This window comes from Silene latifolia, chromosome 10 (assembly GCF_048544455.1).
Source record: "Silene latifolia isolate original U9 population chromosome 10, ASM4854445v1, whole genome shotgun sequence".
Lineage (NCBI taxonomy): Eukaryota > Viridiplantae > Streptophyta > Magnoliopsida > Caryophyllales > Caryophyllaceae > Silene > Silene latifolia.
In genome coordinates this window covers 10,121,874-10,260,068 of record NC_133535.1, presented here as the reverse complement: position 1 = coordinate 10,260,068, position 138,195 = coordinate 10,121,874, and the positions used below count along the sequence as shown (strand labels likewise).

At 38.7% G+C, this 138,195-nt stretch overlaps 11 protein-coding genes, 1 long non-coding RNA gene, 3 other non-coding genes and 1 pseudogene across 24 annotated transcripts; 7 read left to right on the top strand and 9 right to left on the bottom strand.

The window, feature by feature from the left end:
* Nucleotides 1-48,378: 48,378 nt before the first annotated feature.
* Nucleotides 48,379-52,068, bottom strand: LOC141605053 (nicotinamide/nicotinic acid mononucleotide adenylyltransferase). Of its 2 annotated transcripts, none has more exons than XM_074423680.1 (10): nucleotides 51,892-52,068; nucleotides 50,995-51,076; nucleotides 50,811-50,884; nucleotides 50,618-50,703; nucleotides 50,061-50,144; nucleotides 49,818-49,902; nucleotides 49,636-49,712; nucleotides 49,364-49,465; nucleotides 49,063-49,121; nucleotides 48,379-48,973 (listed from the first exon to the last, which is right to left on the bottom strand). In XM_074423680.1, exons 2-10 carry the CDS (start codon nucleotides 51,069-51,071, stop codon nucleotides 48,871-48,873), a joined length of 747 nt encoding a protein of 248 aa, XP_074279781.1. In that variant the 5' UTR covers nucleotides 51,072-51,076; nucleotides 51,892-52,068; the 3' UTR covers nucleotides 48,379-48,870. The 2 variants fall into 2 exon arrangements, with proteins under 2 accessions (XP_074279781.1, XP_074279782.1); XM_074423681.1 differs by lacking the exon at nucleotides 51,892-52,068 and adding an exon at nucleotides 51,404-51,599 and having other exon boundaries at nucleotides 50,995-51,154.
* Nucleotides 52,069-55,711: 3,643 nt separating this feature from the next.
* TRNAC-GCA (transfer RNA cysteine (anticodon GCA)) lies at nucleotides 55,712-55,783 on the bottom strand. The gene has a single exon. It is a non-coding gene; the product is annotated as a tRNA-Cys (tRNA).
* Nucleotides 55,784-56,968: 1,185 nt separating this feature from the next.
* TRNAC-GCA (transfer RNA cysteine (anticodon GCA)) lies at nucleotides 56,969-57,040 on the bottom strand. The gene has a single exon. It is a non-coding gene; the product is annotated as a tRNA-Cys (tRNA).
* A 2,211-nt stretch (nucleotides 57,041-59,251) lies between these two features.
* TRNAG-UCC (transfer RNA glycine (anticodon UCC)) lies at nucleotides 59,252-59,323 on the bottom strand. Its single transcript has one exon. It is a non-coding gene; the product is annotated as a tRNA-Gly (tRNA).
* A 3,278-nt stretch (nucleotides 59,324-62,601) lies between these two features.
* Nucleotides 62,602-72,529, top strand: LOC141605052 (uncharacterized). The gene is made up of 14 exons (XM_074423679.1): nucleotides 62,602-63,701; nucleotides 64,043-64,129; nucleotides 65,436-65,551; nucleotides 66,065-66,115; nucleotides 66,684-66,855; nucleotides 67,283-67,597; nucleotides 67,689-67,892; nucleotides 68,650-69,129; nucleotides 69,256-69,465; nucleotides 70,030-70,218; nucleotides 70,581-70,744; nucleotides 70,838-70,990; nucleotides 71,087-71,165; nucleotides 71,847-72,529. Exons 1-14 carry the CDS (start codon nucleotides 63,234-63,236, stop codon nucleotides 72,291-72,293), a joined length of 3,135 nt encoding a protein of 1,044 aa, XP_074279780.1. The 5' UTR covers nucleotides 62,602-63,233; the 3' UTR covers nucleotides 72,294-72,529.
* A 1,096-nt stretch (nucleotides 72,530-73,625) lies between these two features.
* On the bottom strand, nucleotides 73,626-77,237 carry LOC141605051 (uncharacterized). Its single transcript, XM_074423678.1, has 9 exons — nucleotides 76,996-77,237; nucleotides 76,808-76,870; nucleotides 76,600-76,705; nucleotides 75,947-75,989; nucleotides 75,753-75,825; nucleotides 75,055-75,142; nucleotides 74,338-74,394; nucleotides 74,156-74,234; nucleotides 73,626-74,061 (listed from the first exon to the last, which is right to left on the bottom strand). The coding sequence occupies exons 1-9, from the start codon at nucleotides 77,064-77,066 to the stop codon at nucleotides 74,048-74,050; spliced, it is 594 nt and encodes a 197-aa protein (XP_074279779.1). The 5' UTR covers nucleotides 77,067-77,237; the 3' UTR covers nucleotides 73,626-74,047.
* Nucleotides 77,238-85,083: 7,846 nt separating this feature from the next.
* LOC141605047 (ABC transporter G family member 23) lies at nucleotides 85,084-87,082 on the top strand. Its single transcript, XM_074423668.1, has one exon. The coding sequence runs from the start codon at nucleotides 85,124-85,126 to the stop codon at nucleotides 87,080-87,082; it is 1,959 nt and encodes a 652-aa protein (XP_074279769.1). The 5' UTR covers nucleotides 85,084-85,123.
* On the bottom strand, nucleotides 86,402-95,021 carry LOC141605048 (uncharacterized). Of its 7 annotated transcripts, none has more exons than XM_074423669.1 (9): nucleotides 94,148-95,021; nucleotides 93,751-94,043; nucleotides 93,616-93,664; nucleotides 91,921-92,121; nucleotides 90,343-90,807; nucleotides 89,879-89,953; nucleotides 88,802-89,784; nucleotides 87,580-88,427; nucleotides 86,402-87,408 (listed from the first exon to the last, which is right to left on the bottom strand). In XM_074423669.1, the coding sequence occupies exons 1-4, from the start codon at nucleotides 94,203-94,205 to the stop codon at nucleotides 92,069-92,071; spliced, it is 453 nt and encodes a 150-aa protein (XP_074279770.1). In that variant the 5' UTR covers nucleotides 94,206-95,021; the 3' UTR covers nucleotides 86,402-87,408; nucleotides 87,580-88,427; nucleotides 88,802-89,784; nucleotides 89,879-89,953; nucleotides 90,343-90,807; nucleotides 91,921-92,068. The 7 variants fall into 7 exon arrangements, with proteins under 7 accessions (XP_074279770.1, XP_074279771.1, XP_074279772.1 ...); XM_074423670.1 differs by having other exon boundaries at nucleotides 90,343-90,700; XM_074423671.1 differs by having other exon boundaries at nucleotides 90,343-90,696.
* Nucleotides 89,995-91,927, top strand: LOC141606924 (putative LRR receptor-like serine/threonine-protein kinase At3g47570). Its single transcript, XM_074426311.1, has 2 exons — nucleotides 89,995-90,088; nucleotides 90,284-91,927. The coding sequence occupies exons 1-2, from the start codon at nucleotides 89,995-89,997 to the stop codon at nucleotides 91,495-91,497; spliced, it is 1,308 nt and encodes a 435-aa protein (XP_074282412.1). The 3' UTR covers nucleotides 91,498-91,927.
* A 93-nt stretch (nucleotides 95,022-95,114) lies between the features above and the next one.
* LOC141605050 (uncharacterized) lies at nucleotides 95,115-96,904 on the bottom strand. Its single transcript, XM_074423677.1, has 3 exons — nucleotides 96,608-96,904; nucleotides 95,904-95,978; nucleotides 95,115-95,510 (listed from the first exon to the last, which is right to left on the bottom strand). Exons 1-3 carry the CDS (start codon nucleotides 96,776-96,778, stop codon nucleotides 95,349-95,351), a joined length of 408 nt encoding a protein of 135 aa, XP_074279778.1. The 5' UTR covers nucleotides 96,779-96,904; the 3' UTR covers nucleotides 95,115-95,348.
* A 5,135-nt stretch (nucleotides 96,905-102,039) lies between these two features.
* LOC141607070 (uncharacterized) lies at nucleotides 102,040-104,382 on the bottom strand. Of its 3 annotated transcripts, XR_012526885.1 has the most exons (4): nucleotides 104,022-104,382; nucleotides 103,538-103,777; nucleotides 103,177-103,257; nucleotides 102,040-102,411 (listed from the first exon to the last, which is right to left on the bottom strand). It is a non-coding gene; the product is annotated as an uncharacterized LOC141607070 (long non-coding RNA). The 3 variants fall into 3 exon arrangements; XR_012526884.1 differs by having other exon boundaries at nucleotides 103,177-103,777; XR_012526883.1 differs by lacking the exon at nucleotides 103,177-103,257.
* A 2,411-nt stretch (nucleotides 104,383-106,793) lies between these two features.
* On the top strand, nucleotides 106,794-106,889 carry LOC141609943 (small nucleolar RNA snoR8a; annotated as a pseudogene).
* Nucleotides 106,890-110,964: 4,075 nt separating this feature from the next.
* Nucleotides 110,965-114,656, top strand: LOC141605046 (F-box/kelch-repeat protein At3g61590-like). Its single transcript, XM_074423667.1, has 2 exons — nucleotides 110,965-111,346; nucleotides 113,159-114,656. The coding sequence occupies exon 2, from the start codon at nucleotides 113,183-113,185 to the stop codon at nucleotides 114,392-114,394; it is 1,212 nt and encodes a 403-aa protein (XP_074279768.1). The 5' UTR covers nucleotides 110,965-111,346; nucleotides 113,159-113,182; the 3' UTR covers nucleotides 114,395-114,656.
* Nucleotides 114,657-117,911: 3,255 nt separating this feature from the next.
* Nucleotides 117,912-122,006, top strand: LOC141607069 (putative phosphatidylinositol 4-phosphate 5-kinase 11). Its single transcript, XM_074426434.1, has 8 exons — nucleotides 117,912-118,265; nucleotides 119,662-119,805; nucleotides 119,887-120,052; nucleotides 120,151-120,264; nucleotides 120,352-120,539; nucleotides 121,040-121,131; nucleotides 121,211-121,385; nucleotides 121,470-122,006. The coding sequence occupies exons 2-8, from the start codon at nucleotides 119,666-119,668 to the stop codon at nucleotides 121,807-121,809; spliced, it is 1,215 nt and encodes a 404-aa protein (XP_074282535.1). The 5' UTR covers nucleotides 117,912-118,265; nucleotides 119,662-119,665; the 3' UTR covers nucleotides 121,810-122,006.
* Nucleotides 122,007-122,155: 149 nt separating this feature from the next.
* On the bottom strand, nucleotides 122,156-123,053 carry LOC141607004 (strigolactone esterase D14-like). The gene is made up of 2 exons (XM_074426382.1): nucleotides 122,665-123,053; nucleotides 122,156-122,588 (listed from the first exon to the last, which is right to left on the bottom strand). The coding sequence occupies exons 1-2, from the start codon at nucleotides 123,051-123,053 to the stop codon at nucleotides 122,156-122,158; spliced, it is 822 nt and encodes a 273-aa protein (XP_074282483.1).
* An 8,013-nt stretch (nucleotides 123,054-131,066) lies between these two features.
* LOC141607003 (uncharacterized) lies at nucleotides 131,067-131,669 on the top strand. Its single transcript, XM_074426381.1, has one exon. The coding sequence runs from the start codon at nucleotides 131,067-131,069 to the stop codon at nucleotides 131,667-131,669; it is 603 nt and encodes a 200-aa protein (XP_074282482.1).
* Nucleotides 131,670-138,195: the final 6,526 nt, after the last annotated feature.

Sequence of the window (138,195 nt, the reverse complement as noted above, 5' to 3'; positions counted from 1 at the left end):
GTTCGGGAGGTCGTACCGGACCCTGTTTCCTTTTCTCCCGGTTTTTCAACCACGCGTCCGAGGTCATTTCAGGAGTTAACCTATTCGATTCAGCCTCAAATAACGAGCATTAAACGAGCATTAATCCATTTTTAACGATTATCCGAGGTTCGACGAATGTTGGTTTATGGCGTACCGGCACCCCCAGATGTCTTCCGTTGCTACTCAAAATTTGCGTGGCCGCTTTATCTGACCCGAGGAACTTCCTATGTGATTTCCGGAGAATTTTTTTCCGGGACCTTGGAATCCCGAAAAACCGTGTATTATACACTTCAATTTGAGCCGTTCGGGAGGTCGTACTGGACCCGTTTTTTTTCTCTCCCGGTTTTTCAATCACGCGTCCGAGGTCATTTCAGGAGTTAACCTATTCGATTCTGGCTCAAATAACGAGCATTAAACGAGCACTAATCCATTTTTCACGATTATCCGAGTTTCGACGAATGCTGGTTTATGGCATACCGGCGCCCCCAATGTCTTCCGTTGCTACTCAAATTTTGCGTGGCCGATTTATCTGACCCGAAGAACTTTCTATGTGATTTACGGAGAATTTTGTTCCGGGACCCTGTAATCCCGAAAAACCGTGTATTATACACTTCAATTTGAGCCGTTCGAAAGGTCGTACCGGACCCGGTTTTTGTTTCTCCCGGTTTTTCAACCACGCGTCCGAGGTCATTTCAGGAGTTAACCTATTCGCTTCAGCCTCAAATAACGAGCATTAAACGAGCATTAATCCATTTTTCACGATTATCCGAGTTTCGACGAATGCTGGTTTATAGCATACCGGCTCCCCCAAATGTCTTCCGTTGCTACTCATATTTTGCGTGGCCGCTTTATCTGACCCGAGGAACTTTCTATGTGATTTCCGGAGAATTTTATTCCGGGACCCCGGAATCCCGAAAAACCGTGTATTATACACTTCAATTTGAGCCGTTCGGGAAGTAAATCGGACAAGGTTTTTTTTCTCCCAGTTTTTCAACCACGCGTCCGAGGTCATTTCAGGAGTTAACCTATTCGATTCAGCCTCAAATAACGAGCATTAATCCATTTTTAACCATTATCCGAGGTGCGACGAATGCTGGTTTATGGCATACCGTCACCCCCAAATGTCTTCCTTTGCAACTCAAATTTTGCGTGGCCGCTTTATCTGACTCGAGGAATTTCCTATGTAATTCCGGAGAATTTTGTTCCGTAACCCTGGAATCCCGAAAAACCGTGTATTATACCTTTTAATTTGAGCCGTTCGGGAGGTCGTACCGGACCCGGTTTCTTTTTCTCCCGGTTTTTCAAACATATGTCCAAGGTCATTTTAGGAGTTAACCTATTCGATCCAGCCTCAAATAACGAGCATTAAACGAGCATTAATACATTTTTCAAGATTATCCGAGTTTCGACGAATGCTGGTTTATGGCATACCGGCACCCCCAAATGTCTTCCGCTGCTACTCAAATTTTGCGTGGCCGCTTTATCTAATCCGAGGAACTTTCTAAGTGAATTCCTGAGAATTTTGTTCCGGGACCCTGGAATCCCGAAAAACCGTGTATTATACACTTCAATTTGAGCCGTTAGGGAGGTCGTACCGGACCCGGTTTCTTTTTCTCCCGGTTTTTCAATCACGCGTCCGAGGTCATTTTTAGGAGTTAACCTATTCGATTCAGCCTTAAATAACAAGCATTAATCCATTTTTCACGATTATCCGAGTTTCGACGAATGCTGGTTTATGGCATACCGGCACCCCCAAATGTCTTCCGTTGATACTCAAATTTTGCGTGGCCGCTTTATCTGACCCGAGAAACTTTCTATGTGATTTCCGGAGAATTTTGTAACGGGACCCTGGAATCCCGAAAAACCGTGTATTATACACTTCAATTTGAGCCGTTCGGGAGGTCGTACCGGACCCAGTTTCTTTTTCTCCTGTTTTATCAACCACGCGTCCGAGGTCATTTCAGGAGATAACCTATTCGATTCAGCCTCAAATAACGAGTATTAAAAGAGCATTAATCCATTTTTCACGATTATCCGAGATTCGACGAATGCTGGTTTATGGCATACCGGCACTCCCAAATGTTTTCCATTATTACTCAAATTTTGCGTGGCTGCTTTATCTGACTCGAGGAACTTTCTATTTGATTTTCGAAGAATTTTGTTCTGGGACCCTGTAATCCCGAAAAACTGTGTATTATACACTTCAATTTAAGCCGTTCGAGAGGTCGTACAGGACCCGGTTTCTTTTTCTCTGGTTTTCAATCACGCGTCCGAGGTCATTTAAGGAGTTAACCTATTCGATTCAGTCTCAAATAACGAGCATTAATCCATTTTTCACGATTATCCGAGGTTCGACGAATGCCGGTTTATGGCATACCGGCACCCCCAAATGTGTTCCGTTGCTACTCAAATTTTGCGTGGCCGCTTTATCTGATACGAGGAACTTTCTATGTGATTTCCGGAGAATTTTGTTCCGGGACCCTGAAATCCCGAAAAACCGTGTATTATACACGTCAATTTGAGCCGTTCGGGAGGTCGTACTGGACTCGGTTTCTTTTTCTCCAGGTTTTTCAATCACGCGTCCGAGGCCATTTCAGGAGTTAACCTATTCGATTCAGCCTCAAATAACGAGCATTAAACGAGCATTAATCCATTTTTCACGATTATCCGAGTTTCGGCAAATTATGGTTTATGGCATACCGGCACCCTCAAATGTCTTCCGTTGCTACTTAAATTTTGCGTGGCCGCTTTATCTGACCCGAGGCACTTTTTATGTGATTTCCGGAGAATTTTGTTCCGGGGCCCTGGAATCCCGAAAAACCGTGTATTATACACTTCAATTTGAGTCGTTCGGGAGGTCGTACCGGAACCGGTTTCTTTTTCTCCCGGTTTTTCAATCACGCGTGCGGTCATTTCAGGAGTTAACCTATTCGAGTCAGCCTCAAATAACGATCATTAATCCATTTTTCACGATTATCCAAGGTTCGACGAATGCTGGTTTATGTCATACCGGCACCCCCAAATGTCTTCCTTTGCTACTCAAATTTTGCGTGGCCGCTTTATGTGACCCGAGGAACTTCCTATGTGATTTCCGGAGAATTTTTTTCCGGGACCCTGGAATCCCAAAAAACCGTGTATTATACACTTCAATTTGAGCCGTTCGGGAGGCCGTACCGGACCCGGTTTCTTTTTCTCCCGGTTTTTCAATCACGCGTCCGAGGTCATTTCAGGAGTTAACCTATTCGATTCAGCCTCAAATAACGAGCATTATACCATTTTTCACGATTATCCGAGGTTTGACGAATACTGGTTTATGGCATACCGGCACCCCCAAATGACTTCCGTTATTACTCAAATTTTTCGTGGCCGCTTTATCTGACTCGAGGACCTTTCTATGTGATTTCCGGAGAATTATGTTCCGGGACCCTGGAATCCCGAAAAACCGTGTATTTTACACTTCAATTTAAGCGTTCGGGAGGTCGTATTGGACCCGGTTTCTTTTTCTCCCGGTTTATTAATCACGCGTCCGAGTTCATTTCAGGAGTTAACCTATTCAATTCAGCCTCAAATAACAAGCATTAAACGAGCATTAATCCTTTTTTCACGATTATCCGAGGTTCGACGAATGCTGGTTAATGGCATACCGGCACCCCCAAATGTCTTACTTTGATACTCAAATTTAGCGTGACCGCTTTATCGACCCGAGGAAGCTGTCATGTGATTTCGGAGGATTTTGTTCCGGATCCCGGAATCCCGAAAAATCGTGTATTATACACTTCAATTTGAGCCGTTCGGGAGGTCGTACTGGACCGGTTTCTTTTTCTCCCTGTTTTTCAATCACGCGTCTGAGGTCATTTCAAGAGTTAACCTATTCGATTGACTTCAAATAACGAGCATTAATCCATTTTTCACGATTATCCTAGGTTCGACGAATGCTGGTTTATGGCATACCGGCACCCCCAAATGTCTTCCATTGCTACTCAAATTTTGCGAGGCCGCTTTATCTGACCCAAGGAACTTTCTATGTGATTTCCGGAGAATTTTGTTCCAGGACCCTGGAATCCCGAAAAACAGCGTATTATACACTTCAATTTGAGCCGTTCGGGAGGTCGTACCGGACCCGGTTTCTTTTTCTCCCGTTTTTTCAACCACGCGTCCGAGGTCATTTCAGGAGTTAACCTATTCGATTCAGCCTCAAATAACGAGTACTAAAAGAGCATTAATCCATTTTTCACGATTATCCGAGATTCGACGAATGCTGGTTTATGGCATACCGGCACCCCCAAATGTCTTCCATTATTACTCAAATTTTGCGTGGCTGCTTTATCTGACTCGAGGAACTTTCTATTTGATTTTCGAAGAATTTTTTTCCGGGACCCTGTAATCCCGAAAAACTGCGTATTATACACTTCAATTTGAGCCGTTCGGGAGGTCTTACCGGACACGGTTTCTTTTTCTCCCGTTTTTTCAACCACGCGTCCGAGGTCATTTCAGGAGTTAACCTATTCGATTCAGCCTCAAATAACGAGTACTAAAAGAGCATTAATCCATTTTTCACGATTATCCGAGATTCGACGAATGCTGGTTTATGGCATACCGACAACCCCAAATGTCTTCCGTTGCTACTCAAAATTTGCGTGGCCGCTTTATCCGACTCGAGTAACTTTCTATGTGATTTCCAGAAAATTTTGTTCCGGGACCCCGGAATCCCGAAAAACCGTGTATTATACACTTCAATTTGAGCCGTTCGGGAGGTCGTACTGGACCTGGTTTCCTTTTCTCCCGGTTTTTCAATCACGTGTCTGAGGTCATTTCAGGAGTTAAGCTATTCGATTCAGCCTCAAATAACGAGCATTAAACGAGCATTAATCCATTTTTCGCGATTATCCGAGGTTCGACGAATGCTGGTTTATGGCATACCGGCATCTCCAAATGTCTTCCGTTGCTACTCAAATTTTGCGTGGCCGCTTTATCTGACCCGAGGAATTTCCTAAGTGATTTCCGGAAAATTTTGTTCCGGGACCCTGGAATCCCGAAAAACCGTGTATTATACACTTCAATTTGAGCCGTTCGGGAGGTCGTACCGGACCCGGTTTCTTTTTCTCCAGGTTTTTCAATCACGCGTCCGAGGCCATTTCAGGAGTTAACCTATTCGATTCAGCCTCAAATAACGAGCATTAAACGAGCATTAATCCATTTTTCACGATTATCCGAGTTTCGGCAAATTATGGTTTATGGCATACCGGCACCCTCAAATGTCTTCCGTTGCTACTTAAATTTTGCGTGGCCGCTTTATCTGACCCGAGGCACTTTTTATGTGATTTCCGGAGAATTTTGTTCCGGGGCCCTGGAATCCCGAAAAACCGTGTATTATACACTTCAATTTGAGTCGTTCGGGAGGTCGTACCGGAACCGGTTTTTTTTTCTCCCGGTTTTTCAATCACGCGTGCGGTCATTTCAGGAGTTAACCTATTCGAGTCAGCCTCAAATAACGATCATTAATCCATTTTTCACGATTATCCAAGGTTCGACGAATGCTGGTTTATGTCATACCGGCACCCCCAAATGTCTTTTTTTGCTACTCAAATTTTGCGTGGCCGCTTTATGTGACCCGAGGAACTTCCTATGTGATTTCCGGAGAATTTTGTTCCGGGACCCTGGAATCCCGAAAAACCGTGTATTTTACACTTCAATTTAAGCGTTCGGGAGGTCGTATTGGACCCGGTTTCTTTTTCTCCCGGTTTATTAATCACGCGTCCGAGTTCATTTCAGGAGTTAACCTATTCAATTCAGCCTCAAATAACGAGCATTAAACGAGCATTAATCCTTTTTTCACGATTATCCGAGGTTCGACGAATCTTTGGTTAATGGCATACCGGCACCCCCAAATGTCTTACTTTGATACTCAAATTTAGCGTGACCGCTTTATATCGACCCGAGGAACTGTCTATGTGATTTCGGAGGATTTTGTTCCGGATCCGGAATCCCGAAAAATCGTGTATTATACACTTCAATTTGAGCCGTTCGGGAGGTCGTACCGGACCCGGTTTCTTTTTCTCCCGGTTTTTCAATCACGCGTCCGAGGTCATTTCAAGAGTTAACCTATTCGATTCAGCCTCAAATAACGAGCATTAATCCATTTTTCACGATTATCCTAGGTTCGACGAATGCTGGTTTATGGCATACCGGCACCCCCAAATGTCTTCCATTGCTACTCAAATTTTGCGAGGCCGCTTTATCTGACCCAAGGAACTTTCTATGTGATTTCCGGAGAATTTTGTTCCAGGACCCTGGAATCCCGAAAAACAGCGTATTATACACTTCAATTTGAGCCGTTCGGGAGGTCGTACCGGACCCGGTTTCTTTTTCTCCCGTTTTTTCAACCACGCGTCCGAGGTCATTTCAGGAGTTAACCTATTCGATTCAGCCTCAAATAACGAGTACTAAAAGAGCATTAATCCATTTTTCACGATTATCCGAGATTCGACGAATGCTGGTTTATGGCATACCGACAACCCCAAATGTCTTCCGTTGCTACTCAAAATTTGCGTGGCCGCTTTATCTGACTCGAGTAACTTTCTATGTGATTTCCAGAAAATTTTGTTCCGGGACCCCGGAATCCCGAAAAACCGTGTATTATACACTTCAATTTGAGCCGTTCGGGAGGTCGTACTGGACCTGGTTTCCTTTTCTCCCGGTTTTTCAATCACGTGTCTGAGGTCATTTCAGGAGTTAAGCTATTCGATTCAGCCTCAAATAACGAGCATTAAACGAGCATTAATCCATTTTTCGCGATTATCCGAGGTTCGACGAATGCTGGTTTATGGCATACCGGCATCTCCAAATGTCTTCCGTTGCTACTCAAATTTTGCGTGGCCGCTTTATCTGACCAGAGGAATTTCCTAAGTGATTTCCGGAAAATTTTGTTCCGGGACCCTGGAATCCCGAAAAACCGTGTATTATACACTTCAATTTGAGCCGTTCGGGAGGTCGTACCGGACCCGGTTTATTTTTCTCCCGATTTTTCAATCACGCGTCCGAGGTCATTTCAGGAGTTAACCTATTCGATTCAGTCTCAAATAACGAGCATTAATCCATTTTTCACGATTATCCGAGGTTCGACGAATGCTGGTTTATGGCATACCAGCACCTCCAAATGTCTTCCGTTGCTACTCAAATTTTGCGTGGCCGCTTTATCTGACCCGAGGAACTTTCTAATTGATTTCCGGAGAATTTTGTTCCGGGACCCTGAAATCCCGAAAAACCGTGTATTATACACGTCAATTTGAGCCGTTCGGGAGGTCGTACTGGACTCGGTTTCTTTTTCTCCAGGTTTTTCAATCACGCGTCCGAGGCCATTTCAGGAGTTAACCTATTCGATTCAGCCTCAAATAACGAGCATTAAACGAGCATTAATCCATTTTTCACGATTATCCGAGTTTCGGCAAATTATGGTTTATGGCATACCGGCACCCTCAAATGTCTTCCGTTGCTACTTAAATTTTGCGTGGCCGCTTTATCTGACCCGAGGCACTTTTTATGTGATTTAGGAGAGAATTTTGTTCCGGGGCCCTGGAATCCCGAAAAACCGTGTATTATACACTTCAATTTGAGTCGTTCGGGAGGTCGTACCGGAACCGGTTTTTTTTTCTCCCGGTTTTTCAATCACGCGTGCGGTCATTTCAGGAGTTAACCTATTCGAGTCAGCCTCAAATAACGATCATTAATCCATTTTTCACGATTATCCAAGGTTCGACGAATGCTGGTTTATGTCATACCGGCACCCCCAAATGTCTTTTTTTGCTACTCAAATTTTGCGTGGCCGCTTTATGTGACCCGAGGAACTTCCTATGTGATTTCCGGAGAATTTTGTTCCGGGACCCTGGAATCCCAAAAAACCGTGTATTATACACTTCAATTTGAGCCGTTCGGGAGGCCGTACCGGACCCGGTTTCTTTTTCTCCCGGTTTTTCAATCACGCGTCCGAGGTCATTTCAGGAGTTAACCTATTCGATTCAGCCTCAAATAACGAGCATTAAACGAGCATTATACCATTTTTCACGATTATCCGAGGTTTGACGAATACTGGTTTATGGCATACCGGCACCCCCAAATGTCTTCCGTTATTACTCAAATTTTTCGTGGCCGCTTTATCTGACTCGAGGACCTTTCTATGTGATTTCCGGAGAATTATGTTCCGGGACCCTGGAATCCCGAAAAACCGTGTATTTTACACTTCAATTTAAGCGTTCGGGAGGTCGTATTGGACCCGGTTTCTTTTTCTCCCGGTTTATTAATCACGCGTCCGAGTTCATTTCAGGAGTTAACCTATTCAATTCAGCCTCAAATAACGAGCATTAAACGAGCATTAATCCTTTTTTCACGATTATCCGAGGTTCGACGAATGCTGGTTAATGGCATACCGGCACCCCCAAATGTCTTACTTTGATACTCAAATTTAGCGTGACCGCTTTATCTGACCCGAGGAACTGTCTATGTGATTTCCGGAGGATTTTGTTCCGGGATCCTGGAATCCCGAAAAATCGTGTATTATACACTTCAATTTGAGCCGTTCGGGAGGTCGTACCGGACCCGGTTTCTTTTTCTCCCGGTTTTTCAATCACGCGTCCGAGGTCATTTCAAGAGTTAACCTATTCGATTCAGCCTCAAATAACGAGCATTAATCCATTTTTCACGATTATCCTAGGTTCGACGAATGCTGGTTTATGGCATACCGGCACCCCCAAATGTCTTCCATTGCTACTCAAATTTTGCGAGGCCGCTTTATCTGACCCAAGGAACTTTCTATGTGATTTCCGGAGAATTTTGTTCCAGGACCCTAGAATCCCGAAAAACAGCGTATTATACACTTCAATTTGAGCCGTTCGGGAGGTCGTACCGGACCCGGTTTCTTTTTCTCCCGTTTTTTCAACCACGCGTCCGAGGTCATTTCAGGAGTTAACCTATTCGATTCAGCCTCAAATAACGAGTACTAAAAGAGCATTAATCCATTTTTCACGATTATCCGAGATTCGACGAATGCTGGTTTATGGCATACCGGCACCCCCAAATGTCTTCCATTATTACTCAAATTTTGCGTGGCTGCTTTATCTGACTCGAGGAACTTTCTATTTGATTTTCGAAGAATTTTTTTCCGGGACCCTGTAATCCCGAAAAACTGCGTATTATACACTTCAATTTGAGCCGTTCGGGAGGTCTTAAGGACATGGTTTCTTTTTCTCCGTTTTTTTTTTTTTTTCAACCACGCGTCCGAGGTCGTTACAGGAGTTAACCTATTCGATTCAGCCTCAAATAACGAGTACTAAAAGAGCATTAATCCATTTTTCACGATTATCCGAGATTCGACGAATGCTGGTTTATGGCATACCGACAACCCCAAATGTCTTCCGTTGCTACTCAAAATTTGCGTGGCCGCTTTATCCGACTCGAGTAACTTTCTATGTGATTTCCAGAAAATTTTGTTCCGGACCGGAATCCCAAAAACCGTGTATTATACACTTCAATTTGAGCCGTTCGGGAGGTCGTACTGGACCTGGTTTCCTTTTCTCCCGGTTTTTCAATCACGTGTCTGAGGTCATTTCAGGAGTTAAGCTATTCGATTCAGCCTCAAATAACGAGCATTAAACGAGCATTAATCCATTTTTCGCGATTATCCGAGGTTCGACGAATGCTGGTTTATGGCATACCGGCATCTCCAAATGTCTTCCGTTGCTACTCAAATTTTGCGTGGCCGCTTTATCTGACCCGAGGAATTTCCTAAGTGATTTCCGGAAAATTTTGTTAGGGACCCCCGGAATCCCGAAAAACCGTGTATTATACACTTCAATTTGAGCCGTTCGGGAGGTAAACAGGACCGGTTTATTTTTCTCCCGATTTTTCAATCACGCGTCCGAGGTCATTTCAGGAGTTAACCTATTCGATTCAGTCTCAAATAACGAGCATTAATCCATTTTTCACGATTATCCGAGGTTCGACGAATGCTGGTTTATGGCATACCAGCACCTCCAAATGTCTTCCGTTGCTACTCAAATTTTGCGTGGCCGCTTTATCTGACCCGAGGAACTTTCTAATTGATTTCCGGAGAATTTTGTTCCGGGACCCTGGAATTCCGAAAAACCGTGTATTATACACTTCAATTTAAGCGTTCGGGAGGTCGTACCGGACCCGGTTTCTTTTTCTCCCGGTTTATTAATCACGCGTCCGAGTTCATTTCAGGAGTTAACCTATTCAATTCAGCCTCAAATAACGAGCATTAAACGAGCATTAATCCATCTTTCACGATTATCCGAGGTTCGACGAATGCCGGTTAATGGCATACCGGCACCCCCAAATGTCTTACTTTGCTACTCAAATTTAGCGTGACCGCTTTATCTGACCCGAGGAACTGTCAATGTGATTTCCGGAAGATTTTGTTAAAGGGACCCGGAATCCCGAAAAATCGTGTATTATACACTTCAATTTGAGCCGTTCGGGAGGTCGTAACGGACTCGGTTTATTTTTTTCCCGGTTTTTCAATCACGCGTCCGAGGTCATTTCAGGAGTTAACCTATTCGATTCAGCCTCAAATAACAAGCATTAATCCATTTTTCACGATTATCCGAGTTTCGTCGAATGCTGGTTTATGGCATACCGGCACCCCCAAATGTCTTCCGTTGATACTCAAATTTGCGTGGCCGCTTTATCTGACCCGATGAACTTTCTATGTGATTTCCGGAGAATTTTGTAACGGGACCCTGGAATCCCGAAAGACCGTGTATTATACACTTCAATTTGAGCCGTTCGGGAGGTCGTACCGGACCCGGTTTCTTTTTCTCCCGGTTTTTCAATCACGCGTCCGAGGTCATTTAAGGAGTTAACCTATTCGATTCAGTCTCAAATAACGAGCATTAATCCATTTTTCACGATTATCCGAGGTTCGACGAATGCTGGTTTATGGCATACCGGCACCCCCAAATGTCTTCCGTTGCTACTCAAATTTTGCGTGGCCGCTTTATCTGACCCGAAGAAATTTCTATGTGATTTCCGGAGAATTTTGTTCCGGGACCCTGGAATCCCGAAAAATCGTGTATTATACACTTCAATTTGAGCCGTTCGGGACGTTTTACCGGACCCGGTTTCTTTTTCTCCCGGTTTCTCAATCACGCGTCCGAGGTCATTTCATGAGTTAACCTATTCGATTCAGCCTCAAATAACGAGCATTAAACGACCATTAATCCATTTTTCACGATTATCCGAGTTTCGACAAATGCTGGTTTATAGCATACCGGCGCCCCTAAATGTCTTTGGTTGCTACTGAAATTTTGCGTGGCCGCTTTATCTGACCCGAGGAACTTTTTATGTGATTTCCGAAGAATTTTGTCCCGGGACCCTGGAATCCCGAAAAACCGTGTATTATACACTTCAATTTGAGCCGTTCGGGAGGTCGTACCGGACCCTGTTTCCTTTTCTCCCGGTTTTTCAACCACGCGTCCGAGGTCATTTCAGGAGTTAACCTATTCGATTCAGCCTCAAATAACGAGTACTAAAAGAGCATTAATCCATTTTTCACGATTATCCGAGATTCGACGAATGCTGGTTTATGGCATACCGACAACCCCACATGTCTTCCGTTGCTACTCAAAATTTGCGTGGCCGCTTTATCTTACTCGAGTAACTTTCTATGTGATTTCCAGAAAATTTTGTTCCGGGACCCCGGAATCCCGAAAAACCGTGTATTATACACTTCAATTTGAGCCGTACGGGAGGTCGTACTGGACCTGGTTTCCTTTTCTCCCGGTTTTCCAATCACGTGTCTGAGGTCATTTCAGGAGTTAAGCTATTCGATTCAGCCTCAAATAACGAGCATTAAACGAGCATTAATCCATTTTTCGCGATTATCCGAGGTTCGACGAATCTTTGGTTTATGGCATACCAAGCATCTCCAAATGTCTTCCGTTGCTACTCAAATTTTGCGTGGCCGCTTTATCTGACCCGAGGAATTTCCTAAGTGATTTCCGGAAAATTTTGTTCCGGGACCCTGGAATCCCGTAAAACCGTGTATTATACACTTCAATTTGAGCCGTTCGGGAGGTCGTACCGGACCCGGTTTATTTTTCTCCCGATTTTTCAATCACGCGTCCGAGGTCATTTCAGGAGTTAACCTATTCGATTGAGTTTCAAATAACGAGCATTAAACCATTTTTCACGATTATCCAAGGTTCGACGAATCTTTGGTTTATGGCATACCAAAGCACCTCCAAATGTCTTCCGTTGCTACTCAAATTTTGCGTGGCCGCTTATATCGACCGAGGAACTTTCTAATTGATTTAGGAGAATTTTGTTAGGGACCCCGAATTCGAAAAACCGTGTATTATACACTTCAATTTAAGCGTTCGGGAGATCGTACCGGACCCGGTTTGTTTTTCTCCCGGTTTATTAATCACGCTTCCGAGTTCATTTCAGGAGTTAACCTATTCAATTCAGCCTCAAATAACGAGCATTAAACGAGCATTAATCCATCTTTCACGATTATCCGAGGTTCGACGAATGCCGGTTAATGGCATACCGGCACCCCCAAATGTCTTACTTTGCTACTCAAATTTAGCGTGACCGCTTTATCTGACCCGAGGAACTGTCAATGTGATTTCCGGAAGATTTTGTTCCGGGACCCTAGAATCCCGAAAAATCGTGTATTATACACTTCAATTTGAGCCGTTCGGGAGGTCGTACCGGACTCGGTTTATTTTTTTCCCGGTTTTTCAATCACGCGTCCGAGGTCATTTCAGGAGTTAACCTATTCGATTCAGCCTCAAATAACAAGCATTAATCCATTTTTCACGATTATCCGAGTTTCGTCGAATGCTGGTTTATGGCATACCGGCACCCCCAAATGTCTTCCGTTGATACTCAAATTTGCGTGGCCGCTTTATCTGACCCGATGAACTTTCTATGTGATTTCCGGAGAATTTTGTAACGGGACCCTGGAATCCCGAAAGACCGTGTATTATACACTTCAATTTGAGCCGTTCGGGAGGTCGACGAGGACCGGTTTCTTTTTCTCCCGGTTTTTCAATCACGCGTACGAGGTCATTTAAGGAGTTAACCTATTCGATTCAGTCTCAAATAACGAGCATTAATCCATTTTTCACGATTGTCCGAGGTTCGACGAATGCTGGTTTATGGCATACCGGCACCCCCAAATGTCTTCCGTTGCTACTCAAATTTTGCGTGGCCGCTTTATCTGACCCGAGGAAATTTCTATGTGATTTCCGGAGAATTTTGTTCCGGGACCCTGGAATCCCGAAAAATCGTGTATTATACACTTCAATTTGAGCCGTTCGGGATGTTTTACTGGACCCGGTTTCTTTTTCTCCCGGTTTCTCAATCACGCGTCCGAGGTCATTTCATGAGTTAACCTATTCGATTCAGCCTCAAATAACGAGCATTAAACGACCATTAATCCATTTTTCACGATTATCCGAGTTTCGACAAATGCTGGTTTATAGTATACCGGCGCCCCTAAATGTCTTTGGTTGCTACTGAAATTTTGCGTGGCCGCTTTATCTGACCCGAGGAACTTTTTATGTGATTTCCGAAGAATTTTGTCCCGGGACCCTGGAATCCCGAAAAACCGTGTATTATACACTTCAATTTGAGCCGTTCGGGAGGTCGTACCGGACCCTGTTTCCTTTTCTCCCGGTTTTTCAACCACGCGTCCGAGGTCATTTCAGGAGTTAACCTATTCGATTCAGCCTCAAATAACGAGTACTAAAAGAGCATTAATCCATTTTTCACGATTATCCGAGATTCGACGAATGCTGGTTTATGGCATACCGACAACCCCACATGTCTTCCGTTGCTACTCAAAATTTGCGTGGCCGCTTTATCTTACTCGAGTAACTTTCTATGTGATTTCCAGAAAATTTTGTTCCGGGACCCCGGAATCCCGAAAAACCGTGTATTATACACTTCATTTTGAGCCGTTCGGGAGGTCGTACTGGACCTGGTTTCCTTTTCTCCCGGTTTTCCAATCACGTGTCTGAGGTCATTTCAGGAGTTAAGCTATTCGATTCAGCCTCAAATAACGAGCATTAAACGAGCATTAATCCATTTTTCGCGATTATCCGAGGTTCGACGAATCTTTGGTTTATGGCATACCCAAGCATCTCCAAATGTCTTCCGTTGCTACTCAAATTTTGCGTGGCCGCTTTATCTGACCCGAGGAATTTCCTAAGTGATTTCCGGAAAATTTTGTTAGGGACCCGGAATCCCGAAAAACCGTGTATTATACACTTCAATTTGAGCCGTTCGGGAGGTCGTACCGGACCCTGTTTCCTTTTCTCCCGGTTTTTCAACCACGCGTCCGAGGTCATTTCAGGAGTTAACCTATTCGATTCAGCCTCAAATAACGAGCATTAAACGAGCATTAATCCATTTTTAACGATTATCCGAGGTTCGACGAATGTTGGTTTATGGCGTACCGGCACCCCCAGATGTCTTCCGTTGCTACTCAAATTTTGCGTGGCCGCTTTATCTGACCCGAGGAACTTCCTATGTGATTTCCGGAGAATTTTGTTAAAGGGACCCGGAATCCCAAAAACCGTGTATTTTACACTTCAATTTAAGCGTTCGGGAGGTCGTATCGGACCCGGTTTCTTTTTCTCCCGGTTTATTAATCACGCGTCCGAGTTCATTTCAGGAGTTAACCTATTCAATTCAGCCTCAAATAACGAGCATTAAACGAGCATTAATCCTTTTTTCACGATTATCCGAGGTTCGACGAATGCTGGTTAATGGCATACCGGCACCCCCAAATGTCTTACTTTGATACTCAAATTTAGCGTGACCGCTTTATCTGACCCGAGGAACTGTCTATGTGATTTCCGGAGGATTTTGTTCCGGGACCCTGGAATCCCGAAAAATCGTGTATTATACACTTCAATTTGAGCCGTTCGGGAGGTCGTACCGGACCCGGTTTTTTTTTCTCCCGGTTTTTCAATCACGCGTCCGAGGTCATTTCAAGAGTTAACCTATTCGATTCAGCCTCAAATAACGAGCATTAATCCATTCTTCACGATTATCCGAGGTTCGACGAATGCTGGTTTATGGCATACCGGCACCCCCAAATGTCTTCCATTGCTACTCAAATTTTGCGAGGCCGCTTTATCTGACCCAAGGAACTTTCTATGTGATTTCCGGGGAATTTTGTTCCAGGACCACGGAATTCGAAAAACGTATTATACACTTCAATTTGAGCCGTTCGGGAGGTCGTCTTAGGACCGGTTTCTTTTTCTCCCGTTTTTTCAACCACGCGTCCGAGGTCATTTCAGGAGTTAACCTATTCGATTCAGCCTCAAATAACGAGTACTAAAAGAGCATTAATCCATTTTTCACGATTATCCGAGATTCGACGAATGCTGGTTTATGGCATACCGGCACCCCCAAATGTCTTCCATTATTACTCAAATTTTGCGTGGCTGCTTTATCTGACTCGAGGAACTTTCTATTTGATTTTCGAAGAATTTTTATCCGGGACCCTGTAATCCCGAAAAACTGCGTATTATACACTTCAATTTGAGCCGTTCGGGAGGTCGTACCGGACACGGTTTCTTTTTCTCCCGTTTTTTCAACCACGCGTCCGAGGTCATTTCAGGAGTTAACCTATTCGATTCAGCCTCAAATAACGAGTACTAAAAGAGCATTAATCCATTTTTCACGATTATCCGAGATTCGACGAATGCTGGTTTATGGCATACCGACAACCCCAAATGTCTTCCGTTGCTACTCAAAATTTGCGTGGCCGCTTATATCGACTCGAGTAACTTTCTATGTGATTTCGAGAAAATTTTGTTCCGGGACCGGAATCCGAAAAAACCGTGTATTATACACTTCAATTTCAGTCGTTCGGGAGGTCGTCTTTGGACCTGGTTTCCTTTTCTCCCGGTTTTTCAATCACGTGTCTGAGGTCATTTCAGGAGTTAAGCTATTCGATTCAGCCTCAAATAACGAGCATTAAACGAGCATTAATCCATTTTTCGCGATTATCCGAGGTTCGACGAATGCTGGTTTATGGCATACCGGCATCTCCAAATGTCTTCCGTTGCTACTCAAATTTTGCGTGGCCGCTATATCTGACCCGAGGAATTTCCTAAGTGATTTCCGGAAAATTTTGTTCCGGGACCCTGGAATCCCGAAAAACCGTGTATTATACACTTCAATTTGAGCCGTTCGGGAGGTCGTACCGGACCCTGTTTCCTTTTCTCCCGGTTTTTCAACCACGCGTCCGAGGTCATTTCAGGAGTTAACCTATTCGATTCAGCCTCAAATAACGAGCATTAAACGAGCATTAATCCATTTTTAACGATTATCCGAGGTTCGACGAATGCTGGTTTATGGCATACCGGCATCTCCAAATGTCTTCCGTTGCTACTCAAATTTTGCGTGGCCGCTATATCTGACCCGAGGAATTTCCTAAGTGATTTCCGGAAAATTTTGTTCCGGGACCCTGGAATCCCGAAAAACCGTGTATTATACACTTCAATTTGAGCCGTTCGGGAGGTCGTACCGGACCCTGTTTCCTTTTCTCCCGGTTTTTCAACCACGCGTCCGAGGTCATTTCAGGAGTTAACCTATTCGATTCAGCCTCAAATAACGAGCATTAAACGAGCATTAATCCATTTTTAACGATTATCCGAGGTTCGACGAATGTTGGTTTATGGCGTACCGGCACCCCCAGATGTCTTCCGTTGCTACTCAAATTTTGCGTGGCCGCTTTATCTGACCCGAGGAACTTCCTATGTGATTTCCGGAGAATTTTTTTCCGGGACCTTGGAATCACGAAAAACCGTGTATTATACACTTCAATTTGAGCCGTTCGGGAGGTCGTACTGGACCCGTTTTTTTTCTCTCCCGGTTTTTCAATCACGCGTCCGAGGTCATTTCAGGAGTTAACCTATTCGATTCTGGCTCAAATAACGAGCATTAAACGAGCACTAATCCATTTTTCACGATTATCCGAGTTTCGACGAATGCTGGGTTATGGCATACCGGCGCCCCCAATGTCTTCCGTTGCTACTCAAATTTGCGTGGCCGATTTATCTGACCCGAAGAACTTTCTATGTGATTTACGGAGAATTTTGTTCCGGGACCCTGTAATCCCGAAAAACCGTGTATTATACACTTCAATTTGAGCCGTTCGAAAGGTCGTACCGGACCCGGTTTTTGTTTCTCCCGGTTTTTCAACCACGCGTCCGAGGTCATTTCAGGAGTTAACCTATTCGCTTCAGCCTCAAATAACGAGCATTAAACGAGCATTAATCCATTTTTCACGATTATCCGAGTTTCGACGAATGCTGGTTTATAGCATACCGGCTCCCCCAAATGTCTTCCGTTGCTACTCATATTTTGCGTGGCCGCTTTATCTGACCCGAGGAACTTTCTATGTGATTTCCGGAGAATTTTATTCCGGGACCCCGGAATCCCGAAAAACCGTGTATTATACACTTCAATTTGAGCCGTTCGGGAAGTCGTACCGGACCAGGTTTTTTTTCTCCCAGTTTTTCAACCACGCGTCCGAGGTCATTTCAGGAGTTAACCTATTCGATTCAGCCTCAAATAACGAGCATTAATCCATTTTTAACGATTATCCGAGGTTCGACGAATGCTGGTTTATGGCATACCGTCACCCCCAAATGTCTTCCTTTGCAACTCAAATTTTGCGTGGCCGCTTTATCTGACCCGAGGAATTTCCTATGTAATTCCGGAGAATTTTGTTCCGGAACCCTGGAATCCCGAAAAACCGTGTATTATACACTTTAATTTGAGCCGTTCGGAAGGTCGTACCGGACCCGGTTTCTTTTTCTCCCGGTTTTTCAAGCACATGTCCAAGGTCATTTCAGGAGTTAACCTATTCGATCCAGCCTCAAATAACGAGCATTAAACGAGCATTAATACATTTTTCAAGATTATCCGAGTTTCGACGAATGCTGGTTTATGGCATACCGGCACCCCCAAATGTCTTCCGTTGCTACTCAAATTTTGCGTGGCCGCTTTATCTAATCCGAGAAACTTTATATGTGAATTCCTGAGAATTTTGTTCCGGGACCCTCGAATCCCGAAAAACCGTGTATTATACACTTCAATTTGAGCCGTTCGGGAGGTCGTACCGGACCCGGTTTCTTTTTCTCCCGGTTTTTCAATCACGCGTCCGAGGTCATTTTTAGGAGTTAACCTATTCGATTCAGCCTCAAATAACAAGCATTAATCCATTTTTCACGATTATCCGAGTTTCGACGAATGCTGGTTTATGGCATACCGGCACCCCCAAATGTCTTCCGTTGATACTCAAATTTTGCGTGGCCGCTTTATCTGACCCGAGAAACTTTCTATGTGATTTCCGGAGAATTTTGTAACGGGACCCTGGAATCCCGAAAAACCGTGTATTATACACTTCAATTTGAGCTGTTCGGAAGGTCGTACTGGACCCGGTTTCTTTTTCTCCTGTTTTATCAACCACGCGTCCGAGGTCATTTCAGGAGATAACCTATTCGATTCAGCCTCAAATAACGAGTATTAAAAGAGCATTAATCCATTTTTCACGATTATCCGAGATTCGACGAATGCTGGTTTATGGCATACCGGCACTCCCAAATGTCTTCCATTATTACTCAAATTTTGCGTGGCTGCTTTATCTGACTCGAGGAACTTTCTATTTGATTTTCGAAGAATTTTGTTCTGGGACCCTGTAATCCCGAAAAACTGTGTATTATACACTTCAATTTCAGCCGTTCGAAAGGTCGTACGGACCGGTTTCTTTTTCTCCGGTTTTCAATCACGCGTCCGAGGTCATTTAAGGAGTTAACCTATTCGATTCAGTCTCAAATAACGAGCATTAATCCATTTTTCACGATTATCCGAGGTTCGACGAATCTTGGTTTATGGCATACCGGCACCCACAATTGTCTTCCGTTGCTACTCAAATTTTGCGTGGCCGCTTATATCGACACGAGGAACTTTCTATGTGATTTCCGGAGAATTTTGTTCCGGGACCCTGAAATCCCGAAAAACCGTGTATTATACACGTCAATTTGAGCCGTTCGGGAGGTCGTACTGGACTCGGTTTCTTTTTCTCCAGGTTTTTCAATCACGCGTCCGAGGCCATTTCAGGAGTTAACCTATTCGATTCAGCCTCAAATAACGAGCATTAAACGAGCATTAATCCATTTTTCACGATTATCCGAGTTTCGGCAAATTATGGTTTATGGCATACCGGCACCCCCAAATGTCTTCCGTTGCTACTTAAATTTTGCGTGGCCGCTTTATCTGACCCGAGGCACTTTTTATGTGATTTCCGGAGAATTTTGTTCCGGGGCCCTGGAATCCCGAAAAACCGTGTATTATACACTTCAATTTGAGTCGTTCGGGAGGTCGTAGCGGAACCGGTTTTTTTTCCCGGTTTTTCAATCACGCGTGCGGTCATTTCAGGAGTTAACCTATTCGAGTCAGCCTCAAATAACGATCATTAATCCATTTTTCACGATTATCCAAGGTTCGACGAATGCTGGTTTATGTCATACCGGCACCCCCAAATGTCTTCCTTTGCTACTCAAATTTTGCGTGGCCGCTTTATGTGACCCGAGGAACTTCCTATGTGATTTCCGGAGAATTTTGTTCCGGGACCCTGGAATCTCAAAAAACCGTGTATTATACACTTCAATTTGAGCCGTTCGGGAGGTCGTACCGGACCCGGTTTCTTTTTCTCCCGGTTTTTCAATCACGCGTCCGAGGTCATTTCAGGAGTTAACCTATTCGATTCAGCCTCAAATAACGAGCATTAAACGAGCATTATACCATTTTTGACGATTATCCGAGGTTTGACGAATACTGGTTTATGGCATACCGGCACCCCAAAATGTCTTCCGCTATTACTCAAATTTTTCGTGGCCGCTTTATCTGACTCGAGGACCTTTCTATGTGATTTCCGGAGAATTATGTTCCGGGACCCTGGAATCCTGAAAAACCGTGTATTTTACACTTCAATTTAAGCGTTCGGGAGGTCGTATCGGACCCGGTTTCTTTTTCTCCCGGTTTATTAATCACGCGTCCGAGTTCATTTCAGGAGTTAACCTATTCAATTCAGCCTCAAATAACGAGCATTAAACGAGCATTAATCCTTTTTTCACGATTATCCGAGGTTCGACGAATGCTGGTTAATGGCATACCGGCACCCCCAAATGTCTTACTTTGATACTCAAATTTAGCGTGACCGCTTTATCTGACCCGAGGAACTGTCTATGTGATTTCCGGAGGATTTTGTTCCGGGACCCTGGAATCCCGAAAAATCGTGTATTATACACTTCAATTTGAGCCGTTCGGGAGGTCGTACCGGACCCGGTTTCTTTTTCTCCCGTTTTTTCAACCACGCGTCCGAGGTCATTTCAAGAGTTAACCTATTCGATTCAGTCTCAAATAACGAGTACTAAAAGAGCATTAATCCATTTTTCACGATTATCCGAGATTCGACGAATGCTGGTTTATGGCATACCGGCACCCCCAAATGTCTTCCATTATTACTCAAATTTTGCGTGGTTGCTTTATCTGACTCGAGGAACTTTCTATTTGATTTTCGAAGAATTTTTTTCCGGGACCCTGTAATCCCGAAAAACTGCGTATTATACACTTCAATTTGAGCCGTTCGGGAGGTCGTACCGGACACGGTTTCTTTTTCTCCCGTTTTTTCAACCACGCGTCCGAGGTCATTTCAGGAGTTAACCTATTCGATTCAGCCTCAAATAACGAGTACTAAAAGAGCATTAATCCATTTTTCACGATTATCCGAGATTCGACGAATGCTGGTTTATGGCATACCGACAACCCCAAATGTCTTCCGTTGCTACTCAAAATTTGCGTAGCCGCTTTATCTGACTCGAGTAACTTTCTATGTGATTTTCAGAAAATTTTGTTCCGGGACCCCGGAATCCCGAAAAACCGTGTATTATACACTTCAATTTGAGCCGTTCGGGAGGTCGTACTGGACCTGGTTTCCTTTTCTCCCGGTTTTTCAATCACGTGTCTGAGGTCATTTCAGGAGTTAAGCTATTCGATTCAGCCTCAAATAACGAGCATTAAACGAGCATTAATCCATTTTTCGCGATTATCCGAGGTTCGACGAATGCTGGTTTATGGCATACCGGCATCTCCAAATGTCTTCCGTTGCTACTCAAATTTTGCGTGGCCGCTTTATCTGACCCGAGGAATTTCCTAAGTGATTTCCGGAAAATTTTGTTCCGGGACCCTCGAATCCCGAAAAACCGTGTATTATACACTTCAATTTGAGCCGTTCGGGAGGTCGTACCGGACCCGGTTTATTTTTCTCCCGATTTTTCAATCACGCGTCCGAGGTCATTTCAGGAGTTAACCTATTCGATTCAGTCTCAAATAACGAGCATTAATCCATTTTTCACGATTATCCGAGGTTCTACGAATGCTGGTTTATGGCATACCAGCACCTCCAAATGTCTTCCGTTGCTACTCAAATTTTGCGTGGCCAATTTATCTGACCCGAGGAACATTCTAATTGATTTCCGGAGAATTTTGTTCCGGGACCCTGGAATTCCGAAAAACCGTGTATTATACACTTCAATTTAAGCGTTCGGGAGGTCGTACCGGACCCGGTTTCTTTTTCTCCCGGTTTATTAATCACGCGTCCGAGTTCATTTCAGGAGTTAACCTATTCAATTCAGCCTCAAATAACGAGCATTAAACGAGCATTAATCCATCTTTCACGATTATCCGAGGTTCGACGAATGCCGGTTTATGGCATACCGGCACCCCCAAATGTCTTCCATTATTACTCAAATTTAGCGTGACCGCTTTATCTGACTCGAGGAACTTTCTATTTGATTTTCGAAGAATTTTGTTCTGGGACCCTGTAATCCCAAAAAACTGTGTATTATACACTTCAATTTAAGCCGTTCGAGAGGTCGCACCGGACCCGGTTTCTTTTTTCTGGTTTTCAATCACGCGTCCGAGGTCATTTAAGGAGTTAACCTATTCGATTCAGTCTCAAATAACGAGCATTAATCCATTTTTCACGATTATCCGAGGTTCGACGAATGCTGGTTTATGGCATACCGACACCCCCAAATGTCTTCCGTTGCTACTCAAATTTTGCGTGGCCGCTTTATCTGACACGAGGTACTTTCTATGTGATTTGCGGAGAATTTTGTTCCGGGATCCTGAAATCCCGAAAAACCGTGTATTGTACACCTCAATTTAAGCGTTCGGGAGGTCGTACCGGACCCGGTTTCTTTTTCTACCGGTTTTTCAATCACGCGTCCGAGGTCATTTCAGGAGTTAACCTATTCGATTCAGCCTCAAATAACAAGCATTAATCCATTTTTCACGATTATCCGAGTTTCGACGAATGCTGGTTTATGGCATACCGGCACCCCCAAATGTCTTCCGTTGATACTCAAATTTTACGTGCCCGCTTTATCTGACACGAGGAACTTTCTATGTGATTTCCGGAGAATTTTTTAACGGGACCCTGGAATCCCAAAAGACCGTGTATTATACACTTCAATTTGAGCCGTTCGGGAGGTCGTACCGGACCCGGTTTCTTTTTCTCCTGTTTTATCAACCACGCGTCCGAGGTTAGGGGTGCTAACGAGCCGAGCCGAGCCCGAGCTTGGCCTTGCTCGGCTTGTGCTCAAGAACTAAAACTCGATCTCGAGCCGATTTCGAGCTTACCCGAGCTTGTAGAAAATGTGCTCGATATCAAGCTTGCGAGCTTTAACGCGAGCTCGAGCCAAACTCGAGCTCAAATCGAGCCTATATATAATGGTTAATTTTTTGATTTTTTTTCTTCCGATATTTTCAATAACAAGGCTCGAAAGTTAAATGTAAAATATTTGACAAATCAGTGAGACATTTGATATACGTGATACAAAGATATAATCATGATAATATATTTTTATAAAATATGAGCAATATCTTATATAATCACACAAGTTCGAGCCGCTCACGAGCTTTTCGAGCCGAGCCATCGTTTGCTCGGCTTGACTCGTTTAGCTCTCGAGCCGAGTCCGAGCTCGAGCCGATCTCGCACGAGCCGAGCTTTGACCGAGCTTTTGCCGAGCCGATCTCGAGTTGCTTGCGAGCTGTCTCGTCTCATTAACACCCCTATCCGAGGTCATTTCAGGAGATAACCTATTCGATTCAGCCTCAAATAACGAGTATTAAAAGAGCATTAATCCATTTTTCACGATTATCCGAGATTCGACGAATGCTGGTTTATGGCATACCGGCACCCCCAAATGTCTTCCGTAATTAATCAAATTTTGCGTGGCTGCTTTATCTGACTCGAGGAACTTTCTATTTGATTTTCGAAGAATTTTGTTCCGGGACCCTGTAATCCCGAAAAACAGTGTATTATACACTTCAATTTAAGCCGTTCGAGAGGTCTTACCGGACCCGGTTTCTTTTTCTCTGGTTTTCAGTCACGCGTCCGAGGTCATTTAAGGAGTTAACCTATTCGATTCAGTCTCAAATAACGAGCATTAATCCATTTTTCACGATTATCCGAGGTTCGACGAATGCTGGTTTATGGCATACCGGCACTCCCAAATGTCTTCCGTTGCTACTCAAATTTTGCGTGGCCGCATTTACTGACACGAGGAACTTTCTATGTGATTTCCGGAGAATTTTGTTCCGGGACCCTGAAATCCCGAAAAACCGTGTATTATACACTTCAATTTGAGCCGTTCGGGAGGTCGTACCGGACTCGGTTTCTTTTTTTCCCGGTTTTTCAATCACGCGTCCGAGGTCATTTCAGGAGTTAACCTATTCGATTCAGCCTCAAATAACAAGCATTAATCCATTTTTCACGATTATCCGAGGTTCGACGAATGCTGGTTTATGGCATACCGGCACCCCCAAATGTCTTTCGTTGCTACTCAAATTTTGCGTGGCCGCTTTATCTGACACGAGGAACTTTATATGTGATTTCCGGAGAATTTTGTTCCGGGACCCTGAAATCCCGAAAAACCGTGTATTATACACGTCAATTTGAGCCGTTCAGGAGGTCGTACTGGACTCGGTTTATTTTTCTCCAGGTTTTTCAATCACGCGTCCGAGGCCATTTCAGGAGTTAACCTATTCGATTCAGCCTCAAATAACGAGCATTAAACGAGCATTAATCCATTTTTCACGATTATCCGAGTTTCGGCGAATTCTAGTTTATGGCATACCGGCACCCCCAAATGTCTTCCAATGCTACTTAAATTTTGCGTGGCCGCTTTATCTGACCCGAGGCACTTTTTATGTGATTTCCGGAGATTTTTGTTCCGGGGCCCTGGAATCCCGAAAAACCGTGTATTATACACTTCAATTTGAGTCGTTCGGGAGGTCGTACCGGACCCGGTTTCTTTTTCTTCCGGTTTTTCAATAACGCGTGCGAGGTCATTTTAGGAGTTAACCTATTCGAGTCAGCCTCAAATAACGATCATTAATCCATTTTTCACGATTATCCAAGGTTCGACGAATGCTGGTTTATGTCATACCGGCACCCCCAAATATCTTCCTTTGCTACTCAAATTTTGCGTGGCCGCTTTATGTGGCCCGAGGAAATTCCTATGTGATTTCACGAGAATTTTGTTCCGGGACTCTGGAATCCCAAAAAACCGTGTATTATACACTTCAATTTGAGCCGTTCGGGAGGTCGTACCAGACCCGGTTTCTTTTTCTCCCGGTTTTTCAATCACGCGTCCGAGGTCATTTCAGGAGTTAACCTATTCGATTCAGCCTCAAATAACGAGCATTAAACGAGCATTATACCATTTTTCACGATTATCCGAGCTTTGACGAATACTGGTTTATGGCATACCGGCACCCCCAAATGTCTTCCGTTATTGCTCAAATTTTTTGTGGCCTCTTTATCTGACTCGAGGACCTTTCTATGTGATTTCCGGAGAATTTTGTTCCGGGACCCTGGAATTCCGAAAAACCGTGTATTATACACTTCAATTTAAGCGTTCGGGAGGTCAAATCGGACCCGGTTTCTTTTTCTCCCGGTTTATTAATCACGCGTCCGAGTTCATTTCAGGAGTTAACCTATTCAATTCAGCCTCAAATAACGAGCATTAAACGAGCATTAATCCTTCTTTCACGATTATCCGAGGTTCGACGAATGCTGGTTAATGGCATACCGGCACCCCCAAATGTCTTACTTTGATACTCAAATTTAGCGTGACCGCTTTATCTGACCCGAGGAACTGTCTATGTGATTTCCGGAGGATTTTGTTCCGGGACTCTGGAATCCCGAAAAATCGTGTATTATACACTTCAATTTGAGCCGTTCGGGAGGTCGTACCGGACCCGGTTTCTTTTTCTCCCGGTTTTTCAATCACGCGTCCGAGGTCATTTCAGGAGTTACCCTATTCGATTCAGCCTCAAATAACGAGCATTAATCCATTTTTCACAATTATCCGAGGTTCGACGAATGCTGGTTTATGGCATACCGGCACCCCCAAATGTCTTCCGTTGCTACTAAAATTTTGCGTGGCCGCTTTATTTGACACGAGGAACTTTCTAAGTGATTTCCGGAGAATTTTGTAACGGGACCCTGGAATCCCGAAAAACCGTGTATTATACACTTCAATTTGAGCCGTTCGGGAGGTCGTACCGGACCCGGTTTCTTTTTCTCCTGTTTTATCAACCACGCGTCCGAGGTCATTTCAGGAGATAACCTATTCGATTCAGCCTCAAATAACGAGTATTAAAAGAGCATTAATCCATTTTTCACGATTATCCGAGATTCGACGAATGCTGGTTTATGGCATACCGGCACCCCCAAATGTCTTCCATTATTACTCAAATTTTGCGTGGCTGCTTTATCTGACTCGAGGAACTTTCTATTTGATTTTCGAAGAATTTTTTTCCGGGACCCTGTAATCCCGAAAAACTGTGTATTATACACTTCAATTTAAGCCGTTCGAGAGGTCGTACCGGACCCGGTTTCTTTTTCTCCTGGGTTTCAACCACGCGTCCGAGGTCATTTAAGGAGTTAACCTATTCGATTCAGTCTCAAATAACGAGCATTAATCCATTTTTCACGATTATCCGAGGTTCAACGAATGCTGGTTTATGGCATACCGGCACTCCCAAATGTCTTCCGTTGCTACTCAAATTTTGCGTGGCCGCATTTACTGACACGAGGAACTTTCTATGTGATTTCCGGAAAATTTTGTTCCGGGACCCTGAAATCCCGAAAAACCGTGTATTATACACGTCAATTTGAGCCGTTCGGGAGGTCGTACTGGACTCGGTTTCTTTTTCTCCAGGCTTTTCAATCACGCGTCCGAGGCCATTTCAGGAGTTAACCTATTCGATTCAGCCTCAAATAACGAGCATTAAACGAGCATTAATCCATTTTTCACGATTATCCGAGTTTCGGCGAATTCTGGTTTATGGCATACCGGCACCCCCAAATGTCTTCCGTTGCTACTTAAATTTTGCGTGGCCGCTTTATCTGACCCGAGGCACTTTTTATGTGATTTCCGAAGAATTTTGTTCCGGGGCCCTGAAATCCCGAAAAACCGTGTATTATACACTTCAATTTGAGTCGTTCGGGAGGTCGTACCGGACCCGGTTTCTTTTTCTCCCGGTTTTTCAATCACGCGTGCGAGGTCATTTCAGGAGTTAACCTATTCGAGTCAGCCTCAAATAACGAGCATTAATCCATTTTTCACGATTATCCAAGGTTCGACGAATGCTGGTTTATGTCATACCGGCACCCCCAAATGTCTTCCTTTGCTACTCAAATTTTGCGTGGCCGCTTTATGTGACCCGAGGAACTTCCTATGTGATTTCCAGAGAATTTTGTTCTGGGACCCTGGAATCCCAAAAAACCGTGTATTATATACACTTCAATTTGAGCCGTTCGGGAGGTCGTACCGGACCCGGTTTCTTTTTCTCCCGGTTTTTCAATCACGCGTCAGAGGTCATTTCAGGAGTTAACCTATTCGATTCAGCCTCAAATAACGAGCATTAATCCATTTTTCACGATTATCCGAGGTTCGACGAATGCTGGTTTATGGCATACTGGCACCCTGAAATGTCTTCCATTGCTACTCAAATTTTGCGAAACCGCTTTATCTGACCCAAGGAACTTTCTATGTAATTTCGGAAGAATTTTGTTCCGGAACCCTGGAATCCCGAAAAACCGTGTATTTATACACTTCAATTTGAGCCGTTCGGGAGGTCGTACCGGACCCGGTTTCTTTTTCTCCCGGATTTTCAATCACGCGTCCGAGGTCATTTCAGGAGTTAACCTATTCGATTCAGCCTCAAATAACGAGCATTAATCCATTTTTCACAATCATCCGAGGTTCGACGAATGCTGGTTTTTGGCATACCGGCACCCCCAAATGTCTTCCGTTGCTACTCAAATTTTGCGTGGCCGCTTTATCTGACACGGGGAACTTTCTATGTGATTTCCGGAGAATTTTGTAACGGGACCCTGGAATCCCGAAAAACCGTGTATTATACACTTCAATTTGAGCCGTTCGGGAGGTCGTACCGGACCCGGTTTCTTTTCCGCCTGGTTTATTAATCACGCGTCCGAGTTCATTTCAGGAGTTAACCTATTCAATTCAGCCTCAAATAACGAGCATTAAACGAGCATTAATCCTTCTTTCAAGATTATCCGAGGTTCGACGAATGCTGGTTAATGGCATACCGGCACCCCCAAATGTCTTACTTTGCTACTCAAATTTAGCGTGACCGCTTTATCTGACCCGATGAACTGTCTATGTGATTTCCGGAGGATTTTGTTCCGGGACCCTGGAATCCCGAAAAATCGTGTATTATACACTTCAATTTGAGCCGTTCGGGAGGTCGTACCGGACCCGGTTTCTTTTTCTCCCGGTTTTTCAATCACGCGTCAGAGGTCATTTCAGGAGTTAACCTATTCGATTCAGCCTCAAATAACGAGCATTAATCCATTTTTCACGATTATCCGAGGTTCGACGAATGCTGGTTTATGGCATACTGGCACCCTGAAATGTCTTCCATTGCTACTCAAATTTTGCGAGGCCGCTTTATCTGACCCAAGGAACTTTCTATGTAATTTCGGAAGAATTTTGTTCCGGAACCCTGGAATCCCGAAAAACCGTGTATTTATACACTTCAATTTGAGCCGTTCGGGAGGTCGTACCGGACCCGGTTTCTTTTTCTCCCGGATTTTCAATCACGCGTCCGAGGTCATTTCAGGAGTTAACCTATTCGATTCAGCCTCAAATAACGAGCATTAATCCATTTTTCACAATCATCCGAGGTTCGACGAATGCTGGTTTATGGCATACCGGCACCCCCAAATGTCTTCCGTTGCTACTCAAATTTTGCGTGGCCGCTTTATCTGACACGGGGAACTTTCTATGTGATTTCCGGAGAATTTTGTAACGGGACCCTGGAATCCCGAAAAACCGTGTATTTATACACTTCAATTTGAGCCGTTCGGGAGGTCGTACCGGACCCGGTTTCTTTTTCTCCCGGATTTTCAATCACGCGTCCGAGGTCATTTCAGGAGTTAACCTATTCGATTCAGCCTCAAATAACGAGCATTAATCCATTTTTCACAATCATCCGAGGTTCGACGAATGCTGGTTTATGGCATACCGGCACCCCAAATGTCTTCCGTTGCTACTCAAATTTTGCGTGGCCGCTTTATCTGACACGGGGAACTTTCTATGTGATTTCCGGAGAATTTTGTAACGGGACCCTGGAATCCCGAAAAACCGTGTATTATACACTTCAATTTGAGCCGTTCGGGAGGTCGTACCGGACCCGGTTTTTTTTCTCTTGTTTTATCAACCACGCGTCCGAGGTCATTTCAGAAGATAACCTATTCGATTCAGCCTCAAATAACGAGTATTAAAAGAGCATTAATCCATTTTTCACGATTATCCGAGATTTGACGAATGCTGGTTTATGGCATACCGGCACCCCCAAATGTCTTCCATTATTACTCAAATTTTGCGTGGCTGCTTTATCTGACTCGAGGAACTTTCTATTTGATTTTCGAAGAATTTTGTTCCAGGACCCTGTAATCCCGAAAAACTGTGTATTATACACTTCAATTAAGCCGTTCGAGAGGTCGTACCGGACCCGGTTTCTTTTTCTCCTTGTTTTCAATCACGCGTCCGAGGTCATTTAAGGAGTTAACCTATTCGATTCAGTCTCAAATAACGAGCATTAATTCATTTTTCACGATTATCCGAGGTTCGACGAATGCTGGTTTATGGCATACCGGCACCCCCAAATGTCTTCCGTTGCTACTCAAATTTTGCGTGGCCGCTTTATCTTACCCGAGGAACTTTCTATGTGATTTCCGGAGAATTTTGTTCCGGGACCCTGGAATCCCGAAAACCGTGTATTATACATTTCAATTTGAGCCGTTCGGGAGGTCGTACCGGACCCGGTTTCTTTTTCTCCCGTTTTTTCAACCACGCGTCCGAGGTCATTTCAGGAATTAACCTATTCGATTCAGCCTCAAATAACGAGTCTTAAAATAGCATTAATCCATTTTTCACGATTATCCGAGATTCGACGAATGCTGGTTTTGGCATACCGGCACCCCCAAATGTCTTCCATTATTACTCAAATTTTGCGTGGCTGCTTTATCTGACTCGAGGAACTTTCTATGTGATTTCCGAAAAATTTTGTTCCGGGACCTTGGAATCCTGAAAAACAGTGTATTATACACTTCAATTTAAGCCGTTCGAGAGGTCGTACCGGACCCGGTTTATTTTTCTCGTGGTTTTCAATCACGCGTCCGAGGTCATTTCTGGAGTTAACCTATTCGATTCAGCCTCAAATAACGAGCATTAAACCAGTTTTCACGATTATCAGAGTTTCGACGAATGCTGGTTTATGGCATACCGGCACCCCAAATGTCTTCCGTTGCTACTCAAATATTGCGTGGCCGCTTTATCTGACCCGAGGAATTTTCTATGTGATTTCCGAAGAATTTTGTTCCGGGACCCTAGAATCCCGAAAACCGTGTATTATACACTTCAATTTGAGTCGTTCAGGAGGTCGTACCGGACCCTCTTTCTTTTTCTCCCGGTTTTTCAATCAATCGTCCGAGGTCATTTTAGGAGTTAACCTATTCAATTCAGCCTCAAATAACGAGCATTAAACGAGCATTAATCCAATTTTCACGATTATCCGAGGTTCCACAAATGCTGGTTTATGGCATACCGACACCCCCAGATGTCTTCCGTTGCTACTCAAATTTTGCGTGGCCGCCTTATCTGACCCGAGAAACTTTCTATGTGAGTTCCAGAGAATTTTGTTCCGGGACTCTGGAATCCCGAAAAACCGTCTTTTATACACTTCAATTTAAGCCGTTCGAGAGGTCGTACCGGACCCGGTTTCTTTTTCTCCTGGTTTTTCAATCACGCGTCTGAGGTCATTTCAGGAGTTAACCTATTCGATTCAGCCTCAAATAACGAGCATTAATCCATTTTTCACGATTATCCAAGGTTCGACGAATGCTGGTTTATGGCATACCGGCACCCTAAAAGTCTTCCGTTGCTACTCAAATTTTGCGTGGCCGCTTTATCTTACCCGAGGAACTTTCAATGTGATTTCCGAAAAAAAAAATTCCGGGACCTCGGAATCCCGAAAAGCCGTGTATTATATACACTTCAATTTGAGCCGTTCGGGAAGTCGTACCGAACCCGGTTTCTTTTTCACCTGGTTTTTCAATCACGCGACCGAGGTCATTTCAGGAGTTAACCTATTCGATCCAGCCTCAAATATTGAGCATTAAACGAGCATTAATCAATTTTTCACGATTATCCGAGGTTCGACAAATGCTGGTTTATGGCATACCGGCACCCCAAAATGTCTTCCTTTGCTACTCAAATTATGCGTGACCGCTTTATCTAACCCGAGGAACTTGATATGTGATTTCGGGAGAATGTTTTTCTGGGACCCTTGAATCCCGAAAACCGTGTATTATACACTTCAATTTGAGCCGTTCGGGAGGTCGTACCGGACCCAGTTTCTTTTTCTCCCGGTTTATCAATCACGCGTCCGAGGTCATTTCAAGAGTTAACCTATTCGATTCAGCCTCAAATAACGAGCATTAATCCATTTTTCTCGATTATCCGAGGTTCGACGAATGCTGGTTTATGGCATACCGGCACCCCCAAATGTCTTCCATTGCTACTCAAATTTTGCGTGGCCGCTTTATCTGACCCGAGGAACTTTCTATGTGATTTCCGGAGGATTCTGTTCCGGGAACTTGGTGTTGGAATATTTGTCATCCGACAATAATGCGATCACAACTGTTGATCATGATGATCACATGTTTAAGTCTCGTTTTAAAGAATACAATTGGGAAGTAATTTTTACTGTCAACATATATCGGTAATGATTGGCTGACTAGAGTTTGACATTACTGTCGTGCGACGGTGGTGATCAGTTGACCCCCTAGGTCATACCTATAGGGCATCACTCTTAATTGATCATTTAATTATTCGTATAATGTTACAAGTTAATTAAATTACTTGAAAATTGACGGACGATTTTGGAAGTAATATTTACGTATTTCATTATACTGTGATTAAATGATATACGGTCTGAGTAATCGAATTGTATCATTACTCGGATGAAGTTATTGTTTAAAGAAACAATTGAAATTGAATGAATTATTATAAATACAATTTATTGTGATTTATAATTGGTAAAATGTTTTGGTACAAGTAATTATGAATTACTAAGTCGATTTTGTATATGACGTATTTTTATTAATACGTTGATTTTTAATATGTTAAAAATACATAACAAATTTATGTAACATATGACATGTGACATATTGACAATTGACAAAAATAAAATGGAATCCATTTTATCTCAATGTGCCGAAATTAGAGGAGGATTAAGTGTAATATTGTGTTTATAATGTGAATGGTAAACATAATGATTACCTACTTATCTAGCCATGCAACCATAATGCTCATTGTAAAGAACAACACAAGCATGCATTGGCTCCCTTAATTCCCCCCTTCCACCCGGTTTTTGAGATGGAAAAACCATTTTGGTTTTTCATCTTATTTACCTAATAATACACCAAAATGTGTGTAGTTTATTATTCATTCTTTACTCATCCAAAATAAGAATTCTAGAGAGATAAAAAGCTCCCTTCTTCTTCCTACCAAAACCGAAAATATTAAGTGTTTTATAATATTTTTGGGTCATTTTTCTACAAGATTAATATTATACTAGTATTTATAATATTGATTTTAATTAAGAGTAAGCTTTGGGTATAAATCCTTGGGAGAGATCCTATACTTGGGTCTTTGTTCATCCAAAAGGAAAGCTCAAGAACAAGAGAGAAAGGTGATCTCTCTTGTGCCCATAAACCGTAAATCCAATGTAAGGATTAACATTTCTTCTTTATATTGTTTAATAGTTTGCATGCATAAGATCATTTGTTAATTTTATGACAAATTAAATTAAAACATATATGAGTATGTAAGTATATAGATCTACTTTTCCTTCAATCGGCATCAAGAGTCATGGTTGTTTGCATGCAAATCGGTTAAAAGTTTTTCCGAGTTATAAGAATAACATATAAAACTTGAATAATTTGTGTTATTATGATATATCACGAAATTAATTTATGCATGTTAAAATTTCTGATCCTAAAATATTTTTAGGATATTTTGGTTAATTTACGGATTTTTATTGTTCATATTATACAATAATGGCATTTAAATATGATTTTATGAGTAAAAATGTCATTTTCGGACTAAAAATAGCTAAACTTCGAATTTTCCAGTGATTTTTGAATATGTTGTCACATATATTATTTTGAGAAAACCTGTAAAGTTTCATAATTTTTGGACTTCTTATGCTCGAAAAATGGATTTTTCATTATTAAATTCGGATTTAGGTGAAAAATAGGTTAATATGAGATAAATTTGGAATCTGGTCATAGAAATTTAGTATGGTGTCACATGCAATGTTACAAGATGTGTGTAAAATAATAGGCTATATTGAAGTCTTTTTGCATGATTTATGGATTTTTGAAGAAAAATGGCATGAATAGTGACTTTATTAGTGAAATATTGATAAAACATACTCTATGACTACGGAAAAACATCAAATGTTGCATTTTATTATCATTTTCAGATCTAAAATTGAAAAGTTGATGAATATAATTTTTCTCATGTTTTTATGATTATTTTGTTAAAAACCATAAAACCGCAACATTGTTTTTCCGGAAAAATGTCGAAATTTTTAACCTAAGTTTTTGAACATTATGAGTGTCATGGTATTTTTACAGAATGTTCATGAGTTTTAATTTCAAATTTTGAATTTATTTGAAATTTTGTGATTTATTTGAAGTTTATAGCTTATTTTGTTATTTTTGGTCCATTAATGAACAATTTTAGTAATATAAGTTAATTATGGTCAAATTATTAGTGAAGACTAAATTTTGAGTCCTAAGTGGTTAGGGTAATTAACTAATGCATAAATATGAATTTAGGTAATTTTTTGTGATTTTAAAATGTTGAATCACGCAAATCCGTAAAAACCGAGTAATATACGATATTGGCTACTTAAAGACGATTTAGCATAAAATTGGGCATGTTCATACATATTATAATGCTGCATTTTCTTTATGATTGTCATAATTTTTATTTTATTTTTATGTAATTTTGAATTATGTAATTTTACTTAGTATGGCCTTAGTTTTAATTGGTATTTCCCGAAATGTATGGGAATATCGATTTGGTTGTAATATATTGTGATCTCGTATCACCGTTTTGTAATTTAATAGATTTAATTTTTAGTTACAAATGTATAATAGGAAATTATGTAATTTGTCATGTAATTTATTTTATCTCGGAGTTCCCAAAGACGGATTTCTTCAAGAATGACGATACATAAAGACGGTGTTACCTCGAGATGCGTGCCACAACCGAAGTTCAAGGGACCAATGGAGTTGGATTCCGAATATGTAATAGTTAAATAGTTTTTCTATTTTAGGAAGGCCATACTAGGATTTATTTTTATGCTTTGCATTTTATTTATATGTCGCATGCATCGCTAAATCGCCACAACTAAAACATGCATTGTCATTTTATCGAGTTTATCGACCGTGTCAATTAGAATTATCGTAGTTCACCGCTTTAGTTCACTTAAAACGTGATAGATAATAAATTGACATGACCTCTCGCTAAAACAATTAATTGAGACATAGCCTTACCAAATAGTAGAAACCATGAAAACCTATTTCGCGAGGGAGTGCACTCGGTCCTACCGGGGTACAAACCTTGTTACGTAGGGGAAGTGGGTGATGAGTGTTAATCCACCGAGTTCATGTTAATGAGGGTTTCATCGGCCATACCGTGCCCAAGTTGATGTGGATTTGGATCATGGACACATTTATTCGAAATTTGGATTGAACTCAACAAAAGTTTTTCGATAAGGGTTTCATCGGCCATACCGTGCCCTTGTCGGATGTGTTTTGGGCTATAGATAATTATTAATGTAATTTTATCGACCAAGAGTTCTAAAAGTAGAATCGATTAAAACGTTAATCCACCGAGTTATATTGATAAGGGTTTCATCGGCCATACCGTGCCTAAGTCGATATGAATTTGGGTCTTGGAATCATTTATCTAGTTGGGTAGAGGTCACTAGAAAAATGCATAAAACTTGTTTAAATTTTAAATTTTAAATTTTTACGAGTATTATTGTTAAAACAACATTTGTTTTACTCCTTTTATTTTATTTTGTAGACCACTTCATTTTCTCGTAACAAATGGCAACACCAACCCCTAATGCCACGCCTCTCGCTAATTCATCTTGGCTCCGATCCTTCATGGATCGATGTAAACTTGAAAAGAATGGGTCAAATTTCTCCGATTGGGATGCCCAACTCAAACTAGCCGCCCAAGGTGACGACAAGCTTCGTTACCTTACCGAGGCCTCTCCACCCGAACCTAATGCTAGGTCGACCGCCGCCACTAAGGAAGCATATGAGGCTTACCATAAGGAGTCCACCGCAATGAAAAATGTCTTGATATTTGCGATGGAGGCGGACCTCCAAAGGAGAGCCTTTAAAATGGGCACCGCTAATGAGATTTACTCCAAGCTTGTGACAATGTTTTCACAAACTCCGTGGATCGTCCAATATGAGGCGGCCGTGGCATTCTTTGATCTTGACTTCAAAGAGGGCCAAAAGGTTAGCCCTCATGTGCTCAAATTTATGGATCTTGTCGAGACCTTGAAAATTCAAAAGGTTGAAATCCCCAAAGAACTCATTGTAGATAGGATTCTACACTCCTTGTCCAAAGTCAAAGCATATGTTCAATTCCGGGTGAATTTTAACATGCAAGACAAGGATGTGTCTCTTGAAGAATTGCACAAGTTACTTGTGCAAGCCGAGAGGGACATGGGGTTAAATGTGAACCCACCAAAGGATGTGCTTAACATAAGCACTAAGAGTAAGGGGAAGTTCAAGAAGAATGGGAGAAAGGGTAAGAAGCAAACTCCCACTTTCACCAAAGCAAGGGCTAATGATGCTAGCACTTCAAGAATCAAGAAGGGTCCTCTTGATAAATGCCATTATTGTAATGGTATGGGACATTGGAAAAGAAATTGTTCCAAATACCTTGGTGATATTAAGGCTGGAAAGATTACTCCATGAGGTAAATGACTATCTTTTCTTTTATGTTTCTAATTCAACTATGGTATTATGATACAAAGTTGTGATAATGTATCTCCCTTTTTATTTTAATTATGTTTTGGATTTTTAGAACCTTTAAGTTTCCGTGTTCGACATAGAAAGGTATTTTGGATAATTGGTTGTATTTTGGATAATGGTGACTTGGTTTGCAACCCAAGTCACCTGTTTTATCATTTTATCCTTTGTTCTAAAAATCCGTATTTAAATGCTTGTTCTTAGAAACATATGATTATTCACTTAAAGTGATCTAATAGACAATTATAATGATGGGATTCATTATATGTCCACATGCTTAAGGCTTGTGTATGATCATTTATAAAGTGATTTTGAGTCTATGAACTCTCTTAAAGGAATGTCAATCACCAAGTACACTTCAAAGTCTAAAACCATTAGTCAACCTATGAGGTAGTTTCCCTTATACTTCAAATCATTATTTGTGTCTCATATACTATCTTTGAATCTCTAGTGTATTTATTCTAAAGATAGAGTGAGAGTAAAATGAGGACACAACCAAGATAAGTTTGCATACTTGTGTAAATGATATCTACTTGTGTAAATGAGATCTACACAAGGAAGAATGATTTGAATGGAGGTATATCTATTTATATAGTATACCCAATAGATGAGATCTATGGTCTCAAGTAAGTTCTATATGACTAAAGAGACCACGTGAAGTAATCGAAAGAAAATATTCTTAAGATAACTACGTGAGGACACCAAAAGAAAGTTTTTGGAAGAAATGACTAATTTAAAGTCTTAATAAGAGTTTTGACTAAGTTTAGACTATTTTGTGATAAATTTTGACCAATAGTTTCAACCTTAAGATTTACTTAAGAGCCTAAATGAATCATAGTAAAGTACTAGTCATAAACAAGTTGCAAGGATTGATATACCGATATCCTCAATAGCTAAGTTAAGCATTAACCACGCAAATGTCATTTCTTAACCTCATTATGAAAATGAAATGGTTAAACCTCCTTCCGAAAGGGTATTTCGAAGGACGTGTTCTAAATATTTTTTTATATTTAATGACATTGCTACACATCATTATGATATGTGTGAGTTAGAGATTAAAATCTCTTTCCATAAGGATAAGATGAGACCACTTCAAAATAGGTATTTTGAAGGGATATGATGGGAACATATATGGTTCTATCTTAATAACTTGGCAATGCAATTTATATTTCAATTCTTAAAAAGTTTCGATTGAGAAATCAATTTCGAAAATTGTGGAATTGAGTGGGAGTGAGGATATTATCATGTGAAGACATGGAATTTAGTGGGAGCAATCATCTTGTAAAAAGTTATAACTCATCACTCATTGAAGAATGACGAGCTAATACCTTTCTTCATAGAGGAAGTTTTGAGTTTTCAATTCTGGATGAAAATGGACTATGATGAATCCAATTACATCAAGGGATGTTGGATTAGTATTGAGACATACACATCGTATCAACATACACATAGGTTATTCATATGAATGAAAATGGAATTACCATTAGCAGTCATGATCGTTCATAGAACCTAAGAACGGTTGATCTCATGATTATAAATTACTAATGTTTCCGCCATTAGAATAATCATGCACATGTCCAAATTATGAATCATATGCATAAGAGCATGATGGATCATTGTTAAGCCATAATAGAAACGTCATGAATTCTCGAGGAGAATCCGATGAGCGATTTCGGTGTTTGACGGAATGCTCTATTGTGTGACAAGAGGTTGCACATATTAATGAAAATCCGAACACATGTAAGGATTTATGAGAATCCTAAGCCTTTCAAGCTAAAAGGAGAAATAGGAAGTTTGGAAAGATACTTAGTTGAATAAAAGGTTGCTCAAAACTAATCTTTCCTAATATGCTAGGACTTGTGAGAAGTCCTAGGCTAATCATCTTGACAAATTGTTGCAAGACTCTACAAAACATATACCTAGTGCATTATGTGTGGATGGAGTACTTGATCAGTACAAGTTATATCATTCACCACAAATCCGTTCGTTATGTGATATTCGATTAGGAAGTTCTTTCAAGATAAAGAACCAAAACCAAGGTCGGGAACCTTGATGTGTACTTGGTAAGGTTCATGCTATGAGAGAGAACATGAATGTAAAGGAAAATGCAAGTATAAGAAGTTTGAACACGTGGACACATGGCATGTTAAACTTCTATTGCAATCAACGAGTGTTTACACACTTGCGATGTGCATCACAAGGTTGTAATATGGTATTGACTACCCAAGTGTGATGTCAACATTTGTCGTTTGAGTTATTATTAACTCATCTATACTTTGTTACATCCAACGGGTTGTAGAGACACTTGAACCCCGTTTAAGTGAACATGGATTAGCATTGTATTTGCCCATAGTTACTTACATGAGGTGACGTCTCGAAGTGACTACAGTGTGATGCGATTGATGGCAAGTTCAAGTGTCATAGAGTCATATGAGAATGACTAGTCGATCACATAGGCAGACTGTTAGGAACATTTTGTCGGGCCTTATGACCGCTTATAGAGTTCTGGCAAATTTATATAGCCTGGTCGTGGCGAGAGCTACTATAGTATTCAAATGAGTCGATTCTTTTGACTAAAGACTATTCGCCTAAGATGGCACAGTTTCAGATTAACTTTGATTTGTGTTACTACGACCTTCGTAAATGGGGTCAAATGGGCATATTTTGGGTTATGATGGCTGTGGCTAGTTGAAGGGAATGAGTGCGATAGGAATTGTCCACCCCTAGTCAGGGTTATAACAATATCTCAGGGCCACTCGAGGAGCAATGAACTGGAAATGCGTGGCCACGCTCGGAATGTATCCATGGTGGATAAATCCGGTCAATCAGTTATTCTCCAGATCGAGGAAACCACTCTCGATATGATCACTTGCAAGTATGACCTGAAAGACACCTTGCATTGAGTGGGAGATAGTAATAGGACAAGAGAATTGGTGACGCACACTTGTCGAGGACAAGTGGGAGATTGTTGGAATATGTGTCCTCCGACAATAATGCGATCACAACTGTTGATCATGATGATCACATGTTTAAGTCTCGTTTTAAAGAATACAATTGGGAAGTATTTTTTCTTGTCAATCGGTCAACATATATCGGTAATGATTGGTGACTAGAGTTTGACATTCTTTGTCGTGCGACGGTGGTGATCAGTTGACCCCCTAGGTCATACCTATAGGGCAACACTCTTAATTGATCATTTAATTAATCGTATAATGTTACGAGTTAATTAAATTACTTGAAAATTGACGGACGATTTTGGAAGTAATATTTACGTATTTCATTATAATGTGATTAAATGAGATACGGTCTGAGTAATCGAATTGTATCATTACTCGGATGAAATTATTGTTTAAAGAAACAATTGAAATTGAATGAATTATTATAAATACAATTTATTGTGATTTATAATTGGTAAAATGTTTTGGTACAAGTAATTATGAATTACTAAGTCGATTTTGTATATGACGTATTTTTATTAATACGTTGATTTTTAATATGTTAAAAATACATAACAAATTTATGTAACATATGACATGTGACATATTGACAATTGACATGCGCCGAAATTAGGGGAGGATTAAGGGTAATATTGTGTTTATAATGTGAATGGTAAACATAATGATTACCTACTTATCTAGCCATGCAACCATAATGCTCATTGTAAAGAACAACACAAGCATGCATTGGCTCCCTTAATTCCCCCCTTCCACCCGGTTTTTGAGATGGAAAAACCATTTTGGTTTTTCATCTTATTTACCTAATAATACACCAAAATGTGTGTAGTGTATTATTCATTCTTTACTCATCCAAAATAAGAATTCTAGAGAGATAAAAAGCTCTCCTCTTCTTCCTACCAAAACCGAAAATATTAAGTGTTTTATAATATTTTTGGGTCATTTTTCTACAAGATTAATATTATACTAGTATTTATAATATTGATTTTAATTAAGAGTAAGCTTTGGGTATAAATCCTTGGGAGAGATCCTATACTTGAGTCTTTGTTCATCCAAAAGGAAAGCTCCACTACTACAGATACAGGCTATAACAACGGTCAAAAACCGTTGTTATATAAAAAAGCGGACGTTGTTAAAGCGTCCGTTGTAGAAGGTTTTAACAACGGTTAGTTTTCTTACGGAAACCGTTGTTAAAACTATTAACAACGGTTTTAAATATAAAAACCCGTTGTGGAAAGTGTGACTCAATTTTGGGGGGAAAGTTATAACAACGGGTTTTAATATACAAAACCGTTGTTATAACTAAAGACAACGGGTTGTTTGTAAATAACCGTTGTTGTTTGTTCTTAAAAAATAAAAAAAAATTAAATTAAATATTACTAGCTATAAATATTAAAGCATCCTTTACCAACATATTAAAGCATCCTTTACTAACATTCATTAATTGAAACAACATGGCAATGAACCCTAATTTTATCAACAACGAAGAATGGCTTACACAAACGATTGAAGATGATGGGAAGGTTCTCGCCGGGCTTCCCGCCGATCAACACCCATTAATCAAAGCATCCCTTGAACATCAACGGAATTATTGGATTAAGAGGCGTGAAGCAGTCCGGCTTGTCAACAAAGCCTCATCATCATCATCATCTTCATACCCTAGTCGACTGTTACTCATGCAACTTGGTGCGAGCCGAGAGATATGTTGAGTTGTACTCTTCCAACCTTATCTCCACATGCAAGTCGTGTCCTTGCATATATTCAATCTGTTATTGCAAAATATGAAGCCAATGACCCGGAAGTTAGCGGTATACCAGAGTGGCGTGATTGGTGGCGGGTTGAGAAGCGCTTTTTACGCTTAACCGGGGTTGTTCCGGCTTATTATACATCTTTTGATTTCGATAATTCTGTAATGTATTTGGTTTAAAATTAAATGAAATGATCATTTTGAAAGTGTTGAGTTATGCTTGTTTGATTTGCTTCCATTTTTTCAACTCCATAGATCTATCAGTCATCATCAAGATCCGATTATGGCACAACTCCCTAACATATATGGCACAACTTCCTAACATATATATTAATTAAAAAATAACTCAACCCACACATTAGTATAAATACATTGCATTATCTCAACTAACATGCATTTCCATTATCTCAATATATTCTCCAAACCCTAATCTGCTAAAACATGCTCGATCCGTCTTGAAGGACGCCAAAGAAGATGGAAATGAAATAATTAGAAACACATACATGGAAATGAAATAATTAGCAAATCTTTGAACGGAACCTAATGGTCGATAAAAACACATACATTGAAATGAAATAATTAGAACAATAAAATAATGACGATGAAACAAACCCGATAATTACGTAACGTACGTAAAGAGACGATGAAATCAACAGTGACGGCGAGAAGATAAAGCGACGATGAGAAAGAGAGAAAGAGACGATGAGAAAGTGTGTGTTTTGTGTTTGTGTTTTGTGTTTGTGTTTGGTCTTCTTTGGGTTTGTGTTTGTGTATTAAGGTTTGTGTTTTGTGGTGCACACAGAGACTTGTGTTTGTGTGGTTTATAGTATGGAAGGTATTGACAACGGTTATTAAACAACAACCGTTGTGAAATATGTTTTGACAACGGTTATAAAAAACACCCGTTGTTAAATAATTTTTAACAACGGGTTTCAAAAATAACCGTTGTGATTACTTTTCACTAACTTTGCGCCAATTTTGCGCCAAATTATTAACAACGGTTGTGCATGGGTGACCCGTTGTTAAAACTAATAACAACGGTTTTTATAACCATACCCGTTGTAATTTAGTTTAGTAAAATTCGCGCCATACATTCTACAACGTCTATTGTGATTTTCGTGAATAATCGTTGTTAAAGGGGCGTTGTAGTTGCCTGGATTTGTAGTAGTGCTCAAGAACAAGAGAGAAAGGTGATCTCTCTTGTGCCCATAAACCGTAAATCCAATGTAAGGATTAACATTTCTTCTTTATATTGTTTAATAGTTTGCATGCATAAGATCATTTGTTAATTTTATGACAAATTAAATTAAAACATATATGAGTACGTAAGTATATAGATCTACTTTTCCTTCACTTGGAATCCCGAAAAACCGTGTATTATACACTTCAATTTGAGCCGTTCGGAAGGTCGTACCGGACAAGGTTTCTTTTTCTCCCGGTTTTTCAATCACGCGTCCGAGGTCATTTCAGGAGTTAACCTATTCGATTCAGCCTCAAATAACGAGCATTAATCCATTTTTCAGGATTATCCGAGGTTCCACGAATGCTGGTTTATGCCATACCGGCACTCCCAAATGTCTTCCGTTGCTACTCAAATTTTGTGTGGCCGCTTTATCTGAGCTGAATAACTTTCTATGTGATTTCCGGAGAATTTTGTTCCGGGACCCTAGAATCCCGAAAACCGTGTATTATACACTTCAATTTGAGTCGTTCGGGAGGTCGTACCGGACCCGGTTTCTTTTACTCCCGGTTTTTCAACCACGCGTCCGAGATCATTTCAGGAGTTAACCTATTCGATTCAGCCTCAAATATTAAGCATTAAAAGAGTATTAATCCATTTTTCACGATTATCCGAGGTTTGACGAATGCTGGTTTATGGCATACCAGCACCTCCAAATGTCTTCCGTTGCTACTCAAATTTTGCGTGGCCGCTTTATCTGACCCGAGGAACTTTCTAATTGATTTCTGGAGAATTTTGTTCCGGGACCCTGGAACCCCATAAAACCGTGTATTATACACTACGATTTGAGCCATTCGGGAGGTCGTACCGGACCCGGTTTATTTTTCTCCCGGTTATTCAATCACGCGTCCGAGGTCATTTCAGGAGTTAACCTATTTGATTCAGCCTCAAGTATTGTGCATTAAACGAGCATTAATCCAATTTTCACGATTATCCGAGGTTCCACGAATACTGGTTTATGGCATACCGGCACCTCCAAATGTCTTTCGTTGCTACTCAAATTTTGCGTGGCCGCTTTATCTGACCCGAGGAACTTTCTATGTGAGTTCCAGAGAATTTTGTTCCGGGACCCTGGAATCCCGAAAAACCTTCTTTTATACACTTCAATTTAAGCCGTACGAGAGGTCGTACCGGACCCGGTTTCTTTTTTCTCCTGCTTTTTCAATCACGCTTCCGAGGTCATTTCAGAAGTTAACCTATTCGATTCAGCCTCAAATAACGAGTATTAATCATTTTTTCACGATTATCCGAGGTTCGACGAATGCTGGTTTATGGCATACCGGCACCCCCAAATGTCTTCCGTTTCTACTCAAATATTGCGTGGCCGCTTTATCTGACCCGAGGAATTTTCTATGTGATTTCCGAAGAATTTTGTTCTGGGACCCTGGAATCCCGAAAAACCGTGTATTATACACTTCAATTTGAGTCGTTCGGGAGGTCGTACCGGACCCTGTTTCTTTTTCTCCCGGTTTTTCAATCAATCGTCCGAGGTCATTTTAGGAGTTAACCTATTCAATTAAGCCTCAAATAACGAGCATTAAACGAGCATTAATCCAATTTTCACGATTATTCGAGGTTCCACGAATGCTGGTTCATGGCATACCGGCACCCCCAAATGTCTTCCGTTGCTACTCAAATTTTGCGTGGCCGCTTTATCTGACCCGAGGATCTTTCTATGTGAGTTCAAGAGAATTTTGTTCCGGGACCCTGGAATCCCGAAAAACCGTCTTTTATACACTTCAATTTATCCGTTCGAGAGGTCGTACCGGACCCGGTTTCTTTTTCTCCTGATTTTTCAATCACTCGTACGATGTCATTTCAGGAGTTAACCTATTCGATTCGGCCTCAAATAACGAGCATTAATCCATTTTTCACGATTATTTGAGGTTCGACGAATGCGGTTTATGGCATACCGGCACCCCCAAATGTCTTCCGTTGCTACTCAAATTTTGCGTGGCCGCTTTATCTTACTCGAGGAACTTTCTATGTGATTTCCGGAGAATTTTGTTTCGGGACCCTGAAATCCCGAAAAACCGTGTATTATACACTTCAATTTGAGCCGTTCGGGAGGTCGTACCGGACCCGGTTTCTTTTTCTCCCGGTTTTTCAATCACGCGTCCGAGGTCATTTCAGGAGTTAACCTATTCAATTCAGCCTCAAATAACGAGCATTAATCCATTTTTTACGATTATCCGAGGTTCGACGAATGCCGGTTAATGGCATACCGGCACCCCCAAATGTCTTACTTTGCTACTTAAATTTTGCGTGGCCGCTTTTATCTGACCCGAGGACCTTTCTATGTGATTTCCGGAGGATTTTGTTCCGGGACCCTGGAATCCCGAAAAACCGTGTATTATACAACACTTCAATTTGAGCCGTTCGGGAGGTCGTACCAGACCCGGTTTCTTTTTATCCCGGTTTTTCAACCACGCGTCCGAGGTCATTTCAAGAGTTAACCTATTCGATTCAGCCTCAAATAACGAGGATTAAACGAGCATTAATCCATTTTTCACGATTATCCGAGGTTCGACGAATGTTGGTTTATGGCATACCGGCACCCCCAATTGTCTTCCGTTGGTACACAAATTTTGCGTGGCCGTTTTATCTGACCCGAAAAACTTTCTATGTGATTTTCGGAGAATTTTGTTCCGGGACCCTGGAATCCCGAAAAACCGTGTATTATATACACTTCAATTTGAGCCGTTCGGGAGGTCGTACCGGACCCGGTTTCTTTTTCTCACGGTTTTTCAATCACGCGTCCGAGGTCATGTCAGGAGTTAACCTATTCGATCCAGCCTCAAATATTAAGCATTAAACGAGCATTAATCAATTTTTCACGATTATCCGAGGTTCGACAAATGCTGGTTTATGGCATAGCGGCACCCCCAAATGTCTTCCGTTGCTACTCAAATTTTGCGTGGCCGCTTTATCTGACCCGAGGAACTTGCTATATGATTTCGGGAGAAATTTTTTCCGGGACCCTGGAATCCCGAAAAACCGTGTATTATACACTTCAATTTGAGCCGTTCGGGAGGTCGTACCGGACCCGGTTTCTTTTTCTCCCGGTTTTTCAATCACGCGTCCGAGGTCATTTCAGGAGTTAACCTATTCGATTCAGCCTTAAATAACGAGCATTAATCCATTTTTCACGATTATCCGAGGTTCGACGAATGCTGGTTTATGGCATACCGACACCCCCAAAAGTCTTCCGTTGCTACTCAAATTTTGCGTGGCCGCTTTATCTGACCCGGGGAACGTTCTATGTGATTTCTGGAGGATTTTGTTCCGGAACTCTGGAATCCCGAAAAACCGTGTATTAAACACTTTAATTTGAGCCGTTCGGGAGGTCGTACCGGACCCAGTTTCTTTTTCTCCCGGTTTTTCAATCACGCGTCCGAGGTTATTTTAGGAGTTAACCTATTCGATTCAGCCTCAAATAACGAGCATTTTACGAGCATTAATCCATTTTTCACGATTATCCGAGGTTCGACGAATGCTGGTTTATGGCATACCGACACCCCCAAAAGTCTTCCGTTGCTACTCAAATTTTGCGTGGCCGCTTTATCTGACCCGGGGAACGTTCTATGTGATTTCTGGAGGATTTTGTTCCGGAACTCGGAATCCCGAAAAACCGTGTATTATACACTTCAATTTGAGCCGTTCGGGAGGTCATACCGGACCCAGTTTCTTTTTCTCCCGGTTTTTCAATCACGCGTCCGAGGTTATTTTAGGAGTTAACCTATTCGATTCAGCCTCAAATAACGAGCATTTTACGAGCATTAATCCATTTTTCACGATTATCCGAGGTTCGACGAATGCTGGTTTATGAATTTCCGGCACCCCCAAATGTCTTCCGTTGCCACTCAAATTTTGCGTGGCCGCTTTATCTGACTTGAGGAACATTTTATGTGATTTCCGGAGAATCTTGTTCTAGGACCCTGGAATCCCGAAAAATCGTGTATTACACTTCAATTTGAGCCGTTCGGGAGATCGTACCGGACCCGGTTTCTTTTTTTTCACGGTTTTTCAATCACGCGTGTGAAGTCATTTCAGGAGTTAACCTATTCGATTCAGCCTCAAATAACGAGCATTAAAAGAGCATTAATCCATTTTCACGATTATCCGAGGTTCGGCGAATGCCGGTTTATGGCATATCGGCACCCCCAAATGTCTTCCGTTGTTACTCAAATTTTGCGTGGCCGCTTTATCTGACTCGAGGAACTTTCTATCTGATTTCCGGAGAATTTTGTTCCAGGACCCTGGAATCCCGAAAAACCGTGTATTATACACTTCAATTTGAGCCGTTCGGGAGGTCGTACCGGACCCGGTTTCTTTTTCTCCCGGTTTTTCGATCACGCGTGTGAGGACATTTCAGGAATTAACCTATTCGATTCAGCCTCAAATAACGAGCATTAAACGAGCATTAATCCATTTTTCACGATTATCCGAAGATCGACGAATGCTGGTTTATGGCATACCGGCACCCCCAAATGTCTTCCGTTGCTACTCAAATTTTGCGTGGCCGCTTTATCTGACCCGAGAAACTTTCTATGTGATTTCGGGAGAAATTTTTTCCGGGACCCTGGAACCCCGAAAAACCGGGTATTATACATTTCAATTTGAGCCGTTCGGGAGGTCGTACCGGACCCGGTTTCTTTTTCTCCCTGTTTCTCAATCACGCGTCCGAGCTCATTTCAGGAGTTAACCTATTCGCTCAGCCTCAAATAACGAGCATTAATCCATTTTTCACGATTATCCGAGGTTCGACGAATGCTGGTTTATGGCATACCGGCACCCCCAAATGTCTTTCGTTGCTACTCAATATTGCGTGGCCATTTTATCTGACTCGAGGAACTTTCTATGTGATTTCCGGAGAATTTTGTTCCGGGACCCTGGAATCCCGAAAAACCGTGTATTATACACTTCAATTTGAGCCGTTCGGAAGGTCGTACCGGACTCGGTTTTTGTTTCTCCCGGTTTTTCAACCACGCGTCCGAGGTCATTTCAGGAGTTAACCTATTCGCTTCAGCCTCAAATAACGAGCATTAAACGAGCATTAATCCATTTTTCACGATTATCCGAGTTTCGACGAATGCTGGTTTATAGCATACCGGCTCCCCCAAATGTCTTCCGTTGCCACTCAAATTTTGCGTGGCTCCTTTATCTGACCCGAAAAACTTTCTATGTGATTTCCGGAGAATTTTGTTCCGGGACCCTGTAATCCCGAAAAACCGTGTATTATACACTTCAATTTGAGCCGTAAGGGAGGTCGTACCAGACACGGTTTCTTTTTCTCCCGGTTTTTCAATCACGCGTCTGAGGTCATTTCTGGAGTTAACCTATTCGATTCAGCCTCAAATAACGAGCATTTATCTATTTTTCACGATTATCCGAGGTTCGACGAATGCTGGTTTATGGCATACCGGCACCTCCAAATGTCTTCCGGTGCTACTCAAATTTTGCGTTGCTGCTTTATCTGACCAGAGGAACTTTCTATGTGATTTCCGGAGAATTATGTTCCGGGATCCTTGAATCCCGAAAAACCGTGTATTATACACTTCAATTTGAGCCGTTCGGGAGGTCGTATCGGACACGGTTTCTTTTTCTTCTGGTTTTTCAATCACGCATATGAGGTCATTTCAGGAGTTAACCTATTCGATTCAGCCTCAAATAACGACCATTAAACGAGCATTAATCCATTTTTCACGATTATCCGAGGTTCGACGAATGCTAGTTTATGGCATACCGGCACCCCCAAATGTCTTCCGTTGCTTCTCAAATTTTGTGTGGCCGCTTTATCTTACCCGAGGAACTTCCTATGTAATTTCCGGAGAATTTTGTTCCGAGACCATGGAATCCCGAAAAACCGTGTATTTTACACTTCAATTTGAGCCGTTCGGTAGGTTGTACCGGACCCGATTTCTTTTTCTCCCGGTTTTCAATCACGCGTCCGAGATCATTTCAGGAGTTAACCTATTCGATTCAGCCTCAAATAACGAGCATTAATCCATTTTTCACGATTATCCGAGTTTCGACGAATGTTGGTTTATGGCATACCGGCACCCCCAAATGTCTTCCGTTGCTACTCAAATTTTGCGTGGCCGTTTTATCTGACCCGAGGAACTTTCTATGTGATTTTCGGAGAATTTTGTTCCGGGACACTGCAATCTCGAAAAACCGTGTATTTATAATAAGGGAAAATGTGAGTTAAATTGATTATAGTAGATTAATTGCTTTGGTATGGGTTTGGTTTATTTTAAACTCATACCTCATACCTTTTTTCTGTGAACCAAACACCCTTAGTAAGTAGGAACTAAGAGAAAAGGAAACGAGTATACAGAATCTTGTTTAACATTCGGGATTTTTTTAGAAACTGTTCAGAAAACCAATAAACAATTGCCGGAGGTTTTAATTCTTAATCTATTTATTGCTTCTGTACATGATTGAAATTGAATTGAATTGAATTAAGACTTACAGTTGCAAGATATATAAATCCTCTTATATTTGAAAAATTAGTAAAACTAGAAACTTATTGTGGTATATAACGGATATCTCAGCTTAAATAGAACTTTCGAAGTACTGGACCGCAGCAAAAGAAAATCAATTTAATTGGATAAACTCGGAAAATGCAGTCTTTGACGTAGGACAGTTAAATTCAAAGAAAACATCATTAAGATACGCATACTTGAGATATTGTAGTAATATCTTGCTTCTTGCACAAAAAATAGCACAATAGTGACAGGACTACAAAACATCATCTAACCGAGAAATGATCTCGCTTATCAGTTCACAATAGGCTGAGAATTTCTACAGCTTTTGATCAGACATCAGCGCATTCAAGACCAGTTGTTTTTGGTAATCGATCAAGTTAGGAGCAAGATCATCTGGGTGGGTCGTCCGCAGTAGAGACATGTGCAAAACTTTCTGCCGGCAACTAAAGAGCTGGAAAATAAATTCTATGGAATGCAGAGCTTTTTGTGAAAGTTGAAAAATAAATACCGGGGAAGTAGGTAACACAAACTTGTAGAGAATTGGCCGGGGTTAGCGTTCTGGTTCATGTGTCTACAGAATGAGTTTCTGAATAAATGCTATAACTTCTTCTGCTGCCTTTAGAGATTTGGCCATATCAGTTTTCTGGTTCAAGTGTATACAAATGGTGTTTTTGAATATATGCTATAACTTCATCTGCTGTTAAATATTTCACGGACAACCCTCTTGAGATACAGCCCCTAAAACCAATACGGCAAACGTAAATGTAACATAGCTACTGAGTAGCTGTGAGTTACAACAAATATTCTTGAATTGGAGATTAGTTTACCTTATTCGGGTTGAGCTGATCTGGTTAGGGATGAATTCATCCACAATCATGATATTATTCTGCAGAAAAATTATAACCTCTCAGAGCATGTTCGCGACATATTAATAGTACGGAGTACACTGATATTGTTTTAAAATGACTCATAATGAAAAAAGGCAGCTAAAAATTGCATTGAATGAGCCATTGGTTTACATAATCAAGAACCAAAGGTTACCTTAGCTTCATAAACGTCCATTTTAACTTCCTAAGCATCTAAACTATTGCATTGAACAGAACAGTGTTGTTAGAGAAACCAGATCACCTTATTTTCACGCATAATAGGATCGTCCGAAACCATTGTTTCCACATCTTGCCCCTCCCTTCGTATACAAACCACACCAAAGTCTCTGAGTATAGCTTGAACCTGGAAATACATAATTTTTTTGAAGTAAAGCATATGCAATGGTAGCAAGGCCACCACGTCTACTGGAGAAGATCGATGTCAGAATACAATGCACTGGTTTAGAGCAAGGTGGCTGGGATGTTAACATCATTTACGAAAACTATCTAGTGAGTAGTGCCGCAGGAATATACCTGCTCAGGGATCCAAAAACTTTTACGAAATGATTCCAATAAATCGGAACCACAGACAAGCATGACCTTAAGGGATCCTGGGAATAAAAGGAGAAGAGTTAACTTTGGCTCATGCAGCAATAAGACCGTCAAGCGCAAATTTTATTTAACTGATTATTAATGGTAAGCAAAATCACAATTACCAGCAGAAACAAGACCATTCTCGCATAAGAAGTTCTTCACTCTACATAAAACAGTCAAGGTCCGTTGGTAGGTACTTTGCTTAGCCTGTAATGGCATCAACACCTAAAGATTAATTGATAATCTCTGGTAAATAAAACTCTACGCCTCTACTTACCCCAAAATTGGTGTAAACGAAAAAGTAGCCACAATGTATGAATAATTATCAAGATTCCAATAAAAACTGCAAATGGCAGTTTGATTACCTCCCATGGATCTACCATCACAAAGTCTGAACTTCTGCAAGCCAGTTGACACATTTGTATACGGTGGTCAGCAGATATAAGGCCCTACAAAAACAAAAGTATTGCTTATAGTCTTACGCCGCTATTAAATAGGTTGAAATGATTTTGGTTTGCTATACCCACCCAATATTGTACGGAGTAACTAATTCAGATTGTCTTAAGCATTCGGGTATAATAGCTCCAAGACTCCAACAAGGTTGGATGTGAACTCTGATTTTATGAGCATTACATGCTAGTAAGCTTAGCGTATTTCTGAAATTTAAATCATAAGGAATTTGATAGAGAAATTTGTGAACATCAAGTTATTTCAAACTTCGATAATGATGCTTGGTCTAGCCATTTCGCATGTAAAACATCGACACTCTTTTTTGAAGAAGATGACCATCATTTGATGGTGAAAGATTTTAAAGACGATAACAATTCTTTCACAAGTCACAATTCCCATAATAAGATTCAGGTTTTTAAATCAAACTCTAACTACAAATGATCCATTGGTCAGGTGAGGAAGGACTATATACCTTCTTTGCATATGCATCATTTACTGGTGACATATACGCTCCAATAACATGGTAGCCTTCTGCAGTCAGCGCATCTCTTGCCAATTCTAGTAGACAATTTCATGCGTCATTAGTTCACGATACAATGAAACATAATTACTCTAACAATTGACTGAGCCGAAGGAAATGTAGGAAGGCAATAAGATGGCATTACCAAACATTCGCAAATGCATAAAAGTAGGCGGATTGAAACTCCCCGTTGCAACTAAAACCACATATTTCTTGCCACTGGGTGAAAAGGGGGACAAACCGAACATAAGTGATCATACCGCATTGTTAAAAATATCATTCTCCACAACATAACGAGGACTATGATTCAACAATCATCGATAACTTACTTGGAAGCACTTGTTGGGAAGACGTCTAAGTTGTTGGAAATAACATTCAACTTATCAATCGGCAATGGTATATCCATAATATCTAAAAATGCAGGGAAGAAGGTATAAACAACACACTCAGGAAAAAATACTACTCCCTCCGTCCCGGTCAATTGTTGTCCTTTGGTTTTGGCACAAAGACCAAGGAAAGAGGAAATGACCAATAACTAAATGACAAGTGGAACAAATTGAATGAGAATGATCAAATTACTCATCAAGTTCATTCTTAAAATAGAAAGGACAACAAATGACTGAGACACCCAAAAATGGAAAAGGACAACAAATGACCGGAACGGAGGGAGTATCAGCTAAACTTGATTATGCATAAACTTTTCTAGTTCTATTGGAACTTGGAAGCTATAAAATTGACAGTAAGAACTTTGATTAAAATACTTCTCGTCAAGAATCTAAAAGGTAAAGAAATGATCGAGACGGAGAGTAAGCTTATGCATTGACCATATGAAAGTGCCAGTACCAGAAAGAAAATTACAACCGGCGATTAAAAATTACAGCTTTAATTCAAGTACTCAGCAATTGGGGAAAACGAAAAACGACAGCGTTTAGCCCTGCTGCTATTCAGTAGTTTGGCGGCATCAGAGAATGAATTTTATCTAAAGGAACAAATAATGGTATCTGATGCGACATTACCATCATTTGAAGAATAAATTCTTGTCTGCTACATTCATCCAAAAATGACTAATCGAATTATGGTATCTGCTACTAGCTAGTCTTTTCGTCTCAATCATTTGTTTACCTTATATATTTGATAAGAAGGTATTTTAATCAAAAGAGTCGAAGGTAAATAAATGATTGGGATGGAGGGAGTATTATGAATTAGTGGAGAGAAGAGATAGATACCAGACACGACGCAGCGGCAGTATGGTGCGCTGTAGACGGTGAATTGTAGATGATCACGTTTGGGCTGGTGGCCAAGTGTTTGCTGACAAAATGTAGACTTCTTCTCCGACAAAAATAACCCGACGAGTATTTCTGGTTTAATTTGAGATATAATGGTTATTGGCTACCGTATAAAAAGAATGACTTTAGTTTTTGATTGAAATGATTTCTTAATTTTACCGTATTTGCAATGCAATATAGTGGATATTGTATGTGAATGCCTGAATGGTAAGTATGTAGGAGAAAATGGCACGGCCTAGGTAAAGGAAGGTGGATTTTATGTTGATGTCGTGCTATTGGAATGAAAATGGTAATTTAGGCACGACCTATAGCGTGTGGTGATGTACTTTGGGGTGTCCTAGTAATTCCTCCACTTCCACCTTATTTCTTTGTATTTTAGGCGTGTTCTGCTGGGCCATACCAATCACGTGTTGTGTTAAAATGGTCGTATTGGATTGTGTGTTAGTCCAACAGCCCGCGTGCCAACTTTCATCTCTATAAGAAAGGATTGTTAATAAATAACGAGCAAATAAAGAACATTTATAGAATTCTTACACTAATTTTGATCATGTGGCATGGCTAATGTCATGAGATCACCACATGATCAGCGACTTCTATCATCGCCCATCGGCTAGCCGATAGGGTCGACTAAGAGCTCACATATGTACAATTTTTCTAATATAAAATAAATTTAGTAACGGAATAGAGACGTTTCTTTCCTCCCCACCTAGAATTGTTGTCGGTTGGACCGCCTCTTATCCCGTACTTATACTTATATGCACACGCACCTGACTAAATTGGGTGTCGGGGGCTTTGTCCCCAGACAGGTAGGCATCTCCCGGACTTGGAGTTCAATTGGAAGATCACCCATCTTGAGCACATGTCCACCACGTCGATGCAACCCATTTCATACTCGAAACGATAAATATATAAAAAAAAGTGTAAATTATCAAAAACTACCTTTTATATACAACTTTTTAAAATTTACTCCCTTTTAAATTTTTTTTTAAAAATTACTACCTTTAAACGCACTTTTTTTAAGAATTGCTACCAAACTTCTATTTTTGTGTTTTTGTGACGAAAATGCCCCTAATCTTTCTAATTGGGCAGAATTGGGTCATTTTGTTTGCTTCATATCTAGAGTTTTACATGGACAAAAATTATGTTCTTTATACGGATAGAATCTTGAAAAAGTCTACTTTCCAATGGCGTTGGAATCAATAAGTTTTACCGTGTGAATTTTGCCCAACAAGCCTTCAAAGATCGATACGATTTTATGATGATTTGCGTCTTTCCACGAGAATTGCGATTCCCGACAAACTACAAATCACCCAGAAGTCTATCTTACCAATTCGGAAACTAGACTCAAAGGGCTACAACCATGTGAAAGGGCGTTTACATTAAATCAAAATAACACCATGGAAATGGCTCCTCAATATCGAGACACTAACGGAAAAACAGGGAATTTCGGTCTTAAAATCGTATCGTCTTTGAAGGCTTGTTGGGCAAAATTCACACGGTAAAACTTATTGATTCCAACGCCATTGGAAAGTAGACTTCTTCAAGATTCTATCCGTATAAAGAACGTAATTTTTGTCTATGTAAAACTCCAGATATGAAGCAAACAAAATGACCCAATTCTGCCCAATTAGAAAGATTAGGGGCATTTTTGTCACAAAAACACAAAAATAGAAGTTTGGTAGCAATTTTTAAAAAAAGTGCATTTAAAGGCAGTAATTTTTAAAAAAAAATTTAAAAGGGAGTAAATTTTAAAAAGTTGTATATAAAAGGTAGTTTTTGATAATTTACACTAAAAAAAAAAAAAAAAACATGACCTAGAAGAACTCAAACCGACCATTCTTGAACAGCCGGTTGGCCGCGTCTATTCGGTTCGTGTTGTGTCAAGCTAATTTAACTCTAAAATTCGACATTCCTAACTTCCAAAGAACACGAAGTAGCAAATCCTTTTTCACAAAATTCTCATTTGCGACAAACGTTTTCGTCACAAGCTACAAGTAAAGGAGCAAGTGGGAGAAGGGTTATGTCTTATAAAAGGTCTCAAGCTTATGACGGTCATCCTGATACTCGTTTGAGACCAGCACATCCTCTTTTAAATTACAACCAATTACCAAAACAATCAAATCATTAATCACTTCACTAAATCTTCTAATAATCACATTTCACCTGCATACAAGTATTAATTACCAAGTTCAGTAATGAAGTCACAATTCCCACTCTAACAATGGCTTCCTCTCTTCAAAAAAGACCACCAAATTTCTATGTCACACCAAAACAAATCTATTTTTAATCTTCTCTCTCATGATAACCTTTGGTTTACGCTACCCTTACCTGGGATTCGCCAAAGTTTCAGTCTTTTGTTGGTAAAAATGGTAAAACTTTGATTGTGTATGCATTGTTAGTGAACCATATTTACAGTTATTGAATAATTGGTTAATTAGTGTTACTATATAAGGTTTTGGTAATTGCTGAGGATTAATGGATTATGATACTTTGTTTAAGGTTAAGGAAATGTGGCCTGCTCTTGAAGCTTCTTCTGCAATCGAGTGATCGGGTATTCGGGTCTTTGGTATGGTCTTTAACACAAATACTCGTGTAAGGCAGTGTTGCATAAGTTTATTGTAAGGGTTTCTCACTGATATGAATGTGTTTGAATTGTTTTGTACTATCTTTGTGTAAAACCGTCTTACTCAGACTACCTGGGTCTTCGATTGGGATTATATTGATTCATTATAATGTTATCTCACCCAATTATGAGCTAAGAAAAAAAAGGAAAAGGTGATTGTAATTGAGAAAATTTAGGAAGTTTGAATAAATTAATGATGAAATAAGAGTTAAACTATGCCTAAATAATTATTAACATGTGTCCATTGAACACATTTTAGAAAAACCCTATTACGAATTTATGATATGGCTTTTTTGAAACAACGCAAATGCCTTAAAGTTTGTGTAAGACGGGTTTTTGGTAACCGCTTTTTCAATTTTGGTTTTGCATTAAATGATTAGGTTATGAGAATATGATTGTGATTTTGTGAATCCAGTTTACACAACATTCGTGTATAACAGTCTTACAAGAGACTAATTGTTGAGACAATTGCTTTGTTATTTTATTTTGCTTGGGTTTGGATGAACGTTTGAGTAAAAAAAAAATTCAGGATTGATGTGATCACCTCATGTATTTGTTCCGGTTTTGACGAGTGCGCCAATTAGAAGTTTAGTATATGTGGGATTGTGGGGTGTTCTGACTTCTGATATAGTCGTCAACTCATCGCCTTCTCTTGTAAGTAGTTTGTTACTTAGATGTTGATATTCGGAGTTAGATAGATGGGCCAATATGGAACCATAGGAGCTGCCAGTTTCAGGTCTTTTTAGCTGCGGAACTAGGTGGTTTATTACTTTAGACTGGTAATGTTTTGGGGGTATCAATCAAATTTTCGAATTCACACTAAGATACCATTCCGGAAGCATCATGGATGAACTTCAAATGAATGAATGAATGGGTTTAGAGATTGCTTTTGGCATCAAATGAAGTAGCAATTTATGGTATGCATTTATGCGAAAAGATCGTGTTAGATATTATGGAGTAGTCTATTGTGTCTGGCAATGGAAACTCGGAACACTACTTGTGGACTTGTGGTACTGAATTGTTTGCTAGTCTAACCCCCCCAAAAAAAAATTGTTTAAATTGTTTGCTAGTCTGGTTGTGAATTTGTGATTCAATATTCTGAGATGACCTGGGTTTTAAAAAAAAAGAGGCTGATAAAGGGCCCAACCGGGATCGAACCGGTGACCTCTTGATCTGCAGTCAAATGCTCTACCACTGAGCTATGGACCCTTGTTTGTGTTATAAATTGATGCGCCAGTTATTTAAAAGGTCGCATAAATGCTGCTTTTTTTAAGGCAAGCGGGATATTTCTCTGCCTTTAATGTGCTCAAGCTTTACTTTTTCCTCAGATCCGTGTTGAATAATGAATACTGGCCATCCAGAGTTAGGCACAAATACCCGACACTTTTTCAGGTACAAGAGGCGAAAGCATGATAATGTTGTAAAAATAACCAAGCTTGATATGTACTTAGTTGTAGACTTGTAGCCAAGTCCGCGCAACATATCTCGTTGGTAATAACTCCTATTTTTACGTGAAAAGATTTTGCAGTAACTTGTTATAAGAAATTGAGTTTGGAAAAAAAAATGGTGTTGGTAGTTTCCTTGGGAAACTCGATCACTACGGTTGACCAATATACTTGACAATTTCTTTAAGAGTTTATGTGTATGTGATTGTGTCATCTGTGTGAATATACTCCCTTAAACTTTGTAAACTTTGTTGGTAAAAATAGGAAAACTGTGATTGTATGCATTGTTAGTGAACCATATTTGCAGTTTTTGAATAATTGGTTGATTAGTGTTACTAGATAGGAGTCAAGAGTATCAAGACAAGGTTTTGGTAATTGCTGAGGATTATGATACTTTGTTTATGGTAAATGAAAGGTGGCCTGTTCATGCTGTTCTTATTCGTCCTGTTCTTGAAGCTTCTTCTGCACATAAATGCGGGTCGTTGGTATGATCTTTAAGACTTTAACACAAATACTTTTGCAAGGCGGTTTTACACAAGTTTATAGTAAAACGATTTCTTTTAATAACCACTTTTACCCATTAATATGAATATGCTTGAACCCGTTTTACACTATCTTTGTGTAAAACCGCTTTATATAAGACTAAATGGGTCTTCAATTTGGTTTATATTGATTCATTATTTTATTTTTTGTATAGTGGCATGTTAATTATATTATGAATTTATGATACGGCTTTTTTTAGGCAATGCAAATTCTCGTGTGAGGTTGCCTTAAAGTTTGTGTAAGACGGGTTTTTGGTAACCGTTTTTTCAGTTTTGGTTTCCTATTAAATGATTATGCTTAGGAGCTTCTGTAATTGCGGTCTTGTGGATCTGTTTTACACAACATTATTGTAAAACAGTTGTGACAAACATTGTTCTTTTTTTTTGTGAAAAAAAATATCTATTAAAGGGCCCAACCGGGATCGAACCGGTGACCTCTTGATCTGCAGTCAAATGCTCTACCACTGAGCTATGGACCCCTGTTTGTTTAAAGTATTGCTGCATCAATTATTCAAAGGGTCTTTTGAATGCTGCTTTTTTTAAGACAGATGGAAAGATTTATCTAAGTCTCTAATGTGACTTAGTTGTAGTCAATATTGTTTCATTCGAGCAGGGATTCTTCAATTTTACGGCTAGGAGGCCACAACATCTTCTCAATATATTGGAACTCGGGTATAGCATTATGTTCAACGACGTTGACATGGTTTGGTTTAAGGTTCCATTTCCGTATTACACAAAGATCAGGAGTCAGGACTATTAGATAGATAGAAGTTATAAAACTAGCTCTATTCTGCCAGATTGACAGCTTACTCTGAGATTCTATTCTCCTTCGGGATTTGATGGCAAAACATGCCATAGACATACCTTTGATTGCAGTAATAAACATGCCATAGTCAGTACATTCGTTTCACTCATGTAGGTGAAACCTCTGAACCATTCCCATGACTTGCCAGCTCCTGGACCAAAGGAGCAGCCTTATGTATGCAGCTGCATGATTTTTATTCGGCCTACCAGTGGTCCAAAATTAGCAATGAGAAAGTGGATCAAAGAACTTGAAGAACAGTCATGGTCTCATGGACCAGGGCCAAGAAAGCCAATGACCAGCCTGCATTGAGCTTTAATAAAGAATGCGGATCAGGTTTCCGCTCTTACCTTTTTTTTAGCAAACCTCCTTCTCAATCCATTAATTTAGAAAATTATTTGCTTATATTCGGTTATTCCAGTTTAATGCATTGTGGCACACATATGTTGAAGGACCAGCTTGTGAATTTCATTGCAGGGCTTTGCTTTGTGACACAGCCTTGCTCGTTTGTTTAGCTAGAAACTTTTCCGTCTTCTCTTGTTTCCTGTTCTTCTTTCATCCTCTTTCTGCTCCCCAAATCCTACGTGTTCACTTTGATGTGCTGATAAATGAGATTATTGCATCTTAGATGACCTGAATCACCTGATTGTTGCATCTTAAACATTCCACTTACTTCAGAAACAAGAACTTTACCACAGGGTTTCAAGAAAGGCCATGACTAGGGATGACAATGGTATGGATTTTGTCTTGGTTTATATCCATATTCGTGAGGTCTAACGCACACAAATCCAGATGCGGACTTCTCAGAAAAGGGTCGTAAATATCATCCAAATCCGCTTACTTGACCATTGATCTGCATCTGACCTAACTGTTCAGGAGCACTTGCAATTGCAGGTAGAGGTGAGCAGACTGAGCAGAATTTTGAAACCGGGTATGGTAGTCTTTGTAGTTTCGCGCTCCTGGTCAGTTGTGAGTTATGACTTAGGCATTGTTTGGATAGAAAAAAAGGAGGGAAAGGAAGGGGAGGGAGAAGGAGGGAAGAGAAAGGAAGGGAAGGGGAGGGGAGGGAGAATGGAGGAGATGATTTTCCCTCCAAATCTTGCCTATGTTGGTGGGGAAATAATTTGCCTTGTAGGAAGGAAATGGAGGGATCCATTTTCTCTCCCTTCCAAATCCCTCTACCTTCATTTTGCTAACCAAACCTTGGATTTCTCATCCTTCCAATTCCCTCCTCTCCCTTTCTTCTCAAATCCCTCAATCCAAACACACCCTTAGGGTGTGTTTGGATTGAGGTATTTGGAGGGAAAGGGAGGGGAGGGAATTGGAAGGATGAGAAATCCATTGTTTGGTTAGCAAAATGAAGGTAGAGGGATTTGGAAGGGAGAGAAAATGGATCCCTCAATTTCCCTCTTACAAGGCAAATTATTTCCCCACCAACATAGGCAAGATTTGGAGGGAAAATCATCTCCTCCATTCTCCCTTCCCTCCCCTTCCCTTCTTTTCTCTTCCCTCCTTCCCCCTCCCCTTCCTTTCCCTCCTTTTTTCCTATCCAAACAAGGCCTTATAGTCGCCTAGATGTTTTGATCGAGGCTTCATAGTTCATAATCAGCTTGATTATCTGCCCTCAACTACTCGGTATGAAATATGAATCACGTAAAACTAAACTGTGTAAACAGTTTTGAGGTGAATTATATACTCGTATATTTTTTTTTTTGTACATTAAATTTTGAGTTGGTTTAATTGCAGAAGTTTTTAGTTGGTTCAGGAGCAAGTGTGTTGATTATCCATTTATTTGACTTAAAAATAAATTGTAAAAATATAGTACTCCATAAAACAGAAGTGTTCTGAGGAAGTTGAAAACTTCTAAAATTCCCAAAAGGAAAAAAAATGCGTCTGCCGGGAGTCGAACCCGGGTCTATTGCTTGGAAGGCAATTATCCTAACCGTTGGACTACAGACGCCTTGATGCTTAAACTTCTTGTGGTGTTCTAAATGAACAAACAACAAACTACGTGGTCAATGGTCATCAAACAAATGAACATGCCTTTCATTTGGATCATTATCTAAAATCTAAGACACTGAGATCATTATCATGCATTAATTGTTTTGAAACATGCCATTACATAAAATGGATTGAAGTTTTTAATCTTGTTTAGTGAAACATGCCATTTTATAAAATGGTTTAGTGAAACATGCCATCATACAAAATGGTTAGTAATTGATTTTTGTAGTACATCATCACGTTTAGGAAGATTCTATTTCTCAACTTAATTTAATGGATATATGAAGCATAAATTAAGTACATAAAGTTTAGTTACGAGTAAAACGGAATAAGACGAGTTTTGCATAAGTTTTTCTATGTGATTATATGCCAGAAATATTATCGTTTTAGATTTTACATTTTAATATCTAATAAAATATTGTTTATTAGGCTTGTCTTTAACAAAAGAATTTATATCTTATCAGACTTGCCTTTACTAAAAAAAACGTAAAGAAGTATTGAGACACCACAAGTTTTTGAACAATACTTTTCGAATCACAAAATTTGTTCTAATTTAAAATTTGCATTTCTCTCACTCCTAATAATAAGAAAAGTTAGTCTTATTTAAGACTATTTTAAACTTACATCGTCGTCAATGTAACTATTATTAAATGATTACATAACATGAAAAAAAAAAGTCTAACATGAAAAAAAAGTCTTGTGCGATGATGGCGAAAAGGAGTATTCTAGCCACATTGTCTATAAATCAATTCCATAAACAATTTTTTTGGTGACTAAGTATCTTTTAAGACAAAATACTTTATTAAATGAATTATAAATAAATAAAGGGTTACCAAAAACAATGCACGAAAAACGGTATTTCAATAACTTAGTAATATACCATCATACTATTTCTCTAAGGCGAAAACCTCATTGTCGATAAATCAATTCTAGTTACATGTTTACATCTTATACAAAATCATTTTACAACCCTAGAACGATTAGATCAACTGGCAATGAGTTATCTAGTTTAACCAAATGTCTTGTGTTTGAACTTTGAGAATACAGTCGTGTTAAAACTCATGAAGGAAAACTTTTATCGCCCCAGTAATTCTACTCAACTCAAATCCAAACTAAAAGGGCAAATGGAAGAGGCAAGTAAAAAAGGGTTGTAAAGGATCACAAATTTATACGGTCACAAGTAAGACGAACTACAGATCAGATAATCTACATCCAAAAAAAAATATACTAAACCATCTTACACGGACAGATTTATCAATAGATTTTTTTTTTTTTTTTTTTTGACAAGAAATCAATAGATTTTTAAAGGCACCTAATCCACCAACATCACTTGCATTTTTTTTATTTTTTTTGGTAAAACGTCACTAACAAATTAACAATTAATTGACTCATTTACTTCATCACCCTTCTCCCGTGTCCTAAAACAGCCAAAAAATCAACACTACTGAGATGCTTAGCTGTGTTTTTGGCAATAATCAAATCACCATCTTACGTCAATTCATCATCTAAATTCTAGTATCATTTTCACTTGATATTAATTTTCCCATTTTTGTGTTAATTAATAATGAATCATATACTTAACCATAACAATAAAATCCAACTAAAAATTGAATAAAAATAAAACCCAATATTTAAATTTTCACAAATTATTGTCTAAGCATTAATAGCTGCTTTAAACTTAAGACGGGTGTAGTATGGTAAAGAGTGGTGGAGCTAGGAATTAAACCCAACGGGGTTGAAAAAGATTCTCGGTGGGGGCGAACCGGTAATGGTTTAAGGGAAACTCGGAAAAAGTTAAAATATTTTGATTAAAAACTTCGAAATTTTCGAACTTCCAGTGTGAACGAGCGCCCCCTAAATCCGCCACTAATGATAAATAAGATAAAAGAAGGATGTTTAACGACTAAAGGTCGTGTCGAAATGTGTCATATATTCTGTAATCTGTATACATGGCTACATGTAGTAGGTGTGAGTATATTTGACCAATTTTTGTTTAAGACGGATATTACTTACTTCCTCCATTCAACTCCACTCTACCTATTTCTGTTTTTTACACTATTCACAAATACATATTCAATCTCGATTTTCTTTCAATACATAATTGAAAATATATTCATGTGGGATCTTGTTTGATTCGTCTTTACGAGTACATTAAAAATATCTAACTTTTATCATTTTTGCAAATACGTAGCTAATGATATTTACCGCATAAAACACGCGTTGGTGAACGTGAAAAAGCAAAGTGGTAGAGTGGAGTTGAATGGAGGAAGTATAAACCATTAAATTTTGAAACTACTATAATAAATAAAGATAAACAAATATAATACGGAAAAAAGAGTTTTATTTTATATTCATAGGTTTATCAAAATTCACCTAATAGTCTCTCTAAAAAACTTCAGCCTCCATCAAATTATACAAGGGGCTCCATCGATTGGTAAGCCTCAAAATTGTTTCAAATTTTAATCAATAGTATGCATACCTATTTTCTATTCAATAAGTGTCTCCCTTTTGGTGAGAATCGTTTTTCCATCCCTTATTTCAGGGGTTTTCCATTTATTCGTGGTTTAGTTTCATCGATAATATAGTCGGGAGTAGTTCGTTGATGGTTTGCAGCGTGTTATTTCAAAGGGTAAAAGTGATTTGTCAACGATCTTTGGAACCAGTCAGAGGTAAATTTTATCTCATAAATCAAACGAAGGATCCCCTCAAAAGCTACATGAAGATAACGATAATAGGACGAAAGTAATTGTGGGATCTTTGTTTTGAGATCCCTAGTTTATAAGAAAATTATTTTTCTTTGGTTTCCATTAGATTTGTTTTCGATTATAGTTATTCTTACTTTCGGGACTCTTTTAATTTCATTCTAAGGGTAGGGTTTTGAGTAGTTTTGATAGTGACTACGGGAGTCTTATCGACTTAACCACGTAGGGAGATGATAAGCTTTTTTGTGACTTATTTCATCATACCTACAATTTGATAGTAGGAGTATGAGATCGTTTGGCTTTATCAATATGCTCTCTCTAAATACAAAAGCTGTATTTATAATTTAGTTAGCTTTAAATGAAAGGTAAAAATATATTCTAATATCCTAAAATATTATCGCAATCTTTATTAATATTTCTAAATATTAAATATAGCATCAAATAATTAAATAACAAAATATAAAATTTTGGTGGCTACAATTAGGAATTAAATTAAATTTTAATAATATTGTTGAATTAAATTTTAATAATATTTGACTGTCTTCCTTAAATCTCTGAAGCATGTCCATATGCACAATTTATCTTGTTTTTATTGTATTAAATCCCCTCAACAGCAACCAAACACCCATCACTCAAAAATTCATTAATTTTTGGTATAAACAGTAAACTGGACGAATCTTTTACTCACTGAAACAATTACTTCACTACCATATACTCTATATACTAATCAAAAGTTTCAATCTTTTTCAACTCTTTTGAAGTTAATTAACCTTGAAAAGTTATTTTCTAATCTGGGTTTTTTATGCATTAATCAAAGTTTTCAGCTTTTTTTGCTATAAACTCAGCTGTTACATCAATCAAAATTCAATATTTTCAATTTAATTGAGCTAAAATTTTAATTATTCATCTGGGTTTTGTGTGATGTACTTAAAGATTCAAGCTTTTCTTCAATCTTGCTAGTTTTTCTGTGCATGAATCAAAGTTTTTAGCTTATTTTTTTGTATAATCAGAGAAATCTTATGAACTATGAGAAGAGTTAAGCTATTAAATCAATCAAATTTTCAATGCAATTTTGCTAAAAAATTGGTTTTTTCAACTGGGTTTTGCATGATTTTGATAAAGATTCAAGCTTTTCTGCAATCTTGTTAGTTTTTGTTGATGTTGTAAATGGGTTCTCTTGATAATGGTGTTGTGCTGAAGAAAGATCAGCAGCTTTTAAGCAACAATTATTCAATTAATAAAAATAATAATAATAGTTTTGGAAGAGTTGCATCATTCACAAAGCAAAATAGTCATAGATCAAGGATTCCAAGATTGTTTCTTCCAAAAAGATTAGGTTATTTACATTGGATTTCCACCATTGTTGTGTTTTCACTACTTTTGGTTGTTTTCCAAGCTTATTTACCTGGTTCAGTTGATGAAAAACCTGGGAATTCAAGCAATTATCTGGGATTAGTTGAAAGTGATCTTATGTACTTGAATAAAGTTATTGAAGAATTGGATTTTGGGGATGATTTGAGGTTTGGACCTACTAAACTTTTGGTGAAGTTCAAGAAAGAGGCCGCAGAGTTGAATCAATCCCTTGTGTCTGAAAGAAGGATTAGATTTGGTTACAGAAAGCCTAAACTTGCTATGGTGAGTGTTATTTATTGTACTCCCTCCGTCCCGATCATTTGTTTACCTTTTTTATTCTTTGTGAATGACATAGACAAATGGAGTATTTTCTTTAGTTTTTCTGTGAATACTGTGATTGTTCAATTATGGGGTTTATATAGGTTTTCGATATGAAGTAATGCGTTTTGATCAAGTTATTGGAGATTAGCTAAGATTAGTAAATTGTGGGTGTGCCATGTGATGTATTTAGTATGATACCGAATCATGCTTTTTGAGTGAACTTCAAGTGAAGTAGTGCTGCTTGTTTTAAGGATATGGTTGGTTTATGTTGAAGTAACAATGTGGTTTGTATGTTGTTTAAGGTTTTTGTGGATCTAGCTGTTGATCAGTATCAGATACTTATGGCGACTTTGGCAACCGCGTTGCATGAGATTGGATACTCAATTGAGGTAATCCACTTACTGCTGTCTAGTTTTCAAATGTGGTTATACATAGCTCTTGATTTAATTTATTGGTCTCGGAAGTGCTTAACCTTGTTGCCCTTGTACCATGACTACGGGGTCCCCGCTCCTTAGTGATCAACGAAAAATATTTTCATTCTTCATTTTGTGTTTGGTACGAGCAAAATTGTGACAGATAAAGTTTTAATAGTTTTAGTCTTTACAGAGTTTTGTGATGAGTATATTCCATGAAAAATAAGATGGTAACACGATTAGAGTGTTTGGTGGGGAATCAATGATGATGAGCTGAGAAAAGATAGTCTTAGGTTGTCAGCGTTTAATTGTGTCATTTAGTCGGCATGAGCAGTTCAAAACAGTAAAACACCATTTTGGTGAACCCTTCTTTGGCTTTTTTCATGGCTAATGTATGTTTGGTGGAGGGGGAATGACATAGTCAAATTTGTTGGTTAACGGGAGCAAAGAAGCTGCTGTGTTGGGAAAAATAGGCATTTGAAAATTTCCTGATATGGCCATTAAAAAAAGGATGGTTCCGTTTCCTTTTCTCTCTGTACACTAGCCAAGACAGACTATTAAGGAAGGTTCTGCAAATTGATGAAAATAGCAATGCATACTTGCTAGATTAATGCTGATGTTGGAAAAGAATTTATGAATAAGTTGTAAGAAAATTCCAGGCAAAAACTGATTGTGTGAGACTAGGGTTTCCTATTTTACAGAAACCAATATGATCGGAATGGAAAAAAATAAGAGAAGTTAAAAGCAGCATGGTATTAAAGTATTTATTGGCAGTTATGTAAAAGATTTTCAGCTTATCCAATATTTTCCTGTAAGTGAGAGCTGCAAAATTGATAAGATTTACCCAATTTGGCTGATAGTTCACCGATGTAGCTTTGACGAGGAAAAAATAAGGCGCCATGGACCAGTTTCACGAGCGCATCAAACATGCTATCGCGAACGATACTGTAATTTAATAACATGCTGTGAACTAAAGTAAGCTCGAAGTAAAAAAAATAATAATAAAAAAAAAAAGCTATAGCAGCAGTGTAAAGGCAGAAATGTTCATAATTTTAAGAGGCATAGTGAGACATCCTTTGGTCAATAGATTAGGTACAGAACACTTGGAAAAAATTGTGTAAGCAAGACTCAAAAGTATAACGAGAAGGAACATTATGAGTCAAAATATCTATGGTCATAAAGTAGTTAACTATGTAACTATTTGTGATGGTGCCTCTATTAATTTGACTGTCTCTCTGTGTGATAACTGTGATTGCATGCTGGATCCTTTGAATGATTCTAGGTTTTCTCGAATGAAGATGGTCCTGCACATGCTGTATGGAAACAAATGGGAATTCCAGTTACCATAATTGAAGGCAATGACCACACTCAGACTCGGATTATTATAGATTGGCTGAAGTGAGTGTCTTTTCTTCTTTGTATTATGAATTCAAGTCTTCTGTGTGAAAATGCCTCCTTTTGGCCGTATCACAATATTTTTTTTGAGCACCTCTTATGCGCCTTAACATAACACTTAAAATATATTTACCTTTTTGTAACATGGTAGTATGATAAAGTAAAGTAGCGTGTTGTTAGGAAAGCTCTATTAGAAGATAAGAGGTCTAAGTCTGGTCTCTTCTCTGATTTATTAAATATGAGATGACCAGATGATATAATCGTAATTGCTGATTGTGTTCCCCTTAGATTACACAAGACGCCGGTTCAATGAGACTAGCCCTCTTTATATTCAGTTTTCATTTTGCCCGTTTGCTCCTACCCAAAACTCTGAACTAGGCATTAACCTATACAAAGTTAATGCATTGGCATTCTCTACTATCAGATTAGCTTTTTAATGAGCTTGTTTACTTGTTTGTCAAACAAGGGGATAACTTGATGTATACGGATACTGACTAGTATTTTTATGGTTTGCAGCTATGATGGTGTACTTCTTAACTCACTAGAGGGGAAGACCGTTCTTTCGTGGTATGACAATTTCTGAGTTACAAATTTCTTCTTTGATTTTTCTGTCGATTCCTTAATAACCTGTCTGATTAAGTCTAATCATGGCATCTGATTACGGTACAGAATGTGACGTCATACTTTTGTTACTGATTAATGCGTTCTTGTTCTTTCTGTGCAAGTTAATGCAATGAAACTCCGATTTTATTTTTACATTCTAAAGCTTGGTTTGATCAGCCGTAGTATTACATGCAAGTGTCTGATATTTCTGTATGTTTATATTTTCATTGCGAAGCCACCTTTACTCAAAGATGATTTAGACAGAGAGGTCTCAGGAATGTTGGGTCTTTGGTACCGATCTAGACAAGAATCACGGTCACACCGTCTGACTTGATTATTATAGATAGAGAGAGAATGTATTTGAAGTACGATCATGATAAATGACTCCAAAACTTCCTGCAATATTTTTAATACAATTGCAGAAAATGCTCATGATCTTTCACTAACAGAATATTACCCTTTATTGCCTTATAATCCTTATTTGGGCTCACATAGTCACATGTATTTCAATGAACGATCATACTTGCTACAGTTTCATGCAGGAACCCTTCAGGTCAATACCACTTATATGGACCATTCACGAGAGGAATCTTGCAACTCGTTTGAGTCAATACACCTTGAACTGGACAATTGAAATGGTTAACGATTGGAAAAGGAGCTTTAGCCGTGCTTCTGTAGTTGTATTTCCAAATCACGCACTCTCGGTATGGACAACACTTTCCTTTTGCATATTTGCCATATTAGGTAGTAGGTACTCATTATCTTGTAACTATATTAGTATTTCCACTCCCTCCAGAAAAATATAAAAAATATTGGTATGGTATTTCCCGTTATATGACTATAAGTTGTGAGCTTATGATATTAGAATTCTTGTTCTACAACTGCTAAAAGGATGACGTGAGTCTGACGTGCGGAAATGTTGAGATTCTTACTAAAGGAGAACTTTTTTCTTATATTTATCGATTTTCTATGTTGGTCTGGAGTCGAGATTTTTATATGCTTTCTTGTATTCTAGTTGAACCTTTCTGACTCGATCATAGTATTGGCTACAGTTTCATGCAGAAACTTTTGGGGTTGAATGATTTGTGAGCCTATTTACGGTGTCTAATGGTCTCGTATTTATTTCACTAGATGATGTATTCAGCATTCGACACGGGAAACTACTTTGTCATTCCCGGAACTCCAGAAGCATTCGAGGCTAATAGCTTAACAGCCTTCAATAAAGAGCAGCTTCAGGCTAAGATGGGTCTGGTTGATGATGATTTCGTTGTTGCCGTTGTGGGTAGTCAGTTCATGTACAAAGGTTTATGGCTCGAGCATGCGCTTGTCTTGAAGGCTTTAAAACCACTTCTCGCAGAAATTTCTTCTGACATTAATTCGAGCTCTGGTCTCAAAATTGTTGTTTTGACTGGTGACTCAACCGGCAACTACTCCAAGGCCATGGAGGTACAGCCATTTTGACCTTGTTTGTCATATTGCGAGTTTTGATTTTCTGTTTTGGTTTTTAAATTTTATTATGTTCAATGTTCATCTTTAGGCTATTTCTGCAAGTTTGGACTATCCAGAGGGCGTCGTAAAGCACGCTGACCGCTATGCAAATGCAGATTATGTACTAAGGAAAGCCAACCTTGTCATCTATGGGTCATTCCTGGAAGAGCAATCATTTCCTGATATTTTGATAAAAGCCATGTCCTATGAGAAGCTCATAATAGCACCTGGTCTTTCCATGATCCGGAAATATGTAAGTAACATGTCTTCAAGCTGTTTGTAAATGAAAAATGCTACTCCGTAATTGTTAGTCCTAATTTAAATAGTAGCCGTTTTCTCTTTGTTGTTCATCTGCTTTGAAGTTTGACTTTTTATTAGTTCTACAGTACATAAGCTCAAGAGTCAAGATTATAAAACATACTCCCTCCTATTCTACATAAACTTCCCTCTTTCCTTTTTCATCTATTCACAATACCTTCCCTATTTCCTTATTTAGTAAAGTTTTATACTTATTTTAATCACCTTACCCCACAACAATACCCCACCTCACCCACAACAATACTTATTTTAATCAACTTACCCCACAACAATACTTATTTTAATCACCCCACCCACAATAATACCCCACAATACCTTCCCTCTCTCCAATTACCAAACCCCACTACAATACCTTACCTTATTTTAATCCCTCTCCTTAATTCTAGTGCCCCCCATGAATAAGGAGGTTTATCTAGAATAGGAGGGAGTAGTATATACCATTACTTTTGTATATAAAACTTACATTGGATATAACATTAATTTCAGTGGTGAAAATGATGGTCGAAGTTAACACATGAAAATATGGAAAAATGTTAATCTTTTTGTGTGCGTGTGTGAAAATATGTAAAAAATGTTAGTCTTTTTGTGCGTGCGCACGCGTGCGCATGTGTGTGTGTGTGTGTGTGTGAAAGGGCGGCATTGTGAAGTATTTTCTAGACGAAATCTCTGAACTCATTTACAATAATGTTTAGGTCGACGACAGGGTGAATGGCTTTCTTTTCCCCAAGGAGAATATGAAGATGTTGAGTGCTATCATATCAGAAGTAGTTTCAAGAGGGAAGTTATCACCTCTAGCTCACAATGTTGCTTCAATAGGGAAACAAACATCTAAAAACTTCATGGTTGGAGAAGCTGTCGAAGGTTATGCCTTTGTACTGGAAAATATGCTGAAGTTACCGTCAGAAGTAGCCGCCCCAAAGCCTGTTGCTGAAATCTCTTCCATATATAAAAATGAATGGCAGTGGAACATCTCAAATATTGTTCCTAAATCAAGTTATAAGAATAGAGATTTGAGTAGTAGCATTTTCTTGGACAAGATGCAAGCAAAATGGAATAATTCAGAACCTTCGGTTTCTACTTCTGCCAAAGAAGATGATTTTGTATACAGCATTTGGGAAGAACAGAAACAAGCTGATATTGCTAGTGAAACTAAGAGAAGAGAAGATCAAGAGGTAAGAGAAGGGGGTTTTATTTAGTAAATATGTTGACCTCACATTTAAGAACGTCCCATATAAGCGTTTGTGTTTCCAAGCCAAGTTACCCTCGTTTTTCTCTAAGACATTCTGGTAATAATGCAGCTGAAGGATAGATCAGACCAACCTCGCGGAACATGGGAGAGTGTATATAAAAGTTCCAAGAGAGCAGATCGGTCAAAAAATGATTTACATGAAAGAGATGATGGGGAACTTGAAAGGACAGGCCAGCCTATGTGCGTATATGAACCTTATTTTGGTGAAGGATCCTGGCCATTTTTGCATCATAAATCACTCTATAGAGGAATCGGCCTTGTAAGTGGCTCATTTTTTTTCTAAAATATTCTGCATCTTGTTCCTTTCCAATTGCAATGGAACCAAAAACAATTTCTGAATTATGATGGGGTAAACCAAAATGACTCGATAAACTAGTCGCACTTCGTTTTATCGTTTAGTAGAGGTCATTTGATGCAATTCTCGACACTCTTTTCATTATTTGTGTTGCATACATTCGAGACCCCTTGCCCCACAATTTGGGGAGCCCTCTAGAGTCTAGACACTGGGCAATGTTGTTGCAGTTGTATTATGTCCTTGTGTTTTTAAAATCTTCAGTTAGGATATCTGATGGAGGAACTCAGAATTAGGCAAGGCAATGGGTCGGCCTTGGATGAAAATGATCCAAAACCAATCAGAATTCTTATCCGATTACCAATCCAAATCCAAATTCAATCCATATTGGCCCTTCTCCCGGATTTGGATAGATGCTATTGTTCCTTGTAAATTACATAGAACTTTTAGCTAGTTAGTGAAGCATAATGTCAGGCTGTTTTTCCAGTTCCCCTTTTTTATTTACTTATAAATCTTCGGTAATAATTGTAGACTACAAGAGGGCGCAGAAGAGGAGTGGACGACATTGATGCATCCTCTCGCCTTCCGCTTCTTTCCAATTCCTACTACCGAGAAGTACTTGGGGAGTTCGGAGCCTTTTTTGCTATAGCTAATCGCATTGATAGAATACATAAAAATGCTTGGATTGGCTTCCAGTCATGGAGAGCAACAGCACGAGAGGTACTCTTCTCCTATTGCCTCTCCTTACCGATAGACCCATCAAATGGGATCATTTGGTTCGGATATGGGTCTAGGTCGGGTCATTTTATGTATAGGTTGCAGTTACAAGTACTCTTAAATGTTGACGATATCCTGTATTTAAAATTTAAAAATGCTTATTGTTTCTTGGAGGAGTTAATTTGTACCAACTTGTGTATGCTGTTACTTGTCCGATGGCAGGGTTATTATCAATTGCTGTATGTTTTTGCATTTGCTGATTAGTCGAAAGTTCAGAAAGTTATTGCTTTTTATACTTGCAAATTCTGAGGACTAATACCGCAAAAACTATTCGCTGACTTTAATATGGTCATTGGTCTCGACAGGGAACTCTTTCCAGGAAAGCGGAAACAGCATTACTGGAAGCTATTGAAACGCGAAAACATGGGGACAGTTTCTACTTTTGGGTTCGGATGGATAATGATCCTCGGAATCCACTAAAGCTAGATTTTTGGTCATTTTGTGATGCTGTAAACGCTGGTAATTGCAGGTATGATTAAACAGAACAGATACAACTATTATTGTTCAGCTTGTGAGCTTTCATGTTTTTTTTTTTGCTGACGAACATGATGTGATATTGAAGATCGGCATTTTCGGATGCTTTCAAGAGGATGTATAGCATCAAACATGATGGGGATTTTCTTCCACCCATGCCTTTGGATGGTGATACGTGGTCGGTAATGCATAGCTGGGCTCTGCCAACTAAGTCATTCCTGGAATTTGTCATGTTCTCAAGGTATTTGACATACCATGGTATTGTGATGCTTTGATGCTGTGATATGCATCTTGCTTTGCTCTTAATATTAGAACTTGATCAGTTCTTTTGTTTCAGAATGTTCGTTGATGCATTGGATAACCAAATGTACGACCAACACCATTCAACGGGGCACTGTTCTTTGAGCTTGTCCAAAGTAAGTCCCTTCCGTCTCAAAATCTTTCCTTCACTTACAAGGTGACTTGGGTAGCATTGCAAACGGGTCATTTTAGTTAGTATGGGGGTTCTTTGGGTGCTCTGTTATCGGATCATTTCAGGTTAGATTCATTTGTAGGTCATTTGTTACGGGTCAGAGTCGTTTCTGGCCATTTAAGTTCAGGTCAAGTCTCTTGAGCCGGTTCAACTTGCCACGTGGCTACCTAGAATTTATTTCCGCTGGTTCCTCTATACGGATTCATACGGGTAGCATTGCAGTTTGCAGACGGTGTATGAATGTCTCCTGCCATCTACCACCTTAGTCACGCAAAATGGTGGCCATTTTTTTTTCCGCTGCTCCATAAATCATTTCATGGTATATCTGGTCTATATTATTCCCCCCTTCACTTTGGACGCGTGTCGTTTCAGCTAGAGACTCCTTCCCACACAACACATAAGACACTTCCTTTTTTTATCGGAACACGTTCACAAAATAGTTGAGTCGTGTCATATGCCGTATCTGAACGATGTAGTGTTTTATGTTATTATCTATCAATGACTTCTTTAGGGCAGACCTAGTTTATGTAAATAGTTGTGATTCTTCGAAATTTTAATACCATGTTCAGATTCCATATTTATATATCAATCGAAACTCAAAAGGCAACCAAAACTCTTGGTGCAGGATAAGCATTGTTACACTCGGGTGCTCGAGCTACTGATAAATGTATGGGCTTATCACAGCGCAAGACACATTGTTTATATCAACCCCGAAACTGGTGTTATGCAAGAACAACACCCCCTTCCAAACAGGAGAGGCCAAATGTGGATAAAATGGTTTAACTACCGCACTCTTAAGAGCATCGACGAGGACTTGGCTGAGGAAGCAGACTCTGAACGAAAGGCAAGGCGTTGGTTATGGCCATCAACCGGAGAGATCTTCTGGCAAGGTGTCTTGGAAAAAGAGAGAGATCAAAAGAGAAAGGAAGATGCCGAGAAAAAGAAAAATAGTAGAGAAAAACTTGCGAGGATAAGAAGGCGAAACTCCCATAACCATAAACCCTTGGGCAAGTATGTGAAACCCCCGCCTGAGGAAATGTTAAATACTACCAGTGCCGTGGTTAGAAGATAGCATTGTTGCCCGGTAGGTTATAGTAATTATTCTTTTTGTATCAATTTTTTTCTTCTATTTATCGTTATTATTGTTAATTTGATTTTAGATGGGTTTCCATTTTTCACCTATAATGCACAAGATTGTAAGGTGGTTTTGTATGTAAATGGAGTAGGAGAGGAAGAAACAGTGCATATAGGATGCCATTGTTAATTAATTGAATATATACAGTCCTGTTCAGGTTTCCTGCATTCTTCTAATCTCTTCCAAGCAAAAATGTATACTAATGTGCAACAGGAGATGATAGTCTGCAACGAACCGAGACATTATTGGTGAAATATGAACTCATGAATGCCAACCAATGCTTGAGTACCCTGTTGCCAGCAACTCTCTATTCTTCATTGCACAATATCCAATCCCAAGTAAAGCCAACATATAGCAGCTACTCAGCTAGTTTTGCTGGAAAGTGGAAAGTCATGAAGTTGTCCTACTAAGAAGTACTCCTTAGGATAAACAAGATGTCTTGCTTGTAACGGGTATATTTCGTCACAAGCTGAAGACGGGGTAAAATGTGACCCATTAAAGACGAAAATGTAACCATTTTAATTAAAAAGTTACCAGAACAATTTCCCAAGCTATAATAATTTGTCATTAAAATGGTCACATTTTGTCGTTAAAATGGCGACATTTAGCCCATTTTCAGCTTGTGACGAAAAGTGTCCCGTCTTCAATGAGAATTGGTGTAGGATAAAATGAAAGCCATTACAGCCTGGTACTTAAGAACACTAATAAAAGGCTCATTAGCGTAAAAATTGCCATTGTTAGACTAGGTAGCACCAAAACGGACACGGACACGGGACACGGACACAACACGGACACGTGACACGGCATCCCTTGAAATTTAGGACACGGGACACGTTATTTAAATTTAATAAAATATATATTTTATAATTATAAACGTTCGATTTTATTTTTATAAAAGTATTTGATATTAAATTTAAATAAGTGAAACTAAAACTTGCCTTGATTATAACTCATTTTCATTTACTATCCAAACGAATATTTTAATCAATCTCTTTCGACAGCTCATTTCACGCTTAAAGAACATCATTCACCCCAAATAATGTCCAAATGTCCTGGACACGCGTCGGACACGGCCGAAATACCATGGACACGCGTCCGACACGTTTCGACGTGTGTCCGAGAAGTGTCGGTGTCCGACACGGTGTCGGACACGGGACGGCTGATTAGGGGAAGTGTCCGTGCTACCTAGTTGTTAGACCCCTTCTCCCAAAGAGCCCTCTAAAAGTTGATAATTTCGTTTGTTAAATACACAAGTTAATGTACATTCGATTTATAAAATGAAACCCGCTTAATAGGTAGGTATAAATATCAAATTGCTGAGTACAATTCCAGATCATTCAAACACAAATGCACCCCTCGCTTTCTGAAAATACATAGTGTAAATGACCCCGCAGTCTTTAAAACAGGAACACTATTTTATCACAACACAATGACGGAGCTGAACTTTAGGAAGTATAAATGTTTAGATGCAAAAGCTGGAAGTCAAACACATCAACCAGAACTCATAGTACACCTAACTAATAAGGAGTATCTGGCTATCTGCTAAGATAGATAGACACTTTAAACGATACCAAGCTTGTTGTAATGCACTGGATGATATTTTTCATATCCTCAAGTCCTCTAGGAAAAACGCCATTTTGTTTCCAACCAAAACCATACTCGTAGATTTGTAATAAAAGATGACTTGAACATTAATATCTCGGGGCTGCATAGAAGCAAAAAAACATATTAGATCCATGAAGAAATCGCTGTGTCGATCGGCCTATAAATAAAACACAAATATGAATTATATATCATACCTCCCCCTATAGTAGCTTCGGGCAATCGCTCAATCGAGTATTTGTGAGAAGTGATGTACATTATAGGCACACCAGGGATCTGCAGTTGGAAAGATGCAGAGTCGATATCATGACTCAATTCAGAAGAGGATACAAATAGGACGTCTCTTACTAAAAATTATGAGCATACAGCAATGACGTACCTTTCTAATCCTCCTTTTTAGATCACGATCACATGTAGCAACAAGGTAACATTTATGCTGTTTGCATCAAAGTAAATCATAGAGTAAGAAAACTGGAAGAACTTGGAAGGTTTGAATAATTGACTATTTACATGAAGTATGGAAGGGAGAGAATTGTGCCCATCTATTTTTGATGGAGTCAAAATCTATTATTGTGTCCGGTTTGGGATACAACAGAATAAATCAAAACTTGAGAGCAATACCAAGGGTAGGATACGTGTATAGTGTAGTGGAGACAGCATGTTAGAAAACCTTTGAAAGGGTAATGATGACCAATGGATGATACATTACATATTTGCATACTCAAGTTTAAATATTTGTTTTAATAAGATGCTTATAAATTCATTAGGAGTTGGTGAATTTATAAGAATCTTATAAACAAATTGGTAGCAAAACCACCCCCGGAAAATTTGGTGGATGATGGAGTATTATGAAGTTGTTGCAGCACGTGTATATGTGCTCTGCAGTATAAGATTGAGATAACAAGGGAATTCTTCAGTTCTTCCCAGATTACAAGTAAAAGTAAAAATAAATTTATGATTTCGTATCAAGTGGGCAGCCTAATAAGAAACAAGCGTTGTTGAAATAAATTTAATTGACGCCGAGGTTAATGTTTCCGCACATTAATACAAATAAAAGACTGGTAGGCTGTAGCTAAGCAATATACAAAGAGTATACCTGTGTAACCCTGTCAACAAGGCAGTCATCAGCATATGTTCCTTTATGAGTACAAGGAAGTCGTTCAAATCGAGGATCCTTCGCAATCCTACAAAGTAGAGGAATAAAGTCTATAGTTTCCTTAATAGACCTCGAAATACCCAAAAGGTGACATGAAAGTAATAACCAAGTGCATTGTAAGATTATCCAAACAATGTGTAGAACATGAGACGGACCAAGACATGAGATGAAATCCTAAACGACAAAAGACTGTCAGTGAGACACGAAACCTGTTACATAAACCATATTTGTATACACAAATTCTAATACGGTACGGTTTCATCACTCATGAAACTACATCATATGATGATTACATGGGATAGTTATTTCTTGAGTTAGAGGGTTCATACTTGAGAAGTACATGGATGATGGATCGAATTTACAGCTAACTGGATCGGTCTTATACACATACTAATATGAGATAGTCTTTCACGACACTAATTGGTTAGTATATTACCACAAATACCTCTCCTCTTCCCATTTTTTATCTGACACTACAACATAGGCAAGACATATTGCTATCTCCCAGAATTTCACGGTAACTGGATTATATCATGTTGTATACTTGTATTTATGATAGATAGAACAGGGGGAGAAACACTTCCAACTATCTTCCATAAAACTAGAGTAATAGACTTTCACTTCATCGGAAATTATACCTTAAGGCTACACGATACTTTATTCCCAGCTTCTCAAGTTCAGCCATCACACAATCCGTAATACAAGGTGTACCTACAAAATAACAAGAAGACGCATAACTCAAACATTAGCTTCCAGTTTGCAGACCAGTCAGAGGGACGAGATATCAGTAAAGCCATGGGGTCTCATTTTCCCAACATCACAATGTACTCACATTTTGCGTATAAGCAGTCCATCATCCCTTTCTCCAAATCCAACTGCACAAAAATTAAACAAATGTAGACATTCAGTCCAGTTAAAAACAAACAGAAATCGAGCTACAAACACAAATTTAAACCATCCATTCTTAACCCGATTTAAGAATCTATACAACAACAACAACAACAACAACATTACCCCAGTGCCTCAATGGCTCCCACAAAATGCGGGGTAAAGGGAGGGGGGGTCGGATGTACGCAGCCTTACCCTTGTGTTAGCAACACAAAGAGGTTGTTTCCGAATGACCCATTGCGTCGAGAACTGCATCGAAGGACCGCTACTTCACAAAAGAAAGAAACGCAGCCACTTTAGTGAGCCATTTTGATTTATTCCATTTAAGAATCTATATACCCAAAAAATTACTCCTTCCATCCTGGTCTTTGACTTTCTTAAACAACGATAAAGGAGCCGAGCATTTGTAGCTATAATTGTACCATATAAGTTAATCAACATGCAAGTTGATAATCAAATTAACCCTTCAAAAGTAAACAAATGACGAAGACACCCAAAATAAAATAGGTAAACAAATGATCTGACAACGGAAGAGAAAACAATGCTACTAATCAACAAATGAAATTGAACAAGCATTAATCAACAAAAGGGACTTACTTTGTTCTGAATGGAGAAATTGATGAAATTGGTATCCACCAAAACACGATACGGAGGTCCCAAAGCAGTATTATACTTGAAAAACAAAGCCGAGGAAACATAAGGCCTAAAAATAAATAAAATCCAGAGAAATTAATCACAAAGATCAAATTTTGATGAATACCACCTTCATAAATTAGCCAATAAAGTAAGAAATTCGGAGACTTACACATTTTTAGAGGAATTTCCCGGCTCCTTTTTCTTATTATGGTTTAATACGTCTTCTTTGAAGCTGAAATTGCAAAAAAAAAAAAAAAAAAAAAAAAAAAGGAAAAAAAAAATCAAATTGGGGAAATTGGTGTTAAAATCAGTGAGGACGAGAGAGACTGAGAAAAAAAAAAGGTGAAGAGATTGTACTTTTTGATGGCTTTAGAAGTGACGAGTTTCTTCATGACTGCGAATTTGGGGGATTTTTTAGCTTTTCCCATTGTTGCGCAATTGATAAACCCTAAACCCTAAATTTGATAGTGTTAGCGGAGGAAGAAACGAAAGAGGAAGATTAAAGCGGCGGTGTTGAGCGTAAATATGAACGTAATGAAGGAGATACCGGGGCTTGTGATAAAATAAAATTTCTATTTTATTTAATTTTTTTTGGGAAATTCTCAACTGAACCCTTCTGCTATGAGCTAATTTCATTTATACGTCTATTTTTCAGGAAAGTCCACTTGTACTCTCCAACTTTCTAGTTATTCTCACATATACCCCTATATACCCCTAAAGTATAATAAATGATGAATATTGAGGATGAAGTGTGATAAAAGGGTAAAAGATGAACGTTGAAGATGAAGTGGAGGCATATAAAAATGAATTTGGAGGAAAAAACGAGGTTTGTTGGAGAGAAAACAAATATTTCAATTAAAGTATCATATTGTTTACATAGCCCTTAACATCGTACGTAAGGGTACTTAATACTTCTTCCCCGCTTCATAATGATAAGCGAGAATTTACTTAACGTCTTAGTTGTTGGTGCTTACTGCTTAGTATTATGATGTTGGAGTGTGGACTTTCCTTAAAAGTAAGGGTACAAGCGAGACTAGTCTATACTTGAGAGGTATAAGTGAGAATAACTAGTAAATTGAAGGGTATAAGTGGGCTTTCCTAAAAAGTAAGGGTACAAGTGAGATTGGACCATAGCAGAGGGGTACAAGTGGAAATTTCCCTTTTTTTTAGGGAAAACGTATGTGCTCCTTAACGCATGTACAACAGAGAGAATTGTCCCTCTCCTTAACACTCTTTCTCATCTAAGAGAAGGTCATCTCTATTTTATAGGACCGTCTTATAGCATAAGACTGACCCAAAAGGAGTATAGCTCAAAATTAAAATTTTATTTTATTTATATTTTAACTTTATTTTGATAACCCGACATCTTATAATGAATACCGGCGCATTTAAATATGCAAGTTTTCAATATAAAATATTAGGTTATCAAAATAAAATATTTTAATATATATTTATAAACTAATTTTATTGGGCTTTTCCTTGTTGGGTTAGTCTTATGTAGAAAATGGTCTTACACAACAATTTATATCTATAACTGGATTATAATTGATGGGGCATATTCTGCACCGCTGACCAAGTCAACATATTGAGCGAGGTCAAGGGTATCCACAGCAAAGTCAACGACTTAAACAGTCTAGCCGATGGAGCCCGTCGGCCTGTCACCTGGGTCCCGGCCAGACAACTGGCCAGCCGGGACACAAATCCGCGTACTCATATCCAAGGCCCTCGGCGAGCCTGCCACAGGTCCATCGGCCGAGGGTACAACGGTCTTTTCACCTGATAGCTACTTGGCCACCTGGCCACTACGTGACAAAAGGTGAATGCCTATAAATACTCCTCAACCTCCATTGAGGAAAGGATCCACAAATTGACCTAATAACCACTATTCATCTGGTAATATCTTCCTTATCTCTCTACAATACACGCTTAGCCAAGTTACAGACAACTTCTCTCTAAGTTTACTAACTTGAGCGTCAGAGTGAGTACGCTCGGCCAAAGCCGAGCCCTCAGTTTGTTCATCGTTTCAGGATACCAAAAGGAGGATTCAAGCAAGGACATCGTTCTACTAGCTACGAGTGGTATCAAATATCTGCTCTGGAATTACACCCGGAACAATTGGCGTCGTCTGTGGGGAAGCAAACTAGAAGCTAGTCACATTCATTCCCAAACAACAAAAACAAAAACACAAGAAAAAACCCACCCCAAAAGCTAAGAAGATGTCAAAACAGCAAATAGTCGTGACCGACGAAACCGAGCTACACCAGGATGATACGTTTCACCATTCTGGAGTATTGCAACCCTCCACCGGCGGAGTAATCCAACCGGAATTCGGAATGCCGATAACACCGGACACACCGCCACCCGTCAACCAGGTCACCATCATGGGACAGGTGGTTGACGTTGCAAAACTGAAGACACTCCTGGACCTAATTGGGAGTGCACCGGCACACACAGGCACGCCGACACGAGCGACGGAAGCCATCCAGGAGACCAGGGCCCAGGGCGTGACTCCAAGAAACTTGAACGAAGCACTGGGAGAAGCAGACCTTATCAAGACGCCGGAGGAGCCCAAGGTGCTCGTGGTAAACATAAGTCCCTCTCGGACTCGGGAGAGGACATCGCCGCCGCAACATCGACGAGGCACACCCCGGGAGAACCAGCGAAGCCCGACTCAGGAGAGTCGGAGAAGAAGCCCGAGTCGGAGAAGGAGTCCTTCCCGCTACGAGGAGAGAAGCCGGACTAGGAATGTGAGGAGTCGGTCGCCGCGTGTCATTCGGCACGTGGTCAAAATTGACCCCTCGGTGACTATGTCCTAGACACCGCCGTGCCACCTAAGTGAAGTTGCCGGCGCTCACGTACAAAGGAGATAGTGACCCAACCGACCACGTCGAGGCCTTTGAGTCTCATATGTCGGTATGGGAGCAGCTGATGAAGTCGGTGCGGGTCTTCCCAACGACTGCATGGGATGGCTCGAGGGGTACAAGGGCCTTCCTGACGGCTCGGTATATTGTTTCGCCGACCTAAAGGACGCCTTCTTAGCCCAGTACTCTTGTAACAAAAGGAGGGCCGTGGAAACATCGGACCTCCTAACTATCAAACAGGAGGAGGGCGAGTCCCTACGAGGCTACGTGAAGAGGTTCGAGGACAGGCAGTGCAGATTCGGGAGATCAACCCCGGGCGGCGGCGTTCGCACTAATGAAGGGCCTCAGGTAAATTTAAAAGACGAGCTTATCAAGCACGGGGGCACAGGCATGGACGCCGCACGGAAGATGGCCGACCAGGCCATCAGGGTGGAAGATTACCACAAGACTGGGTAGGCCCAGCGAGGCCGAGACCCTGAGAGAAGAAAAGCCGCCGGGATGACGGCCGGATGAGAGACGCCGCGACACTAACGTGTCGCGGTCTGATGAGAAACGCCGTGACAATAACAGTCACGGTCGATAGAGATCTGCCGGGACAAGACAAGACAGCGCCGGGGAAGTTCGGGAATGTTTTACCAAAGGCATTACCATGATAAAACCCCTCTGGTCACATCGGCCGCCGAGGTCTTCGCCCTGAGCAGAAACGAGGGCCAGAAGTGGGAGCGGCCTCCCAAGCCAAAAGGAGACGGTGACGCGAACCGATCTGAGTACCACGGTTGCGCCGGCCACCTCACTGACAACTGCCGGCACCTGAAGAACGCCATTGAAGAGCTAATCCGAAAGGGGTGCCTCGACAAGTATGTGGCCAAAGGCCAGAAGACAGACGCCAGCGGCTCTGACAAGAAATCCGTTTTCAAACGGATAGGAGTGATCAATGTGGTCATCGGGGGTAACGAGAACGGTGGGTCTGCTCATGGGCACAAACGGCACCTGAACGAGCTGTATCAGGCCATCAACTTTGTGCCCAACACAGCAACCCCCGCCTCTAGCATTCCCGATATGACTATTGGAGGGAAAGACTACGAGGGAATCATCGCCCCTCACGGACCGACGCCGGTAGTCAACTTGGACATATCCAACCACCTGGTAAAGAGGTGCCTGATTGACACAGGCGCCTACACGAATATCATGTTTAGGGAGTGCTTTAACAGCCTCGGCCTTAGACTCAAGGACTTGAGCCCCTGCACAAATCCACTATACAGCTTCTCCGGGGCAGGCCTGGTACCCCTGGGTTCAATCAGACTCCCGGTGATGTTCGGCGAGGGGAATGCGGCCAAGAATGTCCTAGCCGAGTTCGTCGTCATCAACGGCTCATCCGCCTACAACGCCCTGATAGGCCGAGTCACTCTGAGCGATGCCGACGCGGTGATGTCCATCGGGCCCCGACACTAATGTACGTCTCGGACGGGGGAAGCGCATAAGCTCGTCTCCAAAGACGAGAAGGACGAGGTGGTCAACATCCGGATATCGCGGAGGATGCAACATGCAATCCCTCAAAGTGGCGAAGCGATCGGAGAAGGGGAAAGGCTCATCCTCACAACCAAAGGGCGACCTTATGGATGCAACCGACGGTGACGGGGAAGAGCGCCTCTAATGAGGCATTAGGAAACTAATAGACCTTGTGTGGCGCCGGAGGTGCCCAAAAAAACATTTGTGGGCACCCCGACGCCGTTAATATCGAATGTAAAAACGACCAAGTCTTTCATCAAAATGTTCATTTTTCAGGCTAGGCGCCATCAAAAGGCCGACGCCGTCTCATACTGTCGATTCGACAAGAGCGGCGGTCGTTGAAAGAAGGCCGACGCCGTCTCATCTGTCGATTCGACAAGAGCGGCGATCGTTGAAAGAAAGGCCGACGCCGTCTCATCTGTCGATTCGACAAGAGCGGCGATCGTTGAAAGAAGGCCGACGCCGTCTCATCTGTCGATTCGACAAGAGCGGCGATCGTTGAAAGAAGGCCGACGCCGTCTCATCTGTCGATTCGACAAGAGCGGCGATCGTTGAAAGAAGGCCGACGCCGTCTCATCGTCGATTCGACAAGAGCGGCGATCGTTGAAAGAAGGCCGACGCCGTCTCATCTGTCGATTCGACAAGAGCGGCGATCGTTGAAAGAAGGCCGACGCCGTCTCATCTTGTCGATTCGACAAGAGCGGCGGTCCCCATGAAGAAATGTAGTCTTTGTGGCGATCACCCCAAATAGTAGACGCTTGGCAGATCACTTAAAGTGGTAGACGCCGCGTAACACACTATCCGGACGCTTGACTCACCTTTGTCATAGACAAGAGCGGCGGTCCCCATGAAGAAATGTAGTCTTTGTGGCGATCACCCCAAATAGTAGACGCTTGGCGATCACTTAAAGTGGTAGACGCGCGTAACACACTATCCGGACGCCGACTCTTCTTCGTCGCACCGACAAGAGCGGCCGTCTCCATCGAAAGCGAACACGCGACAAGCGCGGCCAGCGCAGTTGATAAACAAAATCAAAATGCCTTAAAAACGTTAAAAACAGTTGAGTTACACATTCTAAACCGCCTCGGCCAAGCCAAATCGGAAACAAAAAGAGACGCTCAATTAATGACGTAAAAGGGCAACCCAGACAAAAACGAGAAAAGACCTCGGCCAAACCAGAGGCAAAGTGGAAACACTCAATACCATTGAAAAACGCAAAAAAAAAAAAAAAAAAAAAAAAAAAAAAAAAAAATATATGTATAAGGTAAAGACCTCGGCATGCCGAAGGCAAAGGAAGAACTCTTATTAATAATAACAGTTTACAGGCAAAAGAATGGAGATAACATGCCATCCCCATTGGGATAAACCAAAACACAACCTACCAAAGTTGTACAGAATACAAAAGCAAAAATTGCAAGTATCAGTTTTTAGCAACAAAAATGGCAGAGGGAACTGTAAACTTGTTCTCATCAAGCAGCCCACGGTGTTAGTGAGGAGCTGAAGCTATCTGAGACACCGGGTGACCCTGGTGACGACCGCCCACCCCCTATGCCTGTCGCTGCTCATCATTAGCAGCGGTAGCCGCATCCTCTTCAGCGGGCAACCCAGCAGCTTCCCTAGCAAGCAGACACGTGTCAGACATGCAACCACGGAATGTCAATCGTTGCAACAGTTGAATGTCAATCAATGCTACAGTTACCAAGCGTATTCAACACGCCCATTCACATCTCTTCGCCTGTTCATCTTCCACACCAAATTCCTAGGCACCAGCTCTCCGCCGGCCACATGATCGACCAAGCCAGGGAGCACCGGCCGGGGGCAATCAGAAATAACCGGCACTCTCAGTCCTGGTCTCGGCCGGCATCACATTCTTTCCCACATCGGATACCCTTTACGCATCCATGTGGAGGGGGGATATAGTAGGCCTACGAATGATCAAGCCGATGCATCAGAAGAAGCCGACGTAGAAAATTTCTGCATAACACTTGCGCAGAATATACACTCAACATACATCGGAGCCCATGCCACGGCATAGACTACGCTGGGGGCAAATTGATGGGGCATATTCTGCACCGCTGACCAAGTCAACATATTGAGCGAGGTCAAGGGTATCCACAGCAAAGTCAACGACTTAAACAGTCTAGCCGATGGAGCCCGTCGGCCTGTCACCTGGGTCCCGGCCAGACAACTGGCCAGCCGGGACACAAATCCGCGTACTCATATCCAAGGCCCTCGGCGAGCCTGCCACAGGTCCATCGGCCGAGGGTACAACGGTCTTTTCACCTGATAGCTACTTGGCCACCTGGCCACTACGTGACAAAAGGTGAATGCCTATAAATACTCCTCAACCTCCATTGAGGAAAGGATCCACAAATTGACCTAATAACCACTATTCATCTGGTAATATCTTCCTTATCTCTCTACAATACACGCTTAGCCAAGTTACAGACAACTTCTCTCTAAGTTTACTAACTTGAGCGTCGGAGTGAGTACGCTCGGCCAAAGCCGAGCCCTCAGTTTGTTCATCGTTTCAGGATACCAAAAGGAGGATTCAAGCAAGGACATCGTTTTACTAGCTACGAGTGGTATCAAATATCTGCTCTGGAATTACACCCGGAACAATAATGAACTTTTCTTTTTTCACCAATTAATACAAAACATTAATAATAATTAATTTTACAATTGATTTTCAAATTGAGTTAAATATCAGTTATATAATTGTTATTTTCTTTAATATTCTTATTTAAAAAAGCCGCGAGATCTATACTAGTTTGTAGTATTAACAAATTTCTTATAGATATTGTGATAAAAGCTGAATATGGGTAAAAGTGTAAAACTGATGGTTTAAGACAAAAAATTGTTTTCTTCTACTTAGAAAAATCCTTAGAAATACCCGATATCCCATATCTAACAAGTTTGTGATGAACGGTTATAAACAAGACTTGCTAAAAATTTATTCTAACGCTTTTTAAAAGTAACATTCGTATGTCCAATGTCCTAAGAGCATCCGCAAAGGTGAGGTGCCCCATATTTTCTCTCTCATTTTCTTATTCGTCCACCTCATTTTCCACTAACTTTTTCATCTACCCTCCCCATTTTATAACTACATCTTTGCAATAATGAGGTTCCCCAACAACATAAATTTACATACAAAATATGGGAACCTCCCAAAAAAGCACATCAATTTGCCTTACTTTTTCTTTTGGGAACCTTCTCTAAAAATAGAGGAACCCCAACATTTGGGGAGCTTGGTGCAATAATGGGGAGGCTCATTTGAAGAGAGAGAAGGCAAATGGGGAGCTAAAATCCCACCTTTGCGGATGCTCTAATAGAACGTGACCAAACACTTAACATTGGCGCTATATGATGGATGAGTGATCTACTTTTGACCAAACAAAGAAGTTACGAAGTATAATTAAACAATTTATTAGCTTTGTTTCAAACCTAATTTACCTACGTAGATACGTACTTTGCTTAAAAAATTGAAATTTGATAAAATTCTTTTGAGAGAAAGATATCCATTTTATAAATAAAAGGGCCGAGTGCTACGCCATTTAGAATTTTAGATAGATGGAGACGGGTTTTTGTTGTTCCTCGGATATTATTCTTTTGGCTAATCTATGAACGTAAGTAATATTTAATCCGCTTTTACAATAAAATGATATTACCTTTGTCCCGGTCATTTGTTTACCTTTGGTTTTGGCACAAAGACTAAAGAAAGAGCAGGGAGATCAATTATTAGATAACAAGTGGACCAAATGGAGAGTGGTGGATTCAATTGCTCATCAAGACATTTCTAAAATAGAAAAACAAACAATTGATTGAAACACCTAAAATAGAATAGACAAACAAATGACTGGGCGGAGGGATTTTGTAAGTCTTAAACAAGAATTTGGGTTACAAATTTCCTCACATTTTATCTTCACGTAAATCATCACCTATAATTTTGTTTAGACCACCAAACTCTAGAAATTACACATATCAAGCAATCCTTGGTTGTTACAACTCCCACCTCTTTATTTGAACACAACACATTCTTGATTCTACTACAAATATAAACCATTTTGTCCACAAAATGAAACAATTAGCTAGAGTATATTTTCATTCCTAAAAAAATGACTACATGTTTCAAACAACCCATCACGGAGGATGATTCAATTATCCTTTTCTCAACTTCCGATTCGAACGAAGAGTCCGGTTGCTCCTCGTCCTCGTCCTCCTCCTCCTCACGCCGCCACTCTCCAACGCCACCCGAACCCCACCAACACCAACACCCTAACACCACTTACAAGTTAAGTGTAAAAAACCTCTCATACACCCTCCACCAAAATGGGCCATTATTATTCAAAAAGCCCAAACAAAAAATAGAAATCCTTAAATCAATATCTTTTGTAGCCCAAAATTCTCAAATGTTAGCCATTGTAGGCCCAAGTGGGACAGGAAAATCAACATTACTAAGGATTATTTCAGGAAGAGTAAAAGATGAAGAATTTAGCCCAAATTCTATTTTAATTAATAATAGCCCAATAAAAAGCCCAGCCCAATTAAGAACTTTATGTGGGTATGTGGCCCAAGAAGATGATTTACTCCCTTTACTTACCGTTAAAGAGACATTAATGTTTCGCGCCAAATTTAGGTTAAGACATTTAAATGATCAAGAAAGGGAGAACAAAGTAAATGGGTTGTTACATGACCTAGGGCTTGTTCAAGTGGCTAATAGTTATATTGGGGATGACGAAAACCGGGGGATTTCCGGTGGAGAGCGAAAGAGGGTTTCGATTGGCGTTGAATTGATACATGATCCACCTATTTTGCTCCTTGATGAGCCTACCTCAGGGTTAGATAGTTCGAGTGCACTTCAAGTTATCGAGTTGCTTAGTTCAATGACCGCGAAATCTAAGGGAAGGACTATTGTTTTTTCGATACATCAACCGAGTTATAGGATGATTAAGCATATTTCTAATTTTTTGATTTTGTCTCATGGGTTGGTGGTTCATAATGGGAGTATTGAGTTGCTAGAGGAGAGGATTTCTCGAATGGGGTACGAGATTCCGATGCAATTGAATGGGTTAGAGTTTGCTATGGAGATTATAACAAAGCTAGAAGAACAATCATGTACTCTTCATAATCCTCAAGAACAAGATAAGTTAATTACCTCTTCTTGCACAATTATTACACAAAATGATGAATCAATAGGAGGAGCAAATGATGATAAAAGCATCAAAAGGTTTTTTCTATATTGGGTGTTAGAAATAATGATCCTTTGTTCGCGATTTTGGAAGATTATTTATAGGACAAAGCAACTATTTCTTGCAAGAACAATGCAAGCAATAGTTGGTGGGTTGGGATTAGGAAGTGTGTATATGAAGCTAGGAAAGGACGAAAGCGGTGTAGGAGAAAGATTAGGGCTCTTTGCATTCAGTTTAAGCTTCCTACTTTCCTCGACAGTCGAAGCATTACCAATTTACCTCCAAGAAAGGAAGGTAATAATGAAAGAATCCTCAAGAGGGGCATACAAGGTATCTTCCTACATGATAGCAAACACTTTGATATTCCTTCCTTTCTTACTAGTAGTTGCCCTATTATTCTCTGCTCCGGTTTATTGGATTGTAGGGCTAAACCCGTCATTTCAAGCCTTCGCGTTCTTTGTATTCATAGTTTGGCTCATTGTCCTGATGGCTAGCTCACTAGTCCTCTTCCTCAGCGCGATTTCACCTGATTTTATAGCCGGGAACTCGCTCATATGCACCGTGTTAGGAGCATTTTTCTTGTTTTCGGGGTATTTCATACCTAAGGAAAACATCCCTAAGTATTGGGTTTTTATGTACTATGTGTCATTGTATAGGTACCCTTTGGACTCATTGCTAGTGAATGAGTATTGGAGTATGAGGGATGATTGTTTTTCTTGGGTTGATAACAAGTGTTTGATGTATGGGAAGGATGTACTTCAAAGTAGAGGGCTTGAGAAGGATACTAGATGGGCCAATGTTGGGATTATGATTGGGTTTTTCTTATTGTATAGGGTCATTTGTTGGGTCATTTTGGCCCGTCGAGCCGCAAAGACTACTCTATAGTTCAAGAAACCGTCTCCTCGTCTGTATCTATGTTATCATCTTTCAAACTCTGCAAAATCACATTGATGTCCTTCCCGTGCTTGCTAATAGCTTTCAGTGTCAGATACGTGTTTTTGTTCATCGGAGCAACTCGGCTCATCAGCTTCAAAAACATTGCAACAGAAGCCGCCGACTACAGAAAGGGTAATGCAAAATGCGCCTTCCAGCCCTGGTGGCCGAGTGTATCCTCCAAACATTTGCTCCATGATCAAATGATACTACCTTTTCTCAAAATGGTAGACGTAGGTGTAATTCTCCTGCAAGGTTTCAGTTTCCTCTTTCAAATACTGCATCAAATAAAGGCACATTATGCATTAGTTATGTTACCCTGTAATAGTTATGTACCTGCGTGTCCAAGTGTCAGACTCAACTATTTTAAAAAACCTCATCGTATTTTAGTTTTAGACATAAACAAAGTGTTCAAATGTCATACGAGATTACGAGTATACGAGTCATACCAATTACTCGTGTCAAACATAGTACCCAAGATAACACAAAGATTCATATATTCAATAGTCCACATTGGCGGATGGCAGTCCCAGGAATTCTATTCAATGAAGCAAATATAATGCTCCAAGTCTTCAATTAGTTCACCATAACGTTCTCTGGGCCAATGAACACTTCTCACGTTCTATAAAAAAAATCATTCTTTCGGCATACGGTGGACCGTGTATACGAAGTACTTCTAGAGTCCTAGTTCAAAGAAAATGTCATTATATTAATAAAGACACAGGAAATGAAAGAACATTACACGCATAAAAAAAGGGTGGTGCTCATTCATGGACGAGTTTTACTCAATCATGGACATGAATGACTATTATACCCTTGTCATTTTTGTGACATCATTTTCCACTTTGTTCCAATTCCAATAAACTTTCAATTACTCACTCCAAAAACCACCAATCAACCACCACATACAACCACCACCACCCACCCAACGATGTCCAACATGACCATTTAGGGTCCCTCAAAACCGGCCCACCACCCCAACCCCATGAACCTGCATGCCACAAACATCGCCTCCTTCTCGCCGTCCCTGAGTCCCTTCCTCTTCCTGTCGCCTCCCTGAGACTGACCGGAATTAAGGTTGTGAGACGACTGGCCAGAATCAAAGCCTTCGCACGACTGCACCACACCAGAACGTCGGCAACCACACCAACATTATACCCTAAACGCCAGCAATAAAACACATCCCAGCCGTATCTCCGTCTCTCTCCCTCGCCTTCTGACGACGCCGGCCACCACACGCCGCCTTCCGACGTTTGGACTTTGCCCCTTCCCCTACCCAAGCAGCCTTCCTGTGTTCCTAATTTCATCAACACACAAGTTTATAAACCCTAATTCATTAACCTTAATAATTAACTAAATCTCTCTAATTTAATATAATTCATACATAATTAATTAAATCATGACAATTACTTGAGCAACAGTGTTAATATCCATTGAATCATTTGAATCGATTGATGAGTAATGATGATTTTAGGGAGGAGATGAGATAGAGAGAATTTGGTTATTTTTTTTAGAAGGGTATAGTATGGAAAACAAATGACAAAAAGTCCGTGAATGAGTAAAGTGTGTACATGAATGAGCAACTACGTAAAAAAAACACAAAAAAATATAAAAAAAATGAAACAAATCCACCTTAAGACCTTGGACGATCATTCTAATTTCATTGCATACCTGTGTAATAAACCAGCTTTTCTTGTCATCTCTGTCTTTTTGATACAAAAGATTACCGCAACTGTCGACCTTCATAGTGTTAAACACCCAGGCTATGAAACTGACCGAGTCGCATTGTTGGCCATCAAGAGCCAACTGGTACAACATCTTGACATGGTTTTAAGCTCACGGAATGCCTCTATTCACCATTGTGCTTGGGAGGGGGTTACTTGCAGGCGCAAACATAACAGAGTGACTGTATTAGATTTACGTTCGAGAGGTTTAGCAGGAACCATATCTCCTTCCATAGGAAACCTGAGCTTCCTTCAAATCATTAGGCTTGACAATAATAGTCTAAATGGCGAAATTCCAAATCAAGCCGGTCATTTATTCAGGCTTCATGAACTATGGTTAAATAACAACACACTCGGTGGTGAACTCCAGCCAACTTATCTGGTTGTGTTAACCTAAGACTTATTTCCTTAGGCTACAACAAGCTAGTGGGGGGACTCCCGGAAGGTTTACGAGCATTGTTGGAGCTAGAAGAACTTCGTGTGCACAGTAACTATCTTACAGGCCCTTTTTTTGACACCCTACAAAATCTTACCTCCTTAATAGAAATATCTGCTGCGTACAATTTATTCACAGGAACTATCCCAAACGGCATTGGTAGGATGCAGAACCTAAAAATCCTTGGAGTTGGAGAGAATAAACTCTCTGGCACTCTTCCCACATCCCTTTTCAATGTCTCATCCATTGAAATTCTTGATTTTATTCAAAACCAACTACATGGAGAAATTCATGCGAATATCAGTTCCGCCATTCCTCATTTGAATTGGTTGGACCTTGCGGGAAACAACTTTTCAGGATCAATTCCAATCACGATACAAAACCTCACAGCACTTGAGATTCTTGGACTTGGAGGAAACAGTTTTACAGGAAGGGTTCCTCATGATTTTGGAATTTTTCAAAACTTAACCATTTTAAATATTGCGGAGAACCACCTGTCGGGTAATATCAGCTTTATAAGTACACTAGCTAACTGTAGCCAATTAAGAAGCCTAATATTAGGACCAAATAATTTTTTTGGAGCATTACCTGAATCTTTTACCAATCTCTCCACTTCTTTGGCATGGCTCGATATCCACGATACTCTGATAGGTGGAACAATTCCTGCAGGCATTACCAATCTTGTCAACCTTGTCACTTTAGATATGAGTAACTGCAAATTAACGGGCACGATTCCTCATGATTTTGGGGAGCTTCGATTGCTGGAATCAATTCATTTGAATTCTAACAAACTATCAGGTAATATTCCGAATTCTTTAGGATATTTATAACACTTAAGTAGTCTTCACCTACAAGACAACATACTGGAAGGGAGAATACCTCCGCACCTTGGGAATTGCAAAAGCTTGTTGTATCTTAATTTATCATACAATGAACTAAATGAAACTTTAAGCAAGGAGTTATTTGACGGATCTGTGACATTTATTGAACTAGATTTGTCGAATAATCATTTGGAAGGCTCCCTCCCTTCAGAGATTAGTAAACAAACCTACCTAGAAGAGCTTATACTATCAAAGAATAAATTCTCAGGTGTGATTCCAGATGGTCTTGGGGTCTGTTCTGGCCTTCAATACTTGTTCATGGATGGAAATTCCTTCCATGGAAATATTCCTTCATCCTTTGCTTCTTTAGCTAGCCTCCTACAAATCGACCTTTCTCGAAATAATTTTTCAGGCCCAATTCCAGCCGTCTTCTCTAAATTTCCAAAATTATATTACCTTAACTTATCTTACAACGATTTTGAGGGAAGGGTTCCAAGTCTTCCAAAGAATTCAGTATTTGCAAATGCAAGTGCGGTCTTTGTTGTTGGCAATAGCAGGCTTTGTGGAGGAATTAAACAGCTGCATCTACCTAAGTGCAATGAGAACCAAAGCATGAAAAGAATTAAGTTAACAATTCCAATTATCAGTGCACTTGTTGGGGTGGTGGCCATTATGGTAGGGGTCGTAGGGCTGTACCTGACATTTATCAAAAAGAAAGAGAAACCTCTTTTATTAGATTCAATGATGGGGAATGTAACTATGAAAGTGTCTTACGACATGTTACTCAAAGCAACGGCTGGCTTTTCTTTAGAGACCCTGCTTGGGACAGGTTCTTTTGGATCTGTGTTTAAGGGGATTTTGGATGGAAAAACGGTGGCAGTGAAAGTTCTGAACTTGCAACACAGTGGTGCATCTAAGAGCTTCATGGCAGAGTGCAACACGTTGAGGAATGTCCGTCACCGGAATCTGGTAGGCATCATAACAGTTTGCTCGAGTATTGATTTTCAGAGAAATGATTTTAAAGCTCTAATATATGAGTTCATGCCAAACGGGAGTCTAGATCAATGGTTGCATGGAGTGGATGGAAACATGAGCCTTGCGCAAAGGGTGGATGTAGCAATTGATGTGGCTCATGCACTCAATTATCTCCACTATGAGTGTGAGACTCCTATTGTGCACTGCGACTTGAAACCAAGCAATATATTGCTCGACAATGACATGGTTGCTCATGTTGGGGATTTTGGATTAGCAAAATTTCTAACTGAACCTAAACATCCCAACCAAAGCAGCACAAGTGAAATCAGGGGCACTATTGGGTATTCTGCTCCAGGTAATAATTTTAAAGAATATTTATTTGTAACTTGTCTTCTTGACAACAATAAATGATTACCAACATGCAGAAACTCAGTCAGCCTCTAGGCTTGAAGCTAATTAGGGTTCCCAAATATTAATCATCCTAAAGTCAGATCAATGATATACATGCATCGTTAGTAAGTTTGTCTATCTATCGTAATCAGTTGCTGATTTGACATGACATCTAAAGGAAAAAAAATGAGCAAACTTTATAACTAAGCAAATGGTTTTGCGACGAATTCTACTCAAAGTACTTGCTTTCTTTTATCATTTTTATAGCTAAGCCATTTCATTGAATTTACATGTTAGAGTACGGCATAGGAAGTGAAGCATCTAAAGATGGTGATCTTTATAGCTATGGAATATTGGTACTTGAGCTTATGACCGGAACGAGACCCACAGACACAATGTTCAAGGAAGACTACAACCTTCATATGTATGCAGATGAAGCATTACCTGACCAAGTATTGCAAATTGTCGATCCAAAACTTGATGACAGCAATGTCACTGAGGAAGTGGACGAAAGAAGGACAGTCCAAGAAGCACTTCAACGAAAACTGAAATGCATTGTTTCCATGGTTAGTGTTGGAGTTGCATGCTCCAACTACTTGCCACAAAACCGAATGAAGATAACCGATGCCATAAGCAGGCTTCGAGCTGCCAGAGACAACTTTCTCAGTGCTTGAGAGGCGTAATTTTCCAAGAGGTTAGAGACAACAAAGAGAAACAATCAACCCCTTAGTGGCTTTACCTTATGCTCTGAATAATCACTTGTAAGGGTCCAGTAAATACTACTCGTCTACTCCCTCTCTTCAAATCCAAACACCCCATAAATTCAAAATCTTGCTTACAATAAAGGTGAGCTCACGGTATTTGGATTTGAAGGAAGGGAGTGCGTAGACCGTAGCTAAGAAAAGTAATGCTTTGCTACAATGTGGTTTTTGCATTTTTTCACTACACAAATGCAAAGTTTTAAATTAATTTCTAAGGCGTGGGCGTGCAGAGAACACAAGAGGTATGGTAATTAGACTTGGCAAACGGGTCATTGCCTCATTGGAATTGGGTTGACGTCAAATCATTACATAAGCAAGCCATTTTGGGTGCGCGCTATTATCAGTGTCATTACGGTTACAGTCACATCAGGTTCATGGTTTCTGGGCTGGGTTATTCTAGGGCCATTACAGGGTTGCGGTAATCAACTTTTTGCTTCAATTGTTGGACACTTTCGAGCCAGAATGTTTTTAGATTTAAGTCATTCGGGTTCAAACTTCAAACCTATTTTGGGTTACTCTTTTCAGGTGCGGGTACACTTGGCTTTAGTAGGTCAATTCAGACCGGGCCATTTTGCCTCATTGCACTTATCTCTCTTTATATTTCTCTTTTCGGATTATTGCTTGCAAAATACTGAGCTATGCTCTTCCCTCACCATCACTCAATCGACATGTCCCCTCACCCGTCCAGGATAAACAAGTGATGGAATTATATACTCCGTCCATTTCTTTGTGTACTTCCCATATTGTTTGGGCACAACCTTAGTTTGAAGAGGCGCAAGGCGCACCGAGGCTAAGGGGCTGAGGCGACGAGGCGCAAAACGCAAGGCGAAGGCGCTCGCCTTTTAGACGTGATGCGCCTTATTTTTGGAACTTAATATTATTTCCCAAATAAAATATTGGGCAACAATACCCTATTTGGGAGTTTTCAAGTTGACTAACATCTACAGGACACCTAAAACTCACCAAGGCGTTTTGGATAGTGCCTCATCCAAGGCGCGCCTTTTCAAACTAAGGGCACAACTCTTTAAGGAAAATAGTAAACAATTGTCATGATTCTCATGAACCTAGTAAATAGAAAAAGGTGTTGAAAAGTCTAAAATAAGAAAGTGGGAAGAACACCATGAAAATTCCTGCTAAGGAAGGTGGGAAGAACACTATGAATAGGAGGGAGTATAGCTGACTTTAAATTTGGGGTCTGACAGAAATAAGTAGGCACTACACCATTGATGATAAGAATTATGCCGAAGTTAAGGGAATAGATCGCATTTTGGAGCATCACCCAATCTTGCTAACAATATAGTACTCCCTAGCAGATGAATCCCTAGAGCAAACATATCGGAACAAAAAATATGGAGCAGATATCAAGGTTCAAGTTAACCTGGGTACTGAGCATCACCCCTTGCCTTTGAGTAGAAAGAAACAGCATCCTGCAACAAGCCAGTTTAGACTTACTTGTACAAAGTTGAGCGTTTAAATAAACAGGAAATTGAGTGAAAATGGAACAAGAGGAAACCTTTAAGAAGCAATAATCAAGAATCTGATGAGTTAAAGTGGGCAAGAGGTGTAAGCAAATCAAAGTGGCAGAGACAGGAGGAGAAAGAGAGGTTAAGGCAAGGTGAAGATGTAATCCAAACAACTTGAGCCTCCTCTCCCCATAAACAACAATCCTAAAGGTCCGCGAAGAGGTAGTGGGGTTGATGAAGGCATAAGGAGATATATAATGAACAAGGATTCCGTCAGAAACACAAAAGGAAGTAATGATGCAAACATGACTGACATCGAAAAGGAGTAATTGTGATCCAGTTCCTGTGGAAATGAGAAAAAGGAAGATAGTTAGTTACTTAGTTTTAGTTAGGTAGTTAGAAATAAGTAGAGTACGGAGTACTAAAAACAAAATGATGCATGTGTACCTGCAAGGAGGAACGGAGAAGAATAGATGGAGCAGATAACACAACCCTGACACTCCATATTTCGCCCAAGTACTGCGCTCCCATCATTGAAAATACTATTTTCTAGAGTATATGAAATACTGTATTATGAATGGATGAATTAATTAATTTGTGGACAAGCGCTGCCCACCTTTGTCTTCTTACCAACTTTCCGGGCTCTATAACCTCTCTCAGGTCTCACCCCAATCACTCTTTTAATCATATTCCACTTACTTAACTCATAGGCGTCATAGCCCAAATTATGCGGCTTATGCGTAATACATACCGAGAACAATGTTCTCCCTTGTTTGTTTTCCTAACCAATTAGAATTAGTGTGAGCTCAACAGGCCTTTTAAGTCACGGAAGCATGCAGTTTCTCTGTTTCTGGCTTCCTATGCATAAGCCAGTTTAGGCTGATTTAGCTGGTGGATTTGTTTGAATTCAGAATCTTGCTGATACTTAAATTAAACAAACACAGAAACAATTCAGCAAGTTAATACAGTATCGATTATGGTACAAATAAAGGTAAAAAAAAAAGATGGAAGGAGGAGGAAACTGAGCAAGTCAGCGAACATTAAAGCTTGAAACAATGGAGATGGCCTGATTGCTCTGTCATACTTCAGGTAATCATACCATTAACACCTCCTCCGTATGAGCTATGACAACCACAATTCATTCATACATACATAAGCAATAGTAGTTTAGCTCTAATTCATTACAGTGGCTTGCATCAGCATAATAAGGAAAGATGAAAAGAGCAAATTCAATAATACAAGGTTACGTGTTTGGGGTGTTATCCAATGAGGCTTATAACGTGGTTAGGCACATGAATTTATACTAGGAATATCGGAAGTGGTCAAGCTTCATATCTTGCTGGTCACTACACCATAGGAGGCTTTAGCTCAATTAACTCCATCCTACACATTAGGTGGTTGCAAAAAGGTATAACAGGCTTATCAAAGTAGTTGCGCATAAAAAGAAGGAATGCCTCACAAAGTAGGCGCCATCATTTTATAATGTGACACAAATATTTTGAGTTTACATTGAACTCACACAACCGAGTCAATAAGATAGACCACCTTTTTTTATATTCAGTAACATTAATCGCAAATACAGATAGATAGGAGACTCTAAGTCTCTAACATGGAAAAAAGCATGACAGAGTCGGAGTTTACATTGAAATCAATCGAGCAAAACGCAAGAGAAGTTGCCATCAGATCGAGTAAGCTTTTCAGCTCTTGTGACAGCTTCGGCAGGAAGAGGAGCAAAGCTACGCGATGGTCCATAATAATGAGGGAACCAATGCGTTCCTTCCGCTAGTTCATATATTAATCCCTCCCCTAGCTGCAACATCATATTCATATATCACTATTCCAAGCCATTCTTCACACAACACACTAAGCAAAAGATCCATAAATAAAGATAATAGTGCATGCGATATGTTGGAATTTGCAATGTCAATGTAATCGTTGGTTGGCGCAGTGGCAGCATGGGGCTGCGCTTGGTAGGGAGGTCTGCGGATCGATCCCCCACAACTGCGATTGGGAGGGGTTTAAATACCGTAATCCTTGGACACGCCCCGAAATCCGGATTAGTCGGCCAATGTGGTTCGGATTACCGGATGGTTTAGACCAAAAAAAAAATGTAATAAAAAATATACGAATACAGACGCAAAACAGACCGGCACAAACGAAGAGTCGAAGACAGGCACTGAAAACAGCATAATCTTCAGCATACCTTCTTAGAGTCGACTTGAAGCAAATACAGGTCCTGATCAGTGCCAGAGTAAAACCTTTCCAAAGTCGGCCGCACCTGAAAACAACTTTTGTTTATCAAATTTACTTGCTTCGATGTTCTACTGTCAAATATATACAGAAAAATCGAATATAAAGCGCACCAATGCATATTACACGAATTTCTTGTTTTTTCTTGATCAATTCACAGAATCTGGCAACCAAAAAATGTCGAACATGATACACAGTACACACTAATTGAATGTCTGTTAGAATATAAAACCGATCTTGGGACTCCAACCATTAGCTTAAGCTTTTGGTTGTAATGATTTCTTGACAATGTCGTTAGGTATTTGATCAATCACCATTCACCACAGAATACTGATATACTAAGTAATATACAACTACCTCACCATCTCCCCGCCTTACAGTCCTTCCCGCTACAAATTATACATCTCTCCGTCTCAATCATTTATTTACCTTTTATTTTTTCGCGAAAAATAAAACAAATAATTCGAACAAAGGAAACTTCTCATTTTCAATTTTCAATTGGTAAAGTTGAACAGTTGCAACATTAGAAGGTACGTATAAAATAAAATATCCATCTCCGTCTCAATCATTTATTTACCTTTGGAAGCGTATTTTAGTTAAAGTTAAACAAATAATTGAAACGGAGGAAGTACGAGATAGAGGTGATGATTAAAAAACCTGATTAAGATTGCTGAGGTGAAAAAAAGAGCTGGATTTGTCAAGATCAGAGCCAAAAGTGAAACCAGTAGACTGCAATTCACGCCATTCATCGGCAGTGCTGATCCTGTACACAAATTCCTCTGATTTCCATTCCTCCTTGCTTGCTCCTCTTTCTATCTCTCCTTCCATTTGTATTTGTTTCAAGTTTGATTAACAAATCCCAACTCCTACTGTATGAATTATGATAGTGTTGTTTTACTTGGTCATAATATCACCATTGGGCACTGGCATAGGCTCATCTTTTTTTAATTCATTTGGTGTAGACCTGATAAAAGTAACCTGATCTGATTGATCCAGATTGAAAAGGTTGATACCAGACCCGAAATTGGCCCGAACTACATTACTCGAATTTCGAATTGATCCAATCTGACCCGGCCTGAACATGACCCAAGCTTTCTTGACCCGTAACTGACCTGATTCGAAACCACCCAGGACCCAACCTGAAAATGACCCGACAAAACATAACTCTAATTGAACCAAAAAGACTTGATATAGCATTTTCTCTCTTATTCATCGACCCGACCCGAAATAACCTGACTCGTTTGACCCGACCCACAAACCCGAAACCCGAAATGACCCGACCCAAACTGAATTAACCCGAAACCAATAAAAGACCTGAACGAACCCGATCCGAATGGGCCCGACTCGAACCTGACCCGATTAACCCGTTTGCATGGTCTAATTTGGGGTGACTAGTCGAGGAACCCAATCTGATAGAACTTGAAAACTTGGTGAACTTAAATTTGATAATGTATTTCACTTGATTATACAACTTATAAAGTCATAAGTCATAAGTCATAACTCATAATAGCATGATAGACATCGAGAGAGACACGAGCATTTTCTTTATATTCACATGGCTAAAATCATACTCCCTCCAATTCAGTGTTTTCTTCCCTTTGTTTTGGGGCACAAGAATTAAGGAGAGAGTTAAAAAATTAATAAATAAAAATGGTGGGGTTTGTGGATTGGAAAAAGGAATGAATAATTGAGAATTAAATAAAGAATTGTGAGTTATGTGGGGTATGGTGATAGGAGAGAAGAATGAATAAAATAAAAGTAAAAGTTAGGTGGAGTTTAGTGATAGGAGAAATGAATGAATAAAATAAGAATAAAAAATTTCCAAAATAAGAAAGGGGAAGAAAACCTGAATAATCCGTTTAAGGAAATAGGGAAGAAAACAGTGAATAGGAGGGAGTATTACTTAGTTTATTTTCCAATTACACTTTTTACTTATTTTATTACCCTTTGTAGGCTTTTTTTTTGTTTCATTTGTATACCCTTAGCTAAAAACAACTCTAAACCTAATTCTCGATTTCTATCTATAACTAACGATACAGCCTCTCAATTAATCCGATGGTGGTTTATATCACATCAATGAGGCCCGAAGCATATGAAGATGCCTTTATCAATTAATTCCATTTATTTATTTTTGTTTACTTTTAACACGAAAATCAAATACTAGTAGAAGAGTAAGGTAAAGCTACTTGCACACCAGAAAAAATAGCAATTTGTACATCTATAAATATTATTAAAAGGGTAAACCTTAAAAGTCACGTAGACAATGCCACCTCGCATTACTAAATGTCACATTGCATAACCATAATTCCACGTCATTATTTCTTATTTAAAAATAAAAAAAATTTGAACCATTATATGCAAATAGCATAACAAACATTAACTTTGGCTTTTTTAATTTTTAGATAAATTAAACAACCATTAAAAATAAATTCATATTAAATTTAAAATTTTTACGTTTATTGTTAGAATATTTTAAGCAACAAATAAATATCACATAACTATAATTTTACACCATTTATAAAATAATAAATAATTTGTAAATATTAAGAGCAAATAATCACATACTTAACATTAAACATTAATATTTTAATTTTTAAAACTAGAATAGGTTAAACGAAAAATTAAAAATTTACATCACTATAATTTTAAACTGTTTATATGTGCAACTCCCTCTTAAATCTTATTGAAATAAACTTGCTCAATTTTGTTAAATTTGATAAATAAATAAATCTATAAATATAATTTATAAATAAAAGGCGAGGCAAAATATCCACCTTTTTTTGGTTTTGTAAGATAACTCGCTAAACAATTCTCATGTAATGTGAATTTTGGAAAAAAAAAAAAAAAAAAAAAAAACCTTTTACATTTCATTTCTATTTACTCTATATTTATATCTATAATAAATATGCTAATAATGAAAACGAATACTCAAAAGTCATGAAACCTTTCTACATATTTATGTATATATTGACTTTGATAATAATAATTAAAAAAAGTCTAAAAGTCATAAAATGCATCCTCATTTGGCTATATAAATGTTTTATGAAAGGCAACATTTGTGAGTCAAAATTCAAGCCAAATTTGTTTACCCATATTGCCAAAAGAATTGTATTTATGTGTCAATAATCTTTCTTATCATTGTATCAATATCAAGGTAAGTGTATTAAGGTTTTTAAATTAATAATTTATTTATTTATTTTTAAGTTCGATTGGTTTGAAGTGATCTTCATATTTTTAACCTTAATATATATACTCCCTCCTATTTCCTATGTTGTTCCCATTTCCTTTTCCGTCCAATTTCATTGTTGTTCCCTCTTTCCTTTTTTGGACAAGTTTGTGTGGTCAAAAAGCAATTACATGTGGGGTCATGTATATTGTGTGGTCCAAATTCATTCTCTTAATTCTTGGGCAAAAAAGAAAAGGGAACAACATAGGAAATTGGAGGGAGTATGTAATTTTGTTTTTGTTTAGAGACTATCAAGATTTGTGGAGTTGAACTATTCAAAGGTAAATATACTTATATCTTTATAATTCAATGCCTATTTCTTACCTTATTTAAGATAAAACTTAAATTAATAACGATAAGTTTAGTATTACATAAATCAAATTCCACCATTTTATTTGTTATTAATCATTCAGTGGATTTTTTTTGTATGGATAGTTAATTGGAGAAAGAAGACTATATGAAGAAGAGTGGTAAGAGAAAACTTAAATTAATAACGATAAGGTTAATATTACATAAATCAAATTCCACCATTTTATTTGTTATTAATCACTCAGTGAATTTTTTTTTTTTTTTTGATGACGAGGGGGTTGAATCCCCCCGGGCCCATGCATTCCCGCACCACCACATGGACCATATAAGCCACCACTTTCGGGGGCTGCAGTGGCCAAGTGATCATCGCCCCAGCTGGTAGTCGAACCCGGGACCTCTCAACTCCTGCATTTCTGCAAGCTTTAAGGTTTAACCCGGCTACCACTGGACTAACACCACTTGGTTCTCAGTGAATTTTTTTGTATGGATAGTTAATTGGAGAAAGAAGACTATATGAAGACGAGAAATACTATAACTGCTTAAACACATACTCCCCCCATTACACTCAATATTATGTTATAAACTAACTACAAGATTGACAACATGAATGTGAAAGAGTAATTGTTTATAGGTTCATAATATTTTTTAATTATTTCAGAAACTTTCAACTATATGTTTTATTTGGGTATGTGTTATTTTTGTATTCATCATTTTTTCTTTGAAAAATAGCTATCATAGAATGAAATTAGAGTTGCGAGGATCTCAATCTTATTAACAAGTTGGAAAAAAAAAATCTCTTGGGGTATTGATAATAGCTAAATGTAAATTATTGTCTAATACTTATGCGTACATGTCATATTATCTTGTGTGTATGTCTTATAACACAAATGAGATTGCAATGGGATTTGTAGTAGGCTACCATTTAACTCATTTTATCTTTTATGCAAAATTTTAAAATTTAGGATTTTTGATAAATTAATGTAAACGATATATTAAGATTATCATTTATTAAACTTCATATTTATGCTACTATTAAAAAATATGATTTATGAGAATTAAAAGATTGAGAAGATAAAAAGTCCTATAATTCTATATCTTCTTAACTCCTTTACATTTCGAGATTTATTATTCTCAAAAAAAAACACAAAAAAAAAATCAATAATTTAATATTATGGATTAATTTACTCTTTCGTCTTCACTTACTAACTTTATTGGCCTAAACGACAAAGGGGCATTCAAGCTTTCACATGGAAAATTTAGTACATAATCTATACAATCTAATTAAAAGGTAATCTTAAGCATTTATCATGAATTACTAGACTTATTAAAGGTAATTATTTTTTTTAAAACTACATGTTATTAGTATATTAATCAAAATAAACAACTAAAGTACAATATATAGTTTTGTAAATAAACCAAAGTTGCCAAAGAAATAAGACACTAAACGACAAACTTTTATGTATTCCAAGACTATATTTTTTAAATGGATCAACTAATTGCTCAGACAAGTATAAATAAAAAGATAAAAATAACAAAATTAAAACAGATAAACCCGTGAATTTCACGGGTCACAAACCTAGTTATACACTTAAACGGAAACATAAAGATATTTTGGACTGTAGACACCCAAAATCTAAAATGTATAGAATTAATTAGGACAGAGATTAACAATAATTAAACACGAATAAATAAGTCACATTTTTAATCTTTTTAAATCTTTATATAGTATTGATCATTGAACAATCAACAAGCCCCTAGCACATGTAGATAAGCATATATAGACGAGCAAGGATCCTCTCTATTTTCTTCTCTCCATTTCTTGTCCATTTCCTCTCACAATCCTATATTATATTAGTATTCCACATTTATCTCATCATTCACTTGCACCGTTTGATCGTTTTAAAATCTAATCCGGACCATTAAAAGGAAATGGAAGGAAATGGAGAGGAGAAGAAATGGAGAGAATCTAAATTGTATATAGACATCCCATGCTTGCACAAGTAGGATAAGCTTAGAAAACCCATATAATCTATGCTTTTTGTCTCTTTGATATTGAACAACCGGTCTTCCTTATTATGAAAATACGAGGAATAGATTGTGAAGGATAACATGTAACCATTTTATAATAAAAAAACAATCATCTAAATTCTTATTTATCAAATAACTAGTTTAAAACCCGTGCAAAGTTGCACGGGTATATATAGAAGCATTTTCAAATATAATGGTTAAAAAATTATTTTAGTTTAATTATAGCACCTTAAACACAAAGTATATCTTGTACTCCTTCAATTAATAAGCCTAATACAAATAAAAATCAATGTTTATGGTTAAGTTTGTGATTTATGGGTAGATACTCTTATGTTTGAAGACGTGTTATTGAAACATGTAAAATACGGAGTAAAATATTTATAAGGGAAAATATTTATTTGATTTTTAGCTTAAAATCTATTTAAAACTTATAATATGAATTGCAAAATCAATGAACGTGTGATAAAATGTACAATATCTTGGGTGATTAAGAAGCAATTTACGAAACATAGAGAAGATTTCTGAAATAAGTGCCATATTTATTAATGGAAAAAAGTTGTATATCATAAAAAACATTTGGTGTAGGCCGTGTAGCCCTCTAAAGTCTTAATTCTCCTAGTTCTTTCTTCCATTCAGCACACGAAAGTTCAGATATATATGAGTTAAAGCTTCATCTCGTCCATAACTTTGCTAGTTAAAGTCTAACGCCTAATTAAACATCGCCATAAACTACTGATAAAACCCCGTGAACATGAACATCTCTTGGATAAATGTAGAATCACCCAACAAAAGTATAATTACATCATCTTTAGCATCTCCATATCGAGCTACTCGCCTCTTATTTTTCAATCAAGACAATCGTCATGCTGAAACTTGTACCTCCAAATGAATGGGACACCTAGAAACCAACAACATGTAATATAAAATATATTAAGCAAGTTCATGGACTTACAGGAACCAAAGAGATACAAACCGCTCTTTTAAGTCTATATAACTAAACGACAAATAAGAACCATAAAATTCATGATACAATGAACTATATAACCTTCGTTTTGTAGGGGCTAAAAAAATAAGAAGATAAATCATAAAAGACAAATGTCAACGGGCATTCGAACCTACCATGCATGGGTGCTTTATGTTCTCTGTCAACAGAAGACTGAAAAATTGCTATTCATAAATAAAGATAAGTCGAAAAATTATCTGTCTAGACGGAAAAATTGATATTCATAAACGAAGATAAGTCAAGAAACTATAGACAACAAAAGTATTTAGTGGTGGTACCGAGGACACGATACAAATTCAATTCCCAATTCCTTGAATCAATTTCAGAACATTGCCGATAGACTTCAATGATGTAGTAATACATAGCAAAATAAGCAGAAAGATGGGAGAAAACTCATTAGTCGAATAATGGCTTCAAATTTACACTTCCAAATTAAGATTGAGAGCATTAAAAACTATATATAGCAACTATAATATTCTCATATCAAAGACAAATTAGCGTGTTTGATTACTAAAATACGATATTAGTCGCTAAAACCATTTGGGTTATTTTAAGGTTTCATATATTGCAGTGGTGATAACTTCTTACGGTTTGCTCGCTGCTTAGGAATTTAAACGGATAGTAATTGTCTGGCTAAAGATTAACGGTTACAGGCGATACCAGTAAAATTGGGTAGTAGGCTTCTAAGCATTGCCAGAAAGGCAGAAATGCATCCGTAATGCGGCCATCTTCCACCATGTGCTAAAATCAAAAGAAAGTTAATAAAAAAATGGAACACTCTACCATTCAAATAACTGTAACTAATGACATGAGAAAAGACCAAATCACACGACTATTGGATTCATCATTCCTATGGGATAGAACCTAATTAAATTTATACTCCATACACATCTAAATGAATGAAAATATGAGAAAAAATCTTAAGAAATATGACACTCAATCGGTTATTTGTCGGTTAAGCGAAACAAATAAATAAAATACTCCGTAAAACATACCATGATACAATGAAATTGAAACTCACCAGAGTCGTCTTAACTGCTCGATGTTGCATTCTCTTTAGTTTCGTTGAAATCCAAGCAAAAATCAGTAAACACAATAATGAATAAACACATGTATATGTGACTTTTTTTCATTAAATCACCAATTATTCAACAAAATAGGTAGAAATGGAACGCGAAATGGAAAGATATCGGCGTAGTTAGATGCAATTTTAACAGATTTGCTCAACGCCGCCTAGGCGCCTACTCCTTCCGTGATTGTCCTGTGAGTAAATGTCGGAAAAAAAAAAACTATTGAAAACAACAATTCATATTGATAATAATTACAAAGAAACTAACACTTGTTCAATCCTTGTCACTAATTCATCGGTAGAAGAATAAGCTTTAAAAAGAAATCGTCTCATGGATAGAAATAATTGTCAATTCTTCGTAGTGACATTAATTCAAATCAACATAACCAATAAATAACAGTAACACCATGGTTGAGATATCAAAAGAATAACTTACTTGAAGAGATAACAATATATTCATGATTGAATTCCTCTTATTTTCGTTTTTCAGTCAATACTATAGACAAACTCGTTTATTTTGATGAAGACGGTAAGCATAAATAAAATCGAAAGATTAGAAGGTACTGAATAAATGAAAGAGAAAGAAAGGGAAATTAGGTCTAGAAGAATTGAAGAGAAAATGTGAAAGATTGAGGAAGGAGGCAGAGGTTGTAAAATCTTTGTTTACGGAGTAATAAGAATTTTTTAGGTTTTTTTTTAATTAATTAGGGGTAGTGTAGTTAGGCGGGAAAATAATTCACCAATGATTGACACGTGTACAGTAGAATATTTAGTGGTTCCTCTATTATACTTTTATATAGATATTTACATTTTACAATAAACTGGTCATATTTTTTCGTCACAAACTTGTGATCTGTCATAAGTCGGAATTTGTGATTATTGAATTGGGAATGATAACATGTAACTATATGTTTCGTCTATAATGAGATTTTGTGTTTATTTAGAGACAAAGTTGGGTTTGCTGGAAAGTGGGCCAGAGACATAGTATGGTGTTGCTGGAAAGTGGGCCAAAAATGATAGTGGATGGTTACCACTTCTACTTGCAGTCGCCACCTCCACTTAATTGGTCTCAAAGTACAATTAACTCTGTTCTATTTCCGATCTCACTTTCAGAGTTTCTTATATCACAAAATCTCATTGAAGACGGCGATATCTGTCACAAGCTTGTGACGGATATCATTTCCTCTCACAAAATATCCATGAGAGGTGAGTGGGGAAGCACATGGGGTGCCCCACCTTGTCCCCTCTCCCTTTTTGGGAGAGGTCTTCAGCTTGTGACGGGATTAGCCCGTCACAAGCAAGACGCTTTGTTCTTCTATTTAGCATTCTAGGCTTCTAGCCTATTAGCCTATATATATTTGATCACAAATTTTCATTTATAAGGGGCATATTTGTACAAGTTTGTGATGGGTTAAGTATTATTCATGTGGGCAGATAAGACAAAAATAAAGTGTCTAAGAAATACGTAGCAATCTGTTTTGTTTTATCTACCCATATGATTAGTACTTAATCCGTCGTAAACTTATGACAAATATGCCCGTCACATGGAAGACTTGCTTATATTTGATTTCTTTGTTCCAATTTCTTGTCACATGCTCATTATAAATCACCACATGTTACTTTCTTAACATAGGACTATTGTATAAGTTGATTTATTTGGCTTAAAAAATGTGGGTATTATCACCTACTAGTTTTATACCCGTGCAAAAAAATGCACGGGTTATTTTTTGAAAAGCAATCAAAATACATACTTACATGATAAGACGCAAACTAATGTCATTCTAACATCTTTGGACATTTACTTAACTTTATAATATTTCTTATTGGGTATATTCATTTGAAACCAATACCAAAGGAGACCAATGATATAATTTTGAAGAATTAAAAACAATAAATTTTTTAAAAAAATTATGGTTAAATCAATAAAAAGTAATAGCCCTCATATAATATAACTATATAAGCCTATATATATATCACACTTGATATTAGTGATTGTTTCAATATAGAAATGTAAGCAATGAATATGTTCAAATTATTAAAGCTCCGTATTAAATTTATTATAAATTTTTAAATATATTTTTTCGATTTAAAAAAAATGGTGTGAGAAACTCATTTTGATCCTTGTGTTAATCCTAACTTGACTGAGTTGACTCGTGACTCATATGACCTTACGTATATTCCGACCCCTCCTATATAACTGGATATGAGACTATACTTATATGCTCATAGATAACACGTACTCCGTAGTATGTATTATGATAAATTAAACAATGAACTACTGAAGCAAAATACGTAACTTAGATAATGGGTAGATAAAAATCATAGTTTGAGCCCAAATTTGAATAACCAAAATTTATTCCCCTTACCTTTCGCAAACCCTACACCCAACTTATTATTAATAACCCAAGAAACCGAAAGCTTCATACCACCGTCAAATTCAATCCCTCATCCTCACACAGTCACACTTAATTTTATTTGATGAAATTATCACTGTTGATCCATTTCCTTTCTTTCACCCTTTTATCACCATCAGTGACCATCATAAATCCCTATTTATTTATTCATTTTAGTCTTTTTTAACTTAGTCACCATGAAAATGTTACCCCATCATTCTCATTCTACCGTGTTTTAACATTCTCCAGATTTATATTTGAGTACATATTTTTTTTTTCAAAATACCTTCTGTTTTTCAAGTTTTGCACAAATTATAGTTGTGCCAAATCTTTTGTTATAAGGCTTCGTCTATAATTATCAAGAGAATATGATTGATTTAATGTTTATTTTTCTTCTAATTTTTCTGTTTTAAGAATAATTTATTTCTGTTATTTGGATCATTTATTCTTGATAAGATTACTTGTTTAACAATTTTACACTCTTTACTTTTTATTCCGGATATATGGTCATAATATTTGGATTTTTTATTTTTTTATGCCAATAATATTTCATTATTATTATTATTATTATTATTATTAATAAAGAAAAAGTTGGCATGATAAAAAAAATATAATTTACAAAATATAGTTTTTTTACATTCATTCTCGTATATTATTTGATTAATAGAATATTTTTTTTTCTAAAAAAAAGGTTTGATTTTGTGTTTATATTTTAAAGCAAGTATTGCATCTGTTTTATGAGTACTCGTTGTTATAACTTAATTTTCTAAAAAAAAATCAACAGTGATTGTTTATTTATACTTTATTTTGGGGTAAATATAACGATGATTAGAGAAATTTCTCGTTCTGAAATTAGCTATCCTCCCTCTCTTGGCATGAGAGACTCCTTATAGCCATAGAATTTGAGATTTTTTACCCTCAATTAATTTTTTTTATTTGTTTGTGTTAAATTACTTTATTTCTATATTATTTAATATAATTAATGATTTTTACTATTTTAATTTTCTGGGCATTCAATGATTATAATCAAATTTACTGAAATTCTAAATGTTGCAATTTTTTGTAATATGATATATTTTTTATTTTAACTATATAAGTGGGAGAGATTAACAATGAAAGTAGAGAGAAGCCAATTAATTGTGTAAATGGAACGTGGGGTTCTAAGTCAAATAAAAGATTTTTCCCTCCCTAAAAATAAGGAGCCAATCACAATCCTTAAATTGCTTCAGCTTTTATAGATAGGGGATTTAAGTTTTACACTCACATTTCTTAAAACATAGGACTTGATTTATTCCTTACCTAATATTAAAATAAAAATTAAAACCAATATTAAAACGGGTTATTTATATTACACGGAGTATATATGTTGATCGGGAATTCAGGTTACATATTTATCCTACTACATGTGATTATTCGTAGATGAAATCGTATTTCAGGTTCTCAATTAAATTACTCGTATGATAACTCTTTGTAGGAGATGTTTTCGTTCAACTTAATTCTTTCTAGATTTTACAAATTATTTTCAAAAAAAATTGAGATGAACGTTATGAAACGAAAATTAATTTATTATTTGTTAGATTTTAACCTCTTTTTAGATAGAGCATATTCGTGTCCAAGTTGACGTGGTGATTTCGTGTTCCTATCCATTGATCTCATTTAATCAATCTACCTTAGGTAATTAATCACACGATTTATTTTTATGAACATATATCTTCCACGATCATCTTTTGTCAATTACGTGATACACTTTTCTTCCTTGTTCTCTTTATTTGTGGACGAGTTCTTTACGTTTCTATTCTTTTGTGAAAAGTATTTTAATGAAATGTAAAGAATATGTTGAATATATGTTGTTCTATATACTGATTTCATATGGTCAATATATCCATCAAATATATATTTAACGATAATCTTTCATCAATTACGCGATAACTTTTCTTTACTTGATTTTATTTGGCGTGAAAAAAGACATAATAATGGTATAATAATAAAAAAAAATAAAAAAATTACCCATGAGCACTTAGATCAACTGACAATGAGTTTTTCTAGCTTAACCAGAGGTCTTGTGTTCGAGCCCTGTGAACGCAGCAGTGCTAAAACTCATGAGGGAGAGCTTTACCACTCTAATGGTCCTACCCGACTCAAAAGCGGACTAAACTGGATGGTTTACACCAAAAATAATAATAAAAAGGGAAATTCAAACCTATAAACTATTGTTTATAATACCTCCATTTCAATATTCACACTTTTAGAATAAGTCTCTTGTAAAACGGTTTACAATATCACAGATTGTAAAACGGTATACTCCCTTAAAGGCCTCCGTCCTAGTCATTTGTTTGCTTTTGGATTTGGAACAAAGACCAAGGAAAATGGAAGGTGTCGATAATTAGATGACAATGGACCAAATTGAGTGTGAAAGATCCAATTGCCCATCAAATACAAACCTAAAATTGAAGGCAAACAATTGATTGACACACTCCTAGATGGAATTGGCAAATAAATGACCGGGACGGAGGGAGTAACAAACGACTTTGATGCCCTTATTATGGAAAGCGGTGAACTGGTAATTGGTGAAAGTTATTTTAGTGGAAACTCTTTAGGTAAATAATCACTTTGTTTTACAATAATTCTTGTATAAAACAATTTATATAAAAATTGTTCAAATTTTTATTTGTGGATAATTTTATGCCATAAATGAACGTTTTCCCTGTCAAAAATGTAGTATATAACATTATGTAGTGTTCTTGCAAAATCATGCATTCTGTTCTTCACATACAACTCTTATATCTCCAAAACTTTTGCATTAATATTTTCCAAGCTTTTGAAGGCAAACAACATTCAGAATAATAAAATCAAGGCTATGTTAAGTATTGTTCATCTTGTTTTAGCCCTTGGTAATTTTTGTTTTCTTTTTCTTATAATCCATTATCTAAATTCCCCATCCCAATATCCCATAACATTTAAGTTTTCTTATAATTAAATTTGTACCAAACACGCATGCATATGATTTTTAAATAATTTTAATGGTATTCTATAACACCGTAGCGTAAATTTAGAATAGAGTTTAAATATATTTACGGTCACATATTTTTGCATGTAATATATTTGTCGAACATTTGTTCAAAGAATTCATTAAAATGGTCAAACTAGACAAATCAGAATCGAACAAAAATTAATTTGTAAAAATAAATGATATATTTAATTATTTTAATTACAATAATTTTAACAATTTAATAAAATAATAAACAAAACGATATTTTATATTTTCAAGTAATTTGTAAGTTGACATCAAATTGAACCTAAACTGGATGGTTGGATCTAGGGTTGGGCAAAAAATACCGATTATCCAAACCGATTCGATATTCGATTTGAATTTTTGAATATCTGATCCGAAAGTTAAGTTTGGATCGGATATCCGATCCGAAATCTTTGGTTTTGGTTTTGATATGGATATTAGAATTAAAACATTTGGATATCCGATCCGATCAGAAACTATAGTTTTCTAGTATAATTTGGTGAAAATATAATTTTATCTATACAACAACTTAAAAGTTTAAAATATTAGAGAAATATATAAGTACTACTTAAATTGAAGTAAAAATATTAAAGAAAATCATGATGTAAGACGATAAATATGATCATGTTTCAAATTTAATGTTAACGTAAATTCCAAAATATGGATATCCGATGGGTATTCACATCTGATCCGATTATTTTGATATCCGAAACATTTGGTTTGGTCGTTTGGATATGGATATGGATATCTGACTTCAGATCCAACCCGAACTAGCACTTTGGATCGAATATCCAATCCATGCTCTACCTTACCTGGATCCAAATGGTTTCAGATCTAAATTACTTGTCTAAACTATGGACTTGAATTTGACCTGATTTATCAGATCACTGTTAAGAGGTTTTAGTCTAGTGGTTAAGGCCAAGGTATCATGATTCGTGACACTAGATTATGGGTTCGAGTCACCCTCCGTCATATATTATGCTAGGCTTATGTCTTATTTGACACCAAAAAAGTAAGATCGCTTGTTATCAGAATTCGAATATGACCTTGGGATTCCACGATTTTACGTTCCAAAACATTATAATCGATCCCGATTCTATCTAGAATCTTAAATTCATATCCAATTTAGTTTTTTAACAAATTAATCGTAGAATCATAACACGATCGTACGACTCAATGATCTCATCTACAACCCTGATATATTATTTTTTTTTGTTAAAATCTTATAAGAAATTTGCCTTTTTTTTGTGTGTGTGTGTAAATGCTTCTAGTTTTATGATTTTGAACGCGACTTTTAATTAATGTATTTTAACAATAAAATTATGTTTTACAATTAGTTTGTCGAATCTTATGATTCTACGATTCAATTACACGAATCCGATTCTAACAAATCTATCGATCTATAATAGAATAAATCAAAAGTAGATCCTGATTCTAACAACATTGGTCAAATCTAAATTTTATCAACCTAGGGGTTATTTGGACGCCCTCTTAAATCATGGGAAAGAATCGTCAGTAGGTCTCATGAGAGACCGTCTCCCACTAATTTAGTGGGAGACATAATAGGGAAAAAAGAAAGTAAGTGGGTCCCTCACCCCATCATGTGAGAGGTCTCTCAATAACGCTATTGAGAAACCGTCTCTCCGGAGTTTTTGTGAAGAATCGTTTATCAACTCGACAAATTTTTCTTTCAAATTACAATACTCGAAAAGATAATTGTTTTTTAAAAAATCGTCGCTTTCTGAGCTCCTAAACACGAGTTATGCCGCCTTAAATTTTTTCCATTCAAAAATTTGGGTATTTCATTCAAAATGTCAAATCTCAAGGGTAACTCGTAATTTTTCCAAAATATATTTAACTCAACTTAAATTACTCTAGAATACGATGGCTCTAAAATTTATCACCATCCTTACTAAGTAGACAAGTAGTATTTGTGCTTCATATATATAAGACCAATAAATCCGCCTTTCATTACCTTTGTAAAAATTACGCCTGTCGTTTTTCTACCAAAAAAAAAAAACATCAAACACAAACGTAAACAACAAAATTCCATAAAAAACACACCCATTTATTTATGTTAAGCTAACTTTTTAATCTTTATTATATACGCATCTTTATTCTTTTCTCAAGTATATACGAATTACGGAGTATAATTTGAAGGGTGTTTTCTTCATTACAATCTCAATCTCAATTCAATTTATTCTTTTATTTTTGCTGTAAATCTCCTGCATTTGCTGTTATATCTGCAGGTTTTTCTCAAATCTAAGCATCTAGCTATACTTTTTTGGTCATTTATTTTCAAAAGTTGTCAACTTTTGAGAAATTTTGAGAGAGAAGCTGAATTTTCTATCAAAGGTATGATCTTTCATCCATTTTCTGTTTCAATTTTCGATATGGTAACATAATTTATCTGGGATTTGTGTGGCATGCGCCTGTTGTTTTTTTTAATCGTGAAGTAACGGTCATTCAATGCAATTCTTGACGTAATTTTCATATTGGGTCATTCGGAAATAACTTATGTGGGTTGCTGATACATGGGTATGACTGTGTACATTTGACCCCATTAGTCCGCGATTAGTGGGATTCTAAGGCACTTGGGTAATGTTGTCCTTCATTTGTTTACGTTCATTGATACTCGCTCTGTCCCGATTATTTATTTGCCAATTTCATTTTTGGGTGGCTCGTCATTTGCTTACTTTTTATTTTAGGAATGCTTTAGACGGATAATTCATCTACCCTCATTTTGGTCCACGTGTCATCTAATAACACTAACTATAAATGGTCCTCGACTCATCGGCCATTGCCTATAAGCCGAATTCTTTGGTCTTTGTATCAAAAATAAAGGTAAACAAATGACTAAGACGCACGGAGGGAGGACGAAATATTATTTGCGGAGTTGCTCATTTGCCCATGCTGATACCATAATTGACCTCTTAAACAATTGTTGGTGGTTGTTTGTTATTGATATATGGGTACAGCCTGTTAATTATGGGGTCCTGGTGATTTAATTATTTTGATTAATTTGGTGCCATTAGTCTAATTCCATACCTAACATAACTGTTATTGTTATTTTTTATTTATTTTAAAGTTTATGGAGGTGGATCAAAATTCAATGCTTATTACTCCCTTGGTCCTATTCATTTTCTTGTATTTTGTGAGAAACATTTTAATCGAAGTTAAACAAATGATTGACACGGTGGAGTAATATTTTAGAGTATCAAAGTTGAAAGTTTGTATTTTTTCAGATTGAACAGTGGATTATGAAAATTAATGTGGATTAGTTGAAGATTTGAATATAATCCTCTAATTTGGTTGGCTACCCTTTAGTTAGTTCTCATTTGTTGATGGGTTTCTGGATTTAATTGTTTTTGTTAATTAATACTCATAGTTTGAATCTTTGATTCCCTCCTTTAAATGTCACATCAACTAGGATATTCAGTTTGATGTACTTCTCCAATTTGCTGCATTTCTGTTCTTAAAATAGTATGTATCCAGCAAAGATTAGATTTTAATATAGAAGGTGATAAATGATGTCTTAATGTCCCTAGAAGTATAATTTTGGCATTTTGAGGTTAGGTTTCACTAGCTGCAAGAAACCCGATTATAGTTGGTTGTGATTTTTGAACATTGTGGAATCCTGAATTGAGGGTTTCTTGCTGAGTATCAATCAGGACCAATATTTCAATTTTACTTCACTTGGTGGCGGTGGGAGAGGACGGGTGGGTGTGGGGGAAGAAGGGGCATCAGGGAGGATTGGAAAATCGAAAACGTTTGTTGAAAGTTGCGAAAAAGTTAGAAATATGCCTGTCGGGACTGTCGCCATGTTAGATTTTTGAGCTTGTCTTTTCTGGCTGCGCCATAGACTACACTTGCTAATTGTTAATTTTTCTTTTTGTATGTGCGTTTATTTGGAATGCACGAGGTATGTAAGTGTGTAACGATGGAACAATGGCTAACGATGGAACAATGGCAACTTTGAAAGGCTTCTGAAAGCTCATTTTTGTGGTTTAATTCTATTTCTGTTGGAGACTTTCATTTCCGGAAACATTCTAAAATACTCTGAGAGTCTAAGGTTTTGAGGATCTATTTTAGCTGAGACGAGTTTTAGGATGAACTTTTTTATTTGGTAATATAGTGAGTGATCTTACAAGAAATTTTTTGATGCAGGCATTTTTTTTTGTTCTCTAAACTATGGATAGGGATACATGGGGAAGCCAATATGAATATGGCACTAAATTCAATCGGTTCAGTGTTGATTCGTATTCTGAGGTTAATGATAAACAGAAGAAAGACGGGGTTTGTATAAATTCTATTCTGCCAGATGACGTATTGGAGAGAATTGTGGCGTATCTTCCTGTTGCCAGTATATTTAAAGCTGGTTGTGTTTGTAAGCGATGGAATGAAATAGTGATTTCAAAGCGCTACTTATGGAACTTCTCTTTCATTAGCTCACCACAACAGCCCTGGTATTTCATGTTTACGCACAGTGATGAATTTTCCGGGTATTCTTATGATCCCACCCTTAAGAAATGGTATAGCATTGACCTTCCTTGTTTTGTGAACTCAAATTGGTTCATCGCTTCCTCATTTGGCTTGGTTTGCTTCATGAATAATGATAGTAGAAATGAGTTTCATGTTTCCAACCCCATCACCCGATGTACTGTACAACTTATCGAGCCTTCTGGTCCTAGTTTCTCTCATTATACCGCTTTGGCTATGTCGGTGAACAAGAAATCACACAAGTACATCATCTCAACAGTGAAGTCAACACAAGTGCCCGATAACTTCTTTGAGTGGGATATTTCCATTCTTGTCTACAGTTCGGCAACAATGTCTTGGACGATTTCATTGACTGAAGTTTTAGATGGGTGGAGAGCAGGTGATGAAAGTGTCATATGTGATGGTGCTCTTTACTTCTTACTGTACTCAACTCGCGGTGCATTGTACGAGCATCGTCATGCTCTTATAAAGTACAATCTTTCAAATTGCTCTTCCCAAAGTTTACAAATGAAAGATTTCATACCTGCGCCTTGCGCTTTGACATGCGGGCGATTGATGAACCTTAATGAGAGATTAGTAATGGTTGGAGGGATCGGAAAGAAGAATAGGTGCGACATAATCAAAGGGATCGGGATTTGGGTCCTGAAGGGGACGAAATGGGAAGAGGTTGCTCGGATGCCTCATAAGTATTTTCAAGGTTTCGGAGAGTTTGATGATGTTTTTGCAAGTAGTGGAGCCGGAGACATTATTTACATTCAAAGCTACGGTTCACCAGCGTTGCTCTTGTTCGATATGAGCCAGAAGCAATGGAAATGGTCACATAGGGGCCCTGCGACTAAGAAGTTTTGTCTTCAGCTTTTCACTGGTTTTTGCTTTGAACCAAGGCTTGAGCTCTCTCCGTAAACTTGGTGATACATCGAGCTTTATTGTCCCCGAGTTTAGTTTAAAAAACCCGTTTTTGGCATTGTGACATCTATGTCTGAGAACAATTCACAGGAAAAATAACATTTAGAAAATGGTTGCATTCTAAAGAAAAAAGAAAGATTATTTTCTTCTGTATTTTACAGCTGCATTCACAGAATCAAAGTACAAGTTCTGTATACCTAGGGATTGGGAAAATTTTCAATAAATTTGATAAATCATTGTCATTTTTTTTAGCAGTTCTGAATCTATTGACTGTACCTGTTTTGTTTGGCTGCTAGATCAACAAATGGTTAAAGAAATGGACAAACATGTCCTATACCTGTTTGTTTTTTTCCCTCTTCCATAAAAAAATTCAGATTGAGGCTAATGAGTTTATTAATATTTATGCTATGTTACTTAGACTCGGTTAGAAGTATCCGACATGGGTGCTTGTCAAAACGCCGAATTCGTTTGTATTATGAAAAAAATCATGTTTTTGGTTTAAATGAAGTGTCGAGTGTCGAGTGGTAGACACGGATATGCGAGGTAATATTGAAGAGTCTGAGCAACATAGTTTTTATGTATTTCATAGTCATGAGTCATGACTCATGGGTGAACTTAAGTAATTACGTATTGGGTACATCCGACCTGCTTACATTGTCGTAGGCAATATTGGGGTAATGTTGTCGTTGTTATGTTTTGTCATTGTATGCATGTTTGGACTTGGAGCAATTTTGTTAGTTTAGCATATTGTGGGTATGAAATTGTTTGTTTTTGTAAGGCAAGCTTTGGAAGTTGGTGGTTTTTTTTTTTTTTTTTCATTGAATTGATTACTTGTTTGAGAAATTATTGAAAAGGCAAATCAAGATTTGGGGCCATTAGATTTAGGTACATTTTGGCTTTGTCTTTGTCATGGAGGGACCTCTTATTGTGCAAGTGCTTGTAGGTTGTATCATACTATCATGCATGGCCTTCCAAACTTATGATGGGATCTTGACAGGATTTTGCTTACCATTATTTGGGATTTGGGCATACACTCATTGTCTTGTTTTTTTTGTTTTCTTCACAAATTTATTCAACTTTTTTGCTTGACTTCTTCACAAATTTATTCAACTTTTTTGCTTGACGTCTGATGTATTTTTTTCCATTTGTACAAAAAATCCAACATAAGTTTGATTCAATTTTCCTTAATTTGAAAACATGTTACTTTTACTTATACGGAGACGTCAAACATAAATTTTAACACTGCTACATATAAGACTCAAGCTAAAAGTCGGCCATGAATAGGACCACGTAAACCATACATTAGATTGGACCTGTGCTTGGGCTGGGCCGTGCCGGTCAGACCCGGCCCATGCCAGGGGGAGGGATGGGATTGGTTGGGCTGGGATATGCTTGACCCAGGTCAGGGCCTGAGGCGGGCCAGTGGTGGACCGGGCTTGCAGGCCTTACCTGTTTATTATTAATTTTTTATTATTTTTGCTAAAATGGCGGGCCGGGCCGGACAAAGGCCGTGCCAGTTGCATAAAATAACGGGTTAAGGCGGGTCGGGCCGAATCATCCCGTGCTGATGGTCAGCTCTACATGGATGATACACATCATTTTATATTTTGGATCATGAAATTTGACGGCACGTACATGCTCTATCAAATAGACGTAGGCCAAGGACCACCAACTCGTAACTGCACACTGTAGTCATGTACTTGTACTCACGCTGTATGTAGCCATGTAGGAGCATGCTTAGTTATTTGGGGCCATCTTTTTTTTTTACGAACTTACTCCTGCCGGAAAAACACAAATGCGTGAAATGTTTTCCCGTACGATTGCTCTAGTCATGTTCTTCTCTATCTCCACAATAACTTTAGTGCATATCCGCCCGTCTTATTTGTGACGGTCACAAATTTGTGATCTCTTACAAGTTACAACCCTCTCCTACTTGCTTCTCCCACTTGCCAGTTGCCCATTTGTCTCATGTGAAGGATTTTGTTCGTCACAAATGAGAATTTGTGAGTGCCCATTTAAGATGACCAACAAAAAAAAATCTAATAAGATTGCGTATGAGGTAACAGACATGAAACTCAAATATTTGTTTATAATCTTTAAAAGAAAATAAAAATACTTAGTATGTGTTTGGCCAAGATTAAAAAAGTGTTTTTGTTTCCCAAAACTAGAAGCTGTGTCAAACATCCAGTTTTTAAAAAATAGAAGCAGTTTTTCTAAAGCTTAAATCCACTTTTTCTCCCCAAAAAACAGAAACATCAAATTGATGCTTCTGTTTCTATTTCTTCCAAAACCAACAATTATAAACTTCCAACATTGTTTAGGTAAATTATTATTTCAAGGCACGATGTAACATAACATTGTTTAGGTAAATTATTATTTCAAGGCACGATGTAACATTAACGTAATTTTTTATTTCTTTGTCAAATTATGTTAATAAACAAAAATTGTGATCTTTTATGTTACTTGTAACATTATAAAACCATACAATAAAATACATATTTATAGTCTAGTATTATATCAATGGGTACTAATTAAAAAAATATCACAAGTATCGTGAAAATATTAAGAAAAGACGTAAAAAAAAGGGCACATTATTTTATGCATAAATTGGATTCACAATAAATTCTACTCTAAGTACAGTAACTATTGTGCGCCACCATCGTATGGAGCGAAACTGCGAGAGACACAAAGTGAGCATTTTATGATAAATATTGATCACTTCTTTATGTTAAAAAGTGACCACTAATAAAAATTAGTCACTTTATAAAAAATAAAACATTGTCATTTTTTAACATAAAATAGCGACTTTTTAAGCAGTCGTACTATACAACGGTCTTATAGTATAATTTACAATATAGTATAATCCGTACCTATTTCATTTATCTATGATTCTATATTTCTATATGTTGATGGAAATATATTTATACAACAATAAATGAATTCAAAATAAACTAAAACAAGTAAACTAGGCCAAACACTAGAAATTATAAAAAAACACTTATTATGAGCTTAACCAAACATACCCTAATTTTTAGAAAAACAGTTTTTTGAAAACTACTTTTGAAAAACAGAAACTATATTTTAAAAACAGGGCCAAACATGTTCATAATGATTGGGGAACTTAAAATTAGAATTGAATTACGACATTTCAAGCGTTTGGAAACTCCTAAAATTTGAAATTGGAATCAGACTCAATTGTTTGTCAATTCCAACCTAGTTAAAATTTGAGATTTTCAAATACTTACCATATAGTAGTCATTTTAATTCCATCACTATTTACGTTCGTAACAGAGTAATTTTTTTTTTTTTTAAATTTCGATGACCTCAACGCATATCAGTTCCTCCCAATCCTAATTCCATGTGTTTCCTTACAAGAAAAATTTAAATTTAGAAATAGCGCGTATGAACTTAATTGACGGTTACATTAATTTTGTACATTAATTCAATAACGCAATTTATGCAACAGTTTATGTCATTCCTAATCATCATACCAGATTTCCAGCTAGCCATAATCAACAAACAAAAAACTTGCAACATTGTGATTATGTATTTATTTTATTTTATTAAATGCCAAATCACTAATTAACAATAGTATTTCTCGTATTTTTCCCTGTTGTTTTCCATTTTTTTTGATTTTAAATTAAAATTTTCTTTTGATTACATTTCTTTGCCTTGCTTCTTTCTTCATTTTTGCATTAATTCATATAATCAAAAGAGAAGAAAGAGAAAAGGCCTATATATTATTTAATAAAATCCGAATTTTTTTTATTGAAAATATGGCACAATTGTGACACCGTTTTTCTGAATTTGTCCCTGAATTGAGATTGTTTTGAATCTCGTCTTCTTCATTTGCTAATAAAATATTAAGGTAAGTTAATTTAATTTATGTTATTACGGTAATTAACAGTTCCTCTGTTCTATGAATTGTTTACATTTTTAAAAATATGCGTGGAGAATTTTGAAAAAAAAAAAAACATAAACAATTCAATGGAAACGAGGAAGTAATATATTTTGTTGTGTTGTTGAGGATCATGATCATGCTTGAATATAACAATATAATGTCTAATGCTATTTCTTGTTATTCTTAATTTAATTGTTTGTCATCGGTTTCGATTTATTTATATGTGGTTTTGAGATAGGGATTTGAATTCTCAACAAATTTATGAATTATTCCCTTTGTGCCGGTTATTTGTTGTCCTATTCCATTTTGGGTGTCTCAGTAAAATTGTTGTCCTTACTATTTTAAGAATGAACTTGATGAAAAATTTGTTCCACTTGTCATTTAGTAATTGACCCCTTCCACTTTTCTAAGAAAAAAAAAAGTTGACCGCGACGGAGTGAGTATTTGACATTATTTTGTAAAATTCAATGTGTCTAAGAAAAAAAAAGTTGGTAAGTAGGGAGCCTTAATCTAATTGAGAAATGGTTAGCTGCTTAACTATCTACATAGACCGCTAAGTTTCTACATATGGGTCCCTCCATGTCTCTCATACTCCCTCTGTCCCGGTCATTTGTTGTCCTTTTCCATTTTGGGGTGTCTCAGTCATTTGTTGTCCTTTCTATTTTAAGAATGAACTTGATGAGTAATTTGATCATTCTCATTCAATTTGTTCCACTTGTCATTTTGTTATTGGCCCTCTCCTCTTTCCTTGGTCTTTGTGCCAAAACCAAAGGACAACAATTGACCGGGACGGAGGGAGTACTATTTAATTACCCTATTTCCTCAACCTAGTTCTTATTCCCATCTCTTATTCATATTTTAATTATTTTTATTAAAAAACATAAGTTAAAATGTCATAATTTACATAAAATGTTGCAATTTAGTTATATTCAACGGGTCTAACATGTCAAATACCTTTAATATAATTTTAATAAAATACGGTTTTATATTATCTGATATTCAAATCTAATATTTATCAAATATTCAAATTTCCAAATATGGACTATTTATATTGTCACGGTATTGAATACTTAATCACGCTCGATTATATGTCCATGTATTTAATGATAGCGCTTGCTATTACGATCCGTGCATTTTTTGCACGGGTATAAAACTAGTATGATGTTGAAGATGTAAATCTAGGCTAATCATAATGCTAAGGTAATCTTTTTACGGCCCGAGTCACTGCCTCAGACGCGTATATAAGACACGCGCCTAAGACAGTGGCTCGTAGGTAGAGGGGTTACACGCAACATTGGCAATGATAAATGTATTTTAATTCGGAACATATATAAACAGTTTTCGATTGATGAAATTAATGCAGGTGCATGGCCTTGCTCAGGAAACAACTTTCAACAAACTTAAAATCTTCAAGAACTACAAACATTCATTACTCTAAACAATCTAAACTACCTCCTGGTGCAATCACTGACTTTGTTTGGAAAGATTACTGTACTACCGTTTTCAGGTATCGCTTCAATACCAGTGTCGTTGTTATATGGATTTTACGGACATAACAGCAAACGCTAACTGCGTTATGTTGATGCAGAAATATACAGGAGCTTGGAGGTGTGAAATATGAGGAATATATGCTGTCAGTATGCAACCATGAAACTCTCATGGAATTGTCATTGAGAGGATACTGTGGTAGCCCATTTTACCTGCGTCATGATAAAAGATTCATCATTAAAATGTTGCGCAAATCCGATGCTAAGGTTGCTGAATCATCTGTGTACTAAATCTAATGCTGTCTGCTATAACTGTTTCTTACAGCATTTCAGAAGTTCCAGTTGATGATGTTTTTAACTTGCAGGTGCTTATGGATATGCTTCCAAATTATCAACGCCATCTCGAGAAGTACAGTAACTCTCTGTTAGCCAAGTATTACGGCCTTCATGCTTCAAGACCAGGCATTGGGGGTGAAAAGGTAAATTAATCTATCAGGTCGTGTACTCGTGTTGACACGTTGCCTTTCGTAATAAAACATGACAAAGTTAAGTTGATGTAAATGCAGGTGTATTTTGTTGTAATGGAGAATTTATTACAAACAGAACTTCAAATTCACAGGCAGTACGATCTAAAAGGCTCTTCACAAGGAAGAAGCCCTACTAAAGAGAGTGCTTTACCGCGATTAACTTTAAAGGACCCGGATTTTGATCTGTGCTTCTATCTCGAGCCTGCAACGCGCTGTATACTGTTAGAGTAAGCTTACTTAGCTTAACTCTCTGCTGTTTTAAGCCTCTCATATAGTCACTGCAAGAATTTCGTTCTCGGGCTACCAAACTAGGCTACGGAAAAGAATGGTCGCGAAATTGGCGACTGATAAAAAATTCGGGCGACTGTGTTTGGTCGCCAAATTGGCGACGCCTTTATTCCATACAATAATTGTACCTCGCGACCGAAAATGTGAAAATAGCGACCGCCTTTCGTCGCTAAATTGGCGACTGCTCGTCTTCCGTCGCTACAATCAGTCGTCCGCCCAAAAATTCCATATACACCAGATTTCCTTCCCCTCTCAGTTGCGACGACTATGTGGCGACGGATTGTAGTCGCCCGAGAAAGTTTAGCGACTAAATTCTGTCGCGTAATTCAGTCGCCCGAGAATGTAATTCTTGTAGTGAGTCCTATTCAATAATCGAACAAGGAGTTACGGGTAAGACCGTCTTTATGTGCCAATCTTTGTTGTTTATTATGGTTTACAGGCAAATAAAAATAGACTGCAAGTTCTTGGAGGAGCAGGGCATTATGGGTTACAGTCTGCTACTTGGTGTACATATAGAATCCTCATCTCGAGGTACTCTTACTCAATTTCATTACATAGTTGTACGATGAAACCGTCTCATGGAAGATTAACTAATGTTTCTAACATGTAGCCACAAAAGATGAGAATAACATCCAGCAATCTGGTAAACCAGAGCTAATAAACCAGCATTCACGCGATAATTCCTTTCAAGAACAAAATGGAAGTGATCCTTCTCTCGCTCATAAACCGCCACCTCGTCATAGTAGAGATCCTACGCTTTCTGACTTCTTCACAGATTCCAACAGGTTAGTTCTAAACATTTACTCATTTCTTCGACTATTTACTGAATGTTTACTGAATGTTGGATAATTTGTATGGATGGGTTATAGGCCGAATTTTAGATTTGGAGCAAAGGTTCGAGCACACGCTAAGCAAATACCTCAGAGCACAAACAATGGATCAACAGTAGGTAGAAAAACAAGACCGCCAAAGAAACACAGTGTACTCTTGTATTTAGGTATTATAGATTTCTTACAGAACTACAACATGATGAAGCGGATTGAACATGCTTACAAGTCACTGCAGTACGATGCCAAGGAAATATCAACGGTGAAGCCTGAACTTTACGCGAATAGATTTCAGGAGTTTCTTTGCAAAGTGTTTCTCACTGAAGACATGACACAAGAATCTCCAAGGGTTTCTTCCGAGTACAGTATAGTTTTGAGCTAACCATTGTAACTTACCTACTTTGTTGTTCTCGTCTTTCTTCACACATTTTTTCTGCTTAATAGTAAGGATTTAATTCGCGGAATGAGAACAACGTACGTGAATTCAGCAAAATATATCGAGGGTGGTGCACAAATTTCATGATTTTTCGATACTCTGAAATGAATTATCTATCGATTTAAGTGCATTATGCACGAATAACACATTAATATGCTTTTCATTTATTCTGATACAATAGCGATAAATAAGTTTATCCAGTATGAGATAATACTGGATATTCTTATTCTATTATTCAGGATTTTAATATTAATCTCATAACACGCCATGATAACACATTATCATTTTGTATTTATATTTTACTTATAATAGTCCCTAGGACCTTGAGGAGCACAACCGGCGCGGTTAACTGAGGAAAGTGACCTTGAGTCCTCAATATTATCAGCTTTGGATGGCCACCTAAGCGTTTCTTCGTGAAATATGCAACTTTATCTGGCACCGCGAAATCCTTTTTGACATGGATGATGGTGGTCGGAACGTGCACTTTGGGCAAAAGCGGCCGCCAATCACTTAAGAAAGCGGCCTTGGCCACACTGAGAGTAATATTGGGATTCATCTTCATTAAGCTATTCTCATACGCCGATATAGCAATCCTATCATTCACCCCAATCGCTTTCCGGGCAAACGTTTGGACCCAATCTGTGTAGTTTTGGCTAATATGTTTGAATATCATTTCGACTTCATGCTTGCTAAATCCTCCATAGTAACCTCCATCATTAAGGTACCTACAAAAAAATAAGCGGACTTTAATTATTCCGTATGTTTGAAATTTTGCTATAAAAAGACGGGTAAAATACATACCTTGGGTTCGGAGTTAAAAGAATAAGATGTCGAAAGAGACGAGGACGTCTAACAGCGGCTATACATCCAATCATAGCACCCATGGAATGACCCATGTAAATGACTTGATCAACTTTAAGTTCATCAAGTACATTTACCAAATCGGTCGCATAGCCACTATACTTTGAGTACTTTTCCGGTTCATACATTGGTGGGGAGACATTAGGAGAGAATGCTAAGTCGAAAACAATGATTTTAAAATGGAAAAAATAAGCAAGAAATGGGATTATATTTTGCCAAACACTCTGAGCAGTACCGAGACCATGAACCAATACTAGTGCCTGGTTGCTGCTTACATTGCCATACACATTTCCATTCAAGGCTTTGAAAATACCGTGATTACTCTCCATATTATATGTTTGTATTTCAGGTTCTGACTCCGCCCCTGATCTCGATTATGTATTTGTTTTGTTCTTGCTGTTGTTCCGTATATATAGATAAATAATCTTAAGTTTCACTTATACTAGACGACTTTCTTTAGCTTTTTGGTGCCAAGTTTCGATAATGAATCGATATGCAACTGAATAATAAGTGTGATCGTTTGGCTATGCTTTCAAAGTTTTCTGCTGCTTGTCATTTTCATTTCTAGTTCATTGTTCTCCATACGTTTGTTAAGGCTCAACTTCATTTATTACTTCTGAGTTCTGAGTGGATTTTTGCAAACTACCTTGAATCAAGACTCGAATTGACCTTCACTTCGCCTAAGTTTCAGGCCTAACTAGTATACTATAATATTACATTAAATAAACATAATTGGAATCAGATCTCGCAAAACAGATCGGGTCGTGTCACATATACATGCAAACGAGTCATATTGAAGCCTTCAACCTAAACCCGAACTAATCAAATCTCGTGTCATCTTTGTGTTACCTCACTTACATAAATGGATCATCAAGTCTCAACCCTAACCCGTTAATTTCGTTTAGGATTCGTATCGTATTTCTGTGTCATGCATGTCAATATTTTCTGGATTAAGGAACTGATGTTGTTGTTGTTGCATGCCAATATTTGAAAAGTGTAAATATATATATATGTGATTGAGAACCAAGAAAAATTAGAATTAATTTAGTAAATGGGTCATTCGTGTCGGATTCGTGTTTAAAGAGTTTAACCTAAACCCGACCCAGTTAAATCTCTTATTTTGTTCGTATTGACCCACTTACATAAATGGGTGATTAAACCTCAACCCAAACTCATTAATTTCGTGTCGGATTCGTAACGCGTTTTGTAGGTCGAGCCACTGTTTGCCAAAACTCTATTTGGAATGGTTAGTAATTGAGAATGACGCAGAAACACTAAGATGACATTTTTTGTAGGAACATGATAAAAGTTCTCGAAGTAGAATAGGGTTGGCTCCTTTCTTTTAGTCACTGCAGCTTTCGTGGTGTACCTGCAAAGAAAACGAGGAAATTTGACAGAAACGGAAGATCTTTTCTTCAGTTCAACGACTGCGACGGTGGGAATAATCCAACTTATGTCGACAACTCTTGATCTTGCTTTCCTTAACCGCAATGAACTGAAACTAAACTGTAGAATGCAGATATCCTGCTCAGCTGGGCAGTTGGGTTAGTTGGATCAAGTCAATATTTTTTTTTTTGAGAGAAAAAAACAATTCATTAAATAGAACGTCATACGGCACTCACAAAGAATAATTATAATCGAAAACAAATCTAATGGAAACCAAAGAAGAAGAATTTTCTTATAAACAAGGGATCTCAAAACAGCATCTGACAATTCGGCTCGTCCTATTATCGCTATCTTCATGTAGCTTTTGAGAGGATTCTACGTTTGATTTATGAGATAAAATTTATCTCTGACTTGGATCAAGTCAATATTAGATTTGCAAGAATTCGGTTCAGATTAGATGGGGTCACTTCGACTTCGGTTTCTATCCGTAATATCAGTGTCCAACATTAAACATCCGAGTCATATTTAGTAGCAAGACTAATCAAGAAGCACCAGTGGTCTCTCTCTCTCTCTAAAAAAACCCCTCTCTAAAAACCTAGCCTCCATTATTATTCAGAGGCTTCCATCGATCATCCATCGATGGTAAGCCCCACAAAAGCTTTCTTAAACAACTAATATTATGCAGATCTATCTTATTTTCAATAATAGTCTCCCTTTTGGTGAGATCTGTTGTTCCGTCCCTTCTTTCGGGGTTTTTCCATTTTTTCGTGGGATTGTTATCAATATAATAAGTTTTAATCGACGGGGAGATTATCAGATTTGTTTCGTGGATGAATACATCAAGACGGCTACACTGTTTCCCTCCATCAAGAAGGATGCAAAGACATCGATTATTCATAGATTCAAGAAATTTATGATTTTGGAGCGGCAGCGCCATTACCAGTATTTAGATAGTTATTTTGAATGTATTTTTTTCGTTAGCAATCTTGATTTTCCTTTGTCTATTTGTTATCTTCATTGTAACCTACGCCTAGTTGATTATTAATGAGATGACAATTTCAAAAAAAAAACATTAAACATCCGAGTCATAGGCCCGAGCCAATTAGGGTTATTGGCTTATATGTCAAATTCGAGTATCTCAGTTTGGTTGATTGTTAATCTTGAGATTCTTGACAAGGCAACAAGGTAAGTCGGTTTATTTCACAATGGGCTTTTTATCAGACTTGGACTTAATCCAAGTATTAGGAATACTACTCCCTAATTCCCAAAGTCGGTTTAGCATTAGCCTATATATATATATATATATATATATATATATAGAGCAAGGATCCGGTGAGTCTGGGGTTTTAAATGAGTCCGTCCTATCATTATACACCGTCGGATTTAATATTACTGGACGCGCGAGATTGCGCCACCTGGCTGAGCAGTCAAAACTAAAAGCTTCAGAAGCCGCCATTTCTTTCTTGCTCTCCCTCTCCAATTTCTTTTAGTAAAATCCCCAAAATCAACTGTGAAAAGAAAAATTACGGAGAAGATTGCTGAAGAAATTCACCGTTGCGATTGTTCATCTTCTTCTGATTCCAATCAGGTTCAACTAATTATGATCCTTCTGATTCTTCAATCAAATCTTGTTCTGTCGTCCCTTTTCACAACCCTCAGTGATGGTAAACTTACGTGTCTCCTCTTTCAAAATTTTTTGTTTCCTTCATTTCTTGTCTTCGATTTACGGCATTTTTGGTAATTTTAATTTTGTATCGACACTGCTAGTTTAAGCATGATGAATTTAAAATATGGAGGCATTTTAATGGTGTTGATGATAATGTCAATCTGAGTCTTTGTATATGTGTTCTATGACAATATTTGAGAATTAATTCTTTATTGATTTCAATTTACATCATAAGGTTTAGTTAACATTAGTTTTCCAAAAAAAAAATTGTTTAATCGCCTGATTGAGATAGTTTCTTTTTTGATAGCTTTCTATGCTTACAGTAACACAATTTTTTTATTGTAACACTTGTTCAATGTAATTGTAACATATACTATTGTTGTGGTTGCTTGTTATTGTAACGCTTACTAGCTGTTATTGTAGCGCTTACTAAGTATTATAGTACGAGTATCACTTATAAGGTGTTTGTTATTCTTTGACATGGGAGTTTTAACTAAAGCTAAACAAATGTTTGGGACGAATACATTATAATTTTTTACCGTAATATACTGGCTAGTTATCGTAACATACTAACATGAGTTTTACTGTAACACATTTACATTGTCATTGTAACACATATTTGTCGTCGTTATAACACATATTTTTAAGACCTAAAGTTGTGATTTCTTTTATCTGGAAGAAGGTATTTTGTTGTAAATGGCGGGAATCTGTCAAGCCAAAGCTAGAATCATGTCACTCATGGTCACTTCTTATTGTAATAATGTTTAATCAGTCGTGCTGAATTTTTTTTTGTTGCTTTGAAGATCAATGTTTGATCTTTTTTTTACGTAGTATCCAGGTGCGAAGAACCCCGGAGGTGACTGCAATGAGCAGAAATCTCACTCACCGGCCTAAACGACGAGCAAACAAACGAACGTCGAAACTGCCTTAGCATCCAAGGGAGACTCCAAAAAAGAGTCTGCCACTCGTTGGGCGACGCCTTACTATTATGAATGAAAAGGTTGGGTTGTCAAGTGATAGGGGTTATGAGTGGAACTATTTACGGGGAGCAAAGAACAAAAAGCAATGGCATGACAAAAATGCCATTTTAAAACGCGAGTTGACAAGCTGGGTTGGCTACTGACTGGGCATCTTAAATTCTGAACATTTGATGTATGTTATGAATAATTATGTTCCGAATTTTCAAAGCCAAAATAAAAGCCAATTAGCTTAAATGGTAGAGCATTGTGCAATGCACAAGATGTGGGTTCGATTCCCATATTGGTTATTATGAATTAGTGGTAGTTTATAGTAACTAGTGTTACTCTAAAGAAGAACTGTTATTTTTTATCGTTAGAGAAATGTCATTTTTTGTCGTATCTAGTTGCACCCGATTCAGCCAAGTTATGGCGTTAAGGCAAGTTGTAATCCTACTTTAAATAAGACATGCTTTGAACAATTGAGACATGGTCTCAATAATTGTTATACACATACTCACATCTAAACTTCTGATTGAGATCATGAAATGATACTCGCTCATGCACGTCGTTGCTGCACAGTCGACTCCGATCATGGCCCAGTCGTCTTTAATTTTGCAAGCCCGAGTATTATTGTTGTTTATTCCTCAATTTTTTTAGTTTACATCTCGTGTCAACAAAATCTAGACACATGATTCTTAAATTAACTAGGCTATATGGGATTCGAACCCATACCTTTGTACAAAATTTGCACATTACTCTCCCATTTGAGCTAATAGCCTTTAGAAGATGCCAAACAAAGATAAAACGAGGAGAACCTAATGCTAATAACCTTTAATATTTGCAGTTGTACAAGTCTTCACCAACCCTAACTTATCGTCCCCAAGAAGCATCACCCACAAATGTTGCCCAAAATTCCAGAAACTCGGGTTTGAGTGGCATCAGGTCTATTCTAAATTGTTCAGCATTCACCCATACCTTAGCAGAAACTTTGAGCCTTTGTATCTCTAATCTCAGATTGACTTATCCATCCCATGATACACCATATGAAAGCTAGACGAGTTGGCTTTCTTTTCCAATTGGAATTATACAAAAATATTGCCTGGATTGAGAGTTATGAAGCTGTAAGCGAGTTCAGGTTAGTTCTGAAAGTTCAGCATTTCCCTGTACAGTAGTAGCGACTTTCAGACTTCATATCTCTTACCTCGATTTGAACCAATGTGCCTAACATATGCCAAATGAAAGCTAATTGAGTTAGCTTTCATTTCCAATTTGAATCACACACAAAGGACCTCTAGATTGTGAGATATGGCCACTTATTTGATGACAGGTCAGTTCTGAACTACAGTGCATTACACGTGCGCGTGCTACTTGCAGCGGCGATAACTTGAGACACATACCTGATATGGAACTGATTCAAACTCACTTGTAGCCAACATTTCAAGTTTTATATCCATATAGAGATCATGTCAAATGAGCAAGTACGGTTCGAGATATTCGAGTTAGAACAGAGCCTTAAGTAAAGGAGACTGTCTAAATAGTGGTGCCATGTAAAATGCTCAAGCATAAAAGAACTCCTAATTATGTATCATTAAAGCAGCAATAATACGTGAACTTAGCAAAAGCAATGAAAATGCTCAAGCATAAATTAACCATTACTCCAATCTTATCCAAAATTTATACGGTAGATATAATGCAATGGAGAGTAAAAGAGAAGAAATTTTGACTTGAAAATTGTAAGCATAAAATGATTATAGTAACATAGTTAAATCATTAGTGTAACATAGTTAAATCGTCATTGTAACACGAGCATACCATTGTTGTAACAAAGTTTAACCATTATCATAACACAATTAAACCGTTATTGTCGCAAGTTACAATGTCATCCATTATAACACACCAACACCGTTACAATCACACACTTTGAACATCATAGTAACAGAGTCATAAGTCATAATTTATACCATCATTCAATTATCAGTATTAGTATTATTATCCCACCATAATTATACTATTGATACCATTATTGTAACATAATTACACTACTACATAACACACTTAAATTAATATGGTAAGAAAGGCAAAGATATGCATCTGAAGACCTCAACCTCAAAAAGTAACATAGTTATTAGTTAGAACAGTAATTTACACCGGTATACAATTATTGTAACAAAGTTAAACCATTAGAATAACACCATAATACCATTGAAAAGTGGATTCGTTTCATGAAAAGTGGGGCTAAACTCTAACGACTAAAGTAACTTTTGTAAAATTCGCGACAAATGTTATTGTAATATTGTTACTGTAACAATGTTACAGTAACATTTTTACCGTGTAACAATATTAGAGTAATAATGTTACTGTAATATTGTTACAGTATGACATAATGTAGTTGTCATTGAGGAATGGTCAATTATTATTGAACTGAACTTGAAATATACATTTGATGGTATAACATTATAATCGCAAATAATGTTAATCGCTAAAGATGAACTACCGACTTTTCCATATGTTTTTATTATTAATGGTCCGATGCTTTGTTTTGAATGTAGGGAAATTTGAAGAAGAAGGTTTGAGAAATCAACTTACAGAAAAAAGTCACCAAAAAGACGGTATATACAAAAAAGAGTAAGACGCTCACAAATCAATCATGAAGATAGGCGTGAAAAAGGTAATGTTATTGAAGTTGAAATACTAGTAGAGACTTTTAACATTATGTGTGATTACAATGTATACTTGCTGTCGGTTTTTCGCATTGTTGTGATGTGGTATTGCAAAACATTTTAGCATATAAGGATCAGCTGGAGTGATGTGTATTCACTTGCCTTTCATTGTTGTAATAATTAATGTTTTATCTTTTAACATTGTATCCGTGTTACTTTGATGAATAAATGATGTTACAGTAACACAATTACTGTATCATTGTTGCTTTAGTGAGTAAATGATGTTACAGTAACACTGTCACTTTAAAAAAACAATGCAAAAAAAAACCTTTATCGATACATTTTATAAATACTTTACAGCGTCTAATATAATAAACGAACTAAATAATTATTATTGTAACATTGTTGCCATGTTACTTTAATGAATCAATGTTTTTACAATAACACTATTACGTTACTATTGATCTACCTTTGATGAATTAAATGTAACAAAAATGTTACAGTCACACTGTGTTATAAATCAAATATAAAATGTTTTAACAATATTTCAAATTCAATTCGTTCAATAATAATTGACTAATCCTCAATACCAACTACATTATTTCATCCAATAACAATTATACCGTAACATTGTTACACTAACATGTGCCGAGTCATGAAATTGGGGATAAACTGAGACGATTAAATTAGCTTAAGTTATGAAATTCACAATGTCATAACCCTCAATTTTTGACAAATTATATGAATACATAAATCGACAACGTACAGTATAAAAATAATATTATAACACGATTTAACAACTCAAAAAATCGCATTCAATAGTAAATTAACAAAGCACAAATTAAAAGTGTTGCTAATTTCACCATATGGTAATCTCATAACTCTAACTTTTCAAACAAACACTATGAATACCAGCAACATGCAAATTAAACTTAATTTTTTGGCGTAAAATCAATTAGTCAGGTTGAGCAAAACATTAACCCTAATTTTTTTGTTAAAAACGAAAACCTAAATTAAACAGAAATTAATTAACAATTTCTTCATATCAATCAATATAAACAAGAACAAGAACAACAACAACAACATGCGATAACATCAATCGCAACTAAAACTAAAAAAAATTGCGAAAAAGCGAGCGATTTATACCTCTTCATATTGTGAGAAACGGATGTAATAGATTCTTGACTTGATTTTTGAAAGATCTTCGCTTGATTTTTGTGAGAATTTTGCTTGATTTTGGAAGTGAGGAAAGTATTTTGAATATCTACAGTGAATGATTCGATGCGTGCCTGTTTTTTTGAAATAATTGAACTGATAAAATTGACGAAATTGATTTTTGGAATAAACATGATTATAGCGTAGAATTTAGGGGATTTAAAAAAAAAAAGATGGTTGAGAGAGAAATAGAAGGAGAGAGAAAGTGATATTAAGTTATGACGCTGTTAGATTAGAATTCTAAGTTTATATAGTGTAAGCTAGGATTAATCTCAGCCATTCATTAGTGTAAGATCTAATGGTGGAGAATCGTGGGACGGACTCATCTAAGATATGTGGACTCACCTGATGCAGTTTCTATATATATATATATATATATATATACACCCTGTCAATACTACTACTACACAGCAGTTTCAGTTTCTCTCTCTAAAAATTCTTTCAATATTCATGATTATGGATCCACCGGATTTCGATCCGTCGAAGATACTGAAAAGAAAGCAGCCGAAAAACAAGCTGATGATGATTCGCACAATGTTGTCTATGAGTATTCGCTGTAATACTTGCGGTAATTACATGTCAAAGGGTACAAAGTTTAATTCAAGAAAAGAAGACGTTGTTGGAGAGAAATACCTTGGTATCCAAGTTGTGCGGTTTTACATTAAGTGTACCAACTGCTCTGCGGAGATAACAATTAAGACTGACCCAAGAAACTCTGATTTCACTGTTGAAACGGGTGCGTCTAGGAATTTTGAACCGTTGCGAAAACAGGATGAGGGATTATTGTTTCTTGGCCCTAAAGAATTTGTCAAAAGGATTGACTATGATGATGACGACTTCAGTATATATAATAGTGTATATGACATTGTCAAGAGGAGCAAGATTTTTGATGATGTAGATGCTTCAACAGATGTATTGGCAACCGGAAATTTCAGTGTGGATAGAAAGAAGTCAGATTCGTCGAAAATAACATTCAATGAGAAGAAGAAAGACAAAATCGAAGAGGGCAGCGTACTTTGTTTGCTCGCCGAATACGACAGTCAAGATGCTGAATGTTGATAACTGGATACAATGGGGTATATGATATTGGTTATTTTCCATGGTCTTTGTTTTTGCTCTGAATTGTTTTCTGCTCTTGATAACACAATCATGGATTCGATTCGTAGATGTGGTATTGTAAGCATCATGTTCCCTAATTCCTTTTATCCATCTTGCTGTCAATTTATAAATAAAATTACTTGGGCATAACAGATTTTTGAAGCTCCAAATTCAAATATTCAATGCCAACTCTTTATTGATGTTTACGACGTAGCTATAATATGTGTCTGAAGTTGTTATTCTAGGGTAAGCATCATGTTCCCCAATTCCTTTAATCCATCTCGCTGTCAAAAAATAAATAAAATTCGCCAGTATAACAAATTTTTGAACCTCCAAATTCAGTACCACCTCTTTATATATTGAAGTTAGCTATAATATTTGTCTGAAGTTGTTATTCTAGGCTAATCATAGTGCTACTACAGTAATCTCTTTATGCGGGTGACTGTGTCAGACGCGTGTATGATAAACCCGCCTCAGACAGTGATCACTGGTAGCCTTCAATTACATTTGGCATTAGCAGTGCTATATGTTACTGTGAAAGTATAAAGTAAACAGCAAAGATTGATAAATTGCAGGTGCATGTCACTTAGTTTGTGTTGAAAGATTAATGTATTACAAACTTCAAAACTTCAAGAACTACCAACATTCACTACTCCAACCAATCTCCTGTTGCAATCACTTAGTTTGTGTTCTCACCATCCCGATCATTTGTTCACCATTGTTTTATTCAATATTGAGGGTATTTTATCAAAGGTAACAAAATGAATGGAACGAAAGGAGTACCATTTTCAGGTAATGCTTCAATACCCTCCATAAGACCATAATTGCCAATCCACAGTCCCACATTGCACTTGGCTGTATTTTTTGTGCTAGTTGATGCAACACTTGATGCAATTTTATTATGAGTCGTCAGAAAATGATGTCTACGTACATCAAATTATTTTACGCCATCAAAGATTAACGTATTACTCTCACCATCTGGATCCTTTGTTCACCATTGTTTTATTCAATATGAGGCTATTTTAATCAAAGTTAAGTTGGTAACCAAATGAATGGGACGAAAGTAGTACCATTTTCAGGTACTTCAATACCCTTCATAAGACCATAATTGCCAATCCACACTCCCACATTGCACTCGGCTGTATTTTTTGTGCTAGTTGATGCAACATTTGACTCAATTTTATTACTGTCTCTGTCTCGGTCATTTGTTGTCCTTTTTTATTTCTGGGTGTCTGAGTTAATTGATGTCCTTTCTATTTTAAGAACGGACTTGATGTGCAATTTGATCATTCACACCCAATTTGTTCCACTTGTCATTTAGTAATTGACACATTCCTCTTTCCTTGGTCTTTCCGTCATTATGCCAAATCCAAAGGACAACAATTGACCGGGACGGGAAAGTATAAGTCATCAGAAAATAATGTCTGCGAGGTATCAAAATTTTTTACGCCCATCATAGGTACGTATTACGACCAGGCAAGGTAAAATTGGCCCGACCTAAATGACATGACCCGAGATATGGATTTAATGGAATTACCCAAAATGACCTTGTAGGACCAATATTGACCTAACCCAAAATGACCCGAGCTTGAAACGACTTGATCTAAACTAGTTTAGATCCCGCGCAATGCATGCGCGGTATATATAGGGTTGTTACTTTTAGCGTGTTTTAGTTATAGGTGTTCCGGGTGTAATTCCAGAGCAGATATTTGTTACCACTCGTAGCTTATAGAAAGACGTCCTTGCTTGAATCCTCCTTTGATCTCTCCTGAAACGATGAACAAACTGAGGGCGCTCGGCTTTTGCCGAGCGTACTCACTCCGACGCTCAAGTCAGTAAACTTAAAGGGCTAAGTATGTGTTACTTGACTAAACGTGTATTGTAGAGAGATAAGGGAGATATTACCAGATGAATAGTGGTTTTTAGGTTAATTTGTGGATCTCTTCCTCAATGAGGATTGAGGAGTATTTATAGGCCTTTACCTTTTGTCACGTAGTGGCCAAGTGGCCAAGTGGCTGGCAGGTGAAAAGACGGTTCTACCCTCGGCCGATGGACCTATGGCAGGCCGGCCGAGGGATCTTGGATTTGAGTACGCGGATATGCGTCCCGGCTGGATAGGTGCCAGGCCGAGACCCAGGTGACAGGTCGATAGCTTGCATCGGCTAGGCTGTCTAAGCTGTTTGACTTGCTGTGGATACCCTTGACCTTGCTCAATATGTTGACTTGGTCAGCGGTGCAGAATATGCCCCATCAATTTGCCCCCAGCGTAGTCTATGCCGTGGTATGGGCTCCGATGTATGTAGAGCGTATATTCTGCGTAAGTATTCTTGCAAAATTTCTGGCGTCGGCGTCTTGTGGTGCATCGGCGTGGTTCTTGTTAGGCCGTACCATATCCCCCCTCCACATGGATGCGTAAAGGGTATCCGATGTGGAAAAGGAAGTGACGCTGGCCGAGACCAGGGCTAAGAGCGCCGGTTGTTTTTGATTGCCCCCGGCCGGTGCTTCCTAGCTTGGTTGATCATGTGGCCGGCGGAGAGCAGATACCTAGGAATTTGTTGAGGAAGATGAACAGGCGAAGAGATGTGAATGGGCGTATTGAATACGCTTGGTCACTGTTGCATTGATTGACATTTAACTGTTGCGACGATTGACATTCCGTGGTTGCATGTCTGACACGTGTCTGTTCGCTGATTGGTTGACGCTTCATGGGCTGTGCCCTGATTGGTCCTTCTTCATGGGCTTTTCCCTATAAATAGGGCAGTTCATTCGTGATTTTGGCCTCCAAATTCATTTTCTCAAATTTTCTTCAAAATCTTCATCTTTCTAAACTTTCAAGGGCTTCCTTTTCTTCCAATCTTCAGAGTCTTTGATCCGGCGGGTGTTTTTCCTCGAGGTAAACAAATAAATTCTTTTTATCTTGCTAGTAATTTGTTGTGAACATGTCTTCTGCTGATGCTGGACCTAGTAAACCCGCGTCGGGGGGTCCTAGGTCTCTTTCTCCTGAAGTTGATCCTCAAATTCTTGAGGAATGGGAGGACTCTGATTCCTTTGGTGATTTGGGTGATGACTTTGGTGACGATGCGGAGGGGTCTCGTCCAAATGAGGGGAGACAGTACGTCCTGGATCACGGCGACGCTTGTAAGGTCCGTCTTGACCGTGCTTGGACTCATAAGCTCGCCAGTTGTTCAGGCGAGACATTCTTCGAGGGCCATTTTTTCTTCGGTAGGGGATACAAAATTGTTATCCCTGAGGAGGGTCAGGCCGTCTGTTGCCCTCCTCCGGGCCACACCGGCGTATATATGCGGCATTTGGAGTATGGGCTCCGGTTTTCGCTGAATGGGTACGTTATGGCCATTATTAAAGCCATGAACGTTGCAGTTGCCCAACTGCACCCGTTGGCTATGAGGACCATAATCGGCTTTGTCTGGCTCTGTCTTTTCAAGGGAGAGGCCCCAACGGTGAATTTATTCCGCCGGCTTCACCATCTAAAGCCATTCTCTGGCCGCGTCGGATGGCACAGTGTGCAAATGGGGCCGGGTTATGTCTCTGTTGACAAACTTTCTTCTTGCAAGGGCTGCAAGGTCGGTGGGTGTACGTTAAGGTGCCGGATGACTATCCGCTGCCCCGCTCTTTCGAGCACCGAGTTAACTTGCGGTGTGAGACTCAGGCGGAGCACGACAGATGGGTCTCCCGGAAGAAGCTCAAAATGGATGCCAGCAGTGTCTATCTCAAGGAGGATGAGAGGCTGGCAATGAGGCTCTTTGAGGTGGACAAGAGTGGGGTGCCGAAAAGATGGATTCCCCCGACGCAGATCATTCTTCAGGATGAGCCGCTCTGCTATGTCGGCCTCATACCGGCCCTAGCACAGGGTGAGTGGGGTCGGTGTGAGGCCCATTGCCGTTCTCAACGTCCCTGTTTCTCGAACTTCGATTTATTTCTTCTACTTAACTCTTGCTTTGTTTCTTTCGCAGACCACTTTGGACCGGACCTGTCTGAGGATATCCTCCGGAGAATGGGGCTGCACAAAGACAAAACCGTTGCTAACTTGCATCCCAAGGCTCTAGCTCATGACCGCAGGGTGTCGCCGAATGATCTTATGGAACAACGGCTGAAGGGCTTGAGCAGGGAGGAGGCCCAGGCGAAGGTTGTTAGCGGAGTAGTGCGTCGGACGCGTAAAACGGCGTCGACCCCGGTTCCATCTCCTATCCCCCCCCTAAGAAGGTGGAGATTGTTGATATTCCTGATGAGGGGGACTCTGATGCGGAGGGATCTCCCCTCATCCGTAAGAGGAAGAAGACAGCCTCTACCGCTGGCGAGGAAGTGCCTCCTCCGGCCAAGAAGGCCAAGCATGGTACCTATCTATCTTGTGGCTCAAATTTAGCCAGGCTTTCTGATATGTCGATACACGTTGATACTGATGTCTTTATTAAATTTTTGTAGACCAGCCGCTGTCGGCTTCCGCTCTCATTGGGCAGCACGTGGAGGGGATCTCTGTGCAGGGTGGTGATCAAGGCGTCACCGTTAACCCTTCATCCCAGAAGGCTTCCCTCTCCCAGCTGCAGGCTGGTAATCCAAGTGTCACCACTGTCCCTCCATCCCAGAAGGCTTCCGTCTCCCAGCTTATGGAGGAAGGCACGAAGCTGATTAAAGAGCTGGCGAGGTGGAACGTGATTACCGGTGCTCGTCTCATGGAGCAGGAGAAGGTCGTGGCTCAAGCTGTTTTTCAGCGTAATGCCACTAAGCAGGTGGCTGCGTCGGCGAAGCTGGATCTCCTTAATGAGCAGAGGCTTAGGGGAGATGCTGAGAAGGCGCTTTTGGCCGAGAGAAAACTCAGGGAGGACGCTGAAAAGGAGGTCCTTGCTGAGAGAGCCAAGGCCGAGGCTGCGGCAACCGAAGCTGCTGGAGAAGTGTAACCTTGTTCAGGGGCGTGTCGACCTCTATCTCCAGCAGAGGAACGAGTCCAGGGACCTGTTTAAGGCCCAGGCGGAGGTGATTCGGAGCAAAGAGGCCATCATCAAGCAGAAGGAGGAGGACATTGAGATGCTCCAAACCGTCATGCTCCCCAATCTGTGCGCTGAATTCCGGGACTTGGCCGAAGGAGCTGCTAGGGAAGTGATCGGGGAGCTTTTCCTTCTTGATGGTTCCTTTCCGTGGGGCAAATTTGACGAGCTGCTTGACGACAAGCTCGAGGCTAAGGAGAAAGCCGTGGCGGAGAAGGCCAAGGAGGCGGTGAGAGCGAAGATGGAGAAGGAGGCGGCGCGGAGAGAAAGCCGCCCTTCTTTGAGAAGGCTAAGGCGGCCAAGGAGGAAGCTGAGAGAATGAGGGCGGCTGATGACGCCGAGGCCAAAGCTGAGGCTGCTAGGAAAGCTGCTGGGTTGCCTATTGAAGAAGATGCGGCGACCGCTGTCGATGGTGAGCAGTGACAGGCACAGGGAGGCGGGCGGTCGTCACCAGGCTCACCCGGCGTCTCAGATAGCTTCAGCTCCTCACACAATACTATGGGCTGCTTGATGAGAACAAGTTTACAGCAGATCTGCTTCAGCTCCTCACATACTACCATGTGCTGCTTGATGAGAACAAGTTTACAGCAGATCTGCTTCAGCTGTCCGGGAGCCAATTATTAAGCCCTTCCTCTCTGCCATCCTTTGGTGCTTCAAATGACACTTGTAATTTTTGCTTTTCTTTCCTTGTATTTTGTACAACTTTGGTAGGTTGTGTTTTGGCTTATCCCAATGGGGACGGCCGTCGTCTGTATTCTTTTCACCTGTAACCTGTCATTATTAATAAGAGTTCGCTTCTTTTGCCTTTGGCATGGCCGAGGTCTTTACCCTTTTTCCTTTTCTTGCGTTTTTTGAGCGTCTCAACTGTATTCAGTGTTTCCATCTTGCCTCTGGCTTTGGCCGAGGTCTTTTCTCATTTTTGTCCGAGTTGTTTTCTTACGTTATTAATTGAACGCCTCTTTTTGTTTCCGCTTCGGCTTGGCCGAGGCAGTTCTAGAGTGTGTATCTCAACTGTGTTTAACGCTTCTAAGGTATTTTGGTTGATTTATCAACTGCGCTGGCCGCGTCTGTCGCGGTGTCTGCTTTCTGATGGAGACTGCCGCTCTTGTCGGTACGACAGTATGAGTCGGCGTCTGTTTCTGGATAGCGTGTTACGCGGCGTCTACCACTTTAAGTGACTGCCGAAGCGCCTACTATTTGGGGTGACTGCCACAGCGCTACATTTCTTCATGGAGACCACCGCTCTTGTCTATGACAGTGTGAGCCGGCATCTGTTCCTGGATAGCGTGTTATGCGGCGTCTACCACTTTAAGTGACTGCCGAAGCGCCTACTATTTGGGGTGACTGCCACAGCGCTACATTTCTTCATGGAGACCACCGCTCTTGTCGGGAGGACAGTGTGAGCCGGCGTCTGTTTCTTGATAGCGTGTTACGTAGCGTCTACCACTTTAATTGACTGCCGAAGCGTCTACTATTTGGGGTGACTG

What these genes read in the sequence shown, in the direction of transcription:
- LOC141605048 (XM_074423669.1), bottom strand. Translation starts at nt 94,205, where the DNA reads ATGGAGTGTCAGGGTTGTGTTATCTGCTCCATCTATTCTTCTCCGTTC. An exon ending in TTCTCCGTTCCTCCTTGCAG is followed by an intron (nt 94,044 to 94,147) that starts GTACACATGCAT and finishes TCATTTCCACAG; the next exon opens with GAACTGGATCACAATTACTC. An exon ending in GGGTGATGCTCAGTACCCAG is followed by an intron (nt 92,122 to 93,615) that starts GTTAACTTGAAC and finishes TGTCTCTGGCAG; the next exon opens with CTCGAAGCCTGCTTATGGCA.
- LOC141605053 (XM_074423680.1), bottom strand. Translation starts at nt 51,071, where the DNA reads ATGGATATACCATTGCCGATTGATAAGTTGAATGTTATTTCCAACAAC. An exon ending in TTCCCAACAAGTGCTTCCAA is followed by an intron (nt 50,885 to 50,994) that starts GTAAGTTATCGA and finishes CTTTTCACCCAG; the next exon opens with TGGCAAGAAATATGTGGTTT. An exon ending in ATCAGCTCAACCCGAATAAG is followed by an intron (nt 48,974 to 49,062) that starts GTAAACTAATCT and finishes TATTGGTTTTAG; the next exon opens with GGGCTGTATCTCAAGAGGGT.
- LOC141605052 (XM_074423679.1), top strand. Translation starts at nt 63,234, where the DNA reads ATGGGTTCTCTTGATAATGGTGTTGTGCTGAAGAAAGATCAGCAGCTT. An exon ending in TTCCAAATCACGCACTCTCG is followed by an intron (nt 66,856 to 67,282) that starts GTATGGACAACA and finishes TTATTTCACTAG; the next exon opens with ATGATGTATTCAGCATTCGA. An exon ending in GGAGAGCAACAGCACGAGAG is followed by an intron (nt 70,219 to 70,580) that starts GTACTCTTCTCC and finishes TGGTCTCGACAG; the next exon opens with GGAACTCTTTCCAGGAAAGC.
- LOC141607069 (XM_074426434.1), top strand. Translation starts at nt 119,666, where the DNA reads ATGGCCTTGCTCAGGAAACAACTTTCAACAAACTTAAAATCTTCAAGA. An exon ending in TGCGCAAATCCGATGCTAAG is followed by an intron (nt 120,053 to 120,150) that starts GTTGCTGAATCA and finishes TTTAACTTGCAG; the next exon opens with GTGCTTATGGATATGCTTCC. An exon ending in TATAGAATCCTCATCTCGAG is followed by an intron (nt 121,132 to 121,210) that starts GTACTCTTACTC and finishes TCTAACATGTAG; the next exon opens with CCACAAAAGATGAGAATAAC.
- LOC141605047 (XM_074423668.1), top strand. Translation starts at nt 85,124, where the DNA reads ATGACTACATGTTTCAAACAACCCATCACGGAGGATGATTCAATTATC.
- LOC141607004 (XM_074426382.1), bottom strand. Translation starts at nt 123,053, where the DNA reads ATGGAGAGTAATCACGGTATTTTCAAAGCCTTGAATGGAAATGTGTAT. An exon ending in CTTTTAACTCCGAACCCAAG is followed by an intron (nt 122,589 to 122,664) that starts GTATGTATTTTA and finishes ATTTTTTTGTAG; the next exon opens with GTACCTTAATGATGGAGGTT.
- LOC141605050 (XM_074423677.1), bottom strand. Translation starts at nt 96,778, where the DNA reads ATGGAAGGAGAGATAGAAAGAGGAGCAAGCAAGGAGGAATGGAAATCA. An exon ending in ACCTCAGCAATCTTAATCAG is followed by an intron (nt 95,979 to 96,607) that starts GTTTTTTAATCA and finishes AGTTGTTTTCAG; the next exon opens with GTGCGGCCGACTTTGGAAAG. An exon ending in TTCAAGTCGACTCTAAGAAG is followed by an intron (nt 95,511 to 95,903) that starts GTATGCTGAAGA and finishes ATGATGTTGCAG; the next exon opens with CTAGGGGAGGGATTAATATA.
- LOC141605051 (XM_074423678.1), bottom strand. Translation starts at nt 77,066, where the DNA reads ATGGGAAAAGCTAAAAAATCCCCCAAATTCGCAGTCATGAAGAAACTC. An exon ending in GGACTGCTTATACGCAAAAT is followed by an intron (nt 75,826 to 75,946) that starts GTGAGTACATTG and finishes GTTATTTTGTAG; the next exon opens with GTACACCTTGTATTACGGAT. An exon ending in AAGTATCGTGTAGCCTTAAG is followed by an intron (nt 75,143 to 75,752) that starts GTATAATTTCCG and finishes TCTACTTTGTAG; the next exon opens with GATTGCGAAGGATCCTCGAT.
- LOC141605046 (XM_074423667.1), top strand. Translation starts at nt 113,183, where the DNA reads ATGGATAGGGATACATGGGGAAGCCAATATGAATATGGCACTAAATTC.
- LOC141607003 (XM_074426381.1), top strand. Translation starts at nt 131,067, where the DNA reads ATGGATCCACCGGATTTCGATCCGTCGAAGATACTGAAAAGAAAGCAG.
- LOC141606924 (XM_074426311.1), top strand. Translation starts at nt 89,995, where the DNA reads ATGAGTAACTGCAAATTAACGGGCACGATTCCTCATGATTTTGGGGAG. An exon ending in GAATTCTAACAAACTATCAG is followed by an intron (nt 90,089 to 90,283) that starts GTAATATTCCGA and finishes TTATTGAACTAG; the next exon opens with ATTTGTCGAATAATCATTTG.